Below are 143258 nucleotides of genomic sequence, written 5' to 3'. Positions count from 1 at the left end.
CTTTACTCTGATTTCTATTTCTTGAAATTTGTATTCCGGAACTTGTTGGAAGCTAGTCTTGTGCCAAACCTGGATGAATTCTTATTCCTTGAAGTTCGTTATCCTTGAGTGAACATCATATCAAGTTCGGGACGAATGAATTGACTTTAGTATTTCAAAGATTTTCATAAAAACATTTTTACGTTCCGCTGTGCTTTTACGAAAAGTTTATTAAACAAAATGCCTATTTGTTTTCTAGGACGTAAATCGAGCGTTCGGTTTATGTCTTAGAGATTTGCGGCATTGTGACGTGCTTAAGCTGGTGAGGTCCAGCTTGGGGCGTTACACATTACATTACGGTATTTAAAAGAAAGAACATACATGATTCTTATTATTGTATTACAAGTTCTTTTCCCGATCAAAATCTTCTTTGCAAACATCTTACCTTCAAAGCAATTGCCAGTGCTATTTTCTCTTTGGTGTTGTCAAAGAATGGAAAATAGGCATACCTCTGTGACTTCTTTATGAGTAACGTGCCACAAACACCCCAAAAGCCTATGGCAAACCCGAGGACCTTGCTAATATAGAAACCAAGCTTTCCATTACCATCTTCATCTTCACTATCTCCTCTTGGAAAAGTTTGCTTTGTTTGGGTGTCATTTCCCTGGCACTTGGTTGAAAGAGGAAAACCACATAGTGATGGATTCTCCACATATGATGAATTATCCAGTGTTTGAAGCTGGAAACCTGAAGGAATTCTTCCAGAGAGGTTGTTATAAGACAAGTCAAAGAAGAAAAGCTTTGGGGAATCTCTCCTGAAAGGTGGTTGTGTGAGAGATCTGTTAGAATATATTGCAAAAGTCAAATCAGGGATTTCCTTTTTACCTTTAGGTTATTAGAGTGTTACACATTATTACACGGTTATTAGGTTGTTACACACAGTGTATGCATGTGCTGCAGCTCATCTTGTCATGTGGCTAAAAGATAGTAGTCTCTGTTACTTAGTTGGTTAATTAGGCTTCCTATATATTCCTTGACCTATTCTCATTGTAACTAAGCTAGTCAATTACGTCTCATATATACAGAGAGTTTCTATTTCTCTCTCTCTCTTTTCTCTCAGTTTCTTCAAGCTTGCTCTAAGCTTTCATGGTATCAGGTCCCAGGTTGCGACCTCGGGTTTGTTCCTCAAGCTCCATCGTGCTCCTTTAGCTTAGCTTCGTGTTCAATTTCACTCTCTGTGTTCGATCTTTGGATTTGCTACAGAGATAAGTGCATCCCTCTCTCAAGACTCTAACTTCATGTTCTTGAAAATTACTGAGAAATTTACAGAAATTGATTAGCTTTGAAGCTTTGTTATCATATACATTTTGTTCGATTTCGATTTGGCACAAGATGCAGTAGTTGATTCGTAAGAAATTCTGAGCATTTGATACTTTGAAACCCTAGAATTTTGGGGATTGTAGTTCAGATGTTCTCTTTGTTATGGTTTGTGGTTTCTTTTAGAATCTGGTTGTTGATCGATGAAAAATTGGTGAAAGAACGATGTATACTTTGATGTACATCGTCAAGAAGAAATGAGCTGTGAAGATTTCTGAGTCTCTTTCAGGTTGCTTTGCATCATGGATACCAATACAATGTTACAAAATTGTCTACTATCCAATTTCTACAATCTCATTACAGTTCAGTTAGATAACTCTAACTATGTAACATGGAAATTTCTGGTAGAGACATTGTTAAAAGGCTGTGGCCTAATGAGATATGTCGATGGATCAGTCCCTTGTCCTTCAGAACGCGTGATTATGGAAGAAAATGGGGTTGCATCTGATATAGAAAAGGAGTACATGAATTGGGTGCAAATTGATTCTGCCATTATGTCGATACTTGCTTCTACTCTATCCAGTGATGCTCTCTGCTTCATTATTGGAAGTAAGTCTTCTAAGGAAATTTGGTGTCGACTTAAGGAGAAATATGTTGATGATTCACGATATAACATCATGAATCTCAAAAACTCCTTATACAACATCCAAAAAGGCTCAGACTCTATTGATAGGTACTTACTTCGAGTCAAGTCAATCTGTGATCAGCTTGCTACAATGGGAGTTTATATGGATGATGAGGACATGGTAGTCTCGGTTCTCCATGGTTTGCCCTCAGAGTTTGCTACCATAAAAGCTGTAATAAGAATCAAAACACTAAGCTCCCCTGTTTCAATGAGAGAATTAAGATCTCTTTTGCTCATTGCTGAAGATGAGATTGAACAAACTATGAAGTCTATCTATGCTCCTGCAAGTCTTCCTTTGTCACCATTGAATGCAAGTATTCCTTTGTCACCTCTGGCTGCTATGGCTGCACAAAATAATCCTGTCAACTCATCTCAGAAAATGCAATATGGGATATCAAATGCAGGAACACCACCCAATGCATTCTTTCCATCTCCATATGTTGGTAATTGTTTTGTGTCATCTACTTCACATACTACTGCACCTATTATTGGTTTGATGCCCTCATTGTCTATCAGTAATGGTGCACTTAATGGGGCATTCAATGGTACTCGACAACTACAATCACAAGTACACAATGCTGCATATGGTGATGGTTATTTTCAGCACAATGGAGGTTTTTCACAACAGCAAAGTAGTGGTGGTTTTCAACAAAACAATGCCCTTCAATCTATTGGTAACCTATCATATAGTGGATCTAAATCTCAAGGTCAAGCTCAACATGATGTCAAGTTTAGTAAAGGCTGCTCAAAATCAAAAGGTGGTGTGTCTCAACACAATGTGAGTTCTTATCATAAGTCAAGAAACTCTAACTCAGGTGATGGATTTTATATGCATATTCTACCAATTCTTGTTCCCCCTGAAAAACCTGTTGCACATGTGAGTATTCCACAACAAAATGATAAAAGTGAGCCAAGTAGTTCTATTATGGGTGCTACTGCTACTACACCAGGAGAGATTTTGGTAGGAACAGATTTTGAGAAGACAGGAAATGAAGGTACAATGAAACAATCTGAAGAACTTGAAGCTTCCTCTATTCTTAACACTACAAATGGTCATGCTACTATCGATAGTGTGATTAATTCGAGGAAGGGAAATATCAGCAAAGGTGATGATTTTGGAAATGAAGGTACAATGAAACAATCTGAAGAACTTGAAGCTTCCTCTATTCTTAACACTACAAATGGTCATGCTACTATCGATAGTGTGATTAATTCGAGGAAGGGAAATATCAGCAAAGGTGATGATTTTCATATTGTTTCTAGTAGTGATCAAATGAAGCACTTTTCTTCACTGTCTGGAAGCATGAGACCAATGGTTAGAGTCAAGCAAGAAGAGCAACAGTTAATAGAAAGCCAAATGGATTTGGCCAACACTGGCAACTTGGTATCTCAGGCAATGGAGCTCCAGAAAGTCAAATTATGATGAATTGTAGGAGAGCTTGTCAATCAATGAAGTTATGGCCATCACTGCCTCTTCTTCATCCTGGTTGAAACAAACATTACTTGCTGCCATTCTCTAGTTTTCTCGTTTGCTTCTTTTACAGATATGATGGTGCTAAGGAGGGGTATTACAACCTACTTGTCACTAGAGACAAGGTTAAAGATGGTTCTATCCGGTTGCAGTTTGTGGAGATGGTTCTATCCGGTTGCAGTTTGTCTCCACTCATGATCGACTTGCTGATTTGTTTACCAAAGGCCTATGCTCCCCTCAGCATGTCTACCTCTGCCATCACCTCATGTTGGGTCCTCTCCATCTGTCACCTCTCTGTTCTTCATCAGTTCAACTAGTCCAGCTTGATGACCCGCCTCCCCATCAAGCTGAGGAGGGGTGTTAGAATATATTGCAAAAGTCAAATCAGGGATTTCCTTTTTACCTTTAGGTTATTAGAGTGTTACACATTATTACACGGTTATTAGGTTGTTACACACAGTGTATGCATGTGCTGCAGCTCATCTTGTCATGTGGCTAAAAGATAGTAGTCTCTGTTACTTAGTTGGTTAATTAGGCTTCCTATATATTCCTTGACCTATTCTCATTGTAACTAAGCTAGTCAATTACGTCTCATATATACAGAGAGTTTCTATTTCTCTCTCTCTCTTTTCTCTCAGTTTCTTCAAGCTTGCTCTAAGCTTTCAAGATCAAGAGTTTCCAACTTGCTTAAGTTCCTAAACTTCCATGGAATCTTTCCAGTTAAATGGTTCCTCGACAAGTTCAAGGAAACTAGCTCAACGAGAGAACTTATATATTTAGGGATTTCACCTTCTAAATTATTAGATGAAAAATCAATGCTTATTACGAAACGTAAAGTATGATCAATGTCATATACAAGTTCTCTTCCTTTCATGATAACAGTTGTTGACTCGTCGTAATTGTCATAGGAAATCCAAGAGGATACATAGGAGCGTAGAGTAGTCAAATTACTCAAACACTTGGGAATAGTGTCTGAAATGTTGTTATGGCGTAGGTCTAGGATATGGAGGTATTGAAGATTGCACAACTGTTGGGGAATATTTCCACTTAGAAAGTTGAATCGCAACCGTAGAACTTTCAATATAGATAGCTTCGACCCTATCCATATAGGTAGGATTCCAGTGAGTTTGTTGCCACTAAAGTCAATATCAATCAAACCAGAGCAATTTTGCAAGGAAGAAGGAATTTCTCCCCCAAAAAGATTGTTGTTCATCTTTAAAACTCGAATAGAACTTGAGAGTTGAGATGCCCATTGAAGTGGGAATATTACCAGAGAGACTGTTGTTTGAGACATCCAAGACTAGTATTTCGCTCCACAGACTCCATTCTTGAGGGAACTCTCCAGAAAATTGATTGTTCCTTAGAGAAAGGATTCTCATATGTTGCACTTGGCAAATTGAAGGTGGAATAGTTCCTTTCAAACGATTATCAGAAAGATACAAATCTTCTAATAGAGGTGCATTAGTGGGCAAAAACTGCTGGAGTGTACCCTCAAATTGATTACGACTCAAATCCATGACAGTTATTTTCGAAAACTTGAATCGGAAGGGAAGTTTTCCACCAATGTCATTGTTGTTTTTTTTTTTTTTTGGAAAGGACCAATGTCATTGTTAGGTAAGCTCAAAGATTCAACTTGTGATGATATCTTCAAGACCCATTCCTCAGGAATTCGACCAGAAATTCCAGTATTATCAAGGAGGACATCAACTAGTTGAGTTTGAGATAGAAGCCATACCGGAAACGCAGGACCTCACACTTGAACTTGGGGATGTGAACTTGGCCAAATAGTTCAAGTTCAAGATTTTGTCCTTCACACTCTGTATAGATAGGTTTAACATTAATTTCTTCAGATAAATACTATGTGAGTACAAACCACCTTTTCATATTACTAAGAAGGCATTGTTCTTTTAAAAGTAGCCAAAGGTTTGGGTATCCTAATAAATAGAAATAACACAATAGCCAAAATATATGACGACTAATGTTAGGTGATCAACTCAACCGGAACCTACTTTATGTGACAGCTGGTATGGCATAATCATTCATGAATTATAAATTTTCATTAAATGATGTGACAATCACACATCTGCTGCTACACAATGTGATTTCTGAGTGGTGAACCAAAAAGTTATTCAATTGGCTCATACATGACAACTTAAAACAACAGAGAAATGTCCATATTTGCCGACACCAGCAAAAGAGCTGCATCATATGGAGAGGCTGAATCAAAAGAGCACCAGCCCAAAAAAAAAAAAAAAATTATAGTATCGATCCCCTAACTATTTTCACTTATTCTCTTCTTCTTTCAACTAAGAGATATTTGAATAGAACCAGTCAATAAATATAATTTCTATGGAAAAGCTCTTAGAGATTTTCAGCACGATGCAGATGCAGTCATACGTGACTAATTTGTGTCCGAGGCTCAAATATGCAGCTGATCTTGGGCTTCAAGAGAATGAAAGGTTCTGTTCAGGATGAAGTGGAGCATGAGATGATGCAATGGCTCTGTCTCATCTAACCAAGGTTTGTATCTTTATTTTGCAAGATGAATCACGAAACATGTTATTGTTTGTGTTATTTCCTTGCTCTTAGAGATTTTCAGCATGATGCAGATGCAGTCGTATGTGACTAGTTTGAGTTCGAGGCTAAAATCTACAGCTGATCTTGGGCTTCAAGAGAATAACAGGTTCTATTCAGGAGATGATGCAATGGCTCTGTCTCAGCTAACTAAGGTTTGTTATCTTTATTTTGCAAGATGAATCACAAACCATGTTTTTGTTTGTGTTATTTCCTTGTATACAGTTCTTTTCTCCAAAATTTTTAAGGGGAGGCATAAGTCACTCCCTGTAAATTGCAACACATTTTTATTGACATTGCATTATATATAGGGGCCGTGACCACTTCACAAATTTTAGCCCAAAAATTGTCCACTTACTCCACCAAGAGTTCTTTAACCCCATTTACCCAATCTAACCGTGTTTGACAGTATTGCCTTCATTTTAATTAACAAATTACACTCATATATATATATATATATATATCTCTCTCTCTCTCTCTCTCTCTCTCTCTCAGCCACCACTCCACTGTCGATGTCGGCTTCCACCGCCGCCGCTCTGTCCCACCGTCGGACCACCAGAGGATGACGCCATCCAACTCCACGATCCCAACCCCTCTGGGCTTCGCCGGTTTTGTTCGTCAGATGTCCGGGAAACTCTCCACGCCGGAATCGGGTCTGGGCTTCACCAGTTTTGTTTGTCAGGTGCCCAGGAAGCTCCGAAGCTCCAAGCCGGAATCAAGTCTGGGCTTCGCTTGCAGGTCTCGGACGACATCAAAACTGTGGTCTATTGGGGGGCAATAGACAGATTATTGCCCCCCAATAATTTCTTAACTGTGGTTAATTAATCACTGAAATTAGAGTTTTGATAAGTCTTATGTTGTTTTGAGTTTATTAAAGTACAATAATCTGTCAATGATAGAAACTTGTGATTTTTGGGGTGGTCTATTGGGAGGAAATAGACAGATTATTGCCTAGCAATAATGTCTTAACTGTGGTTCATTTATTACAGGTCATTTCAACAAAATGATGCTAGACCAACATAATTAGGTTTATTGGGGGGTCATAAAAAGTTTATTGCCCCCCAGTAATTTTTTTATAGATGGTCAGAAGTAACTCAGTTTGGTTTTGAATTAGTTTACAAAAGTACAGGTATTCAAATTCAATACTTGGCGAATTTAAGTCCACAACGAATTGGTTTTTTTTCACACTCTCCACTTCACTTGAACCGCTTCACTCTAGGCCTCCTGGGTGGCCTCTTAACAAGAATAAATGCACCTAACAACAAAAGGATCACCCATATTCATGCAAAAAATAACAAAACAAATATATTATTGCCCCGCAATAAACAGATTATTGCCGCCCAATAATATATCAGAAATACCAAAACACATTAGAAGCAGTCTTTAACACAAAGGAAAATATCACTGAACACAATTATAGAGACTTTATAACAATTAAGACACATTATTGCCCCCCAATAATCTTGACCCCAGTGACGATTTTGCCCACAATTCCAGTCGTTTTGCAACAATTCCGGTTGACCGTTTGCCTTCACACTGATTTGACTCCGATTGCAACGACTCCGGTTGCAGCCCGAGACCGGAGATTTAATCAAGTTGCTATTTCCGTGATGATCAGTAGCCGGCGAGAGAGACAGAAGCAAATCGAAGACGTACCTGATTCTACTAGCGGTCGTCGATTCCTTCATAAGGTCCAACCTGGCCTCGCCGAGCTTCTCAGTGACGAGGACCGTCGGCTTGGCATCGAGCCTGGCCGCGGAGAGCACGACGACGAGTTTCGGCGCGGCGATGGCAAGAGCCGTCGTCATGGGCGACCTGCTGGAGGGAGGGAGGGCAAAAAAGTCTCAAAAAAAAAATAAAAAAAAGAATTAATTGGGTATTAGGGAAATAATCCCTTAGAGTGTTTTGGGTAAATGGAGTTAAAAAAATGTTAGTGGAGCAAGTGGGCAATTTGGTACCTAAAATTGGGTAAATGATCATTTCCCCTTATATATATAGCAAAACATCATATGACAATTCACTGTCAGAGTGTCAAGTAGAAACCTAAAATGAAGGGATCATATATCAATCTTTTTGTTGGCCCTACAAATTATCGTGCTTGCGAATCTACTAGGTCACTGCTGAGTTGCCGTCCCCAAACTTTTTAACTCTTGCTCAATCTTTTTGAAACAAAACAAACAAATAAGAAAAAATTAGATATAAACCCAATTTTCTAAAGAGATATTGGGAAAAACTCATACATATTTTTCTATCAATCTACACCCAATCCACGTAGGCAACCTTCCTTATAGAGTGTTATGTATAATTAATATTTTTTTGTGTTTTTCTATATGCCTGATTTACCCTTGGACAATTTTTTTTTTGAGAGGTTGGCCAACCTTCTTTATAGAGTTATAGAGTGTTGATGTATAATTATAGTATATGACATTATGGCTTAAATGGTGCATGCTTTGATTTCAAATTTTCATTGAGGATATATATATATATATATATATATATATATATATATATATATATATAGGGGAAATTACTGGTCACTCCCTGTACTTTTAGGGAGTCGACAGTTCAGTCCCTGCTATCCTAATTTCGACAAGTTACTCCTCAGACTTTCAAATCTCACACAATTTGGTCCAAAATGACTATTTTGCCCCTCCCTTCCTCTTTTTGTTTTTTATTTTTCTCTCCTCTCCCCTCCTTTCTTCTAAAATTCATAATTAATTCATACGAACTCCGATATTTGCGTTCCATATATGTACGAGATCGTATCGATGAGCTCCACAACTTTTATGAAGAAAGTTTTTCCAAATTTTGTATGTATAAAAAGTCAATTTTCACAACCGCTCCAAATAACATTTGTTTCGAAAATCCACTTTCTTCTAAAATTCATAATTAATTCATACAAACTCTAATTTTTGCGTTCCATATATGCACAAGATTTTATCAACGAGCTCTACAACTTTCATGAAGAAAGTTGTTCCAAATTTTGTACGTATAAAAAGTCATTTTCACTACCCCCTAAATAACGTTCGTTTCGAAAATCTCCTTTCTTCTAAAATTCATAATTAATTCATACAAACTCCGATTTTTGAGTTCCATATATGTATGAGATCGTATCGATGAGCTCTACAAATTTTATGAAGGAAGTTTTTTCAAATTTTGTATGTATAAACAGTCAATTTTCACGCCCCCCCCCCAACCACAAAATAACACACACACACACTCTCTCTCTCATTATGCACATTTCAACCCAAGAAATATCAAATATTTGAATTATGAATATTGAGACTATTTCATAAGTAGTTGTACGAGAAATTCGGTTTCGTATCAATTTTAGTTTCGAAATGAACGTTATTTAGGGGGGGTCGTGAAAATTGACTTTTTATACATACAAAATTTGGAAAAACTTTCTTCATAAAAATTGTAGAGATCATCGATACGATCTCGTACATATATGGAATGCAAATATCGGAGTTCATATGAATTAATTATGAATTTTAGAAGAAAGGAGATTTTTGAAATGAACGTTATTTAGGGGGGGTCGTGAAAATTGACTGTTTATACATACAAAATTTGAAAAAACTTCCTTCATAAAATTTGTAGAGCTCATCGATACGATCTCATACATATATGGAACGCAAAAATAGGAATTTGTATGAATTAATTATGAATTTTAGAAGAAAGGAGATTTTCGAAACGAACGTTATTTAGGGGGGTAGTGAAAATGACTTTTTATACGTACAAAATTTGGAACAACTTTCTTCATGAAAGTTGTAGAGCTCGTTGATACAATCTTGTGCATATATGGAACGCAAAAATTAGAGTTTGTATGAATTAATTATGAATTTTAGAAGAAAGTGGATTTTCGAAACAAATGTTATTTGGAGCGGTTGTGAAAATTGACTTTTTATACATACAAAATTTGGAAAAACTTTCTTCATAAAAGTTGTGGAGCTCATCGATACGATCTCGTACATATATGGAACGCAAATATCGGAGTTCGTATGAATTAATTATGAATTTTAGAAGAAAGGAGGGGAGAGGAGAGAAAAATAAAAAACAAAAAGAGGAAGGGAGGGGCAAAATAGTCATTTTGGACCAAATTGTGTGAGATTTGAAAGTCTGAGGAGTAACTTGTCGAAATTAGGATAGCAGGGACTGAGCTGTCGACGCCCTAAAAGTACAGGGAGTGACCAGTAATTTCCCCATATATATATATAGCACCATGATTTCAAGCTATACAGAGCTATATAGATACTAGTTCAGTTCTATAGATCATAAGAAAGAAGTTCAAATTTGTTGTTGTGAACTTGTGTATCACCTATCACCTATGCATTCGTGACCATATTCTCTTTCTAATTTTTGGCTTTCGAAAGTATGGTATCTACTCATAAGGTATGTTATTCATGAGATTTAATTTTTCAAATCTTTTCATTTGTCATTATTGTGCCCTGAATTTTCTTATGGTAAAGTATCTTGTTCTAGGTATATTGTCATACGTAGAACAAGATACTTTTATTTTCTTTCAACTTTTCCTTTTGCATATTGTCATATTAATTTTTTATGATGGTTCATTCTCAATTGTTACCTAATAGATAGGAATATGCATATAGGGATAACTTAGAGACTCAGAGATTTTCAACCTAAGAAATATGGTCAACTTTTTGTTGTTGTTGTATTAATAGCAAGCTATTGTGGTGGACTTACCCCTTCAAAAAATTAATTTATATCGTGTGAACCATTGATCCACGTATCAGGATTAAACTGATAAGAATAGATAGTATACACTTGATATGGTCAACTTGCAATAATAGAATACCTAAGAAAGAGGTTGATGTGGAAAATGATTCGAATAAGTAAGTTAAAATGAAAATTCTTAGAAGTGAGGTTAACTAAACACACGCGTCTAATCTTTAGGTTGTAATAAAAATTTTTTTTTTAAAAAAACCTATTAGTTAGGTTAAAAACTTAAACCTCTACCTTTAAGTCAGGTTGCAAGTAAATGGATGGAGAACTAAAATAGAAAGAGTTTTTCTATTGAAACCTCTAAATTTACTCACTTGACCTATATGCTTTTTACACCTCCTATCAAATTTTCAAATACTAAATTTACTCATTAAACCTCACTAAAGTTCCTCAAATAACCTCACTCATAGAATTTACAAACAAACTAAGATATTTATAATAAAAAAACTTAGTCATTTCAATGATTTAATTACTCTATAAATCTTAATTACATCTCCATTTCTTAATCAGACAACATAAATCTCTTATCCAATAAAAAAAAAATCAAACACAAGGTATTGAGTTTTAAAAATTAATAAAAATAAAATAACATGAACTATTATGTGATTTTTTTATTTACTTTTTCTTTTTTAGCTGTGCAAAAAAAAAACAAATTAATCATTTTTACTTAATGTTTCTCTATTTTCTGTACCTCATAATTAATTATTTATTTAAATATTTTTTTATTTATTTTTATTTGCTAGCCCTATTTTTTTTCTTCTTCTTTTTGCAAATATAATGGATAGATTTAGATTTAGGTCATAATACAATTTATTTTGTTCTCCCTGACCAATATGCGTTCAATATGCATATCATACATTTTTATCTTAATCATAATTTTATTTCTTATTAAATATATATGAATGCTTTAATGAGTATGTAGTGAAATTGGAAAATGAAAATAGATAGGCAAAATAATAAAGAATGCAATCTAATATTATTGAATTGGAAAGTCTAAAGAAAATAAATATAACAATTTTTTTGGTATAATTATTGTCCTTAATAGTCATTTTATAGTAGGTTAGATATGTCATTTAATAATTCATAATAGAGAGGTCAAGTGAGCAGATTTGGAGGTCCCAATAGAAACTCTCAAATAGAAAACACAAAATCTCAAAATCTATTAGCTAGGTTAAAAAAAAAAAAAACATATTAGCTAGGTTAAAAACTTAAACCTCTATCTTTAAGTCAAGTAGCAAGTAAATGGATGGAAAACAGAAATAGAAAACACAAAATCTACCTTTAAAATAGAAAGTTTAAATTCCACATTCATTTAAATCTATAAAATCTTTGAATTCAAATAAAATATATATGTAAAGAAAAGATCCATAATTGTAGCAATAATGATGAGTAGAAGGAAAACTGCTGGAATAATGGGACCAATAAAAAATCTATAATTAAGGTATTTAAAGAGGACGTTAATTTTGCTAGTTGACTAATATTTATCAGATTTAAATAGTGGCAATATATAGAAAGGTAACGAGATTCCTGATTGGCTCATTGGCTGCCCAATCCACCTCAGACTCCTGGTGGTAAGTGGTTGAAGGATCCGGGAGGGCTTCGAATTCGATGCTCTATGCCAAAATCTTTATCAGACTACACTTTTTAGACAACAAAAAAAAAATTTCCGTAGTGTGTTAATCGAAACTGCTTCATACAACAAGTTTAATGAGATTTGGTTGTATAAGGACGTCAGAAATCAGTTTTTTTTTTTTTGTCCAAGATTATCGTACAACACTTATAAGGATTTGTCTATTGTCTGAATGAAAAAAAAATTTCCCTCCCACCTTGCTCAAATTTGGGTCGAAATTTTGACTCACCTTGTACAACAGTGTGGTTGTATATGTTAGTATGAGTGTAAGTTGCAAAATAACATACAACACATTTTTTGTTTCCGTTGTGCAAGTTTGGAAGAAAATCGGATGTACCCCAAAATGAGAGTGATTAGCCCCAAAAAGGCCAATTTTTGGGTAAAATGTTGGTACACGATTAGAAGCTCTTACAACGAAATGGCCTATTTTTGTTGTGTGAATGTGCGATGGTAATCCTTGGCGGGAGAAATAAGTTTGTGATTTGCACTAAGCGGGAGATTTGCTTGTTGGATCCCTAAGCTGAAGTTTTAGTGTATACTATCAGACAACCAAAATTAATTTATGTGTTGTTTGAATTGGTTATACAAATCAAAAACTAAACTTAAATGCACATTGTCTACCGCTCTGACAAACTTAATAGCATATTGTCTCCCACGTACTTGGCCGTTTTCAACACTTGGGTAGCTAGTCTTCGAGAAAAACAGCAAAACTCATCTTCTTCTAGCTTTTGAAGGCAGTTGCCGTCTTCTTCTCTTAAAGAATCGAACCCATCTTCTTCTCGAAACCCATCTTATTTTATAAACTTTTCAGCCAAAAAGAACTTCCACACTTTCCCTCTTTCTCATTTCATTCCCCTCTCTGCGATTCTTTGAGTCACAAACCCTAAGCCCTCTTTTCTTCGATTTCCGATTTTTGAGTTTCAAGAGGCGTGTAATTCTCCTCTCTCCGCTATCTAGACTTGAGATTAGGGTTCTTAATACTGAAAAAAGGAGGTTCTTCGATCTGCTGGTTCTGCGTACTGGGAAGAAGAAGCTCGTCAAGGAATGTGAAGGCTGGGTCTTCGAAACCTCCAATAGGTCTCACGGGTCAGTGGCCGGGGCATCTAAGAAATTCGACGATATCAAGACGGCGGCGCTCAATTTGGGAAAAGAAGGAGCGAAATGACACCGTAAGGTTCTAAACTCAATTTATCTTTCAACTCTCCGTCTTCATATTCAATTTCAGTTACGATTTTTCCTTCAATTTCTCCAGCGATGAACATGAGCCTAACGGAGGGGCCAATATTGAAGATCAGGTGGAGGACCAGTTTAGAAGGGCTCTGTCGTCTGCCTCACCCAATTCACCTGCACCACTGTCCAAATTCGCCGGTATGTACTAGCTCTCTTCCTTCCTTTTCGAAATTTGATGCTTTTTTGGTCAAGTTTTAATTGATGTGTGTCTCGTTTTGGAGTTTGTGTTATAATTAATGCAATTGAGAGGAAATGATACTGAAGCTATGTTTTAGTTAATTTCGAATTCTAGAGTCTGGTGCTTTTCGTTGCAGATAGTTGATTAGGTTGGCAGCAATTCAGGCCAAAGGCAGTTTCTTGACATCTTTTGTGGCTTTGTTTGTTTGTTTTGCTTTGTTTTTTGTTCTTTTCTCTTTTCTCAAGACTCTTTCATATTCAAGCTATTTAGTAAAATAATTTCTTAAGTTTTTCCTAATGCTATACCTTTTATTTTCGTAGCTGCTACACATTGGCAAGTTGTATTCACATAAAAGTGCTTCTAAGCAAGGACGTTTTTTTATTTACTTTTAATTACCATTCAGAGCATGGAAAATCTGATCAGTTTGTCAAGGTCAGCCTCAGATGAAAGAAACCAGGTTATTGTGAACTCCAATGATAAGGTCAGTGACACTTCCAACCATTTAAGTGCCTAAATAGGATTGTATTAGCTTTGATGCTTTTGGAATTATAATAATATGTTAATATGCATCAATGAAGAAACATATGTTATTGAAAAAATGTATCCAGGACATATGTTATTTTTAAAATGTATGCTAAATTTGTTTCCAATCATTGTTAAATGGATTCTGCTATAACTTGAGCTGTCTTTGTTTTTGTCTTGGAAAGAGTCTGAAAATATCATAGCAAGTATTTTTGGGTGCTTGTTTGACCTCTGTAAATTTCTTGAATTTATGTTAGGCACCAATATCTATATGCAAATAAAGGAATTTTGGAGCACCAACATTGATCTTCATCTCCACCACAGGTAAAAATTGCGGCTTTATAATGGATTAGGTATGGGTCAGTTTTCCTTTTGTTTATCTCATCTTAGGGAACCTAATTAATGAGCACCAAAGCTTAAACAAATAAGTAGTTGTATATGTTGGGTGCTGTTATTCTAGTGTTGGCTTTTGTATTCAGACTTTCATAAAGTTTCTGGAACCAAAACTGTGGAATTTATCTATGCAGATACTATGACTTGATTAATCCTATAATGTGCATCTCCCCTGTCCAAAATAGAAGTTGACAGCTAAAATGCAAGCAAAGGATAACACAGAGGTATTTAGTGAGCCAATTAGCTTTGTGTTATTACAAATGATTAGTATTGGGAACTTGGGATTATTGAGTAGATTTAGATTTTACTTCAGTTTTAATGTATTGATACCTACAAGCCTCATGAATTCTTGGTTTCATGTCGATAGGGCAATCGAGCTGTTATGGAAATCCAATTTGCAGAATATATTTTCCTTGTTTTTTTTTTTTTTTTTTTGACTTTGTCAATGGGAACCCAAAGGCTGCCTAGGCCCAAGATAAACCCCTTCAGCGCATGTGAAATGCTCCAACTATGCATTGCAGCACAGTGCCTGGCCACTTTGACAGCTTCGGGGTTCGAACCTAGGTTGGGGAGCACACCCAACTAGGCAAGAACCAATAGGCCACTTGCAGTGGTTATATTTTTCCTGCTTTTGATCAGTCATGAATCACTTCCTATACTAGGTTTTATCATATACACTCACATTGATGACTAATTGAGGGACTCAAACTTTGCAGATTGTCAATGAAGCTACAAAATTCAGATACCCAAGTGGAAACTAATTTAACTGTGGAGGTGAAAACTTCACTTGTTTCATTGCTTTGAATCTTACTTACGCCAGTCCTCTTGTTATTGTTCATGATCAGTTCCTTGTATAACTTCTTAGCCTTAACCATAAGAGTGCCCTAGGGTGTTGTAGGCCATGGTGGACATTACCACTCATAATCTCCTGAAGCTTTTTTCTGTCATGCTCTTGGTATCAAAGTAAGTCTCATCCTAATTGAGATATTTTGCGTGATATTTAGGGTCTGAGTGAGTGATAAATGCATTTTCCCACAAGTAAACAGCTCAACTAATTGAAATCATGGGATTGTACATTTCAACAGTAACATCTTACAAGTATCCAGCTGCACAAATGGTATTGTTGTTATTGCTTTTCTTTTTATTTTTTTGGTATGATATTGGAAGGTTTCTATTTTGCAATAGACTAGATTACATTCCAAGCCAAATCTAAATAGCAATGCCTAAGTACTTGCAGTGTAGCAGACTACTAACTGCATTTTTCAAAAACTTTCATAAGAGCAACAATTTCTAGTATATATCTTGTTGCACATCTACTTTAACTTATTAATTCAGGTATGTTGTCAAGGTGTGACTATATTGTTATGTTGCTCATGGGTAATGTGGCTTTTGATGTAGGAGTACTGTATGCAGTTTCTTGAAACAAGTTGATGTGGTGGTAGAAGCAGGAAAAAAAAAAGGAGCAGCAGGAGCAAGCATTAGTCGTGGCCGAAGTGGGCAAACAATCATAAATAGTCCAATAAATACTAATCCATTTCTAGCACACTAATGTTTTTGTCTCTGATGCAATGTTAAACAATAAATTGTCACCGATTCATGATTTTGTGGAACAATGACTAATACGAGTTGTATCTTAGTGGATCCAATGTATTTTTGAATTTTGAAATATGGGTTGGAGTATTATCAGTTCATTTGATTGTTTGCATCAAATTTTATTTCCATTTGATCACTACTGTTCATTAGGTAAAATAGATGTTTAAATGATCATACAACAGATTTTTCATATATCAGACAATGGTTTTTTCAAAAAATAAGTATTCTAATTTACTCTCACACAACAACAGAAAACACTAGAACTCTGTTATCTGACAAGTCTTAACAAACAACGGATTTAAACAAGTTCTGTTGTCTCAAGGCAGCATCTCAAGTGCTGTGCAGGGCTGCGCCTGACATCTGCCAAGCTATCACACAACAGTTATAACACATAACCGTTGCCTGTGTGTTTCTCATACAACTGTGTTCCACCGTTGTCTGAATTTTGTCTGAATTCAGATAATGGCTCGCTCTACAACGGTGGCACTCAAAATCACACAACAGTTTTCTCCTGTCGTCTGATAAGGTTTTTGGCATAGTGATGCTTGTTTGTTTGTCTGCATTTGGAATGGGCTGGTGGCTATACGAGAGGAAGGAGACAGATGATCAGCTCTGGTAGATTGTGGGATGCGGCGGAGGATCGTTTTTGTCCCCAAAACAAGATGACGGCGATCTGTAATTCAAGCACCGCGGTGGTCCGTCTCCGATTTGCAGGTGCGAAGATGAGTGTAGCCAGGATGGAGCAACGAGATTCCTAATGCATCGACTTGGGACGGCGGTGCTCACAGAGGCAGGCGCTGGAGACAAAACGGGTTGGAAGCCCAGATGTTTTGGGACGCCCAAACCTTGTTGGGTGTCCAATTTGTTTTGGGTCTCTGAAACATTGTGGGTGTCCAGAGTAATCCGGAAATGGATTTGGACCCAAGCATGGACCAGGCTGACAGGCTCAGTCTCTTTAGGGTTTCGTATTTGGGATCCAAGAGAAGAGAGTCTTTTGTTTTGCTAATCTCTTTGAATGTCCTAGCCTTACTATGAAGGGCAAGGAAAAATTTAAGTTTTGTATTTTGTTTAGAACTTGGCCTATTTACTATTTCATAGTGTGTAGGCTTGCTTTTGAATAACTGAGCACTGATTGTCTAATGGGTGGTGCTAGCATACCACGTCCTAAACTTGCCCTAGAGTTGGCAAGGGAAGATATGTATCTGTGTCATTCTGGCTTGAAATGAATGAATGCTTATTTGGATAATATATATATATATATATATATAAAGGTAATATTTCATTCTAGTTGGCAATAATTTGGTGTAGATTGAAAAAAAATAGTAGGTAGGTTTTTTCCATTAAATTTTCTAGAAATTGGGTTTATAATGAATTTCCCCAACAAATAATTATGCCATGGAGAAGTTCACCATCAACTTTATATCCAAAAAAAAAGAGAAGTTCACCATCAACTTGCACTGATATAAACGTTCCATTCTAGATTGCTTGAAGGAGAGATTATTCAATGCACCGCCGTGCACTTGCACCAACATAAATGAATGGTTAGATTGCATTAAATACACTTTTTGTTTATTAAAAATAAAGTTGATAATAAATATCAAGGGTTGAGATTATTTTATAAGGGTTGGGTCACTTACACCGTCGGTGCATAGAATAATTTCCATGCTTGAAGATGCTTAAATTTTTTTCTTTTGATGCAATTGAAGATGCTTATTATTACTCTAATATTTCAAGGTTACTACAATCAAGAATACTGTTCATTATACTATTTGCCATATGATCATAACATTTAGAATTAACTTCTTAATCAAACATGTATGAACAGAGAAAAAAAAAATCATACTAGTACCTTGATTTATTTTATTGCTTGCCGGTACTTTTTTTGTTTTTTTTTTGTTTGAGGGAAGCGAAATAAGAACTAACTCCTCGCCCTTATTCGAAATTTATTGATAGAAAAGAAGGTAAAAAAAGGAGGGGGACTAGGCCAAAACCACTCCCTGGCAATCTGGCATGCCCTTATTGCTTGCTAGTATGCTTATACATAAAGTTAATACCTATTATAATGCATTATGAGATAGATAGAGAACAGAACCCATATTAAATGACTACTTTTATTGTTTCCTTTCTCGATCAATATGTTCTTTGCAAACGAGCTACTTTCAATGCAATTGCTAGTATTACCTTCTCTTTGATATTGTCAAAGAATTGAAAATAGGCATACCTCCATGACTTTTTCAGAATCAACGTGCCACAAACACCCCAAAAGCCTATAACAAAGCCAAGCACAACACTTATATAGAAACCAAGCTTATTTTCACTAACATCTGCATGGTCTTTATTATCTTCTGCATGAGGCACGTCATCTCCTTCTTCTGGACATTTTGAAAGAGGATGCCCACAAAGTAAAGGATTGTCTTTATAAATAGATGAATCATCCAGCGTTTGAAGTTGATTGCCCAAAGGAATTCTACCGGTCAAGTTGTTGTGTGACAAATTCAAGTGAGACAAGAAGGTCAAAGAATAAATACTTTGAGGAATTTTCCCTGAAAGCTGGTTTTGGCAGAGGTCAAGACTTTCAAGCAACTTCAAGTTTCCAATGTTTGAGGGGATATTTCCACTTAATTGATTCATCGACAAATTCAAGGTACCCAATTGAACGAGGCTACCTATTTCTTTAGGAATTTCACCTGCTAAACTATTTGACGAAAAATCAATGATGGTCAGAAGTGTTGCACGTCTACCGTAGTATTCCATTTCTCTTCCTTTTAAAGTCACAATTGTTGAATCAAATCTATCAGAGCAATTCAAATTCCAACCACTTGGAGCATGGACTAGAGAAGTCAAATTAATCAAACACTTTGGAATGGTTCCTGATAAGTTGTTGTGACCCAGGTCTAAGACCTGGAGATAAGAAAGGTTGCACAACTGTTAAGGTATATGTCCACTCAGAAAGTTGGATCGCAATTGTAGCACTTTCAATTGAAATACTTTTGATCCTAGCAAAAAAGGTACTTTTCCGGTAAATTTGTTGCCTCCAAGATAAAGTCTTTCCAAAGCAGAGCAATTTTTCAAGGAAGAAGGAATTTCTCTGCTAAAATTATTGTTCTCCATATTCAATAGTATAAGAGAACTTGGAATACCCATTGAGCTTGGAATGCTACCAGACAGATTGTTGTTCGAGACACGCACAAATTCTATGTTGCTCCACAAACCCCATTCTCGAGGGAATTTTCCGGATAACTGATTGTTGTTCAGAGCAAGCTCAGATAGAGATTGAATGGTGCAAATAGATGATGGAATAGTTCCATTCTAGTAATTATAAGCAAGATATAAATAATTTAATATTGGAGCATTAGTAGACGAAAGATGGAGTGGGCCATCAAATTGATTGTGGCTTAAATCTATTTCATATAGAGTTGGAAAGTTGAATCGAAACGGAAGTTTTCCGCTCATTTGGTTGTAAGATAAATCCAACCATTGGATTTGGGAAGATATCTTAAAGAGCCATTCCTCTGGTATTGGACCCGAGATTCCAGCATTCGTAAGTGAGACCTGCTCGAGCTCAGTTTGAGATTAAAGCCATAGAGGGAAGCCAGCACCTACTCGGCAATTGTCCATGTGAATTTCATGGAGTTTGAACGGAGGAACCCATTCATAATCAGTCAAATTGAAAATGATGGGCACACATCGATCTGTGCTTACTCGAAAAGACTCTAATCTTGTGAGATTTATGAAATGGGCTTTCGTTAAACTGCCTTCCCATGAATTAAAAAACAGATCAAGGTCAACTAGCTGAGAGAGTTGTCCAAAACTTTCAGGAATGGAACCGTTGAAAAGATTAGCACGGAGGGTAAGATGCTGCAGGCTTTTCAGGATTCTCAACGAACTTGGCAATTTGCCTACCAGCCCACAGTTAGACAAATCTAGTGACTCCATTATATTAAATGAACAATTTGAAAAGCACTCAAAAACTCTTGAATCCCCCCATCAAAATAGTTGAATGCAAGGTCTAATGACTTCAGCTTGCACAAATTTCCAATGAATTTGGGAACTTGACCTTTGAGTCCCGTGTGAGATAAATCAAGGTGTTCTAGAGATTTGAGGGTTGAAAATTCATCAACAAAGGGGTCACTGAAAGAATTCCAACCTAGATCAAGTTTTGTAAGGCTAGAAAGATTAAAAATCCATTTAGGAAATGAAGAATTGATAAGATTATTCCATGACATATCAAGGACCGCCAGTGATGTGAAGTTAATGGATTGCAGGGAGTGTGGAATGTTTTGAATATAACAAGATGACAAATGCAACTCTAAGAGTGAAGGAAGCTTGTTAACAGCATGTAGCCAACTTACTCCAGTGCTGCTAAGGTTCACACCTCTAAGACTAAGGTGTTTGAGGGAAGAGAGATGAGAAAGCCAATTCAAGTTATTAGAAGAAAAACCACTAGATCTAAGGTCCAAATAGTTCAAGTTTGAGAGGTTACCGAGAGAGGAGGGAATCTAAGTAGGAATATGAGAGATTGAGATACCTCAAACTTGTAAGCTGCCCAATGAACTTGGGAATTTGAACGAATTGAAAATCGTTCTGGCTTAGATCTAAGTAAGATAAATGTTTCAAGCGAAGCAAAGAAGGATTTATCTTACCCACTAAAATGGACTGGTTATACTTTGTGGAGTTCCAATCCACATAGTGGGTATCTGGATATGTATTTCGGAGGTCCATCTTTTCAACATGACCAGTTTGGTTGTTGCATGAAATCCCTTGCCATTGACAGCATGCATGACCCACCCAAGAAGAAAGCCTGCCAAAAGGCCTGCCAGAAAGATCAACAAGATCATGTTTGAAGCTGAGAAGAGCTTGTCTCTCTTCCTCGAAACATGAACCTGGAACTCCATGCCCCGAACCAGAAGAAGCTAAAAATAGCAAGAGCAAAAGGTGAGAGATAGGGTTCAGGTTAACCATAATTTGATCTTGTTTTTGTTGCAGAGATAGTTGGGTAGTGATCAAGCACGATAAGTGATCGAATTAAATAGGAAGCTCCAGACGCGTAAAATTAATAATGTACTAGCCCACTACTGTAGGGGACCAGCTTTTTCTTTTTGACTTAGGTAACATCAATAATACATAAGTGAATAGGCGTAGTCAATCTTCTTGACTTGATTTTTCTTTAAGTCTCAAGATCTTGCTGCAAAGTCCAACCCTTAATTTGGGTTATAAAATTCTCACCATACTATTCAATAATTGTCTACTAGATTGTCGGGTTGAATACCACGTTTTACACGCCGACTTAAAGCATTTGGTAGGCAATCACAAAAAGTGTTGGGCTAGCAACCAGTCACCGAATACTATAACTTCATCCAGTTCGAAGTTCAATAGGCAAACCGCACACATCGAATGCAAATTCTAGATTAAAACGTCTCCAACAATTTTTTATTTATATTTTTTTTCGAGTAAGAAAAAAATGAGTGTGTTTTTTTGCTCGACGGGAGTGTATTCCATGCACTGTCAGTGCATGGGTACTTACAATATGAATGGATGTAATTTTTTTGATATTAAAATATATAAAAGAGTGGATTAGATGAGTGGCTGTTATTTTTTTAGAGATTAAAATAACCGTCAGTGCACTTGTACTGTCGGTGTATACAACCCTCTTTGCTATAATTTATGTTTAACACTTTTCTTTTTCTCTCTTAAAATTATATGCATTTGCATCATAAATTATTTAATTACATTTTCAAATTTAAAATATAATATCATATTTAGGTCTAGATAATAAGTTATCGAAAATGTAATGGAGAACTTGTTGAAATTCTTATTTTTATTTTATTGTTATAGAAAAATTATAGAAATTTTAATTCTTGAATCTCTATAATAAGAAAGTTGTTGGCATGCTTTTAATAATTCGATAAAAAAAATTGTAAAAAAAAAAAAACCAAAAATGGTGTTGGTATGTGTTCAATGAGAAGTTTGGATATATCATTTCATAAGATAATTATTAATTTGGGAAGTCCCCTAGCGTTTCTCTCTCTTAGCCCTAGCGCCGCGAGAAAGTGACTACTTCACCAAAGCATTCTTGTCCGGCGGCGACCAATGGTAGCGTCAATGTCGCCGCATTGTCGTTAGGTTTGCTGTCGGATGGGCATTTCATCTACCTTGGCTTCTGGGATTGATGGGTTGGAGATAATGGTGGTGGGTCACTCTCGATCTAGTTCGAAGCTTCTCGGCAACAAGATTAGGTTTGGGCATCGACTCAAGGGCGGTGACTGGCGTTGGGGTTGGATAGGAGACCGATTCAATTTTACTCCAGATGGCGACAACAACGGCAGGGCGGTAACCAGGAAGATATTCTTCGAACTCCGTATGAGCTAGTTTTCTTCCAACTTCGGTTGGATTTGGACTATTGCACGGGGCTGCAGTAATGTCTTCGATGCGATGGAGTTATGACGGTGTGGTCACCGTCTTGTGGCGTGGGGCGGCGGCGGTCAGCAGGTCATGGCGGCGGTGAGGTTTCATTTGTGCTAGAGGTGGAGAATTGGGATCAGGCTTGGGCCCATTACTTTGGCCTTGGGCTTTTATCCTCTTTGGCCTAGTGGGTTGGTAATTTGGGGTGGGTTGTTGCCCTAGTCTTTTTTATGTTTTTAGTTTGTCTAATTACAATAAATTCTTTATATTTAAGAAGCTAAGCACCAGTGTGCACTCTATGTATCTCTAGCGCCTCTGGAGTAGTACCAAAGGAGAGTCTACGCTACCTCTACGTATTTGAATGTATAATGAGTAGGACTATATGTACGTACCACTAGTATGTACGTACCACTAGCTTTTTGTCTGTCTATGGCTTTAAATGACAGCAGCATGGTATGCAACGGCATATTCTGACTTGTGATGAATATACAATTTTCCTTATTCAAAAAAAAGAAAGAAAAAAAAAAAGAGAAGTTTGGATGGAGTCCAAAACAATGTACATGGAAAACCCAAACTTTGGTTGGACTTGGACCTCATATGCCATCCCTTTGGAGTTTGGACTCAACTAGATACGAGTTTAAAACCCACAAAATAGTAATTCTTTGATCAACTAACCATTAAAATCGGATGTAAAGAAGTATGGTTGAGGATAGAATTAACCCATGCATGTAATTCTACCCAGAACACACGCTCCAAATGCAACGAAGCCTGTGAAAGATTTCAGCTCCTCACTCTAGTGGAGTTATGATGATGACGAGTTCGCAAATGCTCCAGGTGGCGCCACTCGCATCACACGCTTCCTCCTCCTCATCTTCTTCTTCGTCCCAAACCCTCCCAGTCTGGTTCAACCATTGCCATTGCCACCCTTTACGGCCTCAGCTCACTCTCCGCCACCGCCCAAGGCCCACAATACTACTCGCCGGAAACCCAGATAGGAAGTTGCAAGTTTCATCGTCTTCGTCGTCATCTTGGACTACCCAACAAGACCAGGACGATGAAGAAGAAGAAGATGAAGACGATGACCAAGAAGAAGAAGAAGAAAGTGACCCTACTCCTCACGACCTCGAATACATCAGCCAAATCAAAAGGGTACGTATGCTGCTTTAGTTCATAGATTCATGGGTTTCTGTTCACTTGGCCCTCAAACTCACTCTTGTTGTTGATAGGTGTTGGAGCTTCTTAAGAAGAACAGAGACATGATTTTCAATGAGGTACAATACAGTTTTATTGAGCATTTCTTTGTTCATTTTCGTACTATTTGATTTTCTCGATCTCGATTGACTTTGCAATGTTATGGAATATGAAGGTTAAGCTTACCATAGCGATTGAGGACATAAGAGAAGTTGAGCGGAGGAGACTCCTTGGCATTGAGGATCCCGATGCTCCGACCAGAGAAGAGTTGGCTGCTGTTCTTGAAGAAGTAAGTCCTACCTTTTAAATTCCTATGCTTTGTGCTCATTGTAAGCGAATTTAGAATGCCATGATTCATGAAACTGCCAAATTACCGCATGTGTGGATGTTTTTGGTTACATTGATATCATTACATTTCACACTATTGTCTTATACAATCAAAGAATACATGAAGCTAGGATCAAATGGTTGGTGGAATCTAGTCCAACTACACAAATTGGGTACACGTAGTCCAAACTGTGGGCGGGGGGTAGTTTTAGAGACATTCTTCAGTACATGCATGTTTGGCATTTGTTATTCATCAATTAATTTCACTATGGATTGTAGTTAGTCAAACAAGTATCCATTTTTCTCTGTTGGGGGGTCTTATTATATCAATAATTAAGGAAGCAATGTATAAAGAATGAGCATAACTAGAAATATTAGTAGCTTATGATGCATTTCAAGTCTCAAAAGAATTCATCAGACCTATGATAATTGCTGTGCCATGGAGTGGTGGTTATCATTGCTCAATCTTGAGTTTGAAAATTTCTCTGTCATCACTCAGTTTTTATTTTTTACTTCCTTGTTGCGATATAATGTTCTCAGCTGTGCCTTGTTCACGTAAATTTCCATTATAGCTTCTGCATGATTGGAAAACAGGGTTCCTAATGATAACTGTCTTATAAAAGCTTTGTTGTCTTGAGTATGATGAAGAAAGAAGATTTCATAGTATATAATTGTATTATTAGTAACCAAAGTTGAATTTGTATGCTAGTAATTGCTCTTCGTTTTGATGTCTAGTCTTTTTGGCAGAAGAAGGATACCTTGTCTTTGAGATTCATGAGATGTTAAAAATTGGGGAAAAATTCACCAACGGTGTCTGGACACTTAGGGGACTTTCAGAATGATACCTGAACTTACAAAGTTATCAATGTGATACCTGGACTCATTTTTTCGTATCAACATCGTACCTACGACCAATTTCCGTAACGGCTCCGTGACGGAAATTGGTCGTAGGTATCACATTGATACGAAAAAATGAGTCCAGGTATCACATTGATAACTTTGTAAGTTCAGGTATCATTCTGAAAGTCCCTAAGTGTCCAGACACCGTTGGTGAATTTTTCCCAATTTTGCACGTGAGTCACTTAATGAAGACAAAATGACCGATTTACCCTCAAATTCTTTCTTTCTTTTCTTTTCTTTTTTTCTTTATTCTTCTTTCTTTCTTTCTTTCTTTCTTTCTTCTTCTTCTTCTTTTCTGGTTTCTTCTTCCCCTGATTTGAATCATCAAGATTCAAATCATCTTGCTCGTCCGATTCCCACAGCCGATCGCCGATCAAACACCACCGCTGCGTCTCAATCCACCTTCATGCACCACAGATGTTTATGGTTCCCCTAACTTCAAATCCTATAGAAAATTGAAATTGTGGATTGAGGCTTCACCGTTCACTCCGAGTTCATACCCGCCGCCGCCGCCAAAGACTTGACCACCACCACTCTCGTTCTCTCCTCCGACCCCCTTTTATACACCATTGATCAGAAACTCAGACCCCGCCAGCCCTGCACTCTCAAATCACAGCTCCAATCACACCCCTCCATCCTCTCCTTCTTCCCGACATGCAACACCACCTCCACACCATCCTCACCTGCAACTTCATCGGTTTAGCCGACAACTTCGGCCTCTAGCCCAACTTCGATCAGAGGCAATTTTCGGCAGACAAAGATTAACAACTTCGGCCTCAACACCATCCTCACCTTTAGAAAATTTGAGCTGTTCTTATTCACCAGCTTCGCCACTCCGCTGCTACCCACCATTGTGCCTCGCCGATTAGTAAACAAAGGACTCGGAGCCTCCACCATCGAGAAATTGAGGCTCACGTTCTGCGTGTCTTGCGCGGCCAATCGACGACCTTGCTAGGCTGGTCGTATCCAAGCCGGTCCTGCATGTCGTAGAATTGAATGGCGGTGTGGGCGACGAGCCTGATACTGCGATCCCTGGGGCCTTTGGTGGTGCAAACCTTGCTGTGGCTATCCTTCCGGCCGGTGGCCCTTAGAATGTGGCCTTGAGCCTCCACGATTTCGCTAGCGGTGGAGGAAGAAGCAGTCCTTATCCCCAAACCCAATCGAGAAGCAGCGGAGGATGACGTTGTTGTGCGGTGGTGGAGGTTGTTGTGGTCAAGTCATTGGCGACGGCGGCGGGGATGAACTCGGAGTGTGCGGTGAAGCCTCAATGCACAATTTCAATTTGCTATAGGATTTGAAGTTGGGGGAACCAGAAACATCTGTGGTGCATGAAGGTGGATTGAGACGCAGCGGCGGTGGGAATCGGACGAGCAAGATGATTTGAATCTTGATGTTCAAATCAGGGGAAGAAGAAACCAGAAAAGAAGAAGAAGAAGAAGAAAGAAAGAAAGAAAGAAAGAAGAATAAAGAAAAAAGAAAAGAAAAGAAAGAAAGAATTTGAGGGTAAATCGGTCATTTTGTCTTCATTAAGTGACTCACGTGCAAAATTGGGAAAAATTCACCAACGGTGTCTGGACACTTAGGGACTTTCAGAATGATACCTGAACTTACAAAGTTATCAATGTGATACCTGGACTCATTTTTTCGTATCAATGTGATACCTACGACCAATTTCCGTCACGGAGCCGTTACGGAAATTGGTCATAGGTACGACATTGATACGAAAAAATGAGTCCAGGTATCACATTGATAACTTTGTAAGTTCAGGTATCATTCTGAAAGTCCCTTGAGTGTCCAGACACCGTTGGTGAATTTTTCCCTTAAAAATTGAGAAGAGCAAATCTATTTATAATGCCCTTAATATGTGATTCCTGATGTAGGTGAATGAGGGAAAAATCCCCAAAAATTGACTTGCACTTAAACTGCTAGCTGAGGAAATGATTCAATGGCCCAATCTAGAGGTATTATTGATTTATTGTAACTTGAGTATTGGTAATGGTTGATTTTAGATATGATACTTTTTGTCTGTAATCTGTAGATAATCTCAATTGATTTGCACTTTATCTTAGTTTATCGATTTTTTGTAAGGTGCTGTGACTTCTCCATGTTTGTCCTAATGGTCCACTCTTTTTACTCTGGGAAAGACTTGTGATACTGCCAAATCAAGATCAAACTGTCTGAAAATTATACAATTTGTTTTTATCTTAGTCAACACGTTAGAACTCATTCGATGAAGACTTTCCTGCTGAGCTCCTCAATTGAAATGTTTTTTTCAATGCTCGTTGCGGAATCTTTCAAAACACAGAACAGATGACATTTTACTTTCAATATACACTTTTCATGAGATGGCTCACCACCGCGCTCTTTCATAATTATCCGTCCAACTCTGGGTATGAAATTTCTCATTTGTTTTAATTTTTGTCATTCTGTAGGCTCAGATTAAACCAGCAAAGAAAAAGCCAGGAAAATCCCTATATGCAAGAGTCACAGACACTGGTATTGATCTTAAGAAGGCCGCTAATAGACTGAACATTGATTGGGATACAGCTGCAGAGATTGACGATGCTGATGTTAAGGATGAGTCAGATGTGCCTTCAGTTGTGGTTTGTTTCCTTGGCTTTCTCACGAAAAATTGGTGCTTTTAATCATGTTCTTGCAATTATCAGACTAAGAAGAATATGGAATAATGAATACACTATTAAACATCTATAGTTAATTATGTTCTGGTTTACAGTAATAGTGTAAAACGCAAAAAACAAAAGAATAACTACCATTGTTGTAAGTAATATTTAGAACTTGCAATAGAAGTAGATTACTATGATACCTTCTTGGTTTAGTTCATTCAAAAATAGCTCATCAGTACTTTTTAGCCTGTGCAATATGAATGCTAATTAAAGTTTAATTATACATGAAGTACTCACCAACTCAAAACTTAATGTTGTGAATGCTTTTCTGGTTTAGCTAATCCTTGGTTCTTAAGACATCTTATTATCTTGCTTTATGATTTTCTCAAACTCGATTGACTATGTAATGCTTTATGATGTGAAGGTTAAGTTCACCATCGCGATTGAGGACATGAGAGAAGTTGAGCGCAGGAAACTTGTTGGCATTAAAGATCCTGATGCTCCCACCAGGGAACAGTTGGCTGGTGTTCTTGAAGAAGTCCCTCCTTTTGAGTTCCCGGATCCTCTCCTAGGCTAGTTGTGGTCCTTAGTTTCCTTGACATAGAATGCAATGAAGCTAGGATCAAATGGTGGGTGGAATCTTGTCCAACTACACAAATTGAGTAGACGTAGTCCGATCATTGGGTGCGGGGTAGTTTTAGAGACATTCTTCAAAACATGCATGTTTGGCATTTGTTATTCATCAATTAATTTCACTATTAATTATAGTTAGTCAAACGAGTATCCATATTTCTCTGTTTGGGGATCTTATTATATCAATAATTAAGGAAGTAATGTATAAAGAATGAGCAGAACTAGAATATTAGTAGCTTATAATGCATTTCAATTCTCAAAAGAATTCATCAGACCTATGATAATTGCCATAACGTGGAGTAGTGGTTATCATTGCTCAATCTTGAGTTTGATAAATTCTCTTTCATCACTCAGTTTTTATATTGAACTTTCTTGTTGCGAAATAATGTTCTCAGCTGTGCCTTGTTTATGTAAAATTCCATTATAGCTTCTGCATGAGTGGAAGAAAGAGTTCCTACTGATAACTGTATTATAAAAGCTTTGGGGTCTTGAGTATGATGAAGAAAAATGATTTTATTATTAGTAACCAAAGTTGAATTTGTATGCTAGTCATTGCTCTTTGCTTTGATATCTAGTCTTGTTGGCAGAAGAAGGATACCTTTTATTTGAGATTCGTGAGATGTTGATAATTGAAAAGAGCAATATATTTATAATGCCCTTAATATGTGATTCCTGATGTAGGTTAATGAGGGAAAAATCCCCAAAAATCGACTTGCACTTAAACTGCTAGCTGAGGAAATGAATTGATGGCCCAATCTGGAGGTATTATTGTAACTTGAGTTTGGTAATGGTTGATTTTGGATATGATACTTTTTGTTTGTAATCTGTAGCTAATATCAGTTGCTTTGCACTTTATCTAAGTTTATCGATTTTTTGTAACATGTTGTGACTTTTCCATGTTTGTCCTAATGGTCCACTCTTTTTATTCTAGGAAAGACTTGTGATACTGCCAAATCAAAATAAAATTGTCTGAAAATTATGCAATTTGTTTTTATCTTAGTCAACATGCATGTTAGAACTCATTCGATGAAGGTTTCCTTCTCAGCTCCTCAATTCATTTTTTTTTCAATGCTCGTTACAGAATCTCTCAAAACACAGAACAGATGACATTTTACTTTCAATATACACTGTTCATGAGATGGCTTTCCACCGCGCTCTTTCATAATTATCTGTCCAACTCTGTGTATCAAATTTCTCATTTGTTTTAAATTTTGTCATTCGGTAGGTTCAGTTAAACCAGCAAAGAGAAAGCCAGGAAAATCACTATATGCAAGAGTCACAGACACTGGTATTGATCTTAAAGAGGCTGCTAAGAGACTGAACATTGATTGGAATACAGCTGCAGAGATTGATGATGCTGATGTTAAGGATGAGTCAGATGTGCATTCAGTTGTGGTTTGTTTACTTGGCTTTCTCACGATAAATTGGTGTTTTTAATCATGTTCTTGCAATTACCAGATTAAGAAGAATATGGAATAATGAATACACTATTAAACATGTATAGTTAATTATGTTGTGGTTTACAGTAATAGTGTAAAAGAAAAACAAGAGAATAATTACCATTGTTGTAAGTAATGGTTAGAATTTGCAATAGAAGTAGATTACTATGATACCTTCTTGATTTAGTTCATTCAGAAACAGCTCATCAGTACTTTTTAGCCTGTGCAATATGAATGCAGATTAAAGAATGTAGTACTAATTAACTCATAGCTTAATGTTGTAAATGCTTTTCTGGTTTTGGTGTAAGCCGAGGCATGATTTTCAATGAGTATAATACAATATCATTGAGCAATTCTTTTGATGATTTTCTCAAACTCGATTGACTTTGTAATGCTTTATGATATGAAGGTTAAGAATCACCATCGCAATTGAGGACATGAGAGAAGTTGAGCTGGAAACTCGTTGGCATCAAAGGTCCCGATGCTCCCACCAGGAAACAGTTGGCTGCTGTTCTTGAAGAAGTCCCTCCTTTTAAGTTCCTGGATTTAGACCCTCTCCTTGCTAGTTTTGGTCCTTGGTTTCCTTGACTTTGAATCTAGGCCATTCACCAACCATCCAAAGACCCATAAAGAGACACTTCACAGTATTGTTTTTTATTCAAACAAAGAATCCATTAATGCAATGAATCAAGTAAAGATCAAATGCTGGTTGGAGTCTTAAATTATATCAACCAAAGAGTACTTGAAGCAAGGGAGAGTTTACTCTAGAGTTTTTAGGTTTTTCAATGAAACAACAGTGATCATGAGCACACAATTCGCAACTAATTAATTTCGAACCATTTTCTTGACCAGTGATCAGAACATGCCATTTTTCCACTATCAAAATTTAAAACAAATATGCAAAGATAGAAAAAGCGAAAAAATCAAGAACATCAAGTTAGCATCATACTATCCTTGATTTGATTTATTATCTATAGCTACATTACATTACGATATTTAAAAGAAAGAACATACATGATTCTTGTTATTGTATCACAAGTTCTTTTCCCCATCAGAATCTTCTCTGCAAACAAGCTACTTTTAAAGCAATTGCCAGTGCTATTTTATCTTTGATGTTGCCAAAGAATTGAAAATAGGCATACCTCCATGACTTCTTTATGAGTAACGTGCCACAAACACCCCAAAAGCCTATGACAAACCCAAGGACCATGCTGATATAGAAACCAAGCTTTCCGTTATGATCTTCATCTTCACTGTCTCTTCCATGAAAAGTTTGTTTTGTGATCGTGTCATCTCCCTGGCACTTGGTTGAAAGAGGAAAACCACAGAGTGATGGATTCCCCATGTAGGATGAATTATCCAATGTTTGAAGCTGGGGCCCTGAAGGAATTCTTCCAGAAAGGTTATTACAAGACAAGTTAAAGTGAGACAGTGAGGTCAAAGAAGAAAAGCTTTGGGGAATCTCTCCTGAAAGGTGGTTGTGTGAGAGATCAAGAGTTTCCAACTTGCTTAAGTTTTTGAACTTCCATGGTATCTTTCCAATTAAATGGTTCCTCGACAAGTTCAAGGAAACCAATGCAACGAGAGAACTTATATCTTCCGGGATTTCACCTTCTAAATTATTAGATGAAAAATCAATGCTCATTACTAAATGTAAACTATGATCAACGTCATATACAAGTTCTCTTCCTTTCATGATAACAGTTGTTGACTCGTCGTAATACTGATAGATTCCCCAAAAGGATAAATTGGAGCGTAGGGTGGTCAAATTACTCAAACACATGGGAATAGTCCCTGAAATGTTGTTATGGCTTAGGTCTAGGATATGAAGGTATTGAAGATTGCACAACTGTTGGGGAATATTTCCACTTAAAAAGTTGAATCGCAATTGCAGAACTTGCAATTCAGATAGCTCTGACCCCATCCATACAGGTACGATTCCAGTGAGTTTGTTGCCACTCAAGTCAATATCACTCAAACCAGAGCAATTTTGTTTGTAATCTGTAGCTAATATCAGTTGCTTTGCACTTTATCTAAGTTTATCGATTTTTTTTAACATGTTGTGACTTTTCCATGTTTGTCCTAATGGTCCACTCTTTTTATTCTGGGAAAGACTTGCGATACTGCCAAATCAAAATAAAATTGTCTGAAAATTATACAATTTGTTTTTATCTTAGTCAACATTGTAGACACCAAAAATTTAATGAAAATAAATTCATTAAATAATTCGGTCAACACTCAAAATTATGACTGAACAAATTTAGTCGGCATGTGGGTCCCACAAAATGTCCACGTGGCTTGTGAGTCAGCAAAATCACACAGACTCAGAGAATGACACTTGGCGACACATGAAAGGCCCGACGGCAATAAATGAATTTGCTCCGGCTAAATCAATTGATATTAAAACGGATCAATCAAATTAAATAAATTGATTCCAAGTCAAATCAAGTATTAAATCTTGTCTGCTGATTAGATATCAATTTGTAATCAGGACGACAATCAGTCATCAAATTAATTGGCTGATTCCTTAAATAGTCGTGATTAAACCAGCTAATTAACGCTGATTGGTTTGATTATGTTATTAAGGAAAATGTGATTAAAATCAGTCATTAAATTGGTTGGCTAATTCCTTAATGATCGTGATTAAATTAGTTAATTGACGTTGATTAATTTGATTACGTAATTAAGGAAAATACAATTAATTACGTGTCATCATGTCATTCCAAATTGGAAGAGACGCCGACACTATAAATACCCCTTCTCAAATCAAGAGAAGGACTTCAGCCAGAAAAGAGAAGAAAATACTCTCAAAATTCCTGAAGCCTCCCAAGCTCGTGTGAAGAACCCTCAAGCTGCCAAATAGCCGGTTCATCACCAACCTCAAGCCAAAGCACTCGTCACGTGTCGACTCTCGTGACCATCTTCCAACTCAAGATCAAGCGTCAAGCCCTTGAGTGAAATTCATCGTCGGAGATCGAATCAGAGGATTACCAAAGATTGTAACCCGCACTTGAATTAATAAAATATATTATTTTTGTACACGTGTCTGTATCTTGTTTGCTTTCAGATTTTCGTGTTTACAAATTGGCACGCCCAGTGGGACCTCTTTGCCTCTCATCTCCTTCTCCGTAAGACGATTCCAAACAAATCCGTTCGAGCAATGGCTTCCAAGAACATTCAAGTCATCCCGAAGAACAAATCCAAGACAACGACCTCGAAATCGAGCAGCAGCTCATCTGGTCACGTCACTCGAAGCATGGCGAAGATTCAGCCTACAACATTTGTGGCTTTGCCATCTAAGCCTCGCCAACCAATCATCACCCTAGAAAGTCTAGGGGCAGGGAAGCATGTCCCTCGAAGTGAAGAGAGACAAGCTCCAAACACAAAACCAAGGGAACGATCATTCTCACCTGCCTCGGATGATCACTCAAGCACTGGATCATACCATGGAAGTCCTAATGCTGAAGAAAAGAACACTTCTGAGATGCAGTCAGAAGGTGCGTCTCACCCCTTAGCAATGCAAGTCATGATGACTGGGGCAACCACGCTCGAGGAGCAAGTAGCTAACCTGATGGAGGCGGTTCAAAAGCTCACCAATACCGTCGAAGAAAAGGATATGCAGATTGCTCAACTTTGGAGTAGGCTTGAGAAACAAAATGATGAGGATTCTGCTAGGATTCCGTACAAGGATGACAAAGACAAACAAGAAGAAACGTCAAAGGCAAATGACAAGGACGGTGATGGTCAACTTGGTTCTTTGTCCATCCAGCAGCTGCAAGACATGATCAACAACTCCATTAGAGCTCAGTATGGAGGTACCTCTCGTGATTCCCTCACATATTCCAAGCCATACACAAAAAGGGTGGATAGCCTGAGGATGCCCTATGGGTACCAGCCGCCCAAGTTTCAGCAATTCGAGGGGAAGGGCAATCCAAAACAACATATTGCTCATTTCGTCGAGACTTGCAACAATGCAGGAACGGAGGGAGATCATCTTGTTAAGCAGTTTGTACGTTCATTAAAAGGCAATGCCTTCGAATGGTACACTGATTTGGAACCTGAATCAATCGACAGTTGGGATCAGATGGAGCGTGAGTTCCTGAATCGTTTCTATAGCACTAGACGTACAGTGAGCATGATGGAACTTACTAGCGCCAAGCAATGGAAGGATGAACGCGCAATTGATTACATCAACAGGTGGCGTTCGTTGAGTCTTGATTGCAAAGATCGACTGTCAGAAGTATCTGCGGTGGAAATGTGCATCCAAGGTATGCACTTTGATTTGCTATATATTTTACAGGGAATCAAGCCCCGTACGTTTGAAGAGCTGGCTACGCGAGCACACGACATGGAGTTGAGTATAGCTAGCCATAAAGGGAAGAAGGAGTCAATTGTTGACCAAAGAAAAGACAAGGTCTTCGGAAGCAAGTTTGATAAGGCACCGAAGAAACCTACAAAAGAATCAATGGCTGTCAACATTGCCCCAGTCAAAATCTCTACACGAGATAAGGAGGTTATGAAAGCAGAGCCAACTCGCACCTACGACAGAACAAAGCGTTCGTTGAAGGAATGGCAACAAAAGACATATCCTTTCCCAGATTCCGACGTGGCAGGCATGTTGGAAGATTTACTTGAGAAAAAGGTGATAGAGCTCCCAGAATGCAAGCGGCCCGAGGAAATGCATCGTGTCAAGGACCCGAAATATTGCAAGTATCATCGGCTCGTTAGTCACCCAGTGGAGAAATGCTTTGTTCTGAAAGATTTAATAATGAATCTCGCCAAGCAAGGAAGGATCGAGTTGGATGTCGACGATGTTGCTGAGGTAAACTGCACTACCATCGTGTTTGGGTCATTCGAGCCTGCCCCGTTGCCTCGTCTTCCAATGAAAGCACCATATCAGCTTTCGAGAAAGCCATGCATGAAGTCAAAGTTGGAGGAAGTCAGGCCAACCCAGCAAGCGAGCCTCGCACCTGTTGCAACCCCTAAACTTGACTCAGTTGTTGATGACGAGGGATGGATACTTGTCACTCGAAAGAAGGCACGCAAGAGCCCATCGCCATGTGTACCTATCACTCAAGCAAAATATAAGCAGTCACAAGAAAATCGTCAGTGTCTCGAGAAAGATAAGACAAGATTTGTCAAAGAAATGGGCAATCCTTTTGTTCGAAGACCTCATGGTCTGGCTTCGTCAACAAAAGCCTTTCCCAAGAAAGGCAACAAACAAGAAGAAGTGAGAACTGCCCACATGACCACAAGCTACGAATCTGGTTCGAAGGATTCTGCCAAGGCTGAGTCAAGCACAGTCAATACTAACCAAACGTCAAAGGAGAATGAGGTGTTGAAGCAGCTAGAAGACCTACCATTTCACTTTAGCATCCCTGATCTACTACAACTACCAAAATCGACGAGAGGTGCTTTGGTACAAGTGTTGATTGACATGGGCAAGAACTCCACAGACATTAACAAGGTGAAACTGAAGGAATGTGTCACGTGTGTTGCAGATTGTGATGCCATCCACTTTACGGATGAAGACCTTCAGTTAGGCTCTAAGCCGCATAATAGACCTCTCTTCGTGTCAGGGTATGTGCGAGATCAAAAGATAAACCGCATGCTTGTAGACGGAGGGTCTGCTGTAAACATTATGCCTAGGTCGATCATGAAGCAGCTTGGCATCAATGTAGAAGAGTTATCTCGAAGTCGTCTCATGATTCAAGGCTTCAACCAAGGGGGGCAAAGAGCCATAGGCATGATCAGAGTAGACATGACAATTGGAGAAATGAAGTCGAACACTTTGTTCCATGTGATCGAAGCGAAGACCTCCTACAATTTGTTGTTAGGACGACCGTGGGTTCACGAAAATGGTGTCGTCCCCTCCACTCTTCATCAATGCTTCAAGTGGTATGATGGCGGAGTAAAAACGGTAGCAGGTGATACTAAGCCATTCACTGAAGCTGAATCTTACTTTGCGGATTCTAAGTTCTACATGGATGATGAAACAGTAAAGGAAGTTCTCCCAGTTGGAGTACCCTCTACAGGGAAGACTGCAGAGGTGCGTAATAAGGAAGTGGAATCCAACATGGCAAGAAATTCCACTGAGGAGCCACATAAAGTTTCGTCCGAAACTAAAGTGACAGCTTCAAAAAACAAAATCAGCTCCTCTGCTCCAGTTCTTCGTTACGTGCCAAGGTCTAGGCGAAAAGAAGGGGAATCTCCTTTTGTAGAGGCAAATGAGCAAGAACGTCCTCGAAAGCTAGATGAGAAGGACGTAGAATTGCTAAAAGAAACATCAACCATACCGTTGACGAAGTTGAGCAACGATACACCTACCAAGCAGCCGCTAAAGGGATTTGTCAAACCGATTCAAGGCAAGACAGAACATGGTACCCTTCCTGGCAAAAGGACAAAGGAAGGATTTGACCCTAACGCTTACAAGCTGCTAGCAAAGGCTGGATATGACTTCGGTTCGTCAAGCAAGGAAGGTGGCCAAGTCATCCCTGGTAAAAAGGTGCATGAGCTTAATGAATCTCAAAGGAGGTTAAGAGAGCAAGGACGCATAGTTGACCCTGCTAAAGCAGGTCTTGGTTTTGTACCAGGCAAACCAATTAAAATTTCAGGAAGAAGAAAAGTTGCAAAGGCAAGCACGCAACACATTAGTGTTGAGATAGTAGAAGAAGAGACTCAAGGATCTGAAACTGCCCCTCGCGTTTCTGCACTTGATCGCATTCGTCCAAATTCTCAAGTTGCGATGCCTGAACAAGTTGATGAGCTGGCACATCGAGTCTCTGTATTTGATCGTGTCGATACTTCAACAAGCCGAGTCTCAGTTTTCAACCGCATCACCCAAACGACCACTCGAGCTTCCGTGTTCAATAGGTTGTCATCTTCCGATGAAGGAAATAAGAAATCTGAGTCAGCCCCTCGAAAGTCGGCACTTGAGAGGATACAAGCACCCAAAGAGCAACAAAAGCAAAAGAGAAAGATGATCGACGACCAAGGAAACAACAAAGAGATCCGAAGTCTCATTCCGTCATGCATGAAGCGACGCTCTGTGTTAGAGGTGAGCTCAAGTGAACAACTCAAAGTGAAGGAGCACACCATCATACTCACTGGCCAAGTTGATGGCAATAGCGAAGATGAGATTGTACAATCTGCCTATCATATCACGGTAGCAGAAGCAGAGGCTTTTGAAGAAGATGACTATGATCATTCTGAGGATGAAGTAGATGAAGCTCCTCCAGAACTTGAAGACGGGGGGCAAGCTACTGTCGACGAGCTTAAAGAGCTCAATTTGGGAACTAAGGAAGATCCAAGACCTGTCTTCGTGAGTGCTTCGCTGAGTCCCGAAGAAGAAAAGAAATACTATGATCTGCTGCTTGAATATAAAGACGTCTTTGCATGGACGTACAAAGAAATGCCTGGTCTTGACCCAAAGGTAGCGGTTCATCGTCTCGCAGTTAAGCCTGAGGCTCGACCGATCAAGCAAATGCAACGACGCTTTCGGACAGAACTCCTGCCTCAAATTGAAGCTGAAGTTGATAAGTTGATTGCTGCAGGTTTCATTAGAGAGGTTCAATATCCTAAGTGGATTGCAAACATTGTTCCTGTCAAGAAGAAGAACGGACAACTCCGTGTGTGCGTGGACTTCCGCGACTTAAATGATGCGTGTCCAAAAGATGACTTCCCTTTGCCCATCATTGAACTCATGGTGGATGCAACAACAGGGCATGAAGCTTTTTCCTTCATGGATGGGTCATCTGGGTACAATCAAATCAGGATGGCCTTAGAAGATGAAGAGCTTACTGCGTTCCGTACTCCCAAAGGCATTTATTGCTACAAAGTCATGCCATTCGGGTTGAAAAATGCTGGTGCAACATATCAACGTGCTATGCAGAACATCTTCGGAGACATGCTTCACAAGTACGTGGAATGTTATGTCGACGATTTAGTGGTCAAGTCAAAAAGGAGGACGAATCACTTCCAAGACCTAAGAAGGGTGTTTGACAGACTACGCAAGTACCAGCTCAAGATGAACCCCCTCAAATGTGCTTTTGGAGTTAGTTCAGGCAAGTTTCTTGGATTCATTGTGAAACATCGTGGCATTGAAGTGGACCAGTCAAAGATTAAGGCCATACAAGACATGCCTGAGCCAAGAAATCTACGCGAGTTAAAAAGTCTCCAAGGTCGGCTTGCTTTTATTAGACGGTTTATATCAAACCTTGCAGGCCGGTGTCAGCCATTTAGTCGACTTCTGAAGAAGGATGTGCCTTTTGTATGGGATGAAGCTTGCCATAACGCCTTTGAAAGCATAAAGAAGTACTTGGCAAACCCTCCAGTGTTAGGTGCACCCATTCCTGGGAAGCCGCTTATACTCTACATTGCTGCTCAAGAGCGATCACTCGGGGCACTTCTAGCTCAAGAAAATGAAGCAAAGAAGGAGAGGGCTTTGTATTACTTGAGTCGAACTCTCACAGGACCGGAACTGAACTATCCACCGATAGAGAAAATCTGTCTCGCACTCGTCTTCGCCATACAAAAGTTAAGACATTACATGCAAGCTTACACAGTGCATCTAGTGGCGCGAGCTGACCCAGTCAAGTTTGTTATGTCACAACCCGTCTTGACAGGGCGAATGGCAAAATGGGCACTACTCCTCAATCAGTATGAGATCATCTACATACCGGCCAAAGCGGTTAAAGGACAAGCATTGGCTGACTTCCTAGCGGATCATCCTATTCCTGCGGATTGGGAGATTTCAGATGAGTTGCCAGATGAAGAAGTCTTTAATACAGAGGTCCTCCCTGCTTGGCAAATGTTCTTCGATGGGTCTTCACGAGCAGATGGAGCAGGAGCTGGTGTGGTCTTCATTTCTCCGCAGAGGCAGATATTGCCTTATGCCTTTACTCTTGGTGAGTTATGTTCCAATAATGTTGCTGAGTACCAAGCGCTAATTATGGGACTACAAACCGCAGCTGAAATGAAAATCTCAAATCTAGAGGTATATGGAGACTCGAAGTTAGTAGTTGATCAATTATTAACTGTCTATGAAGTGAAGAAAGAGGATTTAGTTCCTTATTTTCGGCTCGCCACACAACTCTTAAAGGGTTTTGATGTTGTTACACTAACGCATGTGCCAAGGAAAGAAAATCAAGTGGCAGACGCTTTGGCCAACTTAGCAGCAACTTTGGCATTATCAGAGGATGAAATCATACACCTTCCAATCTGCCAACGGTGGGTTGTACCTACAATCTCTGAGTTTTGGCATGAATACTCCAATGTTATCTCTGTTTACGTGATTGATGCGGATGACTGGAGGTACCCGTTGATTGATTACCTTGAGCAAAATAAGTTGTCTGATGACCCAAAGCAACGCTTGGACATAAGACGAAGAGTATCACGCTTCTTCTACTATAAGGAGACTCTTTATCGACGATCATTCGATGGATTGCTTCTTAGATGTCTGGGGAAAGAAGAAGCTGCTAAGGCTATGGAGGAAGCTCATTCAGGAGTATGCGGAGCTCACCAGTCAGGTCCTAAACTCCATTTTCAAGTGAAGAGGATGGGTTACTATTGGCCCACTATGGTTAAAGATTGCATGGAGTATGCACAAAGGTGTCAGGCTTGCCAGTTTCATGCAAACTTCATCCATCAACCACCAGAGCCACTGCATCCAACGATTGCTTCCTACCCCTTCGATGTGTGGGGACTTGATGCTGTTGGGCCCATAACTCCGAAATCCTCCGCCAGTCACTCATACATTCTAGCGGCTACGGATTCCTTTTCAAAATGGGCAGAGGCGGTACCGCTTAAAGAAATAAAGAAAGAAAATGTTGTAGACTTCATCAAAGGGAATATCATTCAACGATATGGTGTTCCTCGCTGCATCATCACAGACAATGCCAAGTACTTTTCCAATAGTGCCATGGAGAAACTCTGTGAGAAATTTCACTTCAAGTTACACTTTTCTTCTATGTACAACGCCCCGGCAAATGGGTTGGCTGAAGCATTCAACAAGACATTGTGCAACATTTTGAAGAAAGTTGTCAGCAAAACAAAAAGGGATTGGCATGAGAGAATGGGCGAGGCGCTCTGGGCCTATAGAACGACATATCGAACTCCCACGAAAGCTACACCTTACTCCCTTGTATATGGTGTTGAAGCTGTCTTACCCTTGGAGAAACAGATTCCATCTCTGAGGATTGCTTTGCAAGAGGGACTGACTGATGAAGAGAACGTCAAGTTACGCCTTCAGGAGTTGGAAGCCTTAGATGAAAAAAGACTTGACGCGCAACAGCACTTGGAATGCTATCAAGCTCGAATGTCACGAGCTTTCAACAAAGGGGTTCGACCCAGATCCTTTCAAGTTGGTGATCTAGTGCTTGCCGTGCGCAGACCTATCATTATGACACACAAGACTGGTCCAAAGTTTCAGTCAAAGTGGGATGGACCTTATGTAGTCCGCGAAGTCTACACCAATGGAGCCTACAAAATTGTGGCTGAAGATGGCCTGAGGATTGGCCCCATAAATGGAAAGTTCCTGAAGAGGTACTACGCTTGAAGAAAGCAAGAAGCCGCTCCTAGCCAGCATGAGCCTAAACTGCACATGGCACACACAAAAAAAAAAATAAATAAATAAATAAATAAAAATAAAAAAAATTTACAGCATCCATAAACCCTTGAACTACGTGATGACTTGATTCCTTCATTGGAAGGATACGTAGGCAGCTTGGGAATAACAATCTCGAGTTCAGTCAAATCAAATAAAAATAAAGGGTTTGTTTACTATTCAAGAAGTAAATAAGTAGAAAAGTACTTATTTTTTATAATAAGTTATGACTGTCAAAGTTTGACTTATTACAAATGATAAAGGAAAATGAAAAAAAAAATCATCAGAAGTTACAAATGGAGAACAGCTCTTCACACCCAAGTCAAACCCTTGAAGCTATTGCGGTGGTTCTCAAAAGTATCTCGCAATGATTTTGTCGTCTCAAGCTCTGCAGTGGTCACCTCGGGGGTCTCTTGGATTTGAGTCTCCTCATTTTTTAGGTCGACAAGCTTCTTCTCCTGTAGTAGAAGTCTCTCGTCTAGTAAAGTCACTGTTTGCTCCAATTTTCGTTGCTCCTCCTTTAATTTCTCCAAAGACTTGAGTGTAGATTGACGATGATCAGAGTCAGCTTGACGAATTGAAGTGACCTTCGCAATTTCTGACTTTGTGTCAGCCAGACGTTGAATACGTGTGCCTGGAGTAGCCTTGCGTGAACAAGAAAGTCGTGCCAAGTTGTATTGGTCAGCACTACTCAACAATCCTTCAACTTTTCCCCTTACGGATGAAGGATCAATCCCATAATGGCTAAGCTCAGCTATCAGCTTGTCAAGCTCCCCCTTGCTGGAAAGAATGGTCTTGGAGGAGTGCTTCATTATCATATCTTCAATTTGTTCACAAACTGCAGTAGCAGCTTGTTGACGAATATCACGAAGTCTTTGGCTGGCATCTATAATAGCAGCTCCACCAAGAGAGGCCTCAGAAAAGGCTATGGTGTTCAGAGGCTTAGGAGGACGCACCATGGTAAGTGGACCTGTACATATATCATTAGTTAAAAAAAAAAAAAAAAAAAAAAAAAAGAGGCTTAAAGTGCAATGAAAATACACAAGAGTTAAGAATTGTACCTGTAGGGTCAATTTGCTGTGAGTCATTCTTTGCATTGGATTTTCCTTTCGTGGGTAAAGCGTAAGCCTCAAGTTCCGCTGCAGAAGGAACACGTATAGGGTCTAAAGAGGCGTCATCGTTTCCCCAAAGTGAATGACCATCAATCTCTGCACCCTAAAAAGATGGGAAAAGAACAATTCAAGTTCCAAGAAAACCAAAAAAAAAAAAAAAAAAAAAAAAAAAAAGGAAAAAAAATCTCTCTGACGCAAGTCTAAAAAAGTTACCTCATTTCGCTGCAGCATCGGTTGCGAAGAAGTTGAGATGTCACCAAGAAAGTCAGTATTCAGAGTGAACTCAGCATTGGGATCACAATAAGTAGGGCCGAGGCTGGTGTCAGTTTTTCGACGCTTAAAGTGCACTTCACTATCATTGCTACCGCTGCTTCCACTACGCCTTCTTTCTTTGATGACAGGTTTTTTCAGCTTAAGTGGACGGATGAAAGCGACGTGAGAATCTAAAGAGTCTCCATCATCCTCTAGAATGTCGACTGGATGAGCCTGACGGTCCTTATCTGGGAGCGAAGCCCTATCAGGAAGCGCAGGGACATTGGTGCTACATTCGACTTCACAAGCAATCACATTCTGGCGACGAGGCGCAGCGCGGTTGACGTCCTTGTCTTCTTTTGCTTTCAGAGGCTTGTGCAGGGCTCTACTAGTAGGCGCTACTCTCGTCGTCTTCACTGGTGTAGAATGATACACTTTAGACCACCAATCAACATAGTCTCGGGTAACCATATACTCCGTGATAGCACTCTGGATCGGCAACGTTACCTCACAGTTAGTGTCCATTCTAGTGCAAGAATCCCAATGCAAATAAATCAAAGCTAGTACGCTGGTGCGAATGTCATTCTTAAGGCTGCCAGGAATGTCTTGGACATAACCAAACTGTCGACTAAACCGATGTGGACTGTATGGCTGAACGACTCGTCGGTTATCCTGCCTTAGAGAAAGGTACCCGGATCGAAGGCTGATAAGATATATCAAGTCTAAATGGGAGATGTTACTGCGGTTGATAATCACTCTGCTCTCTGAAAATACCCTGGCAAATACACCCATCTTCACATTATCACATGTGTCGAACAAAGAAAGAGCCTGTGAGTCTCCAAAATGCCTAGCTGAAAGTTCTCCGGAGAAGCGAACCATACGGGGCCTTAGGTCGTTGGGAAGTGGAGACTGAAAGTGGGTGCCGAAGTACTCTGCTAGCCATGCATAAATATAATGAAAAGGAAGAGCAGCCGAGCAATTACCTGGATCGCTGGAAACAGAAAGCTCGTTCAAACCCTGATAGATGCTGGCCAGCACTGGTACCGCTAGGCAAAACTGTACACCCTGTGACATTTTGCTGGCGACTTTGAATACTCCTGGACGAATCAAGCCGGTGTTGTCTCCAGGTAAAACAAACAGGCACAACCAACAAGCAAGAAAAGCGGCCAAGTAGGTGGACTCTATATCTTCACCTTCTACGCCTAAGTCCTCAAAGACTGCGAGGTCTGCAGAAGTACGTTGTCGGATTTCATGGATCCTGCCAGATGGATTAAATACATTCGGGGGCGGATCTCTTTTGTTCCTGGTGCTTTTGTTTGGAGGCCTCTTGTAGCGCAAAGCTCCTCTATACCAATATCGTATCCAGGAAGTTATTTTCACCTTCTGCCCTTGGCTTTCTTTGCAGAGCTTATGGTAGGCGAGAAACAAATAACGGCAGCTCTGTTGACTCCCTTTGCTCGTTGCAGAAAGCTCTTCAGCAGCTGGGACAACCTCATCATAGAATCGTCCGGCAATGGGTAAACCTCCAAGTTGGTCCAAATCCCAGAGGGAGATAGACATTTCCCCGTTAGAAGTGTGGAGGGTATTCGTCACGGGACACCAGTACTCGCAGAAGGCTCGTATGACAGCTGCAACACGGTCATAGCTGAATAGTGAGGCGAATATAGCTCGATAGAGGCCAGTCTCCCGGGTAAGCTTGCCATTCCTGCTTAAGATATCTTCTACCCATTCCCAGTAGAACTCTGTGTAAGAGAAGCCTCCATTTGCGCGAAATGCATTGCTCCACTTCACTGAACCGTTGCGTACACGATCGCTGAGAAGCTTGAATGGGGTCTGAGGAGTGTTCTGATCATGATGCGAAGACTTCAGCAACAGTACATGCGAGTTTTGTTGGTCTCTTCCAGATCTCGGTTGTCGGAACATAGCCAGCTGGCGAGGCACTACATGAGTCCACTGGATGATGTGAGCTGAAGGGTCATAAGGAGGGACATCGATCGCTTGAGGCCCAGTCAACGATGGGTGCACTTGCAGAGTAGTTCCATCATTTTGAGCATCCTCCGGATCCTCGAGGATGGTGATTGTCCCTTTCTTGAAGCACTTGAAGAAAGCCATGGCCACGAAAGGACAGAAATCGCGATCGCAAGTGTCTGACGATGTACGCGAAGCCTAACCGCTTTTGGTGGATCCTACCACGCACAAAGGTGGAGGAATCCAAGCGTTTAGGACGTCCACGTTCTTCTCCTTGATGTCGATAGACGTCCGCGTTCTTCTCTCTGTGAGCCGCCAAATACGCGAAGCCTAACCGCTTTTGGTGGACCCTACCACGCACAAAGGTGGAGGAATCCAAGCGTTTAGGACGTCCACGTTCTTCTCCTTGATGTCGATAAACACGCAAAGCCTAATTGCTTTTGGCGGACCCTGCCACGCACAAGAGTGGAGGAATCCAAGCGCTTAGGTCGTCTGCGTTCTTCAATGATCGCCAAAACCCTACAAAAAAGAAGCAATATATATATTGACATACATATGAAGCTTTGCGACATTAAAAGGGGTGATGCCATGAAAAAGGAAAAAAATATATATATACATATATATATATATATAATCATGCAAGAAGAAGAAAAGAATATGTCATGGAATTATATTTTGATTAGGTCAAGGCAGGTTATGACAATAATAAAAAAGGGACATAAGGCCAGACCTCAGCTTGATGACTTGCGGAACTGAAGGCAAGAAATTAGCAACAAGAAGCAGCAAATAAAGAAGCAAGTTGGCGTTCTACAATTGTCACCACAATTCTGAAAAAAAAAATTTAAGTAATTGTTAGAGTACACATATACTGTGCGAGGTAAAAAAAAAAATTCCTTCTGTGAACATGAATGAGCAATTAATCATGCCACTGCAAGTTTACATGTGTGATGTGAAGAGAAATTCCAGGGGCTGCAGTGTTGCACATGCATAAATATGAGTGTGTGATCAAGTGCATAAATATGAGTCTGCACGTGCAAGCTTCCAATTATATATGTTCATGTCAGAAAGAAGGAAACATGGAATCATGATATTATGAATCTGGCAGTATATATGCATGTACGGTGCCGAAAAAAAAAAAAAAAAAAAAAAAAAAAAAGATAAAAAAAGGGTTGATATCATGAGAAAATATGTGGGGGCAGGTGATAAAGAATGATTAAGAGTAGGAATGAGTCATGGCATCATGGTTTGCACATATCTTGTTTGTATGTTCAGACCATACAAGGAGGAACATGGATAATTGAATGACGTCAGGGCATGTATGACAAGACGATAATCAAAATATTGATTAAAAGAGGCGAGCAATGGACGTACAACTAGTTACCTTTCCCACTACCAATAAGTCGCGCAAACTCAAGGTTCGAGGTTGAGAAGCAGCACGTCAGTAGCAGCAAGTTCCTGTCAGGAAAAAAAAAAAAAACAGAGAAAAGAAAAAAGTTAGCACAGACTGTATCGATTAACTCGGTTATTAACAAAAAAATTGAGTGAAGACAAATCACCTTAATTGCTCGATGATCTTCTGCAACACCAAAGACAAAAAGCAAGAAAGCAAGGAACGTGAGAATTGATAGTCGATTCCAAGAGTTGCTGTTGCTGAAGAAGACGGGTTAGAAAAGTAGGTGTGAGGAGGCCGTCCTTTTATGTTGAAAGTCTAGGGTTTTTCACTTCATTAATTTCCTAGTTGAGACTAGAAAAATATGGCAGAAATCCTAAATTTTCTGTTATATATGGCAATAATGTTTTGAGTGCAGAAATTTTGTGAGTAAATATTTTATTCTGAAAAAATCAAAGATTTATTCAGTAAATATTCTTATATTATGGGATTTGTCACATGCCCATTTGAAGTCCTTGCCATATTTACAAAATTAAATCCTGATTGCGAGAGAATCCCTACAAAAAAAAAAAAAAATTTCGAGAGAATCTCTAAGAAATTAAATCGAGATTCCAAAGGAATCTCTATAACTTTGGAGTTCTACAAGCCAGCTCCATTAAAGCAAAGCATTGCGACAAGCTAAAATGGAAAAGCCGTCAAAGTCAAGGTGACAAAAAAAAAAAAAAAAAAAAAAGTCAAAATTCAAACTTCAAGTCACACTTCCAACACGTGACAACCACATGTTTACAGCGCACCTTGAAGTGGGGGCATTTGTAGACACCAAAAATTTAATGAAAATAAATTCATTAAATAATTCGGTCAACACTCAAAATTATGACTGAACAAATTTAGTCGGCATGTGGGTCCCACAAAATGTCCACGTGGCTTGTGAGTCAGCAAAATCACACAGACTCAGAGAATGACACTTGGCGACACATGAAAGGCCCGACGGCAATAAATGAATTTGCTCCGGCTAAATCAATTGATATTAAAACGGATCAATCAAATTAAATAAATTGATTCCAAGTCAAATCAAGTATTAAATCTTGTCTGCTGATTAGATATCAATTTGTAATCAGGACGACAATCAGTCATCAAATTAATTGGCTGATTCCTTAAATAGTCGTGATTAAACCAGCTAATTAACGCTGATTGGTTTGATTATGTTATTAAGGAAAATGTGATTAAAATCAGTCATTAAATTGGTTGGCTAATTCCTTAATGATCGTGATTAAATTAGTTAATTGACGTTGATTAATTTGATTACGTAATTAAGGAAAATACAATTAATTACGTGTCATCATGTCATTCCAAATTGGAAGAGACGCCGACACTATAAATACCCCTTCTCAAATCAAGAGAAGGACTTCAGCCAGAAAAGAGAAGAAAATACTCTCAAAATTCCTGAAGCCTCCCAAGCTCGTGTGAAGAACCCTCAAGCTGCCAAATAGCCGGTTCATCACCAACCTCAAGCCAAAGCACTCGTCACGTGTCGACTCTCGTGACCATCTTCCAACTCAAGATCAAGCGTCAAGCCCTTGAGTGAAATTCATCGTCGGAGATCGAATCAGAGGATTACCAAAGATTGTAACCCGCACTTGAATTAATAAAATATATTATTTTTGTACACGTGTCTGTATCTTGTTTGCTTTCAGATTTTCGTGTTTACAAACATGTTAGAACTCATTTGATGAAGATTTCCTTCTCAGCTCCTCAATTCATTTTTTTTTTTTCAATGCTCGTTACAGAATCTCTCAAAACACAGAGCAGATGACATTTTACTTTCAATATACACTGTTCATGAGATAGCTCTCCACTGCGCTCTTTCATAATTATCTGTCCAACTCTGGGTATCAAATTTCTCATTTGTTTTAAATTTTGTCATTCGGTAGGTTCAGATTAAACCAGCAAAGAGAAAGCCAGGAAAATCACTATATGCAAGTCACAGACACTAGTATTGATCTTAAAGAGGCTGCTAAGAGACTGAACATTGATTGGAATACAGCTGCAGAGATTGACGATGCTGATGCGAAGGATGAGTCAGATGTGCCTTCAGCTGTGGTTTGTTTCCTTGGATTTCTCACGATAAATTGGTGTTTTTAATCATGTTCTTTTAATTATCAGATTAAGAAGAGTATGGAATAATGAATACACTATTAAACATGTATAGTTAATTATGTTCTGGTTTACAGTAATAGTGTAAAACGAAAAAACAAAAGAATAACTACCATTGTTGTAAGTAATGTTTAGAATTTGCAATAGAAGTAGATTACTATGATACCTTCTTGGTTTAGTTCATTCAAAAACAGCTCAACAGTACTTTTTAGCCTGTGCAATATGAATGCTGATTAAAGTTTAATTATACATGAAGTACTCACCAACTCAAAACTTAATGTTGTAAATGCTTTTTCTGGTTTAGCTAATCCTTGGTTCTTAAGACATCTTATTATCTTGCTTTATGATTTTCTCAAACTTGATTGACTTTGTAATGCTTTATGATATGAAGGTTGAGTTCACCATTGCGATTGTGGACATGAGAGAAGTTGAGAGCAGGAAACACATTGGCATCAAAGATCCTGATGCTCCCACCAGGGAACAGTTGGCTGGTGTTCTTGAAGACGTCCCTCATTTTAAGTTCCCGGATCCTCTCCTAGGCTAGTTTTGGTCCTTAGTTTCCTTGACTTAGAATCTAGGCGATTCTTTAACCATCCAAAGACCCATAAAGAGACACATCACTGTATTGTCTTTTATTCAAACAAATAATCCATTAATCGATTTCAATGGAAATTCATTTGGGAAATGAATATTACCTCCCAAATTTAAAAACCTTTTTTATGGACTATTGTTCATGGTAGACTTCATACAAATGTCCAGAAAGCTAGAAGAGGTTTTACTGAAAATGGTCATGCTTGTTTGAGGAGCCAAGAAACTCTGTTGCATCTATTTAGGTACTGCCCTAAAGCTCTCACCATCTGGGAATCTCTTACTTGGCCTACCACTATCAGAAATGCTTTTCAATTGGATCGGCTTGGATGGCTTGCTGCAAATCTTTATTGCCTTGTTTTCTATACTGAGAATTTAAGATGGTGCAATATTTTTGTTTTCACTTGTTGGTATTTATGGAAGTGGAGAAATAAGGTAGTTTTTGAGGATAATTTTTAGCTGCCTACCAATGCTACTCAACTCATCTTAAATGCTGCAAATGAATGGATTAATGCTCAAGCTCAACTCTCCAGGTTAGATAGTTATCGTCTTAATATCCTTTCTTGGTTGAAACCTCCAATTGGATTTTTGAAACTTAATGTGGATGGCACCAGATCCAAGTAATCTGGGTTTATTGGAGCTGGGTGGGGTGATTAGAGATCACAATGGAGATTGGTTGTCTAGTTTCAGCATAAACTTGGGGGTTGGCCAAATTATAATTGCCGAAGCTAGGGGGATGCTTTCTGGATTGAAACTTGCTTTTGACTTGAATATCAAAAAGCTTGAAGTAGAATCTGACGTTGCTGATTGAAGGTTGCCCTATATCTCATCCTTTAGGTAACATTATCAATAGTTCTAGGCATCTAATCAATGGAACTGAAGAAGTTATGATCTGACATATTTTCAAGGAATGCAACTATACAGCTGATGATCTTGCTAAGCGAAGTCTCAGCCATGACTATGAGTCTATGACATTGTAATTTTTGACACCCCTCTCCCTCAGAGCAAGTTCACTCGTAGTCAAGAAATGTCAAGAATTTGACCAGTTAAGTTACTGTTCACTGCCACTGGACATGGGTTTCCACCCGTTTTTTTCTTGACCTGTCAAGACTGTTCATAGATTTTTACTGTTCACTTCTTACTGCCATTTCTTCTTGTTCATTTCCACTGTTCATAGATTTTACTATTCATACATTGTGGCAAACACGCATCCAGCACTTCTTGAATTGGTCCGTGCCTTCCACGCCCTTCTCCAGCGCGTCTCACTCTCGGCGTCAGTGGCTGACGTCAGCCACGTGTGGGGCTTGGGCTGACCTGGCAGCATGCTTGACTGGGTCAGGAAAATAGTCAGGCCCTTGACCCTTTTTTTGGCCTTGGTCATGCAAAGCCAACTTTTGGCCGGTTAGAGTTGGGCCGGTGGAAGATGAAACTTCCTTCAGCTGGGCAACACATCATCAATTCTGAGCTGGTGCCCGGTCAAGTAGAGACCGGTGGACTTGCTCTCATGTTGCTAGTGCCTTCACAGATGATCTTTGCTATCTCCCAAGTCCCAACAGCTAGGAGTGTCAGAACAGGGCCTACGGACTAATTTTCTGTTTTTCCTTTTGGTTCAGGCCTTTTAGGCCTCCTTTGTAACCAAAAAAAGAAAGAAGAGAATCCACTAATGCAATGAACCTAGCAAGATCAAATGGTGGTTGGAGTCTTAAATTATATGAACCAATAGTACTTGAAGCAAGGGAGAGTTTACTCTAGAGTTCTTAGGCTTTTCAATGAAACAACAGCGACAATGAGCACACAATTCGCAACTAATTAATTTCGAACCATTTTCTTGCCCAGCGATCAGAAAATGCCATCATTCCACTGAAAATTTGAAACATGTATGCAAAGATTGAAAAGCGAAAAAATCAAGAACATCAAGTTGGCATCATACTATCCTTAATTTGATTTATGGTCTACAGGTATATTACATTATGATATTTAAAAGAAAGAACATATATGATTCTTATTATTGTATGACAAGATCTTTTTCCCATTAGAATCTTTGCTGCAAACAAGTTACTTTTAAAGCAATTGCCAGTGCTATTTTATCTTTGATGTTGTCAAAGAATTGAAAATAGGCATACCTCCATCGCTTCTTTATGAGTAACGTGCCACAGACACCCCAAAAGCCTATGACAAACCCGAGAACCATGCTGATATAGAAACCAAGCTTTCCGATATGATCTTCATCTTCACTGTCTCCTTCTGGAAAAGTTTGTTTTCTGATTGTGTCATCTCCCTGGCACTTGGTTGAAAGAGGAAAACCACAGAGTGATGGATTACCTGTATAGGATGAATTATCCAATGTTTGAAGTTGGGGCCCGGAAGGAATTCTTCCAGAAAGGTTATTATAAGACAAGTTTAAGTGAGACAATGAGGTCAAAGAAGAAAAGCTTTGGGGAATCTCTCCTGAAAGGTGGTTGTATGAGAGATCTAGAGTTTCCAACTTGCTTAAGTTTCTGAACTTCCATGGAATCTTTCCAACTAAATGGTTCCTCGACAAGTTCATGGAAACCAATGCAACGAGAGAACTTATATCTTCAGGGATTTCACCTTCTAAATTATTAGATGAAAAATCAATGCTCATTACTAAATGTAAAGTATGATCAACGTCATATACAAGTTCTCTTCCTTTCATGATAACAGTTGTTGACTCGTCGTAATCCTGATAGAGTCCCCAAAAGGATAAATGGGAGCGTAGAGTAGTCAAATTACTCAAACACATGGGAATAGTCCCTGAAATGTTGTTATGGCTTAGGTCTAGGATATGAAGGTATTGAAGATTGCACAACTGTTGGGGAATATTTCCACTTAAAAAGTTGAATCGCAATAGCAGAACTTGCAATTCAGATAGCTTTGACCCCATCCATACAGGTACGATTCCAGTGAGTTTGTTGCCACTAAAGTCAATATCCATCAAACCAGAGCAATTTTGCAAGGAAGAAGGAATTTCTCCCGCAAAAAGATTGTTGTTCATCTTTAAAACTCCAAGATAACTTGGGATGCCCATTGAACTGGGAATATTACCAGAGAGATTGTTGCTTGAGACATCCACGACATATATTTCGCTCCACAGACTCCATTCTTGAGGGAACTCTCCAGAAAACTGATTGTTTCTTAGAGAAAGAATTGTCATATTTGGCAATTGGCAAATTGAAGGTGGAATACTTCCTTTCAAATGATTATCAGAAAGATACAATTGTTCTAACAGAGGCACATTAGTGGGCAAAAGCTGCTGGAGTGTGCCTTCAAATTGACTACGACGCAAATCTATGACAGTTATTTTCGGAAACTTGAATTGGAAGGGAAGTTTTCCGCCAATGTCATTGTTAGGTAAATGCAAGGATTCAACCTGTGAAGATATCTTCAAGAGCCATTCCTCAGGAATTCGATCAGAAATTCCAGTATTATCAAGCAGGACATGAACTAGTTGAGTTTGAGATCGAAGCCATACCGGAAACGCAGGACCCGCTCTGCAGTTTTGAATGTAAACTTCGCGGAGGTTGAATGGGGGAAGCCAGTCATCAGTCACATTGAAAATGAGGGATGACGACAAAGCAGGTCTGTCTGTGCCTATTCGAAATGTCTCCAATCTCGTGAGGTTCATGAGATGCGCTTCCGTTAGAATTCCGTTCCATGAATTCTGAGACAGATCTAGGTCGACTAGCTGAGAGAGTTGTCCCAAATCTTGAGGAATAATGGAACCGTTCATAAGATTATCAGAGAGGTCCAGTGTTTTCAAGGAAGATAAGTGTCGAAAAGATTCTGGAAATGATCCAGAAAAAGAGTTGGAACGGAGGTCAAGATGCTGCAATTCACTTACCATCCCCCCATTATCTCGACAATTTGAGAAACCACTCAAAATCTCTTGAGGAATTTGACCTTGGAGATTCATATCAGATAAGTCTAGGTGTTCGAGGGATTTGGGGCTAGTAAGATTTAAAAGCCATGTGGGGAATGGAGAATTAATAAAATTAAATGACAAATCAAGGACCAAAAGTGATGTGAAGTTAATTGCGGGCAGGGAGAGTGGATGCTGGTTTCCATCAATTTGGCAACGAGACAAATGCAACTCTAAGAGTGAAGGAAGCATGTTGACATCATGTAGCCAACTTACTCCTGTGCTGCTAAGGTTCACGAATCCAAGATTCAGGTACTTTAGGGAAGAGAGATGAGAAAGCCAATTCAAGTTTTTAGAATAAACATGACCGGAATCATCACATTTGACATCAAGATAGTTCAAGTTTGAGAGGTTACCAAGGGAAGAGGGAATCTCTCCCGCAAAGTAGGAATTTGAGAGATTGAGATACCTCAAACTCGTAAGCTGCCCAATGAACTTGGGGATGTGAACGGATTGAAAATTGTTCTGGCTTAGATCTAAATAAGATAAATGTTTCAAGCGAAGCAAAGAAGGATTTATCTTACCCGTTAAAAGGGAGTCTTCAAACCATGTCACGTTCCAAACCCATGAACTCGGGTAGGTATCTCGATATGTGTTTCGGAGGTCCATCTTTTCAACATGACTAGTTCGGTTGTTGCATGAAATCCCTTGCCATTGACAGCATGCATGACCCACCCAAGAAGAAAGTCTGCCAAAGCGATCGACAAGATCATGTTTGAAGCTGAGAAGAGCTTGTCTCTCTTCCTTGAAGCATGAACCTGGAACTCCATGCCCCGAACCTGAAGAAGCCAAAAATAGCAAGAGCAAAAGGTGAAGAATGAGGTGAGAGATCGGGTTCAGGTTCACCATAATTTGATCTTGTTTTTGTTGCAGAGATAGTTGGGTACGGATCAAGCATTCAAGCACAGTACGTGATCGAATTAAATAGGAAGCAGAAGCCTAGAGACGCGTAAAATTAATAATGTACTGGCCCACTAGGTAGGGGACCTGCCTTTTCTTTTTGACTTGGGTAACAGCAATAATATAATAGGCTAGACTTGATTTGTCTTTTAAGTCTTAAGATGACTCTTGCTCCAATCCTTAATTTGGGTTATAAAATTCTCAGCATACCATTCAATAATTGACTACTAGATTGTCACGTTGAATACCACGTTTTACAGGCTAACTTAAATGCACTAGCAACGGTGCCCGCGCCTTGCCGCGGGGTTTTTTGTTGTCAATAATTTACAATAATGATAGATATGAATGAAAAGACTTGATTCTTGATCACAATGATAAAAGAAGAGACAAAATTTCTTCTCTATAAAATTGTTTGGTTTACATTATCGCAGTTTACAATAACATTCTATCATAGCATTCTATGACAACATCAAGTGTTGCAGGGAGCAGGGAGTGCTAACGTAAACGAATAGAAATGTTGTAGCAGCTGCCTTAAGAGTCAAGTAAATGAATTTCAGAGACACCTGAGGATATTCAATATGCCAAATTAGCTTTGAGGATATTGAAAAATAAAATCACTTAATGCAGAAATTACACTATTCTAGCAAGTAGATTGACATATATCAAGAGGCAAATTCTAATGACATCACATAAGAAATGATGATGGAAATCTATTTTTTGGCACTGGAGAGTGGAATAAATTCAAAATATGATATAGATCTTGCAACATCAATGATCACTATATACCTGGTTTTAGTTCTAGAAGACTCACCTTAGAAACTGTGTTAGCCACTCTACCACAGCATCACTTGTATCTCTTCTCTCCTGCATTTGCAAATTGAAATATTTGTTCACATATAGTTGATATCGCTGAATTAAGCGATGAAAACAGATGAATCAAGAATATAAAATCCATGTACTTTGATTCAATAAAAGTAGGATCTGGACAAAACATTTTCTAAATTTCATCTTCACAGTATCAAATAGTTGCACCTCTCATTTCATCGATTTCTGCAAGTTGAGTAGAATTATTGCTTGTTAAATGCCGCGACACTCCTGCATATAAGAATTTAAAGTAAGAATTAACTATCATATTTACATTTATGAATGCTTTGAATATTATATAAATCACTATACCTACCGATTATACTTGTACCATCTTCATTTGAACTTCCATGAGCAAACAGAGTTTGGTCGAGAATGACAGTTGGATTGAGTTGATTCCTTCTAATTCATTTATCAAGATGTTCCAATATGTTTAGACTTTTATTGCTGGTTTGTGCACTCTGACCTCCTTCTACCATTATCGGTTGACATACTATAAACAAAATTTCAAGAATATTACTGACTTTCAATCTGTAAAGGCAAACCAAATCTTCTTAAAAGCATTATCAAGACCAACATGCTAAACCTGACAATAGATGCTCACCTTGCTTCCACCTCCTTGATTTGATCTGATGTTGTTCTTGATGATCATCATTTTCTACACAATTAGCTTGCAAAGATCTTTTCGCTTTTCTTTTTGGAATATCTGATGCCATGACTGTATTTTAAATGTAGCATTTATCAACTATACATGTAAAATTGGTACTGAAAATAAGATCAAAGAAAATAAAATCAAAAGTAACTTCAAAATTTTTAACTATACCCATATAACATACATCAGAAACAGCATTAAACAAAGAAGATAAGGAGAAAAAAAATTTAAAAATCAAAATTCTAATCTAACTGACTTGATCATTAAACATAGAAAAAAATAATGAAACTCCAAAACAAAACTGAACAGACAAAGTACAAATATCTACACATTAAAAATTTTGCTAACCACAAATTTAGGTCATAACTTTTACTCTAATAAAAATATAGATGATCTACACTTTTTCAAAATATATACCTGAATCCAAAACAATCAAAGAGTCTGACTGCAAACTGTTCCCAAAAGCTGCAAAATCAAACAACAGTAACAAAGAATTTGATGTTACCGTAGTTATACATGCTATAAACTTAACACAGAAATACTCTTAATAGAAGTTTATAGTTTATACATGATTAACAATACAAAACACAGGTAACACTGAGCAGAAAACAAAGGAACAGCAGCAGAAAATTAGTCCCAAGACCTCTTCGCATTCGCCTCTTTCGTCCTAACTTAAACAGTTGATCAGCTGGACTTTCAGTAACCACTGGAAGAGTCTTTAGTTTTCAAAGAGAAATTATCCTGAGAGTATTGACCTGCAATAATTAAGAGCACCATTAAGGCCCAGTAGTTTGTGTATCAAATAAACCACTATACTATCAAGAGTTGCTTAACATGTATTCTCTTTCATTCTCAAATTTAAAAAAAATAAATAAATAAAAGCAATATTGTTGGTATAACAAAACAGGGGTCTCATAATAGTAAGACGATCGTCTTCTACTACAGAATAATATCGTCATTAATTCATATACACACTATCTTATATGGTAAAGCAGAAGAAAACACAGTGGAGAAGTAAGTTTCCTTATATCAGAAAACCAAGGTTTGACAATGAAGCAAAAAGCCAAGGTTTGACAAATATGTACTTTCTAGTCTTTGTATGGAAAAACAAAATGAAGATTAAAAAAATATTTTCTACAACCACAGAGAAAAAATTAAAGGCCAAAATCAATAGAAAAGTCTATGTTATCCTGAAGTAGACAATTATAGATACTTCCCTGATTTCAACATAGCCTTTGCTTTTACCTCCTTAAACTATCTGTAAGTGATTGAATGTACAATGAATGCACTATTTTATATGCTCTCATTCCAGCAACTAAGACAATGAAGAAACACAAATGGCTTGTTTCAATTAAACCACAATTCACATGAATGCAGGCAAGGATAGCCTTATATGCAAAGACAATGACCTGAGATTCTGAACATACCTTTTCCAATGTTTCTCTCACCAACCAATTGTGCTAGTCAACCAACTGAACTGAAGCTGCAAAAGAGGGAACGCATCAGAAGAAGAAAAAGGAGGGAAAAAAAAAAAAGACTTCTTTGCTATAGGTTCTGTCTCATATTAAACTTTTTTCCCACGAACTAAGAAAATGTATTTGCATAACTGCAAACATGACTCCAAAACCATGAAAACTCCAAACGGAGGAAGAAGCAAAATTAACCGAGAAAAACTATGACTCCAAAACCATGAAGACTCCAAACGGAAACTGAACCAAAATTAACAAAGACAAAGTATGAAAGCTTAAAGTATTGAAGGGTGTGGCAACTTATAATAAGATGTAACATACTTAAACAAAAGAAAGGCAGTACATATCTAACTTCATACCCTGTTCAAATGGAAACGTCTTGAAGTCAATGTTAATCTGCAATTAAAACAGAAAGTGAGAAAATATCTCATTCTTCTCAAAGTCGTAATCTACCATTTATTAAGCTCTTTATTACTTTCTGTATTACCTAAACATAGAACAACACCAATAAGCAAATAAATACCTATATATATATATATATATATATTAAAAAGAAAAGCATCCAATTTCACAGATTCAAAGTAAATAACTCTGGAAAAAAAATTTTAAAATAGCACACTTGTGTTCCTCTAATAAATTCCTAGTTTGACATAAGGTTGAGCCTTATCTGCTAATCGACACAGATTCTCAAGGTTGTTTAATAGATATCTAATCCTTCAAATCATGTTCACAATCAAGCAAACCAAAGTATAATATTTTTAGTATCACATTTTATCTGAACTACATCCCTGCATGTTCTTTGATTCAAAACAAATGACAACATAATTCAAAGCTGATAAAAAACTTCAGCAAAAATACCCTAATTGACCATAAAACAAAGGACCATGCAATCCACAACGCAGCAACATCTAGTTTGAGAAAATATCGCTTTTTGACGCAGAAAGGCATTTACACCATTTTACCACTTGCTACAATACAATTAGCTCTGCTCTGTTTAGTGTTCAAGAACCTTTTGTAATAGAAGTATGAATTTGCTTGAAATTCCATAAGCTACAGTTGCTTACCTGTAATTACATTTACTGTTAAATAGCATTCTAATTACTACTATTGTGGGTGAGCCAGAATTGACTTTCGAAAGTGAAGAAGCTGCACGAGAATTTGCTGACAAACAAATTTTTCTGTGGCTACAGACTAAACCCAATTTTTATATCCTCAGAATTTTCACCTCAGTTTTGTTGTGAGACGATCTATAACAGAGTTTTTATTCTAAACTTACTTCAATACTCACTTCAAGATTCTAAACAATTTGTGGAACTTTCATCACCACAAACGATAATTCAACATTTCTAACCCATATTAGCTCATCAGACCTATGAATTAATCTCAACTTCTATTGATTAAGCACAAAACGAAAATAATAATAATAATAATAATGAACCTGGAAGTATCAACAAATAATATGGATCAATTCAAAACAAAACCAATCACATGAACAATTTAATGACTACTCTTCACATACTCTTCTTTTCACACAATCTGCCAACCCAACTTAACCTAAATCTTTAATTTAAATAATGAATCGGAAAGAAAATAAAGGTGGGAACGCAAAACCCAATTGACCTCGTACTCAAATGATGAGCTGAGAACCCATTCTCATTAAATCGCAGACAAAACCCTTAATCGAATAAAATCCCAACAAAATTGACCGAAAAATTTACATAAAAGAAGTTACCTGTTGTCAATTGAATCAGTTATCTATGGATCAATTCAAAACAAAACCAATCACATGAACAAATCAAACCTACCGATTGAAAAAAACAATCCACTAAATAAATAAGCCGATCAACAATCCAGAACAAACCCAAACATGAATTTGCTTGTTCAAAACTGATAATATAGGACCACAAAGAGTGAATTCCTAAAGAAATTGTATTGGGTACCTGAAATTAGAGGAGATAATAAGCAGAAACAAAGAAAGGAATTCCAAATCCACAGATCAAAAGCAACGAACCGAACTCTCTCAATCTCGCTTATACGGCTACAGAAGATGGTGGCACGATTGGGATCGGCGATTTGGGTATTTGGGTGTAACAGTTGAAGAGAGAGATACAGTCGATGGGACGAAGGTTGAAGTCAGTGGAAGCCCGAAAAACTAAAAACATATATTCGTACAAAGATGGCAGTGCAGTAAGTTGAGGGAAAACAGAGGGCAAAACCGTCATTTCCCACCCCCAAGATGAACAGTAAAATGAATAGTGCAGGAGCTTTAGTATATAGTAAACTAGGAATCAACCTCCGCGCGATGCTGCGGATAAGTTATATGTTTAACTACAGCAATTAGAAACCTATGAAACATTATATAAGTAACCAAAGTATCTTTTCCTGATTCCAGAATCTGGTAACCAGATATGTACATATTGCATCGACCTAAAACATATCTATGTTTGATTTTTTTTTTTTAAACAATAATAAAGCACAAAGATTTTATAGCACAGTTTACGACCTCACACTAAAGCACACAGATTTTATAGCACAATTAACCATTTCACTTTCTTTTTGTTTTGACAATAAGTGGGGGTTCTACATAATATATGTCAAACAATACATCTCATTTTAATGATACTCCACCATAATAAGCCGTGTTCAAGCTATTCCATTCCCAGGAATTCCTTCATACTATGTACAAAGGGCAAAGGACAATACAATTCAGTCCATATACAATAAACTTTATGTAAGATTACTATCTCCCACCCAGAAACCTAATCAAAGGCATCTGCAACTACACACACATGAAGATAACAACTTCAGACCTAAATCAAATAACTCTTTAGGGAAACTGACTATCTCCAAACACAAAACCTAATCAAGGGCATCAAAACACTTACCTTGACCAGAAACTTTTTATTACACAGAAGGCACTCCACTCCTAAGTTGGTCCAATTGAGTACACAGGTGCTGCAAGTAAATCAAAAGCAACAAAAGATCAAGACTTTGAGAATCAGATTTAGGAGTTTGAAGCCTTGAATGATCATAAGCGAGTTGGGTTAAAAAAAAAAGAACTCATCTTTCAAAGCTACTGACAGACCCAATATACCAAGAAGATCCCTCTTCGTCTCTGCACTGGAAATTATCATAAAGAAAAGGGACTTCAAGATGCCAAATATGTACCCAACATTATACCAACTCAATCAAAATTGAAAACCTAGTATCGACCCGAAATTAATCATTATGATACATAACCAATAAGCATAAAAATTAATTTGGTGTATAAATTTGTGCCTTGAATCTGTGAAGTAGAGCAGTTCTTCTCCTCTGTTGGATATCTCTGCCTCTTCTGTCCTTCCCGTTGTTCTGTTTCTTCCTTTCTCCTTCTTCTTGTTCTGTTTCTTCCTTTCTCCCCTCTGAAAACCCAAAAGCCACAACTATGCAAACTATAATGAGAAATCAATCACACACAATCGAATATGGCTAATTGAAAAAAGCACCAATATAATTCTTCAAGACTTGAACTTAGACAACAGAAAATCAAGAGCATAGCTAAAAAATTCACACCACTCAACATGACTCGTCTTTGAAAACGTATTAAAAGCATAATCCCAAAAAGTGAAAACTATCTGACCTGTACTTAAAGCTGGAGCTGCTTCAAATACTCAATTGCCTCATCCAGCATTGAAGCCCGATCAGTCTTAACAAAAACAAAACCCCAGATCACTCATTTGAAAGATAAACCATACAAAACAAAAAAAAATTGCAGAAAATTTAAAAGCAGAGTACCTTGTTAGAATTTGGAATCAGGCACCCGATCAACATCTTCACTTTTACTTCAGTATGAAAAGAGGTCCAAGTTCAATTGATTGAGATTCCTAAATGTTGGTAAACTTTGGGGTATCTCATTCACATAAAGATTAACTCTGAAAGTTAAAAAGCATCAAAACATCAATTTCATGCTTTAATAGCTAAACTCAAAACATCAATAACCAAGAAATCAAGTGCTATATATAATCCATACATTTCTTGCCATTCTTCTCCTCCGCTTCAGAACCTACTCCTTAGAACAGAAAATTGGCGAAGAATTGATCAGGGCATAAAGGGAATTACCTGAGATATCGAACAGAAAACAGTACCGTTCAATGATGAGACCCTCTTCACCCTCCAACCCACTTCAGGCAACTCATTGAATCCAAAAAACAGAGCAGCCACACCAGCAATAATACCAAGATTCATCGTTTTCTTTGTTTCCAGTCCAAACCTCTCCCCCTTCAATATGCACAAAATCCGGATTAAACACAGACTGCCAAAAAAAAAAAGAATACCTGCACAAAGAGTGAAACCTGGGAAATTGATTACAGTATCTGACAATCTGAAGACATGCAAAATCAGAACAAATTAAATTCCAATCGAAGAAACACACCTGCACTCTCTCGATCCTGAATATCTCCTCTCTCTCTCTCCGCGCAAAGCAAAGAAACACACCTGCACACTCTCGATCCTTCTTGACCTGTCTGGCTCTCTCGATCCTTCTTGCCTCTCTCTTCGTGGAGCAAGCAAACAGAGCCACGCAGAAACAGACCACAGCGCAAAAAGTAATTGCAAACTGTAATTGAGACAAAAACGAAGGGTAAAACCGCCACTTCAAAATGAACAGTGTCGAGAAACAGTTGAATGAACAGTGCTAGGAACAGTGTTCCGTCTTTAGATGTATGTATAATAATAATGTATAATTTGATAGGCAATCACAAAAAGTGCTGGGCTAGCAACCACTCACCGAATGCTATAACTTCATCCAGTTCGAAGTTCAATAGGCAGACCGCATACATCAAATGCAAATTCTAGATTAAAATGTTTCCAACAATTTTTTTATATTATGTTTTTTTCGAGTAAGAAAAAAATGGGTGTTTTCTTTTTATTTAAATAAATTTTATATATATTGATTTGAACCGTTGATTATTATTAGTTTAATTTCATATATATTAAATTATAACCGTTCGATTTTAAATTGGGTTTTTGTCCATTTACCCTATTTTTAGAGATTTTTTTCCCACTTACTTCATTAAGTTTTTTTAATTCTCTCTTACCCAATACACTCTAAGGAAGAGTCTTCCCTAATATCCCATTAAGATTTTTTTTTTTTAAAATTTTTTTTTTAATACCATTTTACCCCTTACCCCTTTGCTTACTTAGAAAGAGAGAGAGAGAGAGAAACCATAGGAGACTTCGCCAGAGCCCGTCACCGGTCGCCGGAATCCAGTCACCGACCGCCGCCTACGGGATTTTTCTGAAAACCTCTATTGCCCCCAATAGACGTTTATTTCCCCCCCAATAGACATTTATTGCCTTCCAATAGAACTTTCAGTTTATTGGCCCTCAATAGACGTCTATTGCCCCCCAATAGAACTTTCCATCTCCGGAATGGGAACTAATCTTCATAAAATTAGATAAATAAAACTTTGATTAAGCAAAAAAACGAGTAGATTACATCAATTCAAATGTCTGTTGCTCCCCAATAGAAGTATATTGCCCCCTAATAGATGTCTATTAGGGAGCAATAGACTATTATTTTTCCTGTTTTCTTTCCTTTCGGGCCTTCTGTTGCAAAACAGAAGTAGCACCATTTTCATTTGCCCCCCAATACAACTTTATTTTCTTCTTTTTTTTTTCCTTTCCTTCTCGGATTTCTTCCCACAGTTTACCAAAAAAAAAAATAAAGATTTGGGCACCCAAGACCAAAGCACCCTCAGGCGACAAACCTGTTGGCGTCAGACTTGGTGGGCTACTGCTCGATGAGAACATCGCCGGCGACTCTGACGGAGTTTCAGACGAAGGAATGCTTGAGGAAGATGGGGTTTGCCTCAATCTCCGGAGTCTCTGCAACTAGCGGAGTCCCAGATGGGCTTGACTTCGGAGCGGCGACGATAATCAGAGAGGAAGAAGACGACAAAAAACGAGACCCCAAACCCTCACCAAGCACCAAACCAACCCACCGTTCAAAACAATCAAAACCCAATTCGTCGTCTCTGACTCCGAGTCCGAGTCCGAGTCCGCCACCATCAAAATCACCCCAAGATGTTCAAAGCTCGTTCACTTTCTGGTTCTACTTCACAATCATAGTCTCCATCATAATCTGTTCACAATCACAATCACAATCTTCATTTTATATAGCCAGGACATGCTCGATCTCGACGGAGACGGAGATCAATCTCTGCGAAGAAGGAGATTACTCTTCTAATCTCAATCGGAATCGCAGGAGTTGGCTTCTAGAGGAGAGAGAGAGAGAGAGAGAGAGAGAGAGAGAGAGAGAGAGAGCAGATCGTCGAAGGTCGCATCTGGAGGAGGCAGCCGGTGGACGCGCCGGCAATGATGGAGTTCCACGGGTCGGCGCTTTCTGGAAGAGAGAGAGAAGATCGCAGCTGCATATGGAGGAGAGAGACAGAGTGGGAATGTTGGTAATTTTTTTGAGGGCAAAATAGTCATTTACTGTTAGATTGTGTATGTGGGAATAAAAATCTGTTGCTGGGATAAGTGAGATAATTATTGCTTATTTTGGTACTTTTGGTCAAGGACCCTTTCAAATTTTCCAAACCCTAAGGGGGGTTAGATCGAGCCCTCTCTCAGTCTCTCTCAGACTCGAACCCTCTCCGCCTCGGCTCCTCTCGACCTCTCCTTCAGCCCTTTGAAGTGATGATGTTTGAACTATCCAAGAATCAAACCCATAGATAAGAGATTCATGTCCTAATGTCCTACGACCAGTGAGTTTTCCCTAAGACTCATCGATTTTTGTTTCAATTTTAGCTAGAAGCGCATGGATTCATTCGATTCATGTTCTAAATTGAGTAATCACTAAGACTCTAATGCTTTTGATGCATCTTGCTGCTGTGGATCTCAAGTGGAATGGGTCTCTGTTGTCGTTAATCTCAAGTCGTATCTATGAGTTCTTAACCTGTGATTTGTTGCTCTTTCTTTACCAATATGTTATGGGTTTTCACGGTTTTCCTTTTGTGCTTGCAAGAACAGGGGGACCAAGGACTGAGTTTGAGTGTTTAAGACTTTGAGGGAGACGAAGGCAAAGTCACTGCACAATTGAAGGTATAATTCATTAATTCGTATTATGCATAATTGATAATTCTTTGTAGATTTGATTTGCAGCAATTGTGGTAGGTTTGATTTATGAGTAATAGATACATCTCATCTTGAGAATAAGGTAGAATTAGTAACAGCCTGGACTGATACCTCTTTGAAATAATGTCAAATGAATTATGAATTAGTAATTTTGAGTAATGTCAGTACTCACTATCTATATGTGATGGCGGTAGGTAGAATTAAGACTGAAGAAAATATAGTCATGTACCTATGAATTGTTATGTTCTTCTTAAATTTTAAGTTTGTTTTTCTTACTGTGCTTTTCAGGTGTTGTTCCAATCTCAGAAATTCAAGTAATCATCTAATCAAGGCCGGCTTAGACCTGGAGCAACGCATCATTTCATTCATTTGTGTGAAGTGTGAACTATGAGTGTTTGAATTAGAAATTGTATGAACTATGAAGTGATGATAAGATGAACTGAAGTTGATGTATTGCTTTATTTGCTCATGGTTGTACTGAAGTGATGATGAGATGAAGATGAACTGAAGTTTGTGTTGCTTTATTTGCTCATGGTTGAACTGAAGTGATAATGAGATGAAGTGTTGAACTTTGCTTATTTTTCATTTGCAGATTTGCTTATGGTTGGGCCTTGAAATTCATATGATTATTGCAGTTTTTCATTTGTTGGACAGGTCTGGCCGTTTGGGCTTTTACAATTGTAGTTAGGCCGGAGCTGAAAGCTGGCCCAATCTTAAAGTCGGTTGGAGGCCCAACCAGCCGATACCAACCGGCTATCTCGATATACCGACTTTTTGGCTGGTAATTAGTAGACCATTTTGTGTATCAACAACGTTCGGTTCGATAGGTGGTATTGGGCTTCAAGGTCCGGTACCGAACCGAATCCAGCTCTAATGTTAAAGATATTGATGGTAACCTCTCAACGTTCGGTTTGGTAAGTGGTATTGGGCTTCAATTGCTACAATCACTACAAAAAAGAATTCAATTGGCCACGGCGCAAGGCCGTCTCCAAAAGCCAAATTGCCGTTGCAAAAGACCAACGGCGACGGCAAAATTGCCGATGTCGTTGGTGGCGTCGCCATTGCTATTTGCTACGGCAATTATGCCGTCGCATGAATTTTGGTGACGGTATTTACGCCGTCGCATGATTTTTGGCTACCGCATAATGACGACGCCATCAGCAATTTTACCGTCACCAAAGGTCATTGGCGACAGCAACATTGCCGTCGCAAAAGTGCATATTTTTTATTTAAAAAAAAAACTGACATGCAATTTTGCATACCAAATTTTATTTTTTTTTAGCAAAAGAAGCCATATAAATCATAAATTTCATATATTTTTTCACATTATTTCTATACATTTCATACAACTTCACCAATCTTGAAAAATACAAAAACATTCAAAAATTGAAATACATAATACTGACGGCCAGTAGGCTAAGCATCATGACCTACGCTCATTGTTTTGACAAATCCCCTTGATTAATGCATCTTGTCCGAGAACATATCCCTTGGCAACCATTGTTTTGACAACTTCTGCAACAACAGTTACCGCCAGAGCTAGAAATGAACTAACTTGTGTGAATAGCCTGCAATTTTATGTAAATTATGTTAAGCTATAGAACATTGTACCACTAGGCAATAATCAGAATTCAAGCTAGATGATTAAGGCAAAACTCTTTGATCCAGGCATGTCCTTGTAATGTACAAACGAAAACTACAAAGAAGTTAAATAGTTAAAAACTCATGTTTGTGTACACTTTGACCAATCTTACTTTGTAGAACCAAGCAAATGGGCTGGAGATTCATCCATAATCTCCACAATAATCATCCATTTCAACCGCTCTTCCTGTCATGCAGACATTACAAATGAGAAACTTATTACGTATAATGGCCCATCATATTTCCCAAGGCTTCTTAAATATACACTTCAATTTAAATATTCAGTATGATCACTAAGCTATGTACTAAGTTTTCTTTACAACAGGCAGATGTAGCACCTATTTTCCAATTGTGTAGTTCTGTGATCAATGCATTTAACTATGAGTGGAGTGTTGCTGCTGTCCTCATTGTTTTTAACTTCTTTGTAGGGAATCCTTCAAACCTTGATAAGACCTGCACTTTGGAAAATGACATATATGTAATGATAATGAAAATAAAGATTAACAAACAATAATTAACAGAAGTGGAAGTTGATTTATACTAACCTGTGTCTCATCAGTCAAGTGTTCAAGAATGGATTCTAATTTCTTGTGGAACTCTAGCAGCTCATTCATGTCTTTTGTTTGGAAAAAACTCAGGGTAGTTCTCATATCTGTTAAAGCCTTTGAATATTGCAGAACATCTTCTTCAATTTGTTGAAAGTATGCTGAACTGAGACACAGAAAATAACAAAATAAGGTAAGTATTTACAAGGAAATAGAAAACAAAAATCATATCCCACAAAGAGTGAAGTTGCTTACATCAAGAAATATTTAGCGACCATCATCACCCTACACAAACAGATCCCAGTCTTATTTAGATTCTGCATCCAAACCATTGAAATTGCCTATTCTTTTTCTTCTTTTTTTGGTTCAAAGAAATTACCTCTTCTTAACAATATATGATACCCAAGTGCACAAAGAGTAGAGTGCGTACAAGACATCTCAAATAAACAAGAGGGAAAAAAAACAAAAAACAATTCAATTATACAGATGTAAGAACAAATTAACATGATAAAATTAAAAATGACAGTGAGGACCCACCTAGTTGCTATACTTTGAATCTTCTGATTCTTGCCGCTCTTGGTCAATTTTTCGATGAATCTCACAAAATCAACAGACTTTCGGCCACCTGATAGAAGTTAGAGAACTATACAAACCCCATATCAGAAATCCTTTTAGCTTATATAAGAAATTGTTGTGATGCACAAAGTGGGTACCTCTCAAATTAGAAACTTGAGAAAAACAATGAAGCTTCTGCTCGGATGTGTTACCCTATTTTGAGCTCCTTAAAACATAAAATATAAAACAACAGACTCAAGAACGAAAACTCATTTCAGAAACACAAGACAACATACTCAAGAAAGAAAACTCATTTCAGAAACACATGACAACATACTCAAGAAAAACAGTCACCTACACTTGTTCAAATACTAAGAAAAGCATAAATGGACAAAATGAGAGATCTTGGCTAACTTGCAGAAGATAAAAGGACTTTACCTCTTCCATATCTCCAGCTAGGACCTTCTTATGAACTTTGTAATTTCTTCATTTAAGTTCGAAGCCAAAACTGAAAAAAGAGAATCTTCCAAGTCTTTCTCTCTAGAGATTAAAACTAATTAGAGTTTGTAAATTTAAACAACAATTCCAAATAACACAGAAGCATGTCTTGAATCTCAATTTGAATTAAATACTTACCCCTCTGAGTTAAAGTCAGCCTCCGGAAAATCAACCTCTGAAATCGATCTCAAAACTCAGAACCATTTCAGACACGAGCCATCTAAAATAATACCCATTTCTGAAAGTTCATACTAAACAATCAAACAGATAATCAATCAAGAATCTTACAAGTTTCAATTGCCACTCCAACTGTATTCAATCCAAAGTACATGAACAACATATTAGAATTTTAATTTCAATTAAAGACTACCTCAATCTCTATTAGTACTGTGAATTGGAGGCAATTAATTGATCAAATAGATGTTAAAAGGAGATCAAGATCAAACTTTGATCAAATAGAATAACAAGCACAATTAAAAACCCCAAAGTCCAAATTTAATGATTCAATCAGATGTCAAACAATAAATGTAAACTACAGCCCTGACAGAATAAAGTTCCACACTTGAAGCACATGATATCGATTTCAGAGAAATATAACAAAGAAAAGAGGAAGAATTTTTTACATATAAACGGTGACCCAGTTGAGAAGAAGCTGCAGAGAAGAGTTTTGGATAGACGACTGCAGAGAAGGTGCCAAGAAACGAGGCCAAGCTTGCACTATGCCATCATCACCCACAAAGAAATCTGAATTAAGCTCAAGCAATATGCAATAAACTATGAATTTAAAATACCCACTTCAGAATTAGCAATATCAATCCCAAAAACAAACATCTTACAAAGAAACTCGAAGAAATTATTTGAGAAAAGAGAGAGAGAGAGAGAGAGAGGAGTTGGTACCTTTAGAGTAGAGAACTATATGATCATACTCGGATCAGATCCAGCCTATCTTCCATAAGCACTTAAGAACAGCAGAAGAAGACTATGCAAGGAAGACAGCTATAGATCGCGATGGTGATTGAGCATCAGAGCACATCGAATAAAAATCGGTTTCTTTTTTCTTTTTTCATGTTCAAGGTGAAGATACCTGGGTTTGAGTAAATGAACGGGGGAATTCTGAAGTGAATTTGGCAAGATTCCATGGGAAAGCTAAAACTCGGAGAGGGAAAAATCGGTTTCTTTTTTCACATCAGAGCACATCGAATAAAAATCGGTTTCTTTTTTCTTTTTTCTTTTTTCATGTTCAAGGTGAAGATACTTGGGTTTGAGTAAATGAACGGGGGAATTCTGAAGTGAATTTGGCAAGATTCCATGGGAAAGCTAAAACTCGGAGAGGGAAAATTTGGAGAACCCGGGAAAGTGAAAATTTTAGGTTTTCGTTTCAATTTTGCTGCAAAGCTAGTGCTGTGATTCTGTGATTACTGATTTGCGAGATTTATATTTATACCAATAATCTCTCCATGTTTGGGTTTTAAGTGAATCCAACCTGCGACCTCATTAAACTTGGAGGCGCCTTTGTCTTAATGATGTCCTTGTTTAGCTGAGGGTTGCACATGCTTTTCTCTCCGTGTTTTGGAAAAAACCTTAAACGTCCTAAGCATGATGCAAGGACGCATTTTAAATGTGATGTCCTTGTATCCAAAACCCAGGTGTCTCCAATCTAGATTTCTGTAGTAGTGCATGTTTAATTTTGGCACCAAGATCCCGCCTATATCCACCCAAAAGTTAAAAAAAAAAAAAAAAAAAAGTATAAAATGAAACTACGCGATGGCGGGCTGGCTTGAAATACCAAACCTGCCGAAACCAGCCGCAAACCGGCCGAACCGTTGCAGTCGGAGCCGAGAGATTTGGTTACCGAAGCTATGGTACGGTACTGCCGTACCGAACATATGTTCACGGCTCGGTAGTGGTACTGCAAATTAGAGAGGTTCGGTATTACCGAACCGACCGAAATAGGTTCTTATAATTTTTTAATAATTGTTATTAATAGGATGATATGGACCGTTCATCTTTAGCAGCAATTAATCACAATCGTTGGATCTGAGTGGAGAGTGGGAAAACCTAAGGGGTTGAGAGGCTCAGACCTCATTCCCGAAAGAAACAGCCGCGCGCTCTCTCTCTCTCTCTCCCTCTCGCTCTCTGGACTCCATACTCTTTCTCTCAGAACCCAGCCCCAATTTTTTGATTCTAGCCCCAATTATACAAAGATCTTTGCAAATCCAGTCCCAAAAACACAATCTAAGCAAGATGCGAAGCTCAACAACATAGATTTCAGCCTAGATATCCTTTGATTTTCGAAATCCCCAAATCTTTCGAAAACCTAGATTAGTTGCTTGGTTGAAGCGGTTGTTCAGAGGCTTATATGGTGTTCAGCTGGTGGTTCAGAGCACAACGAATTAGGTAAAATCTATTATCTATCTACTTGTAGTCTTGTCTAATTTGTATGATAAAAAGGTAATCTATTAAGTGATTTTGTACAGGCCAAGATGGTGGGAAACGAATGGGTCTGAACTTTGATAGAGTGAAGTAAGTAATCTTCTTCGATGTCTCAATTACTCTGTTTCATTTTTCGTGAATTGTTGTTGTGGAGTACTAGTTCACCTTACTAGAATTTTGATGCTTTCTGGGTCGTTCATGTGTCTCATTAGACACTGAGATATAAATCTTCAACATTTACTATGACTTGATTATATGCTTGCTTATTGTTCTGTGTATATAATCAAACAATCACTTCCAGCTTGCTTATTTAGTTCAATTGGGATCTGTATCATTTGTGCTTTTTACCTGAATCTAACTTTTTACCTGACTTTGCTGTTTTTATTCTTTTTGTGGTTTTTACTTTGAAGGAACTGCTGCACTGAGTTTGGGAGGTTCAAACTCTTCTACAACAACCGCTACTTGAAGATTTGGATGCTGCAGACCTCCAATTCAAAGATATAGCTGCTGTGTTTTTTTTGTTAAGTGATAAGAATCATCAAATCACTAGCAGATTTTTGTTCCTTTGAATATTTATAGTTCCTAACTTCAAATAGGTAATATTTAAATAGTTTAGACTTAGAAATCAGTGACATATGATTTGTGAACTTGTAAATTGTAATGTAGAACTGGAACATTATTAACTATAGGAGAAAAGCTAAGAGAAAAACATCAAGTCTAGAACTCACATCTTCATAAGAAAGTGAGGAATAGACTTTGATGAAGAGGTATTTATTCAGAAAATTGCTGAGAGTTGAGTATTAAGTATTTGGTAAAAACTGCCCAGAAAAAATGGGCTTAAAACAGGCTAGAATGAATAATTGGGCTGAAAAATATCAATTAGTATTGGGCCCATTCATCTATTTCGGTTGGGCCTGTACCGAAACTAAACCGACCGAAAAGTCGGTAACCGAAAGCTTCGGTACCGACTTGTATTGGCACGGTAGTGGTATTGAGTTTGAGCATACCGACAGGTTTCGGTCGGTAGACGGCTTAGCCCAAAAAATATGGTAACCGTGCCAAAGCCAGCCCTATGTTCTACCATAGTTAAAAGTAGAGAAATTTAGCGACAGAAAGAATATGCCGTAGCAATTTAAGGAACATTTATGCGACGGCGATGCTATGCCGTGGCAAATCATTTTTCTCTTTGCGACGCCACTTTTGCCATAGCAAATTTTTGATCAATGACGACGGCATTCTAACGCCGAAGCTAACTGGTGAAGCTAATTGAATTCTTTTTTGTAGTGAATAATCACTAATTTCCCTATAATTTATGTTTAACACTTTTATTTTTTTCTCTTAAAATTATATGCATTTGAGTCATAAATTATTTAGGGTTAAATACTGTTTACTCCATGAACTTTCAGGGAAAAAACAGTTCAGTCCCTGCATTTTCAGTTTCACATGTTTACTCTCTCATCTCTCAATTTTGGACCAATACGTCTAATTTGTTATTCTCCAACCAAAAATGTCTATTCTACCCTCAAATTTTTTAATTAATTAATTAATTTTTTATGAAAAGATTTTTTTCTCTTTTGTTTTTTTTTTTTTTGATGCCTTTTTCTGATTGAGCAGATGAAGAGAGGTTTTGTGTTTCGGATTGATTTGATCGCTTTAGAAATTTTGATGTTAAAGGAGAAGAGAGGTGGAAGAAGAAGAGATAAACAGAAAACGAAAAAAAAAAAAAAGATAAAATAAATAAATTAAGAAAAAGAAAAAAGATGAATTGAGGGTATAATAGACATTTTAATAGTGTTTTTTTTACAGAATAGACCTATTGGTTGAAAATTGAGAGATGAGGGAGTAAACGTGTGAAATTGAAAAGACAGGGACTGAACTGTTTTTTCCCTAAAAATTCAGGGAGTAAATAGTATTTAACCAAATTATTTAATTACATTTTCAAATTCAAAAAGTAATATCATATTTAGGTCCAAATAATAAATTATAGAAAATGTAATAGAGAACTTATTGAAATTTTTATTTCTATTGTTATAAAAAAATTATAGAAATTTAATTTTTGAATCTTTATAATAAGAAAATTTTAAGAAAGTTGTTGGACATGCTTTTAACGATTTGATAAAAAAATTTGTAAAAACAAAAACCAAAATGTTGTTGGCATGTGTTCAATGTACAGGGAAAACCCAAACTTATGAGGTCCAACATATGCCATCCCTTTGGAGTTTGGACGCAACTAAGTACGAGTTTAAAACCCACAAAAATAGTAATTCTTTGATCAACTAACCATTAATTAAAATTGCATGTAAAGAAGAAAGGTTGAGGATAGAATATTCTACCCAGAACACACATTCCAAATGCAACGAACCCTGTAAAAGATTTCAGCTCCTCACTCTAGTGGAGCTAGTGATGATGACGACGAGTTCGCAAATGCTCCAGGTGGCGCCACTCGCACCACACGCTTCCTCCTCCTCATCTTCTTCTTCGTCCAAAACCCTCCCAGTCTGGTTCATCCATTGCCATTGCCACCCTTCACGGCCTCAGCTCACTCTCCGCCACCGCCCAAGGTCCCCAATACTACTCGCCGGAAACCCAGATAGGAAGTTGCAAGTTTCTTCGTCTTCGTCGTCATCTTGGACTACCCAACAAGACCAGGACGATGAAGAAGAAGAAGATGGAGACGATGACCAAGAAGAAGAAGGAAGTGACCCTACTCCTGACGACCTCGAATACATCAGCCAAATCAGAAGGGTATGCTGGTTTAGTTCATAGATTCATGGGTTTCTGTTCACTTGGCCCTGAAACTCACTCTTGTTGTTGATAGGTGTTGGAGCTTCTTAAGAAGAACAGTGACATGATTTTCAATGAGGTATAATACAGTTTTATTGTGCATTTCTTTGTTCTTTTTCTTTACTATTTGAATATCTCGATCTCGATTGACTTTGCAATGTTGTGGAATATGAAGGTTAAGCTTACTGTTGCGATTGAGGACATAAGAGAAGTTGAGCGGAGGAGACTCATTGGCATTGAGGATCCTGATGCTCCGACCAGGGAAGATTTGGCTGCTGTTCTTGAAGAAGTAAGTCCTACCTTTTAAACTCCTATGCTTAGTGCTCATTGTAAGCGAATTTAGAATGCCAACTACCAAATTACCGCATGTGTGGATGTTTTTGGTTACAGTATCATTACGTTTCACAGTATTGTCTTATTCAATCAAAGAATACATGAATGCAATGAAGCTAGGATCAAATGGTGGGTGGAATCTAGTCCAACTACACAAATTGGGTACACGTGGTCCGAACATTAGGTAGGGTAGTTTTAGAGACATTCTGTCAATCTGTCATGTATGTTTGGCATTTGTTAATCAATTAATTTCACTATGGATTGTAGTTAGCCAAACAAGTATCCATTTTTCTCTGCTGGGGAATCTTATTATATCAATAATTAAGGAAGCAACGTAAAAAGAATGAGTAGAACTAGAGTATTGGTAGCTTATGATGCATTTCAAGTCTCAAAAGAATTCATCAGACCTCTGATAATTGCTATACCATGGAGTAGTGGTTATCATTGCTCAATCTTGAGTTTGATGAATTCCCTGTCATCGCTCAGTTTTCATATTAAACTTTCTTGTTGCGAAATAATGTTCTCAGCTGTGCCTTGTTTATGTAAAATTCCATCATAGCTTCTGCATGAGGGGAAAAAAGAATTCCTACTGATAACTGTCTTATAAAAGCTTTGTTGTCTTGAGTATGATGAAGAAAGAAGATTTCATAGTATATAATTGTATTAATAGGAACTGAATTTGAATTTGTATGCTAGTCATTGCTCTTTGCTTTGATATCTAGTCTTGTTCGCAGAAGAAGGATACCTTTTATTTGAGATTCGTGAGATGTTGATAATTGAAAAGAGCAATCTATTTAAGTATTTATAATGCCCTTAATATGTGATTCCTGATGCAGGTGAATGAGGGGAAAATCCCCAAAAATCGACTTGCACTTAAACTGCTAGCTGAGGAAATGAATTGATGGCCCAATCTGGAGGTATTATTGTAACTTGAGTTTGGTAATGGTTAATTTTGGATATGATACTTTTTGTTTATAATCTGTAGCTAATTTCAGTTGCTTTGCACTTTATCTAAGTTTATCGATTTTTTGTAACATGTGACTTTTCCATGTTTGTCCTAATGGTCCACTCTTTTTATTCTGGGAAAGACTTGTGATACTGGCAAATCAAAATAAAATTGTCTGAAAATTATACAATTTGTTTTTATCTTAGTCAACATGTTAGAACTCATTCGATGAAGATTTCCTTTTCAGCTCCTCAGTTATATTTTTATGTTTTTTTCAATGCTCGTTACAGAATCTCTCAAAACACAGAAGAGATGACATTTTACTTTCAATATACACTTTTCATGAGATGGCTCACCACCGTGGTCTTTAATAATTTGGGTATCAAATTTCTCATTTGTTTTAAATTTTGTTATTCTGTAGGTTCAGATTAAACCAGCAAAGAGAAAGCCAGGAAAATCACTATATGCAAGAGTCACAGACACTGGTATTGATCTTAAAGAGGCTGCTAAGAGATTGAACATTGAATGGGATACAGCTGCAGAGATTGACGATGCTGATTTTAAGGATGAGTCAGATGTGCATTCAGTTGTGGTTAATTTGTTTCCTTGGCTTTCTCACGATAAATTGGTGTTTTTAATCATATTCTCGCAATTACCAGATTAAGAAGAATATGGAATAATGAATACACTATTAAACATGTATAGTTAATTATGTTGTGGTTTACAGTAATAGTGTAAAAGAAAAACAAGAGAATAATTACCATTGTTGTAAGTAATGGTTAGAATTTGCAATAGAAGTAGATTACTATGATACCTTCTTGATTTACTTCATTCAGAAACAGCTCATCACTACTTTTTAGCCTGTGCAATATGAATGCAGATTAAAGCATGAAGTACTAATTAACTCATAGCTTAATGTTGTAAATGCTTTTCTGGTTTTGGTGTAAGCCGAGGCATGATTTTCAATGAGTATAATACAATATCGTTGAGCAATTCTTTTGATGATTTTCTCAAACTCGATTGACTCTGTAATGCTTTATGATATGAAGGTTAAGAATCACCATCGCGATTGAGGACATGAGAGAAATTGAGCTGGAAACTCGTTGGCACCAAAGATCCCGATGCTCCCACCAGGAAGCAGTTGGCTGCTGTTCTTGAAGAAGTCCCTCCTTTAAGTTCCTGGATTTAGATCCTCTCCTTGCTAGGTTTGGTCCTTGGTTTCCTTGACTTTGAATCTAGGCCATTCACTAACCATCCAAAGACCCATAAAGAGACACTTCACAGTATTGTTTTTTATTCAAACAAAGAATCCATTAATGCAATGAATCAAGCAAAGATCAAATGGTGGTTGGAGTCTTAAATTATATGAACCAACAGTACTTGAAGCTTGGGAGAGTTTACTCTAGAGTTCTTAGGTTTTTTAATGAAACAACAGTGAGATCATGAGTACACAATTCGCAACTAATTAATTTCGAACCATTTTCTTGCCCAGCGATCAGAAATGCCATTATTCCACTACAAAAGTTTCAAACATGTATGCAAAGATTGAAAAGCGAAAAAATCAAGAACATCAAGTTAGCATCATGCTATCCTTGATTTGATTTATTGTCTACAGATACATTACATTACGATATTTAAAAGAAAGAACATACATGATTCTTATTATTGTATCACAAGTTCTTTTCCCCATCAGAATCTTCTCTGCAAACAAGCTACTTTTAAAGTAGGACTAAATACTATTTAGTCTTTGAACGTTTGCCCTAAAAACACTTCAGTCCTTGTCCTTCTAATTTCACAAGTTTAGTCCTTGTACTTCAAAATTTCAGACCAATAGGTCATTTCCGTTACTTTCCGTCTAAAAACGCTGTTAAATTGCTGACGTGGCAGTCATTTTGAGGCAAAATGTCTATCTTACCCTCACTTCCTTTTTTTATTATTTTTTGTCGAAATTTATTATTTTCTCTTTTTTTTTTTTTAATTTATTCTTTTTTTTCCTTTCTTTCTTTTTATCTCATCTCCTCTCTCTCTCCTCCAGAAACCTCCGCACAACCCCCTTTCTAATCCACCTCCCAACCATCAAAACCCAGAAATTGTACATGTTCTTGAACCATATCCAAATAAGAAAGGAAAAAAAAAACTGCAACAATTCTTCTCCCAAAAAACCCAGATCGATTAGGCAAAAAGAAAAGAAAACCAAAACAATCCCATCAACAACCCATGAGCTCCATCTAAACCCTGCTCAAAACCTTCTTCAAAAATCCCAGTACCAACAAATCCCAATCCCAGGCCAAATAGCTCCATGCCTCAATCCCCACCGTCATCACCAACGCCATAGCTCCGCCGCCCAAAACCTTAATTCCCCACTTCTCCAATAGCCATATCTCAAATCTCATTTCCTTCATTTGAATCAACCCTTCTACAAATCCATCCAATCCAATTCTCATACGAATTTCTCTGCTCCTCCATGAAAATACTGTCCCAAATCGACTGGATACCCGCTGACCCGATTGCTTTCGAATTAACTCATCATTATCCGAATCCGAATTGAACTCCTACCCAACACAATCTGAAGCCATTGTGGAGCTAGAAAGTCACCGAATTTAGAGACGGAGCCCTGAGAATTTGACGTTGCACCAAACCATAGCCCCAAATTGGAATTTGACCCGAGATCATCGCCGTCATCACCTTCGATCTCCAGTTCAGTCACGAACGGATCGGAACCCGACACGAGGACGCAGTCGCTGGGGGATGATCAGAAGAGGCGCGTCGGTCGAACAGATCCTTGACGAAGCAGCTGACGTCATAGTCAGAATCGGAGGCGGCATTAGAGAAGAAGTCACCGTCGGAGCTGCTGGAATCGATGGGATAGGCGAAGGGGTTGAAGTTGTGATGGGTGCACCACCAGCGAGTCAGGTTGGTTTGGTGGCTCTGGGTCGCCAGATTTTCTGAAAATCTTGAAAGGTTTTAGCTTGGACGCTCCTTCGGGTTAGAGACGGAGGGGGTTGTGCGGAGGTTTCTGGAGGAGAGAGAGAGAGGAGGTGAGATAAAAAGAAAGAAAGGAAAAAAAAGAATAAATTAAAAAAAAAAAAAAAAAGAATAAATTTCGAAAAAAAATAATTAAAAAAAAGGAAGTGAGGGTAGGATAGACATTTTGCCTCAAAATGACTGCCACGTCAGCAATTTAATAGCGTTTTTAAAAGGAAAGTAACGGAAAGGACCTATTGGTCCGAAAGTTTGAAGTACAAGGACTAAACTTGTGAAATTAGAAAGGCAAGGACTGAAGTGTTTTTAGGGCAAAAGTTCAAGGACTAAACAGTATTTAGTCCTTTAAAGTAATTGCCAGTGCTATTTTATCTTTGGTGTTGTCAAAGAATTGAAAATAGGCATACCTCCATCGCTTCTTTAGGAGTAATGTGCCACAAACACCCCAAAAGCCTATGACAAACCCAAGAACCATGCTGATATAGAAACCAAGCTTTCCATTATCAGCTTCATCTTCACTGTCTCCTCCTGGAAAAGTTTGTTTTGTGATCGTGTCATCTCCTTGGCACTTGGTTGAAAGAGGAAAACCACAGGGTGATGGATTCCCTGTATAGGATGAATTATCCAATCTTTTTGACTTGATTTTTCTTTTAAGTCTCAACATCTTGCTCATCTTGCTCCAACCCTTAATTTGGGTTATCAAATTCTCACCATACTATTCAATAATTGACTACTAGATTGTCGGGTTGAATACCACGTTTTACATGCCAACTTAAAGCATTTGATAGGCAATCACAAAAAGTGTTGGGCTAGCAAGCAGTCACCGAATGCTATAACTTCATCCAGTTCAAAGTTCAATAGGCAGACCGCATGTCCGCATACATCGAATGCAAATTCTAGATTAAAACGTCTCCAACAATTTTTTTTTTATTATTTTTTTTTTCGAGCAAGAAAAAAATGTGTGTTTTTTTGCTCGACCAGTTTCTCTAAACATCTCTAAGATAGAGATATATTGAGGAGTTCATATTACAATAATCACTAATTTCCCTATAATTTATGTTTAACACTTTTCTTTTTTTTTCTCTTAGAATTATATGCATTTGCATCATAAATGATTTAATTACAGATCCAATCTTACTCTAAATGGCAGCGGCACCGGCAAGGCGGTAACCAGGAAGGTGTTCTTCCAACTCCGTATGTGCTGGTTTTCTTCCAACTCCGGTTAGATTTGGACTATTGCACAGGGCTGCGGTGACATCTTCGATGCGATGGAGTCATGACGGTGTGGTCGCCATCTTATGGCGTGGGGCGACGGCGGTCAGCCGATCATGGCTGCGGTGAGGTTGCACTTGTGCTGGAGGTGGAGAATTGGGATCGAGCTTGGGCCCATTACTTTGGCTCTGGGCTTTTATCCTCTTGGGCCTAGTGGGTTGGTAATTTGGGGTGGGTTGTTGCCCTAGTAATTTTTATGTTTTTAGTTTGTCTAATTACAATAAATTCCTTGTATTTAGGAAGCTAAACACCGGTGTGCACTCTATGCATCTCTAGCGCCTCTGAGTAGTACTAAAGGAGGGTTTACGCTACCTCTACGTATTTGAATGTATAATGAGTATGACTATATGTACGTACCACTTGTGGGTACTACCACTAACTTCTTATATGTCTATGACTTTAAATGACAGCGGAATGGTACGTAACAACATATTCTGGCTTGTGATGAATATACAATTTCCCTTATTCAAAAAAAAAAATTTGAGAAGTACGTTTGGATGGAGTCCAAAACAATGTACATGGAAAACCCAAACTTTAGTTGGACTTGGACCTCATATGCTATCCCTTTGGAGTTTGGACTCAACTACATACGAGTTTAAAACCCACAAAAATAGTAATTCTTTGATCAACTAACCATTAAAATTGGATGTAAAGAAGAAAGGTTGAGGATAGAATTAACCCATGCATGTAATCTCTCTATATCTCACCTCAATTGTGTTTGCTTTCCATGTTTTTCGCCTTTCAGGGATTTCTCTGCAAGACTCTTTAAGTGTTTTCGATTTGCCTTAGTTTTTGATAAACTGGACTTGTTCTTGCAGTCAATTTTTGTGTTTGGGTTCTGAGTAATTAGGTTTTACTTGTACGGTTGAATGATGCACACATCCTTATATCATATGGGAAGGAATTCTAAACCTGTGAGGGAACAAGCAAGAGGGGGTAAATTTAGTAATAATAATAATAAAGCTAAGAACATCAAGGATGAGAAGATGTCTTTCTTAGTTTCTTTCATGTCGGTCACCAAGTCTTTGTTTTCTACAAGTACACTCCTTTCTTAGTGAGGTTCGTCAGAAGACCACTATGGTAGAAACTTTGTTTTGTAACATGATAATATCCATATAATGCCGTTTTGAAATGTGATGTAATGCTTAAAACATTTGTGTCAAGTGAAAACCTAGACCCAGTTAGATTTCAAACTAAGCATATATCTATTCACTCTAGGACCACTTCTTCCGTCATGAGTATTTTCTAGGATTATTTTTTTCTTCACACATGAGAACTAGGATGGAAATTGCTTTAGATAAATAAATCAGCTGGCCTAAGAACCAGTTATCAATTTAAAACTCGAACCCAAATGATGTTTTATCTGGCTATGTTTTTGTATCCAGGTGTGATGTATGGCTCATTTGAGGCTATAAGGTGTAAGGTACACTCTTCACATCTCAGGCTGAACAGCAACTCATCTCTTATCTTTTTAAGTACAAATTACATACTTTGTGCTTGTCACTTTTTTTTTTTTTTTATTTATTTATTCCTTTTACCATATGCATTTCTCAATACTGAATGATAATACGGAAGCATTCCTGTCACTAATAGTAGTATTGGTATTCTGTAGAGCAATCATTTAGTATTGGTTTCTATTCCTTCAAAAGGTTTGCAGTTTTTCTCCAGCCACCAGCCTTTCTAACTGTCTTTAAATTTTTCCTCACATGTCACCCATGCCAACCAGCCATTAACAATTCCAACTCTGCCATCGATCAGTGAACCCAATAACAAAAATGTTGCACCCACAACTTCCTAGCAATTAGGCAATGCAAGGCTCCTCGAAGATATACTTAGCCATATCATGATCAGATGCTCATAATAGTGTTATAAGAATAAAAATGCTGCATATGGACCTAGGATGAATGGCTTATGTTCCTTTTTCTTAAAATTCAAGTACAATGGATTCTTCCACTGATCACAGGTGTGAGAAATGTCTTTTGGTTTACAAATTTTGTACTTATCCAATATACTGCATTATGTGCTTTGAAGAAAACATTAAGAATAGATCGGGATAACCCAAATAAGAAAGATGGAAAGTGCTGTCTGTGCTAGTCTGGCAGACTGACCTAGAATCATATTCCATTCTCACTACAACAAATCTGGGCATTAGTGGCCATGACAGTGATCACTAAAACTAGGAAATTTGGTCACTAAATGTGGTTAGTGACCAAATTCGGGTGGTCACTGTAAGTCCCTCACTGATTCTATTCAGTGACCAACATTGTAAATGTCTTTAGTGACCAAGATTTTATGGTCATTAAATCAAAATGTCTTTAGTGACCACGATTTTATGGACACTAATTCAACATGTCTTTAGTGGCCTACATATTCATCACTAAATTCTATTACCAATAGTCACTAAATAACAAAATCGGCTCATTTAAAGCCATGCCCTCGCATGGTTCTAGTGACCATATTTCTAGGTCACTAGTAATTTGGTAACATTATTCTTGGTTGTTCTATTGGCATTATTAACTATAACAAATCTGGTCATTCAATGTCACTACAAATCAAATATGTGAACAATTGTCAATTCTTTATGCAATAAACGACTCAATAGTAGCCTTCAATATTCCAAAACCACCATATGAAAATGTACTGTAAAACTGATGGTTAACAAGGGTTGATTATATCAATCCAATAATAAACATCAACCTCCATCTTGAAATACTAACTTTCTAAATCCAAAATATACAAATGTCAATATCCATCCTTGATAGCCATTTCAAAATAAAAGGAAGTACATACAAGTCTTCCTAGAAGTTCAAAAGCCTTCAATGATATGTACGTTGCTTGATGCCCTTTTCATCTGCCAATTTTTTCAATGCTGCACCTGTACATATTGTGTATGTCTAGATTAATTAACAAGAGCACATGGGCAAAACACAATCTGAAGGTAGCAATGGCAAAATATCCATCAGTCATATCCAGAAACAAATCTTCTATGTAACAACTTCGCTAAAACCTATCAATCTTGATTTTGCAACAACATGTAGGCAATGGAACTGAGATATTGATGGAAGCTTAAACAAGATAATATCATAACAGAGACAAATTAAAAGAAATGCCCAGTATTTATTATATTACGGTAAAAAAAAGAGAGAAACAAATCTAGCTCCAGAACATCACTTCACACAAGGTTGGGATATGGCTAGCTTCTGTAAGTTTAATCAAACAGTTATGGTGTACTAGGTGATATGAACTTAGAAACACACTTTATTTTACATTTCAATAGGTCTGTGAGGTTTTCTATGCCAAACAAGACTAAACCAGGAAAATGAGAATCCAAATAAACATGTTAGCATGTCACCTGTGTAGCAATGTCTCTACTATAGCATGTCACTACAACTTAGTTGTGTTGCTCACTCTCCATGAGTTCAAGGGTCCCTCTGGAAAGAAAAAGAGAAAATCAATTTCGAGATACATGAAAGTTTCTATAAATATAGTTGAAATGCAGCAAATTTCTAACTGCAAAGAACCGGGATCCACAAAATTTGTCTACTGTCATTCATTTCCAACACCTTGCCAAGCCAACCAATCCTATAAGCATTATCAGGATTGAGAGTGGAAACACAGGGCAGTTTTCCTTCATTTTCTTAGTAGAGAATAACCAACTACCTACTAAAATTTGAGGATTCCTCATTTACTTCAAAAGAAACAGTAGCAATAGTTTTCAAAATTAATATTTAAACTTATTAATTTTGCCTGGGGTGTTTGAGAAGGCGGGCACTTCACTTAAAAGAGTAACACCTGAACCAAAAACAAGATCCTCAAACTCTCAAATAGAGAGAGAAAATGCAGTCCTCAGTTTCATACGTCCATGGCAACAGAGCCTTCAGATTCCAAGTAAACCCAAACCCCATTTCGAACCAATCACCACTTAGAGCTACTAAACTCCCATCCAAACCATCACCTTCCTCCTCTATTCAACTCACCTTCCCACAATCACCGTCTCTCCACAAAAGACTCTTTCATATTTAAACATATCAAATAGCAATAGTTATCTTATAAGAGGTACATAGCATTTTGAAACCACTTCAGAAAAATGAAAATACCAAACAGAACAATATTGTACTATAATCAATAAAATTGCTTTAACAATGAAATCACTATATCAAGGAGGACACAGAAATTGCTAACGCAGTGTAAACCTCTCCACTGAGGAAACTTCACTGCGTGGCTTTTAACGTAGCCAACACGAAAGATCAATCCAATATGAATCAAATGAGTTTACAGTATACAAGTAGTGTTGTTCATAACAAACACATTCACTTAGCAACAAATGCTAACTTGATTTATAACTGATCTAACTTTTACTTAATCATCACTCTATCAACAAGAGCCAATCAACCAATCTTCCTTGATCTCAACGTCTCACTGATCTTGAGAATGAATTTTGAACGTGAGAGATTATGCAATAGAATACATGAAACAAATAGAGAGAGTTTTCAGAAACTGATTTGGACAAAATGCATAAAAAAAAAACCCCAACATCTAACTTCAGTTTCCAAGTCTTTTATAAGGGAGGAAAACTCCCCCTCAATCAAATCTTTTCTTAATTAACAAATAAGATAAATATGGAAAGATGTTAAAACTGAAATCAACACTTCCTATTTATCTGCCATGCATGTCAAAAATCTTTAATGGAAATGTGTATACCAAATCAATTTAATCGACATGCATATCAATTTAAATCATCTAGCATGATATGAAATGAATACCACTTATACTCAAGATCAGTGAGAGTGATCCTCCTTGATTTTCTCTTGATGATCCGATCTTGCAGACTTCTTTGATTTTCTTTAAGCCTCCGAACAAGTAGAAGAGATGCTCTCCTAGGCTTTGCATTTTCTGATTTCCTTGTGGCTTTGGGAAAGTCATGTGTTGAATAGGGATAGTCCAATGTACTTACAATCTCCTCCTTTGGGCATTCCCATTCAATACATGACTTTTTCACATTCGAACCCCTACATGTTAGATTGTATAGATAACAACAGATAGCAAAAATGTGCTTCTTGGATCAAGAATCAGTTTCCATCCTTTTCCAGATCCAAGTTGCCAAAAATAAATTTCACATAATATAGTAATAATAAGCATCCCAAATAGTTTGTGCTTATGCACTTACAACCCCAAAAGCAAAAATAAATATTGTCCAACATAAATTAAAATGCAGAAACAGAAATAACATAAAAAAAATTCTTTACTTCTCCCCCTTTGAATGGGAAGGCACGTCGAACTCCTCCATAAGCTTGGTGACATTGTCCAGAAACTCCTCTTCGTCCATGGAATCTGTGCTGTCCTCCGGGGGGGGGGGGGGGGGGGGGGGGGGGGGGCTTCGTCCTTGACGTCAGTTGATGGACCAGGAGCGTCAAACCCAGGAGGGAGGCGCTGCATATTCCGGACTTCTTTGAGGAGGTTAGTCAGAGTGTGGTTAGTGCGAACGAGGAGAGAATGCATATCATCCATGTCATTTGTGAGGCATGCAATCCGCCAATCAGCCACAAGAATCAAGTCACGAAGACTGTCCAGAGAGGCAGGAGGAGGAGGAGGAGGAGAAGGTGCACCAGAAGGAGATGAGCGAAGAGGAGGACTCCGGCTGCGGACACGTTGCATGTCGGGATGAAGAATGCCGGCTCTGGCAGCGGCTTGACGGCCCTCCTTAACAAGAGGAAGGCGGCGATGTCCACCAAGACGAGTAGTTTGCTTTGTGCGAACCATGGTGAGAGAAACAGTATGTGAAAAACCCTAGAAACTGAGACAAACTAGAGTGAAATCTGAAAGAGAGATCATAGGTTATATATAGCAAACGAGTAGGGTTAGAGAGAATCAAGAGACATTTCGTTTGGAGAGATTGTTTCCAAGAAGAGCAATTATGACAATGTAGGTTACTGAGATACATGCATGCAAGTAACGTCTCCCCCTCAACTTAGGCTTAATCAGTAAGGAAATTAAGTGCAGCCAGATGGCAATAAAGGAAGGAAACGAAGAGACAGACCAATGTCTAGAATCAGCAATTATATCACACAATCGTTTCCTTCGTTTAGAATCAAGGTAATGAATGCAGTTGTTATATCGAAAAGAGAAAATATAGCATAGTTGAAACCCAAGGAACATTAATCAATTAATGAAAGGAACATATGTGAAGGTATCAACCACGATGTATTCCATCAACAATTAGAATTGGTACTCATATTTAGACAAGAAAGAGTAAACCGGTGATGAAAGTGAGTATGAGCAGTACATGGGGCTTAGAAACATGTTCAGTGAAAGAGAGAAGAAGTGAAGTGGAAGAACTTCACACATAGAATGAGCTCAGGAGATCTTCTAGGAGAAGTAGGAAACATTGTCCCAGATACTTAGTTTAGTTGAGTCATAGACTTCTTTATTTTGTAAACACTAACTCATGTAACAAGACCTGTCTTAGTAACTCCCAGACCAGACGATCTTAGGGTACTAAGCATAACAAGGATGCTCCAAGAAGAGGGTCTCGAGTTGTTGTTTGAATTTTCATAATTTTCGTACCAAAGTCACCTACCAACTCGTTTCTTGCAAACCTTGGAAAGTTCACCACAACCAAGACTTGATGACTTTGAGTGAAGGGATACATATATCCATTCTCATTTCTTACAAATCCTTGAAAGTTCACCACAACAAGGACCTGATTACTTTGAGAAGAGAGAATGAACCATCTGAGCATATTAAGTAAGACTTCTACTTCACCTATTCTCCCTTGACAAGGAACATGAGACATGCCACCACATAAAGTTATAAGTGAAGTGCATAGCAAAGTTACGTGATTCAGTGACTAAACATGAGTACACAATTATATGTCCAGAATAAGGCATGGCAATAAAAGATACATATTTTAATATATGAGCATTTCACTAGTGACAATGGTCAGAGGATACTAAGATCACAATTTTCTCAATCAATAGTGGATAGACATTCTTGTGCCTCAATGCTTAGAACATATCCCTAGGGCATTTCTCAACATCTCAAACCTAGCAGTGTCAAGTGGCTTAGTGAACAAATCAGCAAGTTGACTTTCAGTGGGCACAAAGCTTAACTCAAGTAAATCTTGTTCAACTAAATCCCGAATGAAATGATATAGAAGATCTATGTGCTTAGTTCTAGAGTGTTGAACAGGATTTTTGGTGATGTTAATAGCACTTGTGTTGTCACAAAAGATGGACAACTTACCTTGAGGAATACCATAATCCTTGAGCATTTGTTTCATCCAGAGCATTTGAGTGCAGCAGCTCCCAGCAGCTACATATTCTGCTTCAGCAGTAGCTAGAGAAATGCAATTTTGTTTCTTGCTGTGCCAAGCAACAAGATTGTTCCCGATGAAGAAACAGCCTCCAGAAGTGCTTTTTCTATCCTTTAAGTTTCCTCCCCAGTCAGCATCAGAATACCCTGCAATTTCCATGTTTGTGTCAAAGGTATAGAAAATGCCACAGTTAATTGTACTTGAGATATATCGGATGATTCTTTTAACAGCTTCCAAGTGTGATTCTTTGGGATTTGCTTGAAATTGAGCACACACTCCCACACTGTATGAAATATCAGGTCGACTGGCAGTTAGATACAGCAAGCTTCCAATCATGCTTCTATAGAGAGTGGAATCGATTGATTTTCCATTTAGATCCTCGCTCAGCTTTGTAGTGGTGCTCATGGGATTGTTAACCACTTTCTTAGATTCAAGGCCAAATTTCTTGATGAGATTCTCAGCATATTTGGTTTGAGAGAGAAAAATACCTGCATCAAGTTGCTTTACTTGCAGTCCAAGGAAAAAGGTTAGCTCACCACACATGCTCATTTCAAATTCACTTTCCATGACAGATTGAAATTCATTGACAAGATATTTAGATGTAGAGCCAAAGACAATGTCATCAACATACACCTGAGCTATGATAAGATCATTTTTCACATGTTTTACAAATAATGTTTTATCAATTGATCTTCTTGTGTACCCTTTTCCCACCAGATGAGTGGAAAGCCTTTCATACCAGGCTCGTGGAGCCTTCTTCAAACCATACAAGGCTTTCTTGAGTCTATAAACATGATTCAGATTATGTGGATCTTTGAAACCTTGAGGTTGTTCCGCATAGACTTCTTCCTGCAACACCCCATTCAGAAAGGCAGTTTTGACATCCATTTGAAATAGTTTGAACCTTAGGTGACAGGCAACAGACAAAAGTAATCTCACTGATTCTAATCTTGCAACAGGGGCAAAAGTTTCATCAAAATCAAGACCTTCAATCTGTGAATAACCTTGTGCCACTAACCTAGCTTTGTTTCTGATTACATTCCCTTTTTCATCACTTTTATTTCTGAAGATCCACTTAGTGCCTATTACATTACAGTTTCTAGGTCTTGGTACCAAGTACCACACATCATTCCTAGTGAATTGATTTAATTCTTCCTGCATGGCACTAATCCAATCATCATCTAGTAGGGCTTCCTTGATATTCTTTGGTTCAATTAGGGAAACAAACCCACATTGAGATATGACATTCATTGTGATTTGATTTTCTGTGATAAAACAAAGTAAAGCATTACCTCGACTTACCTCATCTACACTTACCTGTGGAACAGCTTGGCTTCTTGTTTTGAGACCATCTGAGATTTTTCCAATGAAATCTTGACGAGAGTGATCTTTTTGGACTTGCTTGAACCCTCTTTTCATTTGAGGAGCCGGTTCGAAGATGTTGTCAGCATTCTCTTCTAGTTCATCAGTAGCTGATGTGTCTTCTGATTCTGAGCTGAGAGGAGATGATGTATCTGTAAAAGCTTCCTCCTGTCTAATGTAATCATCAATAGACACGTTAATAGATTCCATAACAATCCTAGTTCGTTTGTTATAAACTCTATATGCCCGACTATTAATAGAATATCCAAGGAAGATACCATCATCACTTCGTGCATCAAATTTTCCGAGTTACTCTCGATCTCTCAATATATAGCAAGGGCTTCCAAACACACGAATGTGGCCTATGTTTGGTTTCTTACCTTTCCACAGCTCATAAGCTGTTTGGTCAGTTCCAGGTCTCAAAAAGACTCTATTGATGGTGTAACATACAGTACTGATTGCCTCAGCCCAGAAATTCGAGCTTAGACCAGCAGAATGCAGCATTACTCTTGCCATGTCTAACAGCACTCTATTTTTGCGCTCAACTATTCCATTTTGCTATGGAGTGATAGGGGCTGAAAATTCATGGGAAACACCTAACTCATGGAAGTAGTTAGCAAAAGCAGCATTTTTAAATTTAGTTCCATTATCAGACCTTACTCTTACCAAGCACATATTTGTGGACTGTTTTTCAATTATCATTCTCTGGTTTAAGCCCTTAAATGATTCAAAGGTTTCAGTTTTGTCTTTTAGGAAATTAACCCAAGTGTACCTGGAGAAGTCATCAACTATCACAAGCATGTATTTCTTACCTCCAATGCTCTTTGTTTGAGCTGGTCCCATAAGGTCCATATGCAGCAGTTCCAACACTCTAGTGGTAGTAGCAAAGTTTATTGTTTTATGAGGAGATCTAGTTTGCTTTCCAATTTTGCATCCTCCACATATCTTGTCGGTCTTACCACTTAGTGCTGGCAAACCTCTGACACACTGCTTGGTGGATAATTTGAGTAGATCCTGATAGTTTACATGTCTCAATCTTCTATGCCATATTTCGAAGGTCTCTTCAGCATATCTCACAGACAAGCAAGCATGTATATTTAGAGGTTCATTAGATTGAATGCGATAACAATTATCTAATGTTCTCTTACCTCCCATAATATTTTCACCCTTTTTATCAAGGACCACACATCTTTGCTTGTTGAACCAAACATCCTCATAATCATCAGCCAAGTGACTGACACTTATTAGATTAGCAGTTAAACCCTCAACATACAAAACATTTTTTAGATTAGGAATTCCAGGAGTATTGACTGTTCCTCGTGTAAGAATTTTGGCTTTCCTTCCATCACCAAAGGTAACTGAACCAGTAGTGCTTTCATCTTCGAACGAGGTGAACCAAGCTTTATCCCCAGTCATGTGTCTGGAGCAGCCACTGTCCACATACCTTAAATCCTTTCGCTTATCTGCCAATGCAGTGAGTGCTACCAAGCAGGTTGCCTCAATATGTGTTGGAGGATTATCTGTACTTACGTTTGCCATGAGACAGATAGCATTAATAGAGTCAGTAGAATCAGTGTGATTAGAATGATTATTCAAATTCTTTCTAATCCAGACATGTTTATCTCTAGTTTGCATGTTTGCCTTAGTAATAAAGTTAGCCAATTTTTTGATAAGCTCTTTCTGCTCTTTAAGTTCACAATGCAAAGATTTTACAGACAGCTCTTCCTCACCCGATGGGATTGATTTATGTCTTCCATTACATCTAGGTCTAATATGTCCCAGTTTACCACAGTAATGACATGTAGGAATAAAATACTTAAAAGTTGAGTACCTGTTATAATCAGTTGGAATCCTCTGATTCATCCTTACCTGAGTGACATCCTGAGAAGGTTTTGGTTCCTTGTCAATCCTCGTGATAGTGTCCTTGATGACCTTCGTGATTAGATCACTTTTCTCCACTTCTGGATTGGATTCTCTCACAAAGCGTGTACCTTTGGAACTTTCTCCAGAATATCCAAGTCCGAATGTATCATGGTGGGCTTTTCCAGAGCTGAATAACCTAGATGCAGTTCCAGAACTTATCTCAAACTTTGTGAACTTCTCTTGAGTGGACTTCAGTTCTTCCTGCAATGATTCATTTTCAGTTAGCAGGTTTAAGTTTAGAGCATGTTGTCCTGTTACCTCAAGTTCAAGATTCTTGATTTTGTTTTTCAGTTCAGCACATTCTATCTTCCAAGTCTGGGGACTTTTGTCACTCTGTGAGTTATGTAGCTCGTCTGTGAGCTTGTTTCTTTCTTGTTGCCAAGTGTTTTGAGAAGTCCTCCACATAAGCTCCAACTTCTCATTCTTAGCCTTCAGCATCGCAATTTCATCTTCCATACCTGCATTTTTGAGTAATGTGGCTTTTGATGCTTTATAGAGTTGTTTGCAGCGGACAGTAGTCTCTTCATCTGAGAATCCTTCATCACTTTCAGACTCGAGTGAAAGAGATGACACGAAGGCTACATTTTCGACCTCTTGATGTTCATCATCACTCCATGTTGAGAGAAGGGATTTGTTGTTGCTATTTCCATGCTTCCTGTTACCACAATCAGTAGAAATATGGCCATAACCACCACATTCATAGCATTTTATTTTTCCAGACTTATTTGCTCTAAAATTTCCTTTAACGTTGTTATCATTGTTAACAAAATTTTTCTTGGGAGCATTGAAATTTTGAGAAGAGGACTTATTTCTAAGGAACTTTTTGAACTCTTTAGTCAAAAGAGCAAGATCAAGTGATTCATCTTCCTCTTCCGTCCCTTTCACAGCTTTGAAGGCCACACCTTTTGATTTCTTTTCAAGTTTTAGCCTTAGTTCATAAGTTTTTAGATTTCCAATGAGTTCATCCAAAGGGTATTCATCAATGTCAAAAGAGTCCTCAAAACTAGTGACTTTAGAGTGAAACTTTTCGAGTAAGGCTCTAAGAATTTTCTGGACAACCTTATCTTCATCATAAGGGGCACCTAGACTACGACATTGACTTGTAATCTTTAGAATTCTACCATGAAAGTCATCCACAGTTTCATCATCTCCCATGGTCATAGTTTCAAATTCATAGATCAGACCTTGTAGTTTTGTGCACGTACCTTTTTGTTCCCTTCATATGTAGTCTGTAGCAGATCCCAAGCTTGTTTTGCAGTGTCGCAGTGACTAATCCTCAGCTTTTCACGTTCAGAGAGAGCAATGAAAATGCTATTTTTTGCTTTGAAATCAGCTCGAAGATCGCGTACCTCCATATCAGTCCAGTCCTTCCGTGGCTTCGGAATAGAGACTGATGAGCCCTCACCTTTAGCTGGAATTATAGGTGTCTTCCAGCCATTTTCCACAATGTTCCATACATGTTCATCTTGCGCATTCAAGTATGATTTCATGTATATTTTCCATTGAGTGTACTTTTCACATCCTCCATCAAACCATGGAGGACTATTAACAGATCCACCACCAACCCTATCTCGATATTGTTCCATCGTCCCTGCGATCTACTAGAATATTCTAGAACCTGCTCCGATGCCAAATGATAATACCAAACAGAACAATATTGTACTATAATCAATAGAATTGCTTTAACAATGAAATCACTATATCAAGGAGGACATAGAAATTGCTAACGCAATGTAAACCTCTCCACTGAGGAAACTTCACTGCGTGGCTTTTAACGTAGCCAACACGAAAGATCAATCCAATATGAATCAAATGAGTTTACAGTATACAAGTAGTGTTGTTCATAACAAATACATTCACTTAGCAACAAATGCTAACTTGATTTATAACTGATCTAACTTTTACTTAATCATCACTCTATCAACAAGAGCCAATCAACCAATCTTCCTTGATCTCAACGTCTCACTGATCTTGAGAATGAATTTTGAATGTGAGAGATTATGCAATAGAATACATGAAACAAACAGAGAGAGTTTTCAGAAACTGATTTGAACAAAATGCATAAAAAAAAAACCCCAACATCTAACTTCAGTTTCGAAGCCTTTTATAAAGGAGGAAAACTCCCCCTCAATCAAATCTTTTCTTAATTAACAAATAAGATAAATATGGAAAGATGTTAAAACTGAAATCAACACTTCCTATTTGTCTGCCATGCATGTCAAAAATCTTTAATGGAAATGTGTATACCAAATCAATTTAATCGACATGCATATCAATTTAAATCATCTAGCATGATATGAAATGAATACCACTTATACTCAAGATCAGTGAGAGTGATCCTCCTTGATTTTCTCTTGATGATCCGATCTTGCAGACTTCTTTGATTTTCTTTAAGCCTCCGAACAAGTAGAAGAGATACTCTCCTAGGCTTTGCATTTTCTGATTTCCTTGTGGCTTTGGGAAAGTCATGTGTTGAATAGGGATAGTCCAATGTACTTACAGAAAAATCAAAACCGAAACACTAAAAACCCTAAAATTAATTCTAGTACCAAAACTTTTCATGAAACCTCTCTATTCAGACCCCAAAATCAATTTGATTGCCAAATAAACAAAACCTAAAGCCAAATAGCTCAATCATGAAGTGGAATCAGTTCAACAAGCCTCTCAATCATGAAAGAGATACTTACAATCAAGTAATTCGTTGGAGAAGAAGAAGAAGCCAATAGGAACAGAGGAGAAGTCGATATGAGTCGGAGTCGAAGTCGATAACCGATGGAGTCGTTGATTCAAACTACCCAACCTGACGAAGAGAAGAACACGATCATGGAGCTTTCAATTCAGAATAAGGGTGCAGCGAAATTTATCGGGCTATAAAAGTTTGCCGCTTGAAAATTTATTACAAAAAAAAAAAAAATTGGTCACTAACTCTAAAACAACAACGTATTTGTTCAAATGTAATAAAGCATGTAGTGGCCAGACCCAAGTTGGTCACTATTAATTATACATTTGGTCACTAATAATTAATGATTAGGTTGTCAAAAAAATAATAATAATAATTAATGATTAGGCGGGAATCTGAAAATTTATGCCGCCAACTACTTTGGTGACCACTGACTAATTTTAGTCACTAATTCTATTCTATTAATGACCAATTACAGATTGGTCACTAAGATTTGGTAACTAATGCCCAGATTTGTTGTAGTGTCTTGATTAGTGAATCAATATTATTCCATCCATGAAGAATTAGTCGATATCTTCACAAGATATTAAATATCAAGATATGAAAATCCTTTAAATAAAAATGAGTTCTATAAATGGTAAGAAAAGCAAAAACTCTATTAGTGTAAAAGTTCACAGTGATGAGATGGCTCTGTAAGCTTTAAATTGGGCCTTATCAACGGGCCGGGCCGGACCGGGTTTTATTGTAAATTGAAAGATCCAAGCCCATCCATTTAATTCGGGCCTCGCGGGCTTTTTCAGGACTGGCCAGGCTAAGCCTTGCGGGCTTTTTCGGGGATGGCCTTGCAGGCTTTATTTACAAATAAATCTTTAAAGATAATATTTTTTATAAACTTATATTTAAATATCATACACTCCAAAGAGAAACCTCTATCAACTTAAATAAAATGGGAAAACCGACCATTGGATGAGATTATTATAATAAATTATGAGTGTGGTAAAAAATTTAGCCAATTTCACCATATTTTTGAATCCGATTGAATTGGTCAACCGTCGTCACTTGTATGTTTTCTTGGTTGACTGATGGCATGACGACCGCGAAACGTGCTTATTTTTTCACATCATGTCTTTAAATATTCCATCGATGGATGTTTGTGGACATAAGATAAAAATTTCAATTTTAATTGCAAAGATGTTGGCCTATATCAATTTGCCTCCTAAAGTCGTATGACTTGTATATTGCATTTAAATTATTGAGTTTCATTCTAAAGCACCATGAAGTGGAAAATGAATTTAGAGAAATCAATCGCTCGATTGAGAGATTGTAATGTTTTATGGTGATTGTAAAAAATTCAGCTAATTTGATTCTCGTTTCGAATTTGATCAACTAGGTCAAATTTAGTTGCTCTTATAAACCTATATCTATATATCATACACTCCAAAGAACAACCCCTATCAATTCAAAGAAAATGAAAAAATGGACCGTTGGATGAGATTATTACAATAAATTATGAGTGTGGTAAAAAATTTAGCCAATTTCACCATATTTTCGAATCTGATCGAATTGGTCAACCGTCGTCACTTGTATGTTTTCTTGGTTGACCGATGGCATGACGACCGCGAAACGTGCTTATTTTTTCACATCACGTCTATAAATATTTCATCGATGGATGTGCGTGGACATAAGATAAAAATTTCAATTTTAATTACAAAGATGTTGGCCTATATTAATTTGCCTCCTAAAGTTGTATGACTTGTATATTGCATTTAAATTGTTGAGGTTCATTCTAAAGTAACCATGAAGTGGAAAATGAATTTAGAGAAATCAACCGCTCGATTGCGAGATTGTAATGTTTTATGGTGATTGTAAAAAATTCAGCTAATTTGATTATCGTTTCGAATTCGATCAACTAGGTCAAATTTAGTTACTCTTATAAACCTATATCTATATATCATACACTCCAAAGAGCAACCCCTATCAATTAAAAGAAAATCAAAAAAAGGACCGTTGGATGACATTATTACAATAAATTATGAGTGTGGTAAAAAATTTAGCCAATTTCACCATATTTTCGAATCCGATCAAATTAGTCAACCGTCGTCACTTGTATGTCTTCTTGGTTGACCGATGGCTTGACGACCGCGAAACGTGCTTATTTTTTCACATCACGTCTGTAAATATTCCATCGATGGATGTGCGTGTACATAAGATAAAAATTTCAATTTTAATTACAAAGACGTTGGCCTATACTAATTTGTCTCCTAAAGTTATATGATTTGTACATTGCATTTAAATTGTTGAGGTTCATTCTAAAGCAACCATGAAGTGGAAAATGAATTTAGAGAAACCAACCGCTCGATGGAGAGATTGTAATGTTTTATGGTGGTTGTAAAAATTCTAGCCAATTTGGTTCTCGTTTTGAATTCGATCAACTAGGTCAAAATTAGTTACTCTTATAAACCTATATTTATATATTATACACTTCAAAGAGCAACCCCTATCAATTCAAAGAAAATGAAAAAACCAACCGTTGGATGAGATTATTACAATAAATTATGAGTGTGATAAAAAATTTAGCCAATTTCACCATATTTTCGAATCCGATCAAATTGGTCAATCGTCGTCATGATATTTAGAATATATATGCACATATTGTCATATTCTACATAGAAGTATGAGAACTTCCACACACATATATAAACACACATACACATATATATAGTCATATACATATATATATGTGTGTGTGTGTGTTTATATATATATATATATATATATATATATATACAGGGCCCTTCTACTAAGGGATCCCTTTTTTTTGTCAATTTGAGGGATAACACGGACAGCCGTTGGATCTGTTTTAATGAGCTTGGACGGCTGACATCAAATCAAGATTTTGACCCCTCCCTGACCCCAATTCGGGATCTCAATTCTCAAACCCTTTCTAACCCCAATTCGGGATTTTGACCCCTCCTTCTCTGGCGAGTATGAACGCTCAGAGAATTCACTCAATTCGCATCTAATACACGTCTATTTCTTCAAATTCTCTAGAAATTAGGTGGGTTTTCTCTTTGTAGTGAGTAGATGATTTTTTTTAGGGAAAGTTATTTGCCTCAGATTTCAATTCAATTGCAGCAATTGCAGAAATAGTCCTCTCTGCGTTTCTTTACCAATCGCCGAAAGAATATGATTCTTGCCCAATGCAGGTAATCTTGTATGTTAGAATTCTTGTGGTATCTTCTTCATGTATAATATATCTGCGATTTATCTGACTAGTTTAATTGGCTTTTTGCTGATTCCATTACTTGACCTTTTCCTTGTTCTCTCTACTGTGCAGATATTAATTATGGGTAATTGAGATGGAATTGATGACGACGTGTCCAGCACAAGTGCTTCTGTTCTTCTTTCAGTTCTCAAGCTTATTGACGACCATGATTTGTACGGGCAAGTTGCATACCCCAAACACCACAAGCAGTCTGATGTTCCTGAGATATATCGTCTTGCAACAAAGACAAAGGTATTCATTATAGTTTATATGAGTGAAAGATAGTTAATCATGTGAGCTATATATAAGATAAAGTGAAACCCTGTTAGAAATCTTTCACTAGGATTATTATTTTGTGTAGCTTCAATTTATGTAATTACTTTTTCTGTGTGTGTATTCTTTGGCATGCAAGTGTTTTTCGACTTTGCTTGTTTCTTTCTATTGCGAAGCATTTTCTTTCCCCCTAAGCTGCCATTTCCACCGATGTCTCTTTTGTTTTCTAGTGTTCCAAAGTTGTTTACATTCACTCCTATTTTTCCTATTGCACTAAACCCTGGTAAAAGTAATCCTCCTTTGGTTCTTACCTGAGCTAATGATGGGGAATTTCTAATACCATATTTTTGACAATTAAGTCTTTGGTTCGTTTAACATCTAAGACTACATGATCATGTGTCTTGGAAATGGGTTTTGTGAATAATGTTTGTTCTTATATCTCTGCCATAAGAAAGTTAACTTCTCACTTTAATGCAACTTTTGGAAAGAATGATCTATGTATTTGCAAAAAGTTAAAATGTGTATGGGAGAAAAAAATGCTTTATTTCTAATCAAAGTTAGAAAGAAAGAAAATCTGTTGTTGCAATTGGAGATTTCCATCATGTTGAAGGTATTCGTATATAAGAACTTGAAGGTATTTGTTTCATCATGTTGCTGTAGTTTGTTTCAATTCTCTTTTTTGAGGTTACTTATGGTATCTAGTCAATATAGTCTTATATATTGTAGATTAAAATTCTGATTATACACCATTAATTGCATGGGAATTCATTGTTGATGCACTACCACTGATTTTCCTTTTTCAATTTTTATATATTCAAGTTATGGGGCAGGCTTTTTCAAAGATGACCAACTTTTGAGACACCAGCTTATGACAAGATGACCAACCTTGATAATAAATACAATTTATGATATGTTGAGCAATGAGGAGGGGTATGTTGGATGCCTGCTCAAGAGGATGGTGAAGCCAGGCCGAAGGAACATGACTCTAGCTTGGTGATCAAGCTGTGACAGCCCTTACCATTGCTGTTATCACTATCATTTTTCCTTTTTGTTGTATAAATAACAAGTCATGTTTCTTTATTGTGCAATGATAGTCTCTTGTTGGCCTCAGAATGGCCATTGATGCTCATTATCAAATGTTACTATCTATTTGAGATTGTAAAGTAATGTTCTGAACTAGTGTATGTATTATAAAAACTTATGAGAATGCATAATCAAATTTTATTGACAGATTATAAATGATAAAAAGAAACAAGTTGAAAGAAAGAGCTCTAATTATAAACAGGCACAAACATAGGCAGAAGCAAATTACTCTTGTCAATCGGACTCTTAACTCCAGATTAATAACAATCAATTCCCATGCCATGTTGTATCAAATTAACAACACATGATCCATACTTGATTAAACTTCATATCAAACTGCATTTAAATTGGTAGATAGTACAGTTTACCAGAAGCACTAGTAACAAGCTACATGTCTCAGCCATACTAGGCAACACCAGTCTTGAATAAAAACCAAGACTAAAAAGTTAACCTAAGCAGATTGGAAAAGAGAGTATCATTGGCAGTATCTAAGGGAAGCCAAATTTCAATAGTGCTTTGCAGACAACCAATCCATTGAAAAGGGGCTTTGCAGACAAATTTTCAATAGCGCTTCTCAGCAAAAGGACGATCCACAGTGATAAACTTCAAGCCTTCATACTATGCCATCTCCACTAAAATTTTCATTTGTATCAACATCAGCAGATCTAAAAGTGCAAAATAACATATATGTAGTGACACATTAGTTTCATTTTCCATTAGCTGCCATATCTTCAGCTCCTCTGAGAACTATGTAATCTGTAACAGATATTGATAATATCAATAACAAAATCCCACAAATCTCATCCTTAAAATAACAAGGCTGACAATAGTGCCGTGAGAGCAATGACCATTAGTTCTCACCCTTTTTTAAATGAATGAATGCAAAGCCATTAAACTAAACACATACAGCAAAACTGAAAAGCAGTCACTTACTTTATATGATGATAGGATCTAGGCTTAGTTAGTTCATCTCCTTTTTGTTCCTTGCTTATATCTTTAATCAATAAATAAAAAATCTATGCAATGAAGAGTCCTGTTTCAAATTCTTCATTTCTACAAAGACTCCGAGTGCAAGTAATCAAAATTTTAGAAGGCTTTTTCCCCACATTACGCTGATAGCATAGAATTTGACCCAAGACAGGAGCCAAAGAGTTGAAAGAATTTACAACTTTCAGGTCCTCCATATTAATCAAATCAAATTCCCATATAAACTCCAAAAGTATAATTCTTTCCAAAAAGATAATCAAACATAAACAGTGAACAACCCAAAGAAGTAGATGAGATAAATTAGAACAATCCAATAACAAATACGGATAAAACCATAGAATTAGGCATCAAACAAGCTTCAGAACAGAGCTCTCTTGTACACAAAATTGAAAAGAAATACCTGATTTGAGGTCTCTGAGCGTTCATACTCGCCAGATAGGCAGAAGGAATTGGGGAGCTCGCGAATTGGGTAGACGTGTATTAGATGCGAATTGAGTGAATTCTCTGAGCATTCATACTCGCCAGAGAACCTGGGGAGCTCGCGAATTGGGGTTAGAAAGGGTTTGAGAATTGAGATCCCGAATTGGGGCAGAGAGGGGTCAAAATCTTGATTTGATCTCACCCGTCCAAGCTCATTAAAACAGATCCAACGGCTGTCCGTGTTATCCCTCAAATTGACCCAAAAAAGGGATCCCTTAGTAGAAGGGATATATATATATATATATATATATATATATATATATATATATACAGATCCGATCCAGAGCGGAGCTCCGCTTTGGAATTAACGTGTGAAGTTCGAGTTTTGGGTCACTTTTCGGTCGCATATCCACATCTCGACCGTTCAGTTTTTAGGTACTAGTGTATAGATCATCTCTGCAAATTTTCAACCAAACTGATGATCGTTAAGGTATCTAACTCGCTTAAACCAATGGACGGACTGAATCTGTCAACCTGAACCGTACTAGCTTTAAGGCAGTTATCAATGTCTTAACGATCATCATTTTGGCTGAAAATTTGCAGAGACGATCTATACACTAGTACCTAAAAACTGAACGGTCGAGATGTGGATATGCGACCGAAAAGTGACCCAAAACTCGAACTTCACACATTAATTTTCAAAGCGGAGCTCCGCTCTGGATCGGATCTGTATATATATATATATATATATATATATATATATATATACGGGCGGGTTCTGAAGCGGACGTCCGCACTTGGCTAAAATGCGGACGGCGACGCAGCGGCGGAGTTCCAGGCTTGGCCGGCGGCTCGGGGCTTGGCGGACGGAGGCCGGAGGCTTGGCGGACGGTTCTGGGCAGCGTTCGAGGTCGGAGGAGGTTGAAGTTGCAGGTTTCTGGGCAGCGAGCTCACCTGCAACTGCAGGTTTCTGGGCAAGGCTGCAACCACGTCGCCGGCGACTCCACCGACTGCAGACCCGTCCGTCTGACCCGTGGCGTCCGTCCGGCAAGCTCCGCCGCTCCGTCGCACCCCGAGCCGAGCTGCAGCAGCGCCGTCCGCACTTTAACGAAAGTGCGGACGTCCTCTTCAGAACGCGGTCGTATATATATATATATATATATATATATATATATATATATATATATATATACAGATCCAATCCAGAGCGGAGCTCCGCTTTGAAAATTAACGTGTGAAGTTCGAGTTTTGGGTCACTTTTCGGTCGCATATCCACATCTCGACCGTTCAGTTTTTAGGTACTAGTGTATAGATCGTCTCTGTAAATTTTCAGCCAAAATGATGATCGTTAAGGCATTGATAATTGCCTTAAAGCTAGTACGGTTCAGGTTGACAGATTCAGTCCGTCCATTAGTTTAAGTGAGTTAGATACCTTAACGATCATCAATTTGGCTGAAAATTTGCAGAGACGATCTATACACTAGTACCTAAAAACTGAATGGTCGAGATGTGGATGTACGACCGAAAAGTGACCCAAAACTCGAACTTCACACGTTAATTTCAAAGCGGAGCTCCGCTCTGGATAGAATCTGTATATATATATATATATATAAACACACACACATATATATATCATGTGTGTGTGTGTTTATAAATATATATACTTATATAGATATGTATATATATATATATATATAAACACACACACACACACACACATATATGTGTCATGTGTGTGTGTGTTTATAAATATATATACTTATATAGATATATACATATATATATATATATATGTGTGTGTGTTTCATGTGTGTGTCTGTTTATAAATATATATACTTATATAGATATGTGTGTTTATAAATATATATATATATATATATATATATAAAAGTATATAACACACATATATAATAGTTTACGGGCTTTTACGGGCCGGGCCTAGCTGGCTTTTGGCAGGCCGGGCCTACGGGTCGGGCCGGGTTTTTGAGGGATTTTTAACGGGTCGGGCCGGCGGGCCTCTATCGGCCCACTTGATCCGCGGGCTTTTTAATAAGGCCTACTTTAAACTACTCCAATTAGAGAAGTTACATTCATACCCTAAGATAGAACTGGTAGTTATAGATATCAATAATTGGAACCTCCATCAAACCACCAATTAACTATCGTCACTTCTTTGGGAAAAGAAGTAAACATCTTGCAGCACATCCCAACTCAAACCAACACTCATCTCCAACTTAAATCGCGCTTGTTTGATTCTCGACTGAACTAGCATTAATACCTCATTGTGTTTTTCAAAACCTAGGTTTTCTTTGAAAGGTTAACCTTGCAGATATAATTAGTTTGTAAATTGGAACAAATAGTAGTTTGATCTACATGGCTCGTAGTTTTAGTGGTAGAGTACATTGTCAAATTGTTAACACATGGTGTAGTCATGATTACTGTTCAATGGACACAAATTGAACCGAAAGCTTTATCAATTTTCTTTTATCTTAAAGATGACAGACATTTGAACTTGAAAATTCATCAATCTTTGTCAAGAGAAATACGATTTGACCAACTATGTTTCACTATATTCAAAACATACTACTGCGTAAATGACTTCTTTAAGCAAATCCCTGCCTGCAACAAATAGCCATCATCATCATTCATCAAACAGTAACACAAATTGACGTTTTCCAATACAATGCTTAATTATTTCTTCTTTGACTTTAAAAGAACCGACATTTAAACATAAAATTTTATTAATCTTTATTAAAAATTATTATTGGACCAGATCCAATCAATATGAGTTTATTGGAGCTGGTGAGGTGATTAGAGATCATATTGGAGATTAGTTGTCTAGTTTCAGCATAAACTTGGGGGTTGGCCAAATTATAAATGCCGAAGCTAGGGGGATGCTTTCTGGATTGAAACTTGCTTTTGACATATCATACTGCTTGAAGTAGAATCTGATGTTGCTGATTGAAGGTTGCCCTATATCTCATCCTTTAGGCAACATTATCAATAGTTGTAGGCATCTAATCAATGGATTTGAAGATGTTAAGATCCGGCATATTTTCAGAGAATGCAACCATACAGCTAATGATCTTGCTAAGGGAAGTCTCAGCCATGACTATGGCATTGTGATTTTTGATACCCCTCCCCCTCATGTTGCTAGAGCCTTCACTGATGAACTTTGCTATCTCCCAAGTCCCAAGACTTAGGAGAGTTAGAACAGGGCCTAAGGGCTAATTTTCTGTTTTTCCTTTTGGTTCAGGCCTTTAGGGCTCCTTTGTAACCAAAAAAAGAAAGAAAAAAGAATCCACTAATGCAATGAACCTAGCAAAGATCAAATGGTGGTTGGAGTCTTAAATTATATGAACCAACAGTACTTGAAGCTTGGGAGAGTTTACTCTAGAGTTCTTAGGTTTTTCAATGAAACAACAGTGAGATCATGAGTACACAATTCGCAACTAATTAATTTCGAACCATTTTCTTGCCCAACGATCAGAAATGCCATTATTCCACTACAAAAGTTTGAAACATGCATGTATGCAAAGATTGAAAAGCGAAAAAATCAAGAACATCAAGTTAGCATCATGCTATCCTTGATTTGATTTATTGTCTACAGGTACATTACATTATGGTATCTAAAAGAAAGAACATACATGATTCTTATTATTGTATGACAAGTTCTTTTGCCCATTAGAATCTTCTCTGCAAATAATTTACTTTTAAAGCAATTGCCAGTGCTATTTTATCTTTGATGTTGTCAAAGAATTGAAAATAGGCATACCTCCATGACTTCTTTATGAGTAATGTGCCAAAAACACCCCAGAAGCCTATGACAAACCCGAGGACCATGCTGATATAGAAACCAAGCTTTCCATTATCATCTTCATCTTCACTGTCTCCTCCTGGAAAAGTTTGATTTGTTTGGGTGTCATCTCCCGGGCACTTGGTTGAAAGAGGAAAACCACAGAGTGATGGATTCCCCGTGTAGGATGAATTATCCAATGTTTGAAGTTGGTACCCTGAAGGAATTCTTCCAGAAAGGTTATTATAAGACAAGTTAAAGTGAGACAATGAGGTCAAAGAAGAAAAGCTTTGGGGAATCTCTCCTGAAAGGTGGTTGTGTGAGAGATCAAGCGTTTCCAAGTTGCTTAAGTTGCTGAACTTCCATGGTATCTTTCCAATTAAATGGTTCCTCGACAAGTTCAAGGAAATCAATCCAATGAGAGAGCTCACATCTTCAGGGATTTCACCTTCTAAATTATTAGACGAAAAATCAATGCTCATTACTAAATATAATGCATGATCAAGGCTGTATTCAAGTTCACTTCCTTTCATGATAACTGTTGTTAACTCGTCATAACCACCATACACGTTCCAAGAGTTTTCATTGGTGCGTAGAACAGTCAAATTACTCAAACACGTGGGAATAGTCCCTGAAATGTTGTTATGGCCGAGGTCTAAGATCTGAAGGTATTGAAGATTGCACAACTGTTGGGGAATATTTCCGCCTAAAAAGTTGAATCGCAATCGTAGAACTTGCAATTTAGATAGCTTAAACCCCATCCATATAGGGAGGATTCCAGTGAATTTGTTGTCACTAAAGTCAATATCAATCAAACCAGAGCAATTTCGCAAGGAAGAAGGAATTTCTCCCCCAAAAAGATTGTTGTTCATCTTCAAAACTTCAAGAGAACTTGGGATGCCCATTGAATTTGGAATTTTACCAGAGAGATTGTTGTTTGAGACATCTACGACCTCTATTTCACTCCACAGACTCCAATCTTGAGGGAACTCTCCAGAAAACTGATTGTTTCTTAGAGAGAGAAATCTCATATGTTGCAATTGGCAAATTGAAGGTGGAATAGTTCCTTCCAAATGATTATCAGAAAGATCCAACTCTTCTAACAGAGGCACATTAGTGGCCAAAAGCTGCTGGAGTGTGCCTTCAAATTGACTATGATGCAAATCTATGACAGTTATATTCGGAAACTTGAATTGGAATGGAAGTTTTCCGCCAATGTCATTGTTAAGTAAACGCAAGGATTTAACCTGTGACGATATCTTCAAGAGCCATTCCTCAGGAATTCAATCTGAAATTCCAGTATTATCAAGCAGGACATCAACTAGTTGAGTTTGAGATCGAAGCCATACCGGAAACGCAGGACCCAATCTGCAGTTTTGAATGTAAACTTCGCGGAGGTTGAATGCGGGAACCCAGTCATCAGTCACATTGAAAATGAGGGATGATGACAAAGCAGGTCTGTCTGTGCTTATTTGAAATGTCTCCAATCTCCTGAGGTTCATGAGATGCGCTTCCGTTAGAATTCCTTTCCATGAATTCCGAGACAGATCTAGGTCGACTAGCTGAGAGAGTTGTCCCAAATCTTGAGGAATAATGGAACCGTTCATACCATTATAAGAGAGGTCCAGTGTTTTCAAGGATGATAAGTGTCGAAAAGATTCTGGAAATGATCCAAAAAAGAGTTGTCACGGAGGTTAAGATGCTGCAATTCACTTACCATCCCCCATTATCTCGACAATTTGAGAAACCACTCAAAATCTCTTCAAGACCTCCGCTAAATTGGTTGAACCCAAGATTTAACATCTTTAGCTTGCACAGACGTCCAATAACTTGAGGAATTTGGCCTTGGAGATACATAGCAGATAAGTCTAGGTGTTCGAGGGATTTGAGGCTAGTAAGATTTAAAAGCCATGTGGGGAATGAAGAATCAATAACATTGTAAGACATATCAAGGACCAAAAGTGATGTGAAGTTAATTGTGGGCAGGGAGAGTGGAAGCTGGTTTCCATCAATTTGGCAATCAAGCAAATGCAACTCTAAGAGTGAAGGAAGCATGTTGACATCATGTAGCCAACTTACTCCCATGCGGTTGAGGTTCACACCTCCAAGATAGAGATATTTTAAGGAAGATAGATGAGAAAGCCAATTCAAGTTTTTGGAAGAAACACCATTGCGATAGGGATAAGATTCAAGGTCCAAATAGTTCAAGTTTGAGAGGTTACCAAGAGAGGAGGGAATCTCTCCTGCAAAGGAGGAATATGAGAGATTGAGATACCTCAAACTCGTAAGCTGCCCAATGAACTTGGGGATGTGAACGAATTGAAAATCGTTCTGGCTTAGATCTAAGTAAGATAAATGTTTCAAGCGAAGCAAAGAAGGATTTATCTTACCCACTAAACAGAACTGTTTATACTTGGTGTAGTTCCAAACCCCATGGTAGGTATCATCATATGTATTTCGAAGGTCCATCTTTTCAACATGACTAGTTCGATTGTTGCATGAAATCCCTTGCCATTGACAGCATGCATGACCCACCCAAAAAGAAAGCCTGCCAGAGCGATCGGCAAGATCATGTTTGAAGCTGAGAAGAGCTTGTCTCTCTTCCTCGAAGCATGAACCTGGAACTCCATGCCCCGAACCTGAAGAAGCTAAAAATAGCAAGAGCAAAAGGTGAAGAATGAGGTGAGAGATGGGGTTCAGGTTAACCATAATTTGATGTTGTTTTTGTTGCAGGGATAGTTGGGTACTGATCAAGCACAGTAAGTGATCATATTAAATAAAAAGCTAGAGACGCGTAAAATTAATAATGTACTGGCCCACTGGGAGAGGATTCAGTGCACCGACGTGCACTTGCACCGACATAAATGGATGGTTAGATTATATTAAATACACTCTTAGGTTATTAATAAAAATATTAATTATAAATATCAAGGGTTGAGATCATCTTATAAGTGTTGGTTCATTTGCACCGTCGGTGCATAGAATAATTTCCAATCTTTTTGACTTGATTTTTCTTTTAAGTCTCAACATCTTGCTCCAACCCTTAATTTGGGTTATCAAATTCTCACCATACTATTCAATAATTGACTACTAGATTGTCGGGTTGAATACCACGTTTTACACGCCAACTTAAAGCATTTGATAGGCAATCACAAAAAGTGTTGGGCTAGCAAGCAGTCACCGAATGCTATAACTTCATCCAGTTCAAAGTTCAATAGGCAGACCGCATGTCCGCATACATCGAATGCAAATTCTAGATTAAAACGTCTCCAACAATTTATTTTTTTTAGTATTATTTTTTCGAGTAAGAAAAAAATGAGTGTGTTTTTTTGCTCGACCAGTTTCTCTAAATATCTCTAAGATAGAGATATATTGAGGAGTTCATATTACAATAATCACTAATTTCCCTATAATTTATGTTTAACACTTTTCTTTTTTTTCTCTTAGAATTATATGCATTTGCATCATAAATTATTTAATTACAGATCCAATCTTACTCCAGATGGCGGCGGCGGCGGTAACCAGGAAGGTGTTCTTCCAACTCCATATGCGCTGGTTTTCTTCCAACTCCCGTTGGATTTGGACTATTGCACAGGGCTGCGGTGACATCTTCGATGCGATGGAGTCATGACGGTGTGGTCGCCTTCTTATGGCGTGGGGCGGCAGCGGTCAGCCGGTCATGGCGGCGATGAGGTTGCACTTGTGTTGGAGGTGGAGAATTGGGATCGAGCTTGGGCCCATTACTTTGGCTCTGGGCTTTTATCCTCTTGGGCCTAGTGGGTTGGTAATTTGGGTTGGTTGTTGCCCTAGTATTTTTTATGTTTTTAGTTTTTCTAATTACAATAAATTCCTTATATTTAGGAAGCTAAACACCGGTGTGCACTCTATGTATCTCTAGTGCCTCTGAGTAGTACCAAAGGAGGATTTACGCTACCTCTACGTATTTGAATGTATAATGAGTATGACTATATGTACGTAAAAGAATTGGTGACCTGCTTTTACGTACCACTATGTATAATGACTATACGTACTACTAGGGCAGGAGACCAGCTTTTTCTTTTTGACGTGGGTAACAATAATACATAAATGAATTGGTGTAGTCAATCTTTTTGACTTGATTTTTCTTTTAAGTCTCAACATCTTGCTCCAACCCTTAATTTGGGTTATCAAATTCTCACCATACTATGCAATAATTGACTACTAGATTGTTGGGTTGAATACCACGTTTTACACGCCAACTTAAAGCATTTGATAGGCAATCACAAAAAGTGTTGGGCTAGCAAGCAGTCACCGAATGCTATAACTTCATCCAGTTCAAAGTTCAATAGGCAGACCGCATGTCCGCATACATCGAATGCAAATTCTAGATTAAAACGTCTCCAACAAATTTTTTTTTTATTATTTTTTTTTCGAGTAAGAAAAAAATGAGTGTGTTTTTTTGCTTGACCAGTTTCTCTAAACATCTCTAAGATAGAGATATATTGAGGAGTTCATATTACAATAATCACTAATTTCCCTATAATTTATGTTTAACACTTTTCTTTTTTTCTCTTAGAATTATATGCATTTGCATCATAAATTATTTAATTACAGATCCAATCTTACTCCAGATGGCGGCGGCGGCGGCGGTAACCATGAAGGTGTTCTTCCAACTCCGTATGCGCTGGTTTTCTTCCAACTCCGGTTGGATTTGGACTATTACACATGGCTGCGGTGACATCTTCGATGAGATGGAGTCATGACGGTGTGGTCGCCATCTTATGGCGTGGGGCGGCGGCGGTCAGCCGGTCATGGCGGCGGTGAGGTTGCACTTGTGCTGGAGGTGGAGAATTGGGATTGAGCTTGGGCCCATTACTTTGGCTCTGGGCTTTTATCCTCTTGGGCCTAGTGGGTTGGTAATTTGGAGTGGGTTGTTGCCTTAGTATTTTTTATGTTTTTAGTTTTTCTAATTACAATAAATTCTTTGTATTTAGGAAGCTAAACACCGGTGTGCACTCTATGTATCTCTAGCGCCTCTGAGTAGTACCAAAGGAGGATTTACGCTACCTCTACATATTTGAATGTATAATGAGTATGACTATATGTACGTACCACTTGTGGGTACTACCACTAACTTCTTGTATGTCTATGACTTTAAATGACAGCGGAATGGTACGTAACAACATATTCTGGCTTGTGATGAATATACAGTTTCCCTTATTCAAAAAAAATAATAAAAAAATGAGAAGTACGTTTGGATGGAGTCCAAAACAATGTACATGGAAAACCCAAACTTTGGTTGGATGGACTTGGACCTCAAATGCTATCCCTTTGGAGTTTGGACTCAACTACATACGAGTTTAAAACCCACAAAAATAGTAATTTTTTGATCAACTTACCGTTAAAATTGGATGTAAAGAAGAAAGGTTGAGGATAGAATTAACCCATGCATGTAATCTCTCTATATCTCACCTCAATTGTGTTTGCTTTCCATGTTTTTCCCCTATCAGGGATTTCTCTTTAAGACTCTTTAAGTGTTTTCGATTTGCCTTAGTTTTTGATAAACTGGACTTGTTCTTGCAGTCAATTTTTGTGTTTGGGTTCTGAGTAATTAGGTTTTACTTGTACTGTTGAATGATGCACACATCCTTATATCATATGGGAAGGAATTCTAAACCTGTGAGGGAACAAGCAAGAGGGGGTAAATTTAGTAATAATAATAATAAAGCTAAGAACATCAAAGATGAGAAGATGTCTTTCTTAGTTTCTTTCCTGTCGGTGACCAAGTCTTTGTTTTCTACTAGTACACTCCTTTCTTAGTGAGGTTCGTCAGAAAACCACTATGGTAGAAATTTTGTTTTGTAACATGATAATATCCATATAATGCCGTTTTGAAATGTGATGTAATGCTTAAAACATTTGTGTCATGTGAAAACCTAGACCCAGTTAGATTTCAAACTAAGCATATATCTATTCACTCTAGGACCACTTCTTCCGTCATGAGTATTTTCTAGGATTATTTTTTTCTTCACACATGAGAACTAGGATGGAAATTGCTTTAGATAAATAAATCAGCTGGCCTGAGAACCAGTTATCAATTTAAAACTCGAACCCAAATGATGTTTTATCTGGCTATGTTTTTGTATCCAGGTGTGATGTATGGCTCATTTGAGGCTATAAGGTGTAAGGTACACTCTTCACATCTCAGGCTGAACAGCAACTCATCTCTTATCTTTTTAAGTACAAATTACATACTTTGTGCTTGTCACTTTTTTTTATTTTTTATTTATTTATTCCTTTTACCATATGCATTTTTCAATACTGAATGATAATACGGAAGCATTCCTGTCACTAATAGTAGTATTGGTATTCTGTAAAGCAATCATTTAAAAAACTATTCCGTTTTGTTTTTGTGGTTGAATGGTTTCTACTTTCTATTTCTTCAAAAGGTTTGCAGTTTTTCTCCGGCCACCAGCTAGCCTTTCTAACTGTCTTTAAATTTTTCCTCACACGTCACCCATGCCAACCAGCCATTAACAATTCCAACTCTGCCATCGATCAGTGAACCCAATAACAAAAATGTTGCACCCACAACTTCCTAGCAATTAGGCAATACAAGGCTCCTCGAAGATATACTTAGCCATATCATGATCAGATGCTCATAATAGTGTTATAAGAATAAAAATGCTGCATATGGACCTAGGATGAATGGCTTATGTTCCTTTTTCTTAAAATTCAAGTACAATGGATTCTTCCACCGATCACAGGTGTGAGAAATGTCTTTTGGTTTACAAATTTTGTACTTATCCAATATACTGCATTATGTACTTTGAAGAAAACATTAAGAATAGATCGGGATAACCCAAATAAGAAAGATGGAAAGTGTTGTCTGTGCCAGTCTGGCAGACTGACCTAGAATCATATTCCATTCTTGATTAGTTAATCAATATTATTCCATCCATGAAGAATTAGTCGATATCTTCACAAGATATTAAATATCAATGCCGTTGTGTGTCCAATTGGACACCCCAACTCTCTGGGGAGCTCCAGTACTGATTCAGCAGCGGTAACTTGGATAATAAGAAATATACCCTAGGTCTGATTTGACTGGGCTAATAGGTGTAGAAAAGGTTATTTCTTTTGTATCCAAGTTTTACTGGTGCATCAAATTGTAATTGTGGTTCTTAGCTCATAGGCTTACTCCTCTATTTGTACTTCTCCAGTTTTACTTTATTGTTTACATGCAAAAGCAAAGTGGTTATAAGAGCCTGTCATGCTTGTATACTTTCTGGGATACATATAAGATAAGTCTAGGTGTTCGAGGGATTTGAGGCTAGTAAGATTTAAAAGCCATGTGGTGAATAAAGAATCAATAACACTGGAAGACATATCAAGGACCAAAAGTGATGTGAAGTTAATTGTGGGCAGGGAGAGTGGAAGTTGGTTTCCATCAAGTTGGCAACCAGACAAATGCAACTCTAAGAGTGAAGGAAGCATGTTGACATCATGTAGCCAACTTACTCCTGTGCTGCTAAGGTCCACACCTCCAAGATTGAGATACTTTAGGGAAGAGAGATGAGAAAGCCAATTCAAGTTTTTGGAAGAAACAAAATTTTAATAATCAGAGCTGAGGTTAAGATAGTTCAAGTTTGAGAGGTTACCGAGAGAGGAAGGAACCTCTCCTGCAAAGTAGGAATATGAGATATTGATGTTGGCGTGAGTCACTACTGCATCGTATCCCATGAGTGTAGCAATTGTTATGTAATTAGGATTGTGTAATTATTTAGAATATTATGTAGTTAAGGGGGAGTATATTACGATGTAATTAGGTAGTCACTTTCCTATTAGGGTTCTGCATACTTTGTATACATACTTCATCTTTGGAGAAGATCAATATAACATTAGAAATTCCCAAACTTTCTCTTTGCCTTTGTTCTGTTTGACTTGATATCAGAGCAGAGATCCTTTGGACTCTGTCTCATTTGTTTCCGCTACAAATTTGTCTTTGTACTCCTTGAGAGTTTGTCCTTTGTCTTTGTCCTCAGTTCCTTTGGCCTTAAAACCCTAAAATTCTCATACCTTGCCGTCATCCTCTTCTTCCCTTGTATTTGTCGAAATTTGTTGGTTGAAGAAGGAAAAATGGAAGGAGCAGCTCCATTCAACAATCAGGTGATTTGCAACTATTGTAAAAATCTTGGTCACTACTAGAGTCATTGTCCCCAGCTTATGAGACGCAACTCCAATAACTCTAGGTGGAAAGGTGGTAACAACGGTCAGAAGGACAAGGCTGCAATTCAATTGGTGCCGGAGCAAGAACCAGACTTCTATGGTGTGGAGGGTCAAGATCTCACCAAGGGTAATGTTTCCTTAACTCAGGAAAAACGAGGTAAAATTGGTGTTGCTTTACATGTATCTGGCTTTACTGGTAGTAATACATGGATAATTGATTCCGGTGGGTCTGATCATATGACCTATGATAAGTCTTTCTTTGTTAATTTGTCATCCCCATCCATAACACATGTCTCTAATGCCAATGGTGAGTCTTTCCCGGTCTTAGAAATTGGGACTGTCTAGGTTACACCTTCCATTAGTCTTCATAATGTTCTCTTTGTACCATCTTTGTCTCATCATCTCTTATCCGTGGTTGAATACATAAAACAAGTGTTATGTAACCTTTTATCCTATGTATGTCATCTTTCAGGATCTGTGCACTCAGGTGATAATTGGTAAGGGAGACCTGAGGGAGAGACTGTTTGACTTGGATTGCATGTAAGCAGGACAGACACAAGCACCGCCAAGTCCGTAAAACCCTGTTGCCTTGACATTGAGTTCTGATCGGTTGAATGAGTTGTGGTTGTGGCATCGTCGTTTAGGCCATCCATCCTTTGGAGGTATGAAGAAGTCCATGCCCTCTCTGTTTTTGGGAATAAAGGAGTCTAGCTTGCATTGTGAGACTTGTGCTTTAGCTAAGAGTTATAGGTCTAGCTATCCTTCCAGCTTTCATTCTAGTACAATGCCTTTTAAATTGATTCATTCGGATTTATAGGGACCTTCTAAACATTCAACCCTTTCTGGAATGCGTTATTTTGTTTTATTCATTGATGATTTCACAAGATTGACTTGCGTTGTTTTACTTAAGTCAAAAGATGCAGTCTTCTTTGCTTTTACAGCTTTTTATAATCTTATCCGTGCCCAATATGATGCTCGTATTAAGATATTTCGATCTGATAATGGGGGGGAGTTTGTTAATCATTCATTTCGTGATTACTTCTAATCTCATGGAATTGTTCACCAAACCACATGCCCACAAACACCAGAATAGAATGGGGTCTCTGAATGGAAGAATCGTCATTTGTTAGACATGGGTTGCGCCTTTCTCCGTAGTGCCAATATGCCTAAATACCTTTGGGGAGAGGCAGTGTTGTGTGCCTCCCATCTTATTAATCGTCTCCCATCTTCCTCTCTTCAAGGTCGTATTCTATTTGAGGTATTGTCTAGTTATGTCTCTATCCCATCTCTTAATACCCTTCCTGCTCGTGTCTTTGGTTGTGTAGTCTATGTCCATCTTTATAAGAACCAACATTCCAAGTTAGATGCAAGGGCTCTCAAATGTGTCTTTGTTAGGTATGGAACTCATCAAAAGGATACAAGTGTTATCATCCTCCCTCTCAACGTTTTTATGTCACCATAGATGTGACGTTCAGTGAGGATACATGTTATTTTCCACCTTCTACAACTCATAGTCAGGGGGAGCAGGGTGTTTTTTTATGAAGGACAGTACCAAACAGGACCAATGATCAATCATTTAGTGAAGAGGAAATGTCCAATGGCCCGGAAACCAACGACACTCCTGTAGAAACAGAAACGGCAATTACCGAACAGAGCATTGAGAGTTTCAAAACAAAAAATGCAATTGCTGAATTGTCTACCCAGCACCATGAAACTGCCAAACAGAGCATTGCGAGTTCCGAAACAGAAAAGGTAATTGCTGAACCGTCTACCCTTCGCCATGCAACTGCCAAACAGGGCATTGTGAGTTCCGAAACAGAAAAGACAATTGCCGAATCGACTACCCTTCAAGAAGAAGCTCCTAACCATTCAGTCTCTCTCTCTCCATCAGTGGTCTCCCCTGTTCAGCCTTCACCTGAGGTACGTAGTAGTTTACCTTTGTCCCCTAACCCACCTTTGTCACCTAACCCACCTTTGTCAAGTAGTATTGTTCCTTTAGTCGATTCTACACAGGTTCAAACACGAGTCTTACTAGAACACTCCACTCGTGGTCAGCCCCCAAAGAAATATGAACCAGTTTTGAATGCTAAGGCCAGGTATCCTGTAGCTAATTATGTGTCTAGCCATAGGTTGTCCAAATCGTATGTAGCCTTTGTGAATCAATTATCTTCTGTATCACTTCCTAGTAAAGTGCAGGATGCAATGAGAGACGAGAAGTGGTTGCAGGCAATGACAGTCGAGATGGATGCTCTTGAGAAGAATTGTACATAGGAGTTAGTGTCATTGCCACCTGGGAAGAAGACAGTTGGTTGTCGGTGGGTGTACACCATGAAACACAATCCTGATGGTTCAGTGGACAGATATAAGGCAAGATTAGTAGCTAAAGGCTATACGCAGAAGTATGGAGTGGATTATGATGAGACATTTGCACCAGTGGCCAAAATTAACACAATTTGGGTACTTCTTTCTTTAGCTGCTAATCTTGATTGGCCTTTGCAACAGTTTGATGTTGTTAATGCTCAAAGTCCGGCGGTAGCCGATCTTTCGTTTAACGCGGGTTTGGTGGGCGGACCGCTACTCTGAGGACTTGATGGCCTTCGCTAGCTGCCACACGAGAGACAGGGCATCAGAGGGAGACCGCGTTGGGCGGTCTTCACTTCTCCGATGCCTAAGTCAGTCAATGCATATAGGCAGCATAACAATAAATGAGTAGTAAATGCGTAATTAATAAGGAGAGAGGAGAGAACCTTTTATGGGTGAGGAGAAGGTTGATCTTCTTCTTGTTTTCGATGTGGGACTGATGTGCTTCGATTCCCAGCGTCTGGTTCTTCTGATGCTATTTTGGCGCGGCGCGTGGCGGCTCGTCAGGGTGATCTGGGGGCTATCCGGGGCTCAGGCAGTAGCACACCTGGAAGTGTTTCCGTAGGTCACTCCTTTGGTGGGAGTTGGTACCTCTGGCAGTACAATGAGCGTGGCTCATTACAGCTAATTATGCTTCCAAATGCACATGTAGGTACAGATGTTAAGAATGCATTCTTGCATGGTGATCTACATGAAGAGGTTTATATGGATTTGCCTCCTGGATATGGTACTCCTACTGGAAAGCAAGTGGTGTGCAAATTGAAAAAGTCTCTTTATGGTTTGAAGCAGTCTCCCAGAGCTTGGTTTGGCAGGTTCACCAAGTTCATGAAGAAAATTGGGTACCGGCAGAGCAATTCAGACCACACCTTATTTCTTAAGCATCGGTGTGGTAAAGTGACTGCCTTGATTATTTATGTTGATGACATGGTTGTGACTGGTGATGACTTTGAGGAGATTCAGAGGTTATCAGGTCAATTATCTTCTGAATTTGAGATGAAAGATTTGAGTACTTTGAAATATTTCTTGGGAATTGAAGTTGCTCATGGGAAGGATTGTATTGTGTTGAGTCAGAGGAAGTATATTCTCGACTTGCTGGCAGAAACAGGTATGCTTGACTGTCAACCTGTTGATACTCCTATTGAGCAAAACCATCGGTTAGCAGAGTATTTGGATCAAGTGCCTACGAATAAAGCCAGATACCAGAGGTTAGTTGGCCGGTTGATTTATTTATCCCACACTAGACCAAATTTAGCTTATGCAGTTAGTGTGGTGAGTCAGTTTATGCATAATCCTAGTGAGGCTCATATGAGTATTGTATTTCGTATTTTGCGGTATTTGAAGTCTGCTCCAGGGAAGGGATTACTCTTTTCCAAGCATAGTCACTTGGATGTTTCCGGATACACAGACGTGGACTGGGCAGGTAATATTACAGATCGCAGGTCTACTTCGGGCTACTTCACATTTGTAGGTGGTAACTTGGTTACTTGGAAGAGCAAGAAACAGAAGGTGGTGGCTCGTTCTAGTGCAGAAGCAAAGTATAGAGGAATGGCCCAAGGACTTTGTGAGATGTTGTGGTTGAGAAATTTGTTGAGAGACTTGGGGTTCAGACAGAAAAAGGCTATGCCGCTTTATTGTGATAATAAGGCTGCAATTGAAATTGCTCACAATCCTGTTCAGCATGATCGCACAAAGCATGTGGAGGTAGATCGACACTTCATTAAAGAGAAGCTGGATGGACAAATCATTTTGTTTCCCTTCGTTCCTACTGAAGAACAGTTAGCAGATATTCTTACAAAGGCTCCCTCGAGTAAAGCCTTTTATGACTCACTTGACAAGTTGGACATATGTGATTTGTATGCTCCAACTTGAGGGGGAGTGTTGGCGTGAGTCACTACTGCATCGTATCTCATGATTGTAGCAATTGTTATGTAATTAGGATTGTGTAATTATTTAGAATATTATGTAGTTAAGGGGGAGTATATTACGATGTAATTAGGTAGTCACTTTCCTAATAGGGTTCTGCATACTTTGTATATATACTCCATCTTTGGAGAAGATCAATACAACATTAGAAATTCCCAAACTTTCTCTTTGCCTTTGTTCTATTTGACTATTGAGATACCTCAAACTCGTAAGCTGCCTAATGAACTTGGGGATGTGAATGGATTGAAAATTGTTCCTGCTTAGATCTAAGTAAGATAAATGTTTCAAGCAAAGCAAAGAAGGATTTATTTTACCCACTAAAAAGGACTGGTTATACATAGTGTAGTTCCAAACCCCATGGTAGGTATCTACATATGTATTTCGGAGGTCCATCTTTTCAACATTACCAGTTCGGTTGTTGCATGAAATCCCTTGCCATTGACAGCATGCATGACCCACCCAAGAAGAAAGCCTGCTAGAGCGATCGGCAAGATCATGTTTGAAGCTGAAAAGAGCTTGTCTCTCTTCCTCGAAGCATGAACTTGGAACTCCATGCCCCAAACTTAGGGAAGCTAAAAATAGCAAGAGCAAAAGGTGAAGAATGAGGTGAGAGATGGGGTTCAGGTTAACCATAATTTGATCTTGTTTTTGTTGCAGAGATAGTTAGGTAGTGATCAAGGCGGCACTGTAAGTAATCGAATTAAATAGGAAGCTACAGACGCATAAAATTAATAATGCACTGGCCCACTAGGGTAGGGGACCTGCTTTTTCTTTTTGACTTGGGTAACAACAATAATACATAAATGAATAAGCGTAGTCAATCTTTTTTACTTGATTTTTCTTCAAGTCTCAAGATCTTGCTCCAACCCATAACCTAAATTAAAAAATTCTCACCATACTATTCAATAATTGACTACTAAATTGTAGGGTTGAATACCACGTTTTACACGCCAACTTAAAGCATTTGTCACAAAAAGTTTCAGGCTAGCAATAGTCACTGAATGCTGTAACTTCATCCAATTCAAAGTTCAATAGGCAGACCACATACATCGAATGCAAATTCTAGATTAAAACGTCTCCAACAATTTTTTTATATTATTTTTTTTTTAGTAAGAAAAAAATGAGTGTGTTTTTTTGCTTGACCAGTTTCTGTAAACTTATCTCTATCTTAGAGATATTGAGGAGTTCATATTACAATAATCACTAATGTTTAACACTTTTCTTTTTCTCTCTTAAAATTATATGCATTTGCATAATAAATTATTTAATTACATTTTCAAATTTAAAATATAATATCATATTTAGGTCTAGATAATAAGTTATGGAGAATGTAATGGAGAACTTGTTGAAATTTTTATTTTTATTGTTATAGAAAAATTATAGAAATTTTAATTTTTGAATCTCTATAATAAGAAAGTTGCTGGCATGCTTTTAATAATTAGATAAAAAAAATTTGTAAAAACAAAAACCAAAAATGGTGTTGGCATGTGTTCAATGAGAAGTTTTTTTTTTAGGAGAAAGAAGAAAACTACAACGAAAAACCCCTCGGGCAACCAAAGTTAAATTTGTCCCAGTAAAGGGCACGGAGTGCAAAAACAGGGAGACACTGCAACCAAACTCTAGGAGATGAGCCTGATCCCGTAGACATAACAGCATCAGCTAAGAAGTTCACTTCCCGAAAAACATGAGAGAAGGAGATGGTTGCGAAGGAATTAGCAATAGAAGCTATGTCTTTGAGGAGAGATTTTAACATCCAGGGAGCTTCACACTTGCGGTTGACACAGTTGATGATTAGGGATGAATCACCCTCCACTAAAAGATGGTCCATGTTGAATTGCTTAGCAGCTAACAGGCCATCCTTTAGAGTTGTACATTCAGCCAAAGGAACCGTTGAAGATCCAATTGACCTCGAACCAGCAACAATGGGGTCACCACAGTGGTTTCTAATAACAAAGCCCGCAGCAGCCAGGATGGAAGAAGAATCAGACCCATCAAAGTTGAGCTTGACGAAGTTTTCAGGCGGCGGGTGCCATTTAATGACTTCACTTAAGCCAATGGAAGTCGTAGCAGAACGGGGGTTATGAGTCCTGTAGGCAGCACAAAAGGAGGATGAAGCATGCACTATAGAAGCCGGACTGAACCCTGAGTCCCTGAACAAAACATCATTACGCTTTTTCCATATTTGCCAACAAAGAAGCATTTTCCAAAGCATCCATTGGTGCATTCTGAAACATGTAAACAATCCAGTCATCAAAACAATTAAAGGTAGTAGGACTCTGATTCAGATTAGCCATAGACCAAACATCCCAAACTTTTGGGCACGATCGAAAAATTTGATCGAAATTTTCCACATCATTATTACATAGGCCACAAATAGGATTGATACTAGAATTGAAGCGAGCAAGTCTTGCTCTTGTTTTTAGTCTATCTCTAACAAGAAGCCAAGCAAAATTTTTTGCTTTTGGGGGTATATTGAGCTTCCAAATTTTGTTCAGCAAATTAGTCTTAGGGTGAACATTCTGATTGCATTGAAACTAGGTGTTCAATGAGAAGTTTGGATATATCATTTCATAAGATAATTAATTTGGGAAGTCCCCTAACGTTTCTCTGTCTTAGCCTTAGCGCTGTGAGAAAGCGACTACTTCACCAAAGCATTCCTATCCGGAGGCGATCAATGGTAGCGTTGGTGTCGCCGCGTTGCCGTTGGGTTTGCTACCGGACGGGTATTTCATCTGCCCTGGCTTATGGGATTGATGGCTTGGAGATAATGGTGGTGGGTCACTCTCGATCTAGTTTGAAGCTTCTCGGCAGCAAGATTGGGTTTGGGCATCGACTCAAGGGCGGTGACTGGCGTTGGGGTTGGATCAGAGACAGATCCAATCTTACTCCAAATGGCAGCGGCAAGGCGGTATCCAGGAAGATGTTCTTCCAACTCCGTATGCGCTAGTTTTCTTCCAACTCCGGTTGGATTTGGACTATTGCACGGGGCTACAGTGGTGTTTTCGATGCGATGGAGTCATGACGGTGTAGTCGGCATCTTATGGCGTGGGGCGGCGGCGATCAGCCAGTCATGGTGGTGGTGAGGTTGCACTTGTGCTGGAGGTGGAGAATTGGGATCGGGCTTGGGCCCATTACTTTGGCTATGGGCTTTTATCCTCTTGGGCCTAGTGGGTTGGTAATTTGGGGTGGGTTGTTGCCCTCAGTATTTTTTTTGTTTTTAGTTTGTTTGATTACAATAAATTCCTTGTATTTAGGAAGCTAAGCACCGGTGCGCACTCTATGTATCTTTAGCGCCTCTAGAGTAGTATCAAAGGAGGATTTACACTACCACTACGTATTTAAATGTATAATGAGTATGACTATATGTACGTACCACTTGTGGGTACTACCACTAGCTTCTTGTCTGTCTATGACTTTAAATGACAGCGGAATGGTATGTAACAGTATATTCTGGCTTGTGATAAATATATAATTTCCCTTATTCAACAAAAAAAAAAAAAAATGAGAAGTCTGGATGGAGTTCAAAACAATGTACATGGAAAACCCAAACTTTGGTTGGACTTGGACCTCATATGCTATCCCTTTGGAGTTTGGACTCAACTACATACGAGTTTAAAACCCACAAAAATAGTAATTCTTTGATCAACTAACCATTAAAATTGGATGTAAAGAAGAAAGGTTGAGGATAGAATTAACCCATGCATGTAATTCTACCCAGAACACACGCTCCAAATGCAACGAAGCCTGTGAAAGATTTCAGCTCCTCACTTTAGTGGAGTGATGATGATGACGAGTTCGCAAATGCTCCAGGTGGCGCCACTCGCATCACACGCTTCCTCCTCCTCATCTTCTTCTTCGTCCCAAACCCTCCCAGTCTGGTTCAACCATTGCCATTGCCACCCTTTACGGCCTCAGCTCACTCTCCGCCACCGCCCAAGGCCCACAATACTACTCGCCGGAAACCCAGATACGAAGTTGCAGGTTTCATCGTCTTCGTCGTCATCTTGGACTACCCAACAAGACCAGGACGATGAAGAAGAAGAAGATGAAGTCGATGACCAAGAAGAAGAAGAAGAAAGTGACCCTACTCCTGACGACCTCGAATACATCAGCCAAATCAAAAGGGTATGCTGCTTTAGTTCATAGATTCATGGGTTTCTGTTCACTTGGCCCTCAAACTCACTCTTGTTGTTGATAGGTGTTGGAGCTTCTTAAGAAGAACAGAGACATGATTTTCAATGAGGTACAATACAGTTTTATTGAGCATTTCTTTGTTCGTTTTCTTTACTATTTGATTTTCTCGATCTCGATTGACTTTGCAATGTTGTGGAATATGAAGGTTAAGCTTACTATTGCGATTGAGGACATAAGAGAAGTTGAGCGGAGGAGACTCCTTGGCATTGAGGATCCTGATGCTCCGACCAGGGAGGAGTTGGCTGCTGTTCTTGAAGAAGTAAGTCCAACCTTTTAAATTCCTATGCTTATTGCTCATTGTAAGCGAAATACGAATGCCATGATTCATGAAACTGCCAAATTACCGCATTTCTGGATGTTTTTGGTTACAATGGCATAATTACATTTCATAGTACTGTCTTACTGAAACAAAGAATACATGAATGCAATGAAGCTAGGATCAAATGGTGGGTGGAATCTAGTCCAACTACACAAATTGAGTAGACGTAGTCCGATCATTGGGCGCGGGGTAGTTTTAGAGACATTCTTCAAAACATGCATGTTTGGCATTTGTTATTCATCAATTAATTTCACTATTAATTATAGTTAGTCAAACGAGTATCCATGTTTCTCTGTTTGGGGATCGTTTTATATCAATAATTAAGGAAGTAATGTATAGAGAATGAGCAGAACTAGAATATTAGTAGCTTATGATGCATTTCAAGTCTCAAAAGAATTCTTCAGACCTTTGATAATTGCTATACCATGGAGTAGCGGTTATCATTGCTCAATCTTGAGTTTGATAAATTCTCTGTCATCACTCAGTTTTTATGTTAAACTTTCTTGTTGTGAAATAATGTTCTCAGCTGGGCCTTGTTTATGTAAATTTCCATTATAGCTTCTGCATGACTGCAAAAAAGAGTTCCTACTGATAACTGTCTTGTAAAAGCTTTGTTGTGTCGAGTATGATGAACAAAGAAGATTTCATAGTATATAATTGAATAATTAGTAACCAAAGTTGAATTTGCATGCCAGTCATTGCTCTTCGTTTTGATGTCTAGTCTTTTTGGCAGAAGAAGGATACTTTTTTTTTGAGATTCGTGTGATGTTGAAAATTGAAATGAGAAAATCTATTTACAATGCCCTTAATATGTGATTCCTGATGTAGGTGCATGAGGGAAAAATCCCCAAAAATCGACTTGCACTTAAACTGCTGGCTGAGGAAATGAGTCGATGGCCCAATCTAGAGGTATTATTGTAACTTGAGTATTGGTAATGATTGATTTTAGATATGATACTTTTGTCTGTAATCTGTAGACACTTTTCTAAGGTTATCGAGTTTTTGGAAGATGTTGTGACTTCTCCTTGTTTGTCCTAATGGTCCACTCTTTTACTCTGGGAAAGACTTGTGAATCACAACATAACACAGAACAGATGACATTTTACTTTCACCATACACTTTTCATGAGATGGCTCACCACCGCACTCTTTCATAATTATCTGTCCAACTCTGGGTATCAAATTTCTCATTTTTTTTTAAATTTTTTCATTCTATAGGTTCAGATTAAACCAGCAAAGAAAAAGCCAGGAAAATCACTGTATGCAAGGGTCACAGACACCGGTATTGATCTGAAAGAGGCTGCTAAGAGACTGAACATTGATTGGGATACAGCTGCAGAGATTGACGATGCTGATGTTAAGGATGAGTCAGATGTGCCTTCAGTTGTGGTTTGTTTCTTTGGCTTTCTCACGATGAATTGGTGTTTTTAATCATGTTCCTGGAATTATCAGATTAAGAAGAATATGGAATAATGAATACACTATTACACATATATAGTTAATTATGTTCTGGTTTACAGTAATAATGTAAAAAGGAAAAACAAAAGAATAATTTACCATTGTTGTAAGTAATGTTTAGAATTTGCAATAGAAGTAGATGACTATGATACCTTCTTGATTTAGTTCATTCAAGAACAGCTCATCAGTACTTTTTAGCCTGTGCAATATGAATGTTGATTAAAGTTTAATTACACATTAAGTACTCATTAACTCAGAGCTTAATGTTGTAAATGCTTTTCTGGTTTAGCTAATCCTTGGTTCTTAAGACATCTTATTATCTTGCAGGGCTACGGAGCACTGTACTTAGTCACACTTTTTCCAGTCATTATCGGTGTATCAGTGGTATTAATTTTATTTTACAATTCACTCCAGTAGAAATCTTGTCTAAATGCCATATATATTTCAATTTAAAAAATATCTATGCCTTGCAATATATTGAATATAGTGTTATTGTCATGTTCCTATGCTTTTACACAAGTTTTTATATCCTAATAATGATGCTAATGTCATGTTTCTGTAATATTATGATACACTGCCATCAACCATTTGCTTTGTTTATTCTGCAAATATTCCTGTATAGCTTGCATGTATGAATCTTATCTAGTTCTGACGCAAGCAGATCAACAAGCTTGATACGCCATTCTAAACTCTTAGGATGGTTATTCCCTTCTCTGATATTTAGGAACTCAATTTGAATAATTTACTCCTTTTTTGTTCAAGTCAACTTCTTCGTAGGGATTAAAGAATAGATTAGAGTTATTTTAAGGAGAGAACATGGTTATCACTACTACATGTGGTACTTGGGAATATGCTGCACACGTCTAAACCATAAGCCTGTTTTACCTCTTCCTTAAGTAGTCCAATCCCAAACCATCTTCCTCAGGATTTCTGCTTTTCTATACCATGGGAGATCCAGTTTCAGACGAAATGCTCCATATCTTAAGCTATGGCATTCGAAACACAACGATGGAAAAGCAGATTTCTGTAGATCCAATATCATTGAATAGAGAATTTAGTGATAATCCAGTGCAGACTGTAGTTACTACTCCAAAGCCAAAAGGACCGAACCAACTGCCGCCCCTATTGCCTCCTACAAATTCCAAGTTTTTAAGCTTAAGTCTGCCAAATTCAGCCGCCTCATCACCACGATTTGGCGCCTCATTGTTGAAGAAGAAATGGAAGAATGAAAGGCAAGTATCTCCCCAGCAAGTTGAGGACGTGAACCACCTCCACTCTGCATCCTACAACCCGCTTCCTCTGCAACAAGAACAATTTCGACGGACCAAGTCGTGTGGTGAAGGAAGAGAATATGCTCCTGATGACTTTGATCTTTGGCTGATTCAACCAAATGCCATTGAAATTGTCAACAAAGCATATACCAATTACACTAGCTTCTCCAAAACTGAAATCAACAGAGCTGTGCATAAAAATGGCAAGAACAATGATCCAAGTGATGATATCGATGAGTTCAAATGTGGAGCTCTCTGCCTTTACCTTCCTGGCTTCGGCAGCAAGGCAAAGCCAGTGAGAGCAAGAAAGGGAGAATCCGAACTGCGAAATCGAAATGTCATCTCTAGATCAGTTTCCTTGGAAAAATTTGAGTGTGGTTCTTGGGCTTCTCAAGTTATGGTAAGTGGCAATTTAGAGGACTCCATGGGTCACTTTGATCTGCCACTGGAGTTGATAAGAGGCAATGTAAACGATGCACATTCACCAGTTACTACAGGTTTCCTCTTTGACAAGGATATAAAAGGAGTCCTGAAGAATGGCTCAGTCAGAACATCAGCAGCTAGAAAATCACATGAGTCGCCACGCCACGTTCGGTTTTCGACTTCATCTCCAAAGTCTTACCCTGCTTCACCGGGTTCTTGCATCACGCCTCGCTTGCGCAAAGCTAGAGAGGATTTCAATGCCTTCTTAGAAGCACAGAGTGCATGACTATATGGCCTTTGCTATATTTGATCAAGTTCTTGATGAATGTACTATGCATTTTGTAAAATAATGCATACAACTGAGCCTGTTTTGTTATTATTTGTGATCCTACTTTCTGCTCATGGATAGGAACTGGGCAGCGACCTGAAGAGCTTTGGATTGGGCTGAGCTTAAGAATATTGGGCCATTCCTTATCCCACTAAGCCTCAAAAACGTGCCAACTCTGTCCAACTAAGCCTTAAAAACTACTGAAACTGTCTAACAGCCCAACAGGCTTGAGCGGAGGAAAATAACGCCTTCCCTACCAAGGCGCCCTAGGCATCCAAGATGTGGCATCTAATTCGTTGAATAATCCATAGGGGAGTGAAATTTACACTCTTAATTTTATAGGATAATGAAATTTACATTTTCAAATTTGCAATTCACAGTTCTTTCCTCTTTTAGAATAATATTTACACTCACAATTTTTTCTTTTCTTTTCTAGAAAGGCCCTGTGCGGCTGCCTTCATACCTTGATCATTAATGAAATTGCAGAATACATGAGAGGACATGAAACTTAAACCCCCAATTACAATAAGCACCAAGAGAGCATCTTAGAGTGGAATTGTAAAATGAGAGTGTGAATTTCACTTCCCTTTAAATAATTGATCCACTGACTAATTTATAAACTTTTTTTTAATGTCTACTACTCCATGCCTTCAAATTGCTGCCAATTTTCACCTAAAAATTCTGTTATACTAATTACATGTACTAGGCATGTCACGATAATTTCATAACACTCCATTGTGTTATTTAGACATATTCTATAATACTTTATTGATTATGTAAATACAATTTGTATCGTGTTAAAAGGGAAAATTATGAAATATTCATCACGTGATCAGGTGAATTTGGTTAAATTCTGGAATGAGCTATTAGTAAATCGATATAAAAAAATAGAAAAAAATATACTTTATTAAAAATAAAAAGTTATGAAAAAATTGATAAACATGAGAAAACTTAATAGACAATTTAGTTATTCCGTTTATTTGTTTACAGAGATAAAGACAATCCAATTCTATTAATCAATCAAAACTTCTATTAAATCAGACCATAATAATTGTGCAATGTATCAAAACTTGTATTAAATCAAACCATAGTTGAGTAATGGAACGATCATGTGCATAAAAGTCTTGGCCGAGGCTGCCCTAGCCAAACAGAAAGAGGTGGCCTGGACTTTGTTAATTGGAACAATTGGACCCCTAATACTTACCAAATTTCAATCATTACTAGCAACGTGTGCATTGCAAATTTGCAAGTGACACCGACGGACCTTGCTTCGGCTACGAAACTTCTTCTAAAATCGTCAACTACATGATCAAGATTTGAACATTTTGTATTTTTCCAAATTTAACCAGGGAAGATTTGCAGACAAGAGTGACAGGCCAACACGAATTGGGACATACATGGTAAACCATGCTTTTGAACATGATCCCTTCATGTGACGTGTGGGCACTATTTTTGACCTTGAACAAACTTGGATTAGCTCGTCGACTATCAATTCCTTACTCTCTTTTTTTTCTTCTTCTTCTTTTCCAATCAATACATCGTAGCTTAGAAATAAAGAGATTTACGTGCACACTTCCTGATCGAGACCGAAAGTGTTAGCAAACAATTAATCTTACAGTAGTCAAAATATCAAACATTTTACTTGAAACAGTCAATATGTACATTTTTTTTCAAAATTTTAGTCTTTAAAAGCTAAGGAGGGACATGAGAGGTGAAGGGAGGAGAAATATGTTGTCTTCAAAGACACGTATGTGAATCACTGAATTGATACTTATCGGATTAATCCATAAATGCCCCATAGAAGGGATCACTACTTAAGTAATTTCAAATATTCTATATTTTTACTGAAAATATATGCCTAAAGCCCTAAACAACCTAAAACCGTGAAAGAAATTAGAAAGGCAAATTCATAGTCCATGGACTCTTGTACTAGCATAATTGACGACGCAACACTTTCTCTCGAGATACCTAGTTTCAATTATACGTAAAATATTGAATAACGTGCGTATAATACCTTTCGGGTAAAATTGAGCTAGGTCTCAAAACTCGGCTTTGAAACCCAAACTCGAGCGTCTTTGCCTCTCTCTCGGAACCCTAATAGAATTCCTGGACCGATAGTTTTCTATTAAAAAAAAAAAAAAATGTAGGATAGTAGTGATAATAATACAAATGGGAAGTTTTTTTTTTTTTTTTTTTTTTGAGTAAAAGGAGGTCAGCAATTTTTATTCAATATGGAAAAAGAAACTTTACACAGTGACCCGCCCTAATAGGGCCGTCAGAAAGAGACACCGCTAAACGCAATACCTCCCCACCAATTTAGTGAAGCTCAGGGGGGAGTAAACTAATAAGAAACTGACAATTAATTTTTTCCGCAGAATCCATCAGTAGACTAGCTGACAACCTCAGACCAATAAGACCTACAGTTCCTCGCAGGTATTGATCCCAAGAAAGAGAACAAACTAGGTACCAAAACAGAAGCCGTCCTGGATCCCAAATTTTTATAGAAAATCCGCCGGGATCCCAAATCCGGATCCAAGCCTGAGAGTGCCCAAGTATCACTGCCCTAGTCCACCCAAACAAGCCCAAGCCCAAATCTGAAAAACAGGTACAAACCCAAGCCCAAAAGGGAAGAACCCTAGCAGCTCGATTAGCAAATTTTTGTGCTTGCCGTCGCCGTCGCACCAACACCACATCTTCACTTCAGCCGCCACCGCACTAACACCACACCAACTCTCCAGCCAAGCGTCGACATCCCCTTTTTGAGAAGACCCGCAAACCTCATGTAAAATAGCCTCAGGAGGAGCAGCATCCTCCCCACAAGTTCTCTCCATCTCCATCGCCATCGCATAGAAGCGAATCCACCAGTCCGTCCAAATTCGCAGATCAAACAGATAACACCGCCACTATCATGCCCCTGATTTTTAACACAATAAAAATCGATATACAATCTCATACTTATATATGCGCGATCGTTCAGCCATCAATACAAAATACCTAAAAACTTTTTTCCTTTTAACCCAAGTACACATTGATGCCCTGAAGCGACAATAATAACATATACTCGCCCTCCACAGAGTTATGTAATACAACAGCTTACGAATTAAATTGTTACAACAAGATAAAACGTAAATGCTCCTCAGAGCTCACTACAAGCGGAAGTCTTAATAACGGTAAAGTCACATAAATGGCCTCCTACCGTTAAGCTGCAAACATGCTACCTTAGCATCAGCCACGATTATCCTGACCTGTAGAAATAACCCCTACACCGTTTGTATGGTGCACCGGGTTGCCACATAACAAACCCGGCAAGCTTTTGCAAGCCCGTATGAGTAACTCAAAACACACACGCACAACTCACCAAAAGAGGAAACCCATTAACTCGTAAAAAGGGACACACACCCTGTTTTCCCAAAACAACACATTCTTTTCCCAAAAGAAACAAATACAAGTCACCCCGTGCCAGGATCATATTAATTGAAACTCTGACAATTTAAATATGATACACAAGTCCTCCTCGGACATTTAAAACAAAGAATCCCCGAAACTCTCTTTTAAAAACACGTACTCATGAGCATCAGATAGCTCCCCGCTACCCCCCATGATGTACCAACAACAAATTAGTCCAATCTAGACACACAACACATCAACACATCCTCAATCATATCTATCGATAACCTAACAAATAGAATATGATTCAGCAGTCCTCCCATGACATTTAAAAGAAAGAATCCTTGAAACTCTCTTTTAAAAACACGTACTCATGAGCATCAGATAGCTCCCCACTACCCCCTATGATGTACGAACAACAAATCAGTCAAATCTAGACACACAACACATCAACACATCCTCAATCATATCTATCGTTAACCTAATAAATAGAATATGATTCACAAGTCCTCCCAGGACATTTAAAAGAAAGAATCCCCGAAACTCTCTTTTAAAAATACGTACTCATGAGCATCAGATAGCTCCCTGCTACCCCCCATGATGTACCAACAACAAATCAGTCCAATCTAGACACACAACACATCAACACATCCTCAATCATATCTATCGTTAACCTAACAAATGGAATATGATTCACAAGTCCTCCTAAGACATTTAAAAGAAAGAATCCCCGAAACTCTCTTTTAAAAACACGTACTCATGAGCATCAGGTAGCTCCCTGCTATCCCCCATGATGTACCAACAACAAATCAGTCCAATCTAGACACACAACACATCAACACAAATCTTGACACTTCCCAAACAATAGGAATTCCCAATTCCTAACACATTGTCTTCTGAAAAGTCAAGCCTCAAGCAATATAATGAAACCCATCAATCCCTATTGCATAAATCACCCATCAACCCACAAGAATATACATATTTCAAGTAAATATATATATATATATATATACACACGTGGTCATTCACTCATGAATGCCACCAATACCAACAATAGTTTGCAGTTAACTAAATAACTCTCAAAACAATAAAGGTATTCCGTTCATTAATGAACCTTGTGAGATTACTCACCTCGAAACTCCCGCTGCGTCTTCAATACAGAACAAGACAGCCACACCACAAAACAACCGTCCAAGGATTCCTCGTCAAGTACCTAATCACATACGGTTTCAACTTACCAACAATCCACAAACGATTTAAGTCCGAAGTGACGCCAATTGAACCGAAACCACATCTGAGACAACCCAATGTCTCTGGAATACTTCTACTATCGATATGCCAAAACCACAAGTCGATTGGAAGCTCGAATCCTCACGGATCGAATAAATCGACATCCGAGACCACCCAATGTCTCCGGAATACTTCTACGATCGATATGCCAAAACCACAAGTCGATTGGAAGCTCGAATCCTCATGGATCGAATAAATCGACCGATATGAAATTGTAAAAATCATAACAATTCCATACGAACTCCAAAAGTTGCATATTATATATCGAAACGCTCGTATCAACGATTAGAACATATATAATACCAAAACCAGTTCCTTACATGGACTGAAAGCCACCAGAACACCGCCACAGGCTGTGGCGCACCGCCGCCGGCCAAAACTCAATATTTCACAAAACTCCCAACATCAAAGCTGATCATCTAAGCATGCTTGTGAATTTTCAAAACTAGCTCGAAGTCAGAAAACAAGCATAAAGGGTCGAAAACTACCTCACAAGCTTTGGATTTTTTCTCAAACTGAGTTGAACCGATTTCCACGTAAATCGATCAAAACAAACACAATAGATCAATCAGGGAGCCTTCTCTGAACTCAACCAAGGAAGCATGAAGCCACGAGGTCGCCGGAGCCGCGTTTTCCTATCGGGTCCGAAAACACCAACTGCGCCGTACACGGTGGATATCGCCGTTAGAGGATTCCACAGAGACGACCAGACGGAGGAGACGAACCAGCTGACCAAGTGTCACGGCCAGAGATCACCGGAGCTGCAAGTTCCGGCCGGGTTGGATCGCCGAGTTCGGGTCGGGTCAGACAGAATATTTCATCTCTGAAGGAGTCGACCGAGAGAGAAAAGAGTTTCTGGAAAAGGAAACCAAATGAAAATAGTAAGTTTCCCACTCGGGAAACTTCTATTTATACCAAAATGGAAAGTTCTTCCAATGGCCATAACTTCCTCATACAAACTCTGATTTTCGCGTTCCACATATCCACGAACTCATATCGACGCGCTCTACAACTTTCATGAAGGAAATTTCCGGAGAATCCCAACAAATAAAAATTCAACCCTTGCGCCCCCCTAAAACGACGCTTCCTAAATAATTATTCGCCCGAAACACTTCCGCTCCATCCACGAGCCAGAAACCATCCAATACCCATAATTTAAATTCCGGAAAATCCTCAGAAAATAAATACAAATTTCTGGGGCATCACATTCTACCCCACTTAAGGAAATTTTGTCCCGAAATTTAAATGTACCACTCCAACAAGTACGGGTAAATCATGCTCAATCCAATTCTCATTCCTCTTCAAGAATGCCCTTCATCTCAAAGTACAACTTTCTGTGATCCATAATGGATACAGATACCCCACCTAATATCACAACATTAGGAAACTTTACCACACCGCTCGGTGGTAACCCAATCATTTCATGGATCTCATCCATGCACACTACTCCAACAAAGACTCTGTGATCGCAGCACTACACACAGATCACACAAGAGTCTAGAATCCTGTTATCACAACAGTATATACATCATTTCCTCGATAGTGCAACCCTTGCATTACAAGAATTGAAAGTGAAACCTTCACTTCAACTCAAACCAACAATACCCCAAGCATCACAACTCAATAAGTGTCTACCCATCTTGAGACACAACATCAAGCTAAGGTCTGGCCCCGCCTGACCCGCACACACATCAGCTTAAGGAAACCATGCAACCATGATTCTTTCTAACATCTCATATCCTTTCCACCGAAAGGACAACATAAGTCACCGCTGTGACAATGTTCTATTTGCTAACTTAACCATCAAGAAGCAATTTAAGTCTCATCTAGACAATAAAAGAAGAATACTCTCGGAACTCTCCTTTAAACTACATACTTATGAGTCTCCAGCAACCTCGACCGTTACCCCCATAATCTATAATGGCAGACAGACTGGAACTCTGACTGAAATCGTAACCACTAGTCCTGCCAAGGACGTGATTACCTATTTCCTGCCTTGGTCACCATCTGGGACCTGTCACCATCTATGACACATGATTTCAGACCCCATCTGGTCTCAAAGTCAAACGTTAAGTAAGCCACACCTGACCTAAAAACGTTACAAACATCTAGTTTCGGCTTTCCCCATCTCTGCTCACCATCTGTGACCCTTGGCACAAAGACCAATACATTTAAAATGAGTCACGCTTAACTCAAAAATATAACATCAAACTCAATACTTTTCAAACAATAGAAAACATCTTTTTCCACAATATTGTTTCCTGAAAAGTCGCCTTCAACAATAATATGAACCCATCATGCATATTATTCATCACACATCATTCAAGCACACAAGCATAATTAGATATGGTACCTTCTTATCCTCACACAAAGCACAATTGTCAAACTAATCATCACACAGATTCGCCGTTCGTCACACAAATCACGGCGGACAGACTAGTGCTCTAACTTATCGTAACCACTCACCTAGCCAAAGGTGTGGTTCCCGATAACATGCCTTTATCACCATCTGTGACCAAATCTCGATTACCATCTGTGATCCGTCACCCTTTGTGACTCAATATCGATCACCATCTGTGATCAGCCACCATCTGTGACTCAATATCGATCACCATCTGTGATCCATCACCATCTGTGATCAGTCACCATCTGTGACTCAATATCAATCACCATCTGTGATCAGTCACCATCTGTAACTCAATATCGATCACCATCTGTGATTCACGGTATCTCAACACATGAAATTCTACAATCACAACCTCCTCAAGAGGTGGAACAGGCAGCTGAACATTCGATGCCTCGACATCATCCTCGAAAATCTCCTCACAGGAGGAATCCTGCCCCTACCTTGAGCACTACCCCTGCCTCTGGGTCTACCTCGACCCCTAGCTCTGCCTCCTGGTGAATCCATTACCAAGGAGCATAACACACTTGGTTAATACTTGTAAAATCTTCAAACACAAGTATAAGTCAACACTATGACTCAACCAACCTTAATTCCACATCAGAGGATACAATTCCATCCCCTACATCAATCTTGAGTTAAAACTAAAGGTCATCATTCCTCCAAAGTCTTTAACTCATAGAAACTACATCTAGCTCCTACTTCATCCCCTGAGTCGACACCACCCTAACGACTCACATCCTAACGCTCACTGCATATCCAATGACTACATCAATACCGAAGAGCATCGGATGGGGATCCGCTGCAGACGGGCCATCACTCGAGAAGCATTGATTGTCACCAAATATGCACCTTACGCTCTAATACCAAACTATCACGCCCCTGATTTTTAACACAATAAAAATTGATATATAATCTCATACTTATATATGCGCGATAGTTCAGCCATCAATACAAAATACCTGGAAACTTTTTTCCTTTTAACCCAAGTACACATTGATGCCCTGAACCCACAATAATAACATATACTCGCCCTCCACAGAGTTATGTAATACAACAGCTTACGAATTAAATTGCCACAACCAGATAAAACGTAAATGCACCTCAGAGCTCACTACAAGCGGAAGTCTTAATAACGGTAAAGTCACATAAATGGCTTCCTACCGTTAAGCTACAAGCACACTACCTCAGCATCAGCCACGATTATCCTGATCTGTAGAAATAACCCCTACGCCGTTTGAATGGTGCACCAGGTCACCACACAACAAACCCAGTAAGCTTTTGCAAGCCCATATGAGTAACTCAAAACACACACACACAACTCACCCAACGAGGAAACCCATCAACTCGTAAAAAGGGACACACACCCTGTTTTCTCAAAACAGCACATTCTTTTCCCAAAAGAAACAAATACAAGTCACCCCGTGCCAAGATCATATTAATTGAAACTCTAACAATTTAAATATGATACACAAGTCCTCCCCGGACAATTAAAAGAAAGAATCCCTGAAACTCTCTTTTAAAAACACGTACTCATGAGCATCAGATAACTCCTACCCTTCATAATGTACCAACAACAAATCAGTCCAATCTAGACACACAACACATCAACACATCCTCAATCATATTTATAGTTAACCTAACAAATAGAATATGATTCACAAGTCCTTCCAGGACATTTAAAAGAAAGAATCCTCAAAACTCTCTTTTAAAAACACGTACTCGTGAGCATCAGATAGCTCCCCGCTACCCCCCATGATGTACCAACAACAAATCAGTCCAATCTAGACACACAACACATCAACACAAATCTTGACACTTCCCAAACAATAGGAATTCCCAATTCCTAACACATTGTCTTCTGAAAAGTCAAGCCTCAAGCAATATAATGAAACCCATCAATCCCTATTGCATAAATCACCCATCAACCCACAAGAATATACATATTTCACGTAAATATATATATATACACACGTGGTCATTCACTCATGAATGCCACCAATACCAACAATAGTTTGCAGTTAACTAAATAACTCTAAAAACAATAAAGGTATTCCGTTCATTAATGAACCTTGTGAGATTACTCACCTCGAAACTCCCGCTACGTCTTCAATACAGAACAAGACAGCCACACCACAAAACAACTGTCCAAGGATTCCTCGTCAAGTACCTAATCACATATGGTTTCAACTTAGCAACAATCCACAAATGATTTAAGTCTGAAACCCCTGTTTTGAACTAAATTCCCCAAAGTGACGCCAATTGAGGCGAAACCACATCCAAGACCACACTCCGGAATACTTCTACGATCGATATGCCAAAACCACAAGTCGATCAGAAGCTCGAATCCTCACGGATCGAATAAATCAACTGGTATGAAACTGTATAAATCATAACAATTCGATACGAACTCCAAAATTTTCATATTATATATCGAAACGCTCGTATCAACGATTAGAACATATATAATACCAAAACTAGTTCCCTACATGGCCCGAAAGCCACCAGAACGCCGCACCGCCGCCGGTCAAAACTCAATATTTCACAAAACTTCCAACATCAAAGCTGATCATCTAAGCATGCTTGTGAATTTTCATAACTAGTTCGAAGTCAGAAAACAAGCATAAAGGGTCGGAAACTACCTCACAAGTTGACAGGACCCGACCCAAATTTCACCCTGAAATCCGAGGTGGCCCTGCGGGGCCCACCTTAGAAGAAATTCTTCCAAAAATTTGGCAGAAGTTCCCCTAAAATGGACTACCCAAAACCTGTAGAAATGAAATTTACACTTCTCAATCATTCATCCTTATTCTCTCGGAGCCACCCTGCTCCCCAAATCACAAAACACAAATCTCAACTTAACAACATTAGTGCCACAGGTAATCAGAGCAATTCAACAGAAAAGTAAATAAGGAAAACCTAATTCAAAAGCAAACGCGGAAGCCATGCTGTTGACTATGCCTCAACTCCATGTACGCCCGACCTCAACTAATTTCGCCTGCAAATTGGGCATTTGAAACCGAAGGGCCCAGGGGAAAGTAATTGTAAACACGTTAGTGTGAGTGGACAAAAATAAACAATTTTAAACAAAAGGGATTTTATACTTTCCCACATTTATTTCTTTAAAAACTCCCGATGCATGCAATGATTAAGGAAACCAAAATGAAAGAAGTTCTGCTCAAGAAAACCGACTAGCCCCGCTAGTCACAAACAACTGAAAGAAAAGATTGAAACTCCGATACTCAATAAAACGAGACCAGCCCCGCTGGTTAAACGGAAATCGGACTAGCCCCGCTAGTCAAAATAGTATAAAGAGTAGGGGAAGATGATAGCCATACGAGTGAGCCACCCAGGCTCGGGTGATAGCCTCCCAAGCTAAAGTACTCCCATTACTCCCGTAATATACCCTTACGCCACTATGTGTAGCGATAGGATACTGGGCTTTAGAATTACTGTCACAAAGACAGTAACTAGCGCCACAAAGGCGGAGGGCTTCGGTGATCCCATCACCTCGCCACAAAGGCGGAAGATCAATGCTAGCAATGATAATAGTCACCCAAAGTATGGCAAAAAGAAAATCCGAAAACCACATAAATCCATAAAGCTTCCCCCAAAATCTCACAGTAAGCTGAAAATATCATCAACGTGTCCCACACGCCAAAAGTATCTCAAACCAATAGCGGAAAGGCGAGATCAAACAAAATCATAATTCTCAAACCGAAATCATTGCTAAGGCATTCCCAATGCCAAAACCAAAGATCGAATAAATAAACAAGGAACAATTTCATCGAAATCCCATTTCGAAAATCTTTCAGAGATCTCAAATCGGTGAATGAAAAATAAATATGAAATTCTGGAATCACCTCGGAAAATAATTCGTCGAAAATCAACATAAATTATAAATTCAAATCCGAGCATAACAAAATAATATCCGAAATTCACAACCGGAATAAATCATAATCACTTCATGAAAATCATTATTGAAAGCAAATCCATGAGATAAATCGAAATCAAATTCCGAAATCATTTCATGCGCTCGAAAAGTAATATGTTAAATAAATAAAGCATTAATTCAAGAAAAATAAACGCATGCATCATTATTTAAAACAAAAGTCCACTCACAGTACTATTCCGACGATCACGTATACGAGTTCCTTCATCGAGCCAGAGCTCAGTACGTCGCCCTGTACACGATTATATTCTGTAAGCGACAATTCGACAATTTAATACGAATCAAATCCTCACAAATCATCCCTCCACTTGTTCTCGGATTCAACCCAAATTTTATCTCTAATACCAATTCATTATCTTAAAGGTTCCAAGTCAGAACCGAGAGATATCCGACGGTCGGATTCTCGTAATTCGATAATCGAAACCCTAAACTTCAAAACTTCATAGTTAATTCCAAGCTTCTCCAAAATTCACCAAACTTCACATACAAATTCTACAACATTTCTACAATTTAATGGGCTAAAAACTGGAATTAAAACACTGCCCTACACGCCTCCACGCGCCCCCAACAGTGGCAGCGCGTGGGCTCCACGCGCCTGCGGCCGCCACCTCCGATGGCTACCAAATTTTGACAACAGCACCTACTCAACACACTGATCATTTTTCTCAACTACAACACATCCCAATTTTACCTTAAAACAGTCGAATCCAGCCGGTGAAGAAAAACCCAGAAAACTCAAGAACCCTAGGATCGGGTTTTGATCAATTATCCCTCTACACTGCAAATCGTGGCTCAAGGCTAGAGGGGAAATGATCCTTGGCAAAAACCGAACCTTCGACGCCAGTTTGGTGGCCGGAGACGGCCGGAATCACCGGAAATCGACAAAACTCCCAAACTGCTACAGTGAATTTCACGGCTCAATTCCGAGCTCCACCGGCCGAGCCACCGCAAAACACCACCACAGGTGTGACAAGGATGAATAGGCGAGCTTGCCGGTGCCCGGATTCCATTGTGGGGTGGCCGGAGGAGGAAGAAATCGGAGGAAGAAGCAATCGGGTCGAAGAGGGGAAAGGATCGGGGGAGAGGAGAGAGAAAAGCCCGGTAGGTTTCCAAAAATGGAAACTTACCACAGTAACTTGGCTATTTATAGAAACTTACCACATGAACAGTAACTTTTAGAATTTCGCTTATAACTTTCGCATACGGACTCCGATTTTTACGTACCACATATCCACTCGCTCGGTTTAATGTCCTCTACAACTTCCATGAAGAACATTTTCTCAAATTTTGACCCGAACAAAAAGTCAACTTTTAGGGCCACTAAAAGTACTTAAACGACAGTAAAAGTGAAAGTAAAGGTCGTTTACCGTCCAAATAACTAGTAAACTGGTTATTTAAGATACGGGACGTAACACAAGTTTTGGATTTTGGCTCAAACTGAGTTGAACCGATTTCCACGTAAATCGATCAAAACAAACACAATAGATCGATCAGGGAGCCTTCTCTGAACTCAACCAAGGAAGCATGAAGCCACGAAGTAGCCGGAGCTGCGTTTTCCGGTCGGGTCCGAAAACACCAACTGCGCCGTACACAGTGGATATCGCCACTAGAGGATGCACAGAGACGACCAGACGGAGGAGAAGAACCAGCTGACCAAGTTTCATGGCCAGAGATCACCGGAGCTGCAAGTTCCGGCCGGGTCGGATCACAGGGTTCGGGTCGGGTTAGACAGAATATTTCGTCTTTGAAGGAGTCGATCGAGAGAGAAAAGAGTTTCCGGAAAAGGAAACCAAATGAAAATAGTAAGTTTCCCACTCGGAAAACTTCTATTTATACCAAAATGGAAACTTCTTCCAATGGCCATAACTTCCTCATACAAACTCGTATGACACGCTCTACAACTTTCGTGAAGGAAGTTTCCGGAGAATCCCAACGAATAAAAAGTCAACCCTTGCGCCCCCCCTAAAATGACGCATCCTGAATAATTATTCGCCCGAAACACTTCCGCTCCATCCACTAGCCACGAAATCATCTGATACCCACAATTTAAATTCTGGAAAATCCTCGAAAAATAAATATAAATTTCTGGGGCATCACAGCCACACTTGCTGCCAATCGTGGAAGAAGGGTTCCAATAGAACACAATCCGAGCGCAGCAGATCCGGAGACGCTGCTGGTACAACGTCCAATCCACCACTTAGCTTAGGGCCCAGACCAGACCTCCATGACGCCGGCAGGAGCCCTGGATCCCAAACCCTCCATTCACCCGTAGCCACCATTCCAGATCGACGAACCGAGGACAAACTCGATCCCCAGTTCGTAGCAATCAGAGGAAGAGAGAGGGTCGCCGACTCAACCCGGATGGTAGATGTTGATGTCTTGGAGATAAAAGGAAAAAAGGAGGGTATGACCTCAACCGTACACGCCAGTTGCGACACTAGGGCCGGAAATTTGCTCCATCAGAGATGGAGGGAGGTACAGAAACGCCAACCCATGGGTGGCTTTCTCGCAAAAACTAGCAGAGAGGGGCTTAAAAAATTGCTGGTCTTTGTCGTATATACAAATGGGAAGTTTAAAGCGCAGCAGCCAATGCCAGCTGCATGGCAACGCAAACCTCCACCGCTAGGGCGGCCAGTGTTGGCACCCAATTATTCACCAAACGCGCTACGCATAACCAGCCAAAACCGCTTTTATCATCTTCTGTATTTTTAACCCTAAACTCAGAAAACACAGAAAATCTAATACGAAAGCAATACTAACAAACAGTGACATATATATAACACGCTTTTTCTCTAGCAAGCTCACAGCCTCACACGGCCACTTTCTCACATGGAAGCAATCAACCCACGTGTTTTTCCAAATAATGGGTCTCTCTTATTGTATTTCTTTCCATTAATAATTTACTTAGAAAATAATATTCTCGAGCAACAGTTTCTGGCAAGCTAAGCATTACACTGGACAAGCTATACCCTTAATCATCACATTAGCCTCTTGATTAGGAGGCAATTAAGTCTGCAAAGAATCATTAATAATATATAATGCCAGAGAATCTGCAAAGAACTGGGTCTGGTTTTCTTGTACTTTGTGAAAAGAAAGAGGCAGAGTGATGCAGAAGCATCCTACCTCAGAAAACGTAATACCCAGACACACATTTCACTTCAGCAAGTAAAACCCAGTTTGTCTCATAAAGCCAATGCTCCCCTCTCCTCCACCAGATGGTGAAGTATTAAATCCTTGTGTTAATGTTACAGACCACCATTTATTAGAAAGCTTCAAAAGCATGAGCTGCTACATCAAACCTAGATCATTTTAGGTCATATTCATCAATGGGGTCACCAAACTGACCCACCACCCATTATTTTTCGGGTTGTCACCCTCTAAATCGGCCACATTCTCATACAATCTTGGACCGACTCATATTGTGAAGCATATGCTCTCAGAGAGTCTCAGATTATATAATATATATAGCATTAATATTTCTTCATGGCGAGGATGGAGGGGTCTTCAATTGGCAGTTTGGCAGTCTCTCCTTCGTTGGCTTCTTCACGGGTCCTTGCCTGCTTGTTTTTATTTTTCGAACGAAACGGCTTAAAGTCCCTCCTCACGACTGCTATCGTTGTCTTTGTTTATATTTTAGTGTAAGGTCCTAACTCGAAACCACCGAGTGTCGGAGACTTATCATCCGAGATAAATGAGATGCTTATTAATTTACGTAAATTTACCCAATTACGCTAATTATGTCATATTTGAATCTTCAAGCACTCTCTCGTACCCTCTTGTTGAACTCCTAACTTTTTCAATACAATTTGCCTCTATAGCTAAACATCTTCAAATAAATTATAAATGGCCTGGACCTATTATTTTGTCTCCACATCTTGCTCTAATTTTACTAGTTTGCATAAAATATGCCCAAAACCACTACTGTGCAAACAAAATTTCTACTAATAATGATCCGATAACAAATAATACGTCAAACTGATTAATAAACTCTTTTATTAGAGCCTGAAAATAGGTACATCATTATCAAACACCAACAGGGTTACAAGAGCCACACTTGTCCCGTTAGCCCGTTAGGTGATGATTAAAGAATGGTGTGGGGAAAACTGAAAATGAAAGGTAAAAAGAAGGCAGAGTCTGAAAGACATGCCAGGGAATACTCTACAAACGAGAGGACAGTTTTTATCTAAACCATTGTTGATTCATTGTTTGATTTCCTTACTTTCAGTCCATGTGTTGGATTAGTTAAAAGGATGAGACACATCACCCACCACCTCTTTTTGACTTCTTCCATAGATAAAGCCCAACTCTTTGTGAACTTTGAATTATTCCAAAGCTTAATATACATCAAAATTCATATACAGTACAACTTTAAGATAAATCTTTGAGGACTGCACAAAACCAAAGTTCATTTCAGAAAATGTGATGCTTGGAAATGTAAAAAGCCTCAGGCATAACATTCTGGAAAACTTTTTCTAAGTTAATGGATAATTGGATAGAAAAGCAAAGCATAAATAAATCCAAGAGGACAAAAATAAAAATAAAAAGTGAAGAGGAGTAGCAAATTTAAAGGAAAAGTAGCTATGAAAAGCACTTTTTGCCACCAAAGCCACCTTCAATTGCCTCAGTGCTGGTGGTGGTCCTCAAAATTCATACCGACAATTCAATCTAGCAATGAATTTGATTAATCATTCTCCATAATTTACTGTAAAGTTAAACAAATAAATAAAGAATTATAATATGAACACCTCTAAATATTTTTCTCAAAACCATAGTGATCATATTCATATACCAACCTGTAATTTATACCTATACTATCATACAAGGAAGAACCCCCCAAAAGAATTTCTCTACAGCGACTATAAATTAAAGATTCACATATAAAAAAAAAAAAAAAAAAAAAGTACTGAGAAAAAACTGGGAAGATGATGTTCTGTTCTGTTCTATCATTGCCTAGTCTGTTGTAACCTGGATCCAATCATTCTTTGCTCAAATCTCTTCACAGCCCCAGCAACATCTCTCATGGTTGTGTCCATAACATAAGGGACTTTGTCAAGGTAGATCTGTGTGTCATTGATCAGCTTCTTACAAGGCTCACGCCTGTCTGCAATGGTACCGTGGTAATGGAAATATTTGATCCTGTTCTCGGTTTTGTGCGTCGTCTTCCCAGCTAGGTTCTGCGACATGTGCACCCCGGTGCCATACACATTGCGCGGTCGCACAGCGTATTTTCGGTCTCTTCTTATGCCTGTCTTCACATCCTTGAACACAAGTTTCTCAAACCCCCATTTTCTGCACCATCAAAAATGTAAAACACATTAGCATGTGAGCAGAAGAAGATGAACCACTAAAGAATATGCTGAAGTCATAAATTGACAATTTTAGAGCCGAATTTCCAACACTTCACATGGTTATTGGAATTGGAAACTTCTTGTGACTAACATCTATACTGGAATCCAGATCTGATCACAAAAATAATCATATGTCCCAACAAATCAGTCCTAATCTTCCAATACCGTATTTCATTTTTATTTTTCTTTGGTCAGCATCAGCATCAGTCTTAATCTCAAGTCAACTTAAATAATCAAACAAACATACACTATTTCTTTTTGTTTTTCTCCCTACTCATTTCACTACGCCCAATTTTTCATTTCCATAAACAACATCTTTGATCGTTGTAAATTCACCCTGTATAAGAAAGGAAAGCTGGCAATTGAAATCACTTCAAACAGAGATCTAACAACTCAAGTTCACATCATCTTCACACCTTTTCCTCAACCAAATAATATCATTCTGATCATTCTCACTGTTCTTGTATCTTATAAAGGAAAACCAACATCTATTATTGAAGATTGGTTCTGATGCTTCTCATAAAAAAGTGACACTTGCAGAAAGATGGGTAATTATACTATTAATAAGGCCCTAACCAACAATAAGAAACACCCACTTGAGAACAAAGTTCAACCCACTACGACTTGCCCGAGTAAAATTAAGCAAAGCAGGAATCTTCAATAAATGCAGAAGAATGTGCCCAAAAAAAATAACAAAATACATTTTTAAAACATGAAAAATGCAAAAAGTTCCAAAAGACACGACCGCCATAAGAAACAATGACCCTAAAGTGATCTACAGGAACCCCATAATGCTGCTTCCATCATATTCATGCTAGTAAAGAATCCAATGCTCACCAATTAATTGAGAAACTTTGATCACCAACTAATTGAGAAACTTTGATCACCAACAATGGAATGAGATTGTTAAACTAGCATGTCACTCAAATCAATTTGATCTAATGAAAATATCCCACATGTCAAAATCTGATTCTGAGTAATTCTATACTAACTATGATCACAAAGTTGACATACCCAATTTCAGAAAAAGCTAAAGCAACACAAAATTTCAGGGTGTGTGATGATGTATGTACCTGTGAGTTTTGTGATAATCTTCAATGCGGCAGAGCTTGTTGCTCATTGGCATCTGTTCAATGGTGAACTGTGAATACTCAGCCAGAGAATCCAGAACAGTTTTGAGGGTGCTCTTGGGAGGCATATAGATATACTCATCCACATCAAAAAAGAACATCCACTTTGCCATGAACTTATACCTATGCAAACAATCATTCACCACCATGAACTGGTTGTGGTAGTACCCATCAAACCTCTCCTGATCTCTTATATCGTGCAAGGTCACGTACCCCAACTCCATCCATGGCTTCAAAACCTCCAAAACCTCCTCATGAATTCCACCAGCATCATGAATCACAAAATGAGATCTGGGTCCAAACAGCCTCACATGGTAAGCAATCCACTCCCTCACTCTCTGAGGACTCAAATTCCCATATAAAGATGACCCACAATAAAAATAATCATATTTAGGCTTGGAAGTGAAGATTGAAGGGTTTAAGCTTCCTGGGTTTTCCGTCAAGGCCTCGATTTCGTCGGTGACGTTCAAATTCCGGTCACCGCCGCCGCCGGTGGAGGCGAGAAGGACCAACTTGCCGCCGGAGTTGTCGGAATTAACGGGCTGAGAAAATGTGCAGTTAACCACCACAACGGTGTAAACTCGGCCGTAGCCCCAGTCCGGTAGGATCTTGTATCCGACGGCGGAGACGGTGGCGGAGGAGTTGACAGTGGGGATCCACTGGCATTCGTACGTCGGATTTGAGTACACGTGGAGAGGCTTCGACGCTAAACCCACTATGGCAAAAGTGTTCATTCCCCCTCTGTAAGTTCCCATGTTGATAAAGCTATACGCCGCCGCGCCGTGCGGGTTAAACACGCGTTTTATTATTCCGTTGCTCAGAACCTCTTCCGTCGGCGGCGGCGGAGGCGGCGGAGGTGGAGGCGGAAGCGGTGGCGGTGAAGCAGCAGCAGCAGCTGAAATATCAACATTAGTTACAATACTATCTTGTTGTTGGGCCGGGGGTTGGGCCTGCTGGGGCTGGGCCGGAGTGAGGACCCGGGAGATGCAGACCCTTAGGTCGGAGGTGGAGATGGTGAAGCGGGAAGGGATGAACTGGAGGAGGGTGGCGAGAGTGCAGAGGATGAGGAGAGCTGTAAGCAGCAGCTTCAGCTCGGCGGTGTAGTTCCATGCGATGCCGACGTAGAGCTTCTTCTCTTCTTTCTGCTTCTCTTTAGCCATTGGTAATGTGTATAGAGAGCTTCTACGGCTCTGAAGAAGGGTGAGGAGGATTGGAGGAGGAGAAGAAGAAGAGGTATGGGCGAAAAGTGGTGAGAACTAGAGAGATGAAATTCTCGCTAGTGTGGGGTGTCGCTTGGTGTTTCTGTTTTTGGAGTATTTTATATAATGTTGGAGGAAAGTATATGAATCTTTTTGGGTTTTACTGGGGGAGGAATTATAGGTGTGAATTGTGATTATTAGTTTACGTGATTAATTGGACAAGGACTGATTTAACTGAGAACGCGGAGGAGGAGGAAAGTGAACAGTTCCGCTGCTTTGCGTTGGTTTTTTTTTTTTTTTTTTATCGGAATGAGGTAGCAAGCCAATTCGATTACGAGTTAGTATTAGTCAGTACTCAAACTGAGATTTGCGAAGATATTTAGTAGAATTACATTTTGATTGGGTTTTAGACATAATTATGGCGTTTTTGACCAGTAAGTTAAAACTAGTTAGTTTTTTTTTTGGCAACGACTCTCTAATTATGGAGGCTGCTTTTATTGACTGTCGTCTTGGTAATTATTGTTTCTCAGTTGAACATCATAATTGGATTTTACGTTACTCATTTTGGGTTATGCTCTTCTCTGTAATGTTCTTTTTCTGTTGGGGTAACACTGAGATTTGTTTCTGGACTGTGAATTTAGGTATAGTACTTTCTTGAACAGTGAAAGATATGAAAAGTATTGACCGGTTTGTCACAATGTGGTTATGCTTGGTGAGCAAAGAGGTGCAATTTTGTATGTTACCAACGTTAGTTCATTTGTTTCCTCTTTCTAGATCCTTATCTAATAGGCTTTTGTCACTGATTTTAACTTTTTCTCTAATATGGAAGAGACTATACATCCATGCTGTTAGGAAGATACAACGAGTGAAAGTTTGACATATGGGAGATAGATAGATTAGCATTGAACTCACCAAATGAGGATTTGACAAATCGGAGACAGATTTGGATTGAAATCGTGCAAGTTACGTATATTCAATTAATAGTTGGGATTCAATTCAACTCAAATTTATATGAAATTTTTTTCATAAAGTTTACATGTTAGTTAATCAGTCGGATTTAAGTTTCAAATTGACCTAAATCATGTAAAGTTAAACTTAATATATGGTAGGTCAAACAAGCGACATTTTCGTCAAATTTGAACAAACTTCACTTTAATTCTTTAATTTTAACAGGGTATTTATCTTCTTATATCTAGCATGTTTTTTTTTATTTTATTGAAAGGTTATATCTAGCATGTTATGTGACTTAAAAATGTACGAAAAAACACACCACCCATCAGGTAATTCTAACGTATTTCTTATTGAAGTGCATTACATTTAACATCTTGGTCATTATTATTCCCAAATGATCATACGTACATGTTACATTTCCTTTAGCCCTACTTTTTCCCCAACTCGACCTTTTCTCATCCCATAATGAAAAAAGGGAAAAGAATGTCATGTTTTTTAGTCAATGTTATGATTCCCCCAAGTTCTCCTTTACCTAACATTCGCGAAAACAACATAACCCATTTAGTTATTTTTACCATGATTTTCTATTTTTAACCATTTGAAATTTACAAATCCAAATGACTAGCTGGTAACTAATATTTTACCAAGGAATGAAATGTGTCGGCGGCTGTTGCGAAACCCAAAAGAGAAAAAATTATCGGTGCAATAAGAGATCGCGAGTGATGGGGAGGGGTGGACACGTGGAGGATTCGCTGCTGAATACCAGCAGGTTTCGACGCTGTCAAAACTGCCACCTGTCATTGTAGGCTGTCTTCTCTATAAAAGGACATCAGCTGGTGGGGACCATCTTTTTCCCAATTATTTTAATTGAATTTGAACAGTCTCGCTTACGCCTTTCCATACCCTGACACGTTGCATTGTGCCACGTGGGTGGTTTAAGGACGCAGCGCTTCCATCAAGGATCTGCTTTATGGCTTTTTTCGTTTTTTTTTTTTTGTTGATAAATTTCATCAATGATCATTGTGTTTCTAGTCGAAAAAAAAAAGATGATCATTGTGTTTTGTTGAGGTTATTATCGAAGTCTTGTCTGTTAATGAAAGTCAATTTCGATCAAAAGAAAATTTAAATAACTAAACTCGAAAGTTTTAGTGTAACACAAACTGTTCATTTTCATTCAGAAAATTATGTTAAATTGAGTTTTCATGATTAGTTACGTTTATGGCTAATTTACGATTGCTTTTATGAGAGTATTTTTATTATGTAACACTTTCATAAAGTAATTTTGTTGCAAATTCATTGAGACTTTGAGAGTTTGATTGAAATTGCCTATAAAATGGGCAAATAGCAAGTAAATATATATATATATATATATATATATTTATATAGGCAATTTCAATATATATATATATATATATTTACTCAATTTCAGTAAATATAAATTTGATTGAAATTTCATATATATATGAGAAATTTTATTTGTGTTCAAGTAAATCCAGAATATGTGTCTGGCCCAAACTTAAGATTACTTGTTCTAGTTGAAATAGGGTTTATATTAGAGATATTCTCGGAGAATCTTAGGAGATATCCAATAAATGTACGATTATGTTTCCATGCACAACTCTATCTCTATGCTTGTAATCCTCTATATAAAGAGACCCTTATTATCAATGAAAGTACGACTCAATTATCTCCCAATTGAGTTTTCCTTAAACACGTTATCAGCACGAAGCCCTCACCCTGAAACAAATAGCCAAACATTGATTCAAGAAACTAAAAACCTTGAATCCGAATACAAAACCTTGAAGCCTTTTCTGCCTCCACCTTACACCTTGAAGAACTCGATTCCAAGAGTCCAGAACCGGTGGCGGAACCCCAAGAACCGGCCGGAAACCTAACGAACCGGCCACCGAAAGCTCCATACAATTCACAGCAAATATTCCACCAGTTCACCATCTTCCGGACCTCCAATTTCCACCAAATTTTGGTAGCAGAAGCCCGTTGATCTGAAGTTTCAGGAACAGCCCAAAAACCGGCCTAAAACTAGGGGTCATCATTTGGCCCTTCGGCCCTAAGCCCGCCCGACCCATAGGGCCGAAGCCCTACCCGGCCCTTGCATTAGGGCGGGCCGGCCTGACCCTTTCTCAAATAGGGTAGGGTAAGAGCCATGCAATTGAAACCCGGCCCGGCCCTTCGGCCCTACCCGTTTGAGCCCGTTAGGGCCAAGCCCGGCCCGGCCCTCTAGGCCCGCCCGTTTAAGCCCTAAGCTTTATTTTCTTTAATTCTTGTTTCCTTTGTTAAATAAAAATTAATTTAGAGATTTAGAGAGATAGTTAATTAAATATAACCTCATTAACTAATATTTATAAATGTTATAACTTATAACTTATAAGTTAATCTCAATATATATATTAAATATGATCAACAAAAAACAATGAGTCTTATATTACCTATATGACCATGGAACCACATTTTAAGGAAAAAAGAATAATGTATTTATTTTTGTGAAACAAATTAAAGCCCTTTTAGGCCCATTTCGGCCCTATTTGGAAGGCCGGCCCGACCCGACCCTGCCCTTTTGGCCCTAGTGACTCGGGCTTTTCGGGCGGGTAAGGGTTAGCATATTTAAGCCTCGACCCTACCCTACCCAACCCTAAATTTTGTTGACTTTGACTAGGCCCGGCCCTACCCTAAGCCCTAAAATTTAGGGTAGGGCCGGCCCTAACCCGGCCCATGATGACCCCTACCTAAAACAATGTGAACCGGCCACCTGAGCAGCTGCACCTTGAACCGGCAAAAAAGAAAGAAGAAGAAAAGAAGAAAGGAAGAGCAAGCCCAGAAGAAAAAGGAACAGGCCCAGAAGCCCACTGACTTAAGCCTAGAAGCCCGCTGACATCAACCCTAGGACCTGCGCCACATCAGCAACGAGACCCACTGCCACGTCAGCATCAATGCCACGTCAGCCCTCAGGTCAACGACTTTCCGGCAACTTTTCCGGTCAAATTTCCGGCGACTTATTTTGAGGTATTTTTTACTAAACGTTCCTGTTTTTTTAGAGTTTTTAAATTCAATTTCTCTTCTTTTTAAGGGACTTGCAACCTTCCTTTTTCTACCCCCCTTTCTTTATCATAAGGGAGACCAAATTAAGCCGAATTGTGGGGGTTCGTGCCCACTCCAAGCTTGGAGC

The 143258-nt window shown here is 38.4% G+C and overlaps 11 protein-coding genes, 6 long non-coding RNA genes and 1 other non-coding gene across 36 annotated transcripts in view; 6 read left to right on the top strand and 12 right to left on the bottom strand.

The window, feature by feature from the left end:
- Positions 1–1325, top strand: part of LOC121049411 — a 1995-nt gene extending 670 nt beyond the window's left edge. Inside the window, exon 3 of one of the 2 annotated variants that reach the window (XR_005800075.1) lies at positions 1136–1325. This is a non-coding gene — a long non-coding RNA (uncharacterized LOC121049411). Of the gene's footprint in view, positions 126–1135 lie in introns of those variants that run through there. The other variant, XR_005800074.1, reaches the window with a different exon arrangement.
- Positions 1326–10653: 9328 nt separating this feature from the next.
- LOC112168585 lies at positions 10654–10839 on the bottom strand. The gene has a single exon (XR_002924345.1). It is a non-coding gene; the product is annotated as a U2 spliceosomal RNA (small nuclear RNA).
- Positions 10840–18410: 7571 nt separating this feature from the next.
- Positions 18411–19242, bottom strand: LOC121049410 (receptor-like protein EIX2). Its single transcript, XM_040506723.1, has one exon. It carries the CDS (start codon positions 19067–19069, stop codon positions 18446–18448), a length of 624 nt encoding a protein of 207 aa, XP_040362657.1. The 5' UTR covers positions 19070–19242; the 3' UTR covers positions 18411–18445.
- Positions 19243–23386: 4144 nt separating this feature from the next.
- Positions 23387–48060, top strand: LOC112165222 (ycf3-interacting protein 1, chloroplastic). 5 transcript variants are annotated; one of them, XR_002922707.2, is made up of 8 exons: positions 23388–23866; positions 23944–23988; positions 24084–24197; positions 27568–27738; positions 28184–28388; positions 29074–29154; positions 29624–29787; positions 30241–30534. XR_002922707.2 is itself a non-coding variant. In XM_024301675.2 (7 exons), the coding sequence occupies exons 1-5, from the start codon at positions 23522–23524 to the stop codon at positions 28334–28336; spliced, it is 828 nt and encodes a 275-aa protein (XP_024157443.1). In that variant the 5' UTR covers positions 23387–23521; the 3' UTR covers positions 28337–28366; positions 36645–36648; positions 47889–48060. The 5 variants fall into 5 exon arrangements, 2 of the variants coding, with proteins under 2 accessions (XP_024157443.1, XP_024157444.1); XR_002922706.2 differs by having other exon boundaries at positions 29618–29787; XR_005800062.1 differs by having other exon boundaries at positions 29074–29176.
- LOC121049409 lies at positions 40720–44547 on the bottom strand. Its single transcript, XM_040506720.1, has 5 exons — positions 44497–44547; positions 42782–44285; positions 41760–42649; positions 41496–41649; positions 40720–41404 (listed from the first exon to the last, which is right to left on the bottom strand). Exons 2-5 carry the CDS (start codon positions 43908–43910, stop codon positions 40746–40748), a joined length of 2832 nt encoding a protein of 943 aa, XP_040362654.1. The 5' UTR covers positions 43911–44285; positions 44497–44547; the 3' UTR covers positions 40720–40745.
- Positions 45162–52751, bottom strand: LOC112165219 (receptor-like protein EIX2). The gene is made up of 4 exons (XM_040506721.1): positions 52363–52751; positions 50022–51624; positions 45323–45416; positions 45162–45221 (listed from the first exon to the last, which is right to left on the bottom strand). Exons 1-4 carry the CDS (start codon positions 52685–52687, stop codon positions 45177–45179), a joined length of 2067 nt encoding a protein of 688 aa, XP_040362655.1. The 5' UTR covers positions 52688–52751; the 3' UTR covers positions 45162–45176.
- A 307-nt stretch (positions 52752–53058) lies between these two features.
- LOC112165224 lies at positions 53059–58849 on the bottom strand. Of its 7 annotated transcripts, XR_005800066.1 has the most exons (12): positions 58809–58825; positions 58609–58678; positions 57664–57761; positions 56083–56119; positions 55682–55737; positions 54823–55009; positions 54672–54719; positions 54207–54320; positions 53919–54095; positions 53771–53833; positions 53550–53602; positions 53059–53301 (listed from the first exon to the last, which is right to left on the bottom strand). It is a non-coding gene; the product is annotated as an uncharacterized LOC112165224 (long non-coding RNA). The 7 variants fall into 7 exon arrangements; XR_005800063.1 differs by lacking the exon at positions 57664–57761 and having other exon boundaries at positions 58809–58849; XR_005800064.1 differs by having other exon boundaries at positions 57664–57875; positions 58609–58843.
- On the bottom strand, positions 58850–60503 carry LOC112165225. 7 transcript variants are annotated; one of them, XR_005800069.1, is made up of 6 exons: positions 60489–60503; positions 60135–60317; positions 59822–59980; positions 59498–59634; positions 59343–59408; positions 58850–59124 (listed from the first exon to the last, which is right to left on the bottom strand). It is a non-coding gene; the product is annotated as an uncharacterized LOC112165225 (long non-coding RNA). The 7 variants fall into 7 exon arrangements; XR_002922716.2 differs by lacking the exon at positions 60489–60503 and having other exon boundaries at positions 59733–59980; positions 60135–60353; XR_005800073.1 differs by lacking the exon at positions 60489–60503 and having other exon boundaries at positions 59822–60054; positions 60197–60345.
- A 3777-nt stretch (positions 60504–64280) lies between these two features.
- On the bottom strand, positions 64281–64915 carry LOC121049413. The gene is made up of 3 exons (XR_005800077.1): positions 64819–64915; positions 64594–64667; positions 64281–64407 (listed from the first exon to the last, which is right to left on the bottom strand). It is a non-coding gene; the product is annotated as an uncharacterized LOC121049413 (long non-coding RNA).
- Positions 64916–70782: 5867 nt separating this feature from the next.
- LOC112165223 (ycf3-interacting protein 1, chloroplastic) lies at positions 70783–73945 on the top strand. Its single transcript, XM_040506722.1, is given in 6 exon segments — positions 70783–71256; positions 71330–71374; positions 71471–71584; positions 72465–72545; positions 73002–73166; positions 73624–73945. Coding segments are annotated over 6 exon segments (771 nt in total). The 5' UTR covers positions 70783–70914; the 3' UTR covers positions 73648–73945.
- Positions 73946–93033: 19088 nt separating this feature from the next.
- On the top strand, positions 93034–94882 carry LOC112165228. The gene is made up of 3 exons (XR_002922723.2): positions 93034–93311; positions 93443–93622; positions 94463–94882. It is a non-coding gene; the product is annotated as an uncharacterized LOC112165228 (long non-coding RNA).
- Positions 94883–95038: 156 nt separating this feature from the next.
- LOC112165227 lies at positions 95039–96305 on the bottom strand. The gene is made up of 2 exons (XR_002922722.2): positions 96114–96305; positions 95039–95482 (listed from the first exon to the last, which is right to left on the bottom strand). It is a non-coding gene; the product is annotated as an uncharacterized LOC112165227 (long non-coding RNA).
- Positions 96306–99817: 3512 nt separating this feature from the next.
- Positions 99818–101536, bottom strand: LOC112203271 (receptor-like protein EIX2). Its single transcript, XM_040505739.1, has 2 exons — positions 101279–101536; positions 99818–101188 (listed from the first exon to the last, which is right to left on the bottom strand). Exons 1-2 carry the CDS (start codon positions 101534–101536, stop codon positions 99818–99820), a joined length of 1629 nt encoding a protein of 542 aa, XP_040361673.1.
- On the bottom strand, positions 101212–102653 carry LOC121048909 (receptor-like protein EIX2). The gene has a single exon (XM_040519526.1). The coding sequence runs from the start codon at positions 102636–102638 to the stop codon at positions 101643–101645; it is 996 nt and encodes a 331-aa protein (XP_040375460.1). The 5' UTR covers positions 102639–102653; the 3' UTR covers positions 101212–101642.
- Positions 102654–113949: 11296 nt separating this feature from the next.
- On the bottom strand, positions 113950–114645 carry LOC112203270. The gene has a single exon (XM_024344259.1). The coding sequence runs from the start codon at positions 114643–114645 to the stop codon at positions 113950–113952; it is 696 nt and encodes a 231-aa protein (XP_024200027.1).
- Positions 114646–116059: 1414 nt separating this feature from the next.
- Positions 116060–118905, top strand: LOC112165221 (ycf3-interacting protein 1, chloroplastic). 2 transcript variants are annotated; one of them, XM_040519642.1, is made up of 6 exons: positions 116060–116546; positions 116620–116664; positions 116761–116874; positions 117763–117843; positions 118152–118386; positions 118719–118822. In XM_040519642.1, exons 1-5 carry the CDS (start codon positions 116202–116204, stop codon positions 118362–118364), a joined length of 798 nt encoding a protein of 265 aa, XP_040375576.1. In that variant the 5' UTR covers positions 116060–116201; the 3' UTR covers positions 118365–118386; positions 118719–118822. The 2 variants fall into 2 exon arrangements, with proteins under 2 accessions (XP_040375576.1, XP_024157441.1); XM_024301673.2 differs by having other exon boundaries at positions 116067–116546; positions 118152–118322; positions 118719–118905.
- Positions 118906–119055: 150 nt separating this feature from the next.
- LOC112165220 lies at positions 119056–120885 on the top strand. The gene has a single exon (XM_024301672.2). The coding sequence runs from the start codon at positions 119337–119339 to the stop codon at positions 120369–120371; it is 1035 nt and encodes a 344-aa protein (XP_024157440.1). The 5' UTR covers positions 119056–119336; the 3' UTR covers positions 120372–120885.
- A 15284-nt stretch (positions 120886–136169) lies between these two features.
- Positions 136170–139234, bottom strand: LOC112164781 (galactan beta-1,4-galactosyltransferase GALS3). The gene is made up of 2 exons (XM_024301088.2): positions 137868–139234; positions 136170–136735 (listed from the first exon to the last, which is right to left on the bottom strand). Exons 1-2 carry the CDS (start codon positions 139082–139084, stop codon positions 136390–136392), a joined length of 1563 nt encoding a protein of 520 aa, XP_024156856.1. The 5' UTR covers positions 139085–139234; the 3' UTR covers positions 136170–136389.
- Between the last annotated feature and the right edge of the window lie 4024 nt (positions 139235–143258).

The sequence above is a fragment of the Rosa chinensis genome, chromosome 5 (assembly GCF_002994745.2).
Source record: "Rosa chinensis cultivar Old Blush chromosome 5, RchiOBHm-V2, whole genome shotgun sequence".
NCBI lineage: Eukaryota > Viridiplantae > Streptophyta > Magnoliopsida > Rosales > Rosaceae > Rosa > Rosa chinensis.
Note: the sequence above shows the minus strand (reverse complement) of the source record. Positions and strands in the feature narration are given on the sequence as shown.

Coding starts and splice junctions, on each gene's coding strand:
- LOC112165220 (XM_024301672.2), top strand. CDS start 119,337: ATGGGAGATCCAGTTTCAGACGAAATGCTCCATATCTTAAGCTATGGC.
- LOC121049410 (XM_040506723.1), bottom strand. CDS start 19,069: ATGGAATACTACGGTAGACGTGCAACACTTCTGACCATCATTGATTTT.
- LOC121048909 (XM_040519526.1), bottom strand. CDS start 102,638: ATGGTTAACCTGAACCCCATCTCTCACCTCATTCTTCACCTTTTGCTC.
- LOC112165221 (XM_024301673.2), top strand. CDS start 116,202: ATGATGATGACGAGTTCGCAAATGCTCCAGGTGGCGCCACTCGCATCA. Junction 116,665..116,760: donor GAGACATGATTTTCAATGAG/GTACAATACAGT, acceptor TGGAATATGAAG/GTTAAGCTTACTATTGCGAT. Junction 118,323..118,718: donor CAGATGTGCCTTCAGTTGTG/GTTTGTTTCTTT, acceptor ATTATCTTGCAG/GGCTACGGAGCACTGTACTT.
- LOC112165222 (XM_024301675.2), top strand. CDS start 23,522: ATGATGATGACGAGTTCGCAAATGCTCCAGGTGGCGCCACTCGCATCA. Junction 23,867..23,943: donor ACATCAGCCAAATCAAAAGG/GTACGTATGCTG, acceptor TGTTGTTGATAG/GTGTTGGAGCTTCTTAAGAA. Junction 27,739..28,183: donor CAGATGTGCCTTCAGTTGTG/GTTTGTTTCCTT, acceptor TATGATGTGAAG/GTTAAGTTCACCATCGCGAT.
- LOC112203270 (XM_024344259.1), bottom strand. CDS start 114,645: ATGCACCAATGGATGCTTTGGAAAATGCTTCTTTGTTGGCAAATATGG.
- LOC121049409 (XM_040506720.1), bottom strand. CDS start 43,910: ATGGCTTTCTTCAAGTGCTTCAAGAAAGGGACAATCACCATCCTCGAG. Junction 42,650..42,781: donor TTCTGTTTCCAGCGATCCAG/GTAATTGCTCGG, acceptor GAGAACTTTCAG/CTAGGCATTTTGGAGACTCA. Junction 41,650..41,759: donor CGATGCTGCAGCGAAATGAG/GTAACTTTTTTA, acceptor CCATCTTTTTAG/GGTGCAGAGATTGATGGTCA.
- LOC112203271 (XM_040505739.1), bottom strand. CDS start 101,536: ATGAACGGTTCCATTATTCCTCAAGATTTGGGACAACTCTCTCAGCTA. Junction 101,189..101,278: donor GATTGGGTCCTGCGTTTCCG/GTATGGCTTCGA, acceptor TGGCTCTTGAAG/ATATCGTCACAGGTTAAATC.
- LOC112164781 (XM_024301088.2), bottom strand. CDS start 139,084: ATGGCTAAAGAGAAGCAGAAAGAAGAGAAGAAGCTCTACGTCGGCATC. Junction 136,736..137,867: donor GATTATCACAAAACTCACAG/GTACATACATCA, acceptor TTGATGGTGCAG/AAAATGGGGGTTTGAGAAAC.
- LOC112165219 (XM_040506721.1), bottom strand. CDS start 52,687: ATGGTGAACCTGAACCCGATCTCTCACCTCATTCTTCACCTTTTGCTC. Junction 51,625..52,362: donor TGAAGACTCCCTTTTAACGG/GTAAGATAAATC, acceptor TTATTCCTCAAG/ATTTGGGACAACTCTCTCAG. Junction 45,417..50,021: donor CTCATAAAGAAGCGATGGAG/GTATGCCTATTT, acceptor CGTCTTCTTCAG/CAACAGCAACTCTTGGAATC.